Genomic DNA, 119,172 nt, shown 5'->3' on the forward strand with positions numbered 1-119,172 from the left:
GTCAGCCAGATCCTCCCTTACTCTTGTGCTGTTTACAACATCTTTCTACCCTCTCTTGTCAGTTTCTCTCAATTTAAATTGTAGACAATGTTAATAACAAGGGAGAAAGGGTAGTTAAAAGGTGGTCTTTTAACTAAGTCAAAAAACTGTCTCTTTGATTATACATTCTGATTTTAGGAGAATGTACATGTAAAAAAGCATAGAAATTTGGGGGGAGATGACGATTCTGAGAAAGAAAGATGGTAGAAAGTAGGCTATGTTGGAATTGAAGGATATGTGTTCAGATCCCAGCTTTTTGCTACTTACTAATTTTGTGAACTTGCTAACTGACTTGCCCTCTTGAAGACCCCATTTGCTCAGAACAACACCTTACTACTTTACAAGGTGGTTGTGAGATGCAAATGAAAAAGAGCCACAAAAGAACCTACAAGAATGTCTGGCACATAGAAACGGCTCAATAAAGTATAATGATTCATTGATTCCTTCATTATCTACCCTGAGATTGAAAAAGATTTATATTGCTGACTGGATGGAATGCCTGGCAGGCCTATCCAGTATCTTCTGGGAGAAATTTGTCATCACATCTGCTTCTACCATTAGTTTCTTACATCACCTTATATTGCAGAATCCCTCCTTAAGTAGAGTGAAGCATCACCACTGTTTCATCTACTTATAAATTAGTTGTTACAGTTAGAAGATAGTTTATATAAGATGTCCTGACTTTAGGTTTATCTGTCTACATGGCCTATTTGACTTGTGTGTTATATCAAATTTGGACTCACCTGAAGGGGAAAATAAAATCTTCACTTGGGAGTTTTGACTGTGGGATAAACAGGGAGGAAAGAATAATGTTATAACCATCATTCAGAGGGCACAAACCCTGCTTGGAGCACAGGTATTGGTGGCTTCTGGAGATACTCATACCAGCTAGAAGATGTAGTCCCTCCTATTGAAGGAAAATGTTCCAACATCAGACTTACCCAGACAAAAGATACATCTGTCCTTACAAGATGTTCTTGAGTCACATTTTCTATATGACAATATAAATGAATTTTATATACAAATTTATGAATTCATAAATATTCATAAAATTAGTTCATAAAATGAAATTCAAATTTTACATATGTCTGTATATCTGAAGAGATTATACATTCTGAGGGGACAATTTATATTCTGAAAGAGACTCTAAGAATATTTTCTGTCAGCAACGTCCGAAAAGAAAGCGAGCCAAAGTTGTGTCCCTCTACTGCTAAACTGTGGAATCATCTGGAATTTGTTTCTGAAAGTCAATAATGGTTGCATATAGGCAATCTCACATAATTCTTTTCAACATAATACTTTTACAAGCAGACTCTGACCTGAGTATATCAAATGGAAATATTAAGACCCTCAACAAAATTTATTATTCTCTTACTGCACAATAATAGGTAACATTTATTGGGTACCATACATTGTGCCCATCATTTTACAAGCATCCTTTCACTTGAGTGATCCCTCAGTCCTAGGCAACAGGTAACTTTATTGTCTATATTTTTTTTAGATGAAGAAATTCAGGCTTAAAGATTTAACCAACTTGCCCAGCTAGTCAGTGGCAAAGTAACACTTACTTCCTAGGTCAGTCTGAAGCAAGTCTGAACTTCCATCATTAAAATAAAGTGTACCTTACCGAGCAATGTGCTGTGTGTAAGGCTGAAAGATGGGTGTCCCAGAAAGACAAAATCCTTTCATTCTTACGTCCTTTATCAACAGACTATTTCACTGAATAGTGAGGTACCACTAGCCTTTCTCAGGTCATTACAAAGTCAGTGCTCAGTGCCCTAATTTGTAATTTCCCTCCCTTTCCTTTTTACTCCTTCTTTTCTTCCTCTCTCACCAACTACTCATTTAATCAGTAATAAATCTTTAAAAAATAATTTATCAAGATCCTACTCCGTGTAAGGCATAGCTCTAGTTTCTGGGAGAAGAGGAAAAAGTGTAGAGAATGAGAGGGGGTGTCAATGCTCAAAGATCTCAAAACTGATAAGAAATATAGTTTTAATAAGAAGAATATAAGTCAAATTCAACTAAGGGTTGTCATTAAAGGACAATGTACTAGAAAAGCAAAGGCATATCCTCTCATTTTGCAATAATGCCTTTTGGAAAATAGCATGCAATTAGAATTATTTTTTAATGCATACGGGGGATTCTCAATGAGAAGGAAACTTCTAGCCATTAATTTTATAACAGAAGTAGACTTTTTCTTATTTTTCAACTTCTTTAGTTGGACATTTGTGACGATGGATTTTTTTTTTTTTTAAACTGGAGAAATCTTGAAAGGACTATCTCTGTAGTTCAAGGCTAGTTAGGATTGAACTCATTTACTCTGATCTAGAGCATGACCCCTTCACCATCTTGGACAGAACCTCCTATTACAGGTCATCGATTTGAAGAGCCTGGACTTCACAGAAGATATTTCTGAGTTCCCCCTTAAAAGGTCTAGACAGGACATTGCTTCTGAGTCAAAACTGATCTTTGACTCTTTCTGTTTAAAGCTTCATACTTAGCTTCTGTTCCCTGGCCAATGTCCACGCCAAGGCTTGACTAGTTACAGTCTAGGGATTTCCTTCCTCTTCCAAAGTCTAGAGTCTAGAAGGAGAGTCTTACCTTTTACTGGACTCACGTGAACTGCAAGCCATCATCGTTTTACTTGGATCCTTTGCTAAACGCGGAGGACCCCAGTGCTCAGTCCTCAGAGGATCTCCGGGCTGGCATGCTGACCGCTTCTAGATTCACGTATCTCACTGATTCAGGGCACTGTGGTAAAGCACTTCTCAAACTAGACCTGACTCCTTTCTGATCAACTCTTGGACTAAGAGTTTGTGTTCCATCCTGTCTCTTCTTTGAATAAGGTACCGTCCGGCTTTACTTGTCATTCTCTGTAGCCTGGAACTTACCTTTGAAGTTCCCTTGACGTTCAGACTTGAAATTAACACCAAATAATGACATTCATGATAACTAAGCTGGCTAAAGTGACACTTTTGGTCCCCTGAGATGACTTGGGAAGGTCTGCTTGGGAAGCACGAAGCAACAAGGTTGAATACAGTGTTCCTGAGAGCTAAAATTGCGTCGGGATTACTCCATTGGTCTACCTCCCCTGGGGTTTATATTTTTAGTAACTTGTTGATGAACTCAATGATGAGGTCAGTTGGGGGAAAGAAAACATTATTTTCACTTGATTTACCTGGAACTCATATTTTTAGATAAAGAAAATGTCCACATGCAGCATCATTTGCTGTTTGTTTGCTTATGTTTTTTTTTTTCCATTTTCTGAAATATCCCCTGCTCTCTTTGCTTCTGGGAAATTAATTCCTCCTGCTTTCTGCTCACATTTTTGATATTCCTTCTTGGTCTACTTTGCTGGCCTCTCTACTTTCCCTCACTCCCACTCAAGCTGGGTCTGTGGTCCCAGCTCCTCTTTTCTATTTATATTTTTTGGTAGGCAATCCAATTTAGTTGTTTGGAGTTAAATACAAACAGCAGGCTGATAACTCTCAAATGTGTTATTTCCAGCCTAACTGTGTCCCTGAACTCCAGACTTGTATATCCACAGTCTACCTGACATCTCTGTTTGGATTACTAATTAAGTATCTCACATCTAGCAGGTCAAAACCAGAATTTTTCACCCACCATCTACTTGGTGTTATGTATTGGACCATTCAAATCCTGACAGTAGTCTCTTTTTTTCATATTTTTTCATTAAAGTTTATTACAAGATATTGAACATAGTTCCCTGTGCTATACAGGAGAAACTTTTAAAATCTATTTTTATATATAGTGGCTAACATTTGTAACTCTCAAACTCCTCAAATTATCCCTTCCCACCCTCTTTCCTCAGTAACCATAAGATTGTTTACTATGTCTGCAAGTCTGTTTCTGTTTCATAGACGAGTTCATAGTGTCTTTTTTTTTCTTTTTTTAGATTTGACATATGAATGATATCATATGGTATTTTGCTTTCTCTTTCTGGCTTACTTCACTTAGAATGATGATCTCTAGGTCCACCCATGTTCTTGCAAATGGCATCAAGTAATTTCTTAGTATTATTTGTTGAAATTAATGAAACTAATGCTTTGTTCAATTTCATTCAATTTCATATAGAACATCTGAAGAGGTGGTTTTCCTTCAGTGTCCCTTGGAAAAATGAGGGACCATCTAGAACTTCTTTTCGTTTTTTTACAGGTCATTCATGAAATCATAGAATTAGAAGGGATTTTAGAGATTGTCTAGTGGCCATCGTCTTGAATCTCCATATCTCAAAGGGCCTTCAAGAAAATTAATGGAATTTTCAAGGTACTTTTAATATTTCAAAAGCCCTAACTTATATCATATATTTTCTTGGAATAATTTTATACATGTATTATAATTATTATTACTGCCACTACTTGGGTTTTTTTTCCTATTGTTTGTTTAAAAGATAGCATTAGGCAGATAGTAGTTTTCAAAATTTGGAGGTTGGAGACAATATATAAGAATGGTTAAAAGAGTAGGTCTAATTCAGATAGACTTGGACTCACACCTTGGCTCAGCCACTGATTGTATGTGTGTCCTTGTGTGAGTTAAACTTTCTAAGCCTTGGTTACCTTGTCTGAAAAGTGGCAATGATAGTACTGCTCCCCCCTCGCAGAACAGCTGTGGAGACTGAATGAGATGATGCATCCGCAGTGTTTATCATGTTACCTAACCTTTATTAGCTTTAGGATGGTTGTTGTGGGGTTTATGGAGAAAACATTGTAAAATTTGTACTGTACGGAGAATCTTGAGAGCTGCTGACTTTATTCAACCTTACTTCCAATACAGATATTCATTCCCAATATTTTATTTTCAGCTTTGTTGAGGTATAATTGACAAATAAAAATTGTATGTATTTAAGGTGTACAATGTGGTGCTTTGTAATACATACATATATATATATATAGTGAGTGATTACTACAATCAAGATAATTAATATATCCTTCACCTCATATAGTTGCTTTCTTTGTTGAGAATATTTAATATCTACTTGCTTAGAATATTCCAAGCACACAATACGGTTTTATTGACTTTAGTCACCATGTTGTGCATTAGGTCTCTGGAACTTATTCATCTTGTAACTGAGAGCTTGTACCCCTTGGCCAGCATCTCGCCATTTCCCCTACTCCCTGACACTAGGTAATGAGTCTTCTACTGTCTAAGTTCAACTGGTTTAGCTCCCTCACGGATGTGATATCACTATTTGTTTTTCTGTGCCTAGCTTATTTCACTTGGCATAATCTCCTCCAGGTTCTTCCATGTTGTCACAGATGGCAGGATTTCATTCTTCATTAGGCTAATATTCCATTTTATATGTATGTATATACATAAAACTTTCTTATCCTTTGTCCACTGATAGACACTTAAGTTGATTTCATACCTTGGATACTGTGAATAATGCTACAATGAAGATGAGAATGCAGATATCTCTTTGAGATTCTGATTTCATTTCCTTTGGATATAGACCCAGAAATGGGATTGCTGGATCATATAGTGGTTCTATTTTTAATTTTTTTGAGACATCTCCATGCTGCTTTCCATCATGGCTGCACCAGTTTAAATTCCCACCACCACTGTACAAAGTCTCCCTTCTCTCCACATCCTTGCCGAGACTTACCTTTGACTTTTTAATAATAGCCGTCCTAACAGGTGTGAGATGTGATATCTCATTGTGCTTTGATTTGCATTTTCTTGGCGAATAGTGATTTTGAACATATTTTTATATACTTTTTGGCTATCTGCATGTCTTCTTTGGAGAATTGTCTATTCAGTTTTTTTGCCAATTTAAAATGGGGTTATTTGTGTTTTTTGCTTTTGAATTAGATGATTTCCTTACATGTTTTGGATATTATCCCATTATCACATATATGGTTTGCAAATATTTTTTCCCATTTTGCAGGTTGCCTTTTTATTTTTATTTTTCGATTGTTTCCCTTGCTGTGCAGAAACTTTTAACACTTATAATGGAATCCATACATCTAACCGTGGTCCTCAAGGTTCTGAATGATTTGCCACTACCTCCTCTCTGGCCCCATCGCCTGCTCCTCTCCATCTCTCCATCCACATTGCTCTTCCTGTGATTCACTAAACTTGCCAAATAATCCCTGCCTCAGGACTCTTGCACATGCCAGATTTGTTCCCCTGAGAATGTTCTTTCCATATATATATACCTATCTATATCTATATCTATATCTATATCTATATCTATATCTATATCTATATATATCTATCTCAACACATTCTGGAAACCTTGTAAAATTATTTTTACTATTAATTGTGGTAAGAACATGTTACATGAGATCTAGCTTCTTAACAAAAAATTTTTTTAATTGAAGTACAGTCAGTTACAGTGTGTCAACTTCTGGTGTACAGCATAATGTCCCAGTCATGCATATGTATAAACATATATTCGTTTTCATATTCTTTTCCATTAAAGGTTATAACAAGATATTGAATACAGTTCCCTGTGCTACACAGCAGAAATATCTTAACAGATTTTTAAGTGTACCACACAGCGTTGTTAACTACAGGTATGACGTTGTACAGCAGATCTCCAGAACATACTTGCCCCTCCTCTTTTTATTTATGCTTTTCAGACCTCTATTCAAAAGTCATTTTCCCAGAAAGGTCATCCTCCACTCCTTTAAAGTTAGCCACCCCACCCCCTATTACACTATTTTCCACATAACACTTATCACTACCTAAAATTATATGATTCTATTTACTGTTTTATTCTTTGTCTGTTCCTCCTCGCAAGGACGTAAGCTTCATCAGGTCTGGGGCTTTTCCTCGCTGCTGTCTCCACTCCCTACATCAGTGTTAGCAACACAGAGTAGGTACTCAGTAAATAAATGTTCAGTAAATGAACTCGATGGCGATTCTTGTGCAGGAAGTGTCAGCTAATGTCAGGCTCTGGCATTCCTCAGAGAGGAGAAATTTCAGGAGACTCCAGCAGCCCTGCCTCTCTGGTCCCCAAATGATAGGTGATGCTTCCAAGCTCTGAGGGAAATAAATGCTTAAAGATCACTCTGCTAATTTAGCCTCCTTCTGATTCTCAATGAGCCTGAGGTAAGTTTTGGCTTTTGTTTAGAAAAAGGCTCTCCGTTGAGGCGTTCCCTCCTTTTTTTTCCTTCCTATTTTTTTTGTTTAGGCAATTAAACAAATGTATAAAAAGCTGACAGAAAACATGCAAAAATACTCATTTGTCTTAATACATATTTATAACCACCTATGGTCTTGCTTTGGTCTGGTTATAAAGACGTTTCATGTTGCTGTGATTGTGGTGGGCAGAGGCTTTAGCCTCCTTTGCTTTGCATATTTTCACATTCCTCTGTTTACACTTCCTGTATTTTCCCACTTCTTCTGGATTCTTGGTGAAGACCTTTTAGCACACTGAATTCATACACCAGATGATTTGATTATTCTCGAACAATTAGACATTTTTGTTCCCTGTGGGTTGTGTGATTTGCTTCTTTCCTTTAGATACAGAAACAATACAACTAGAAATAGCTTGAAAGGAATACTTTCTTCATCCCTTCGACTTGCTTCTTAGAATTAATTCCCAGCAGTAGGAATATTAAGTGCCTAATTTTTTTTTTTTAAGATTCCCAGCTAGGAGACGATGACCTGTCTCTAACAGATAGAATGTAGCAAATCATTATTCTCCCACAAGACCATATATATAAAGCTTAAACATGCAAAGGAGACAAATATGGGGACATGCTCATGGCAACCCAGCTCAGAGTACTGATTAAGAGCGTGAAATCTGCAGTCTTTTGGCCAGAGTTGGAATCTGTGCTTTGGTTTTCTCATCTGTCAAATAAGGACAATAATAGCTCCTACCTCATAAGTTTATTTTAAGGAGTGAATTAGTTAGTTGGCATAAAGAGCTTGGAAGAGTACCTAAAACCCAATAAATGTTATTATTATTTGTAACGCAGTGGGCCTCAAGAAGCACTCAATACACATTAGCCAATATTTAAATTTTATTCTTTCTTCCAGTTTCCCCTGCGGTGACTCAGGATACTTGGCTTTGTCAAGTTAGCTTAACAATTAAAAAAAAAATTGAATTGCATTTACTAAATGGAAACTACGTGTGAGTATGTGTGTAAAGACAAACAAAATATAGACGCTGCCTTCAAAGATGCTAAAAGTGTATTGTGTAGCCAGGGAGATGGCATATACACAAATAACTCAAGAGTGAATAGAGCAGAATGAAAGGAATGTGTTGACTACGAGTGTGAAAGAGCCAGTTGCAAGCTTCTAAATCAGCACTTTCCTTTGAGGTGCATGGTGCTTCTGGCCACGATGGCTTTGGTTCAGATGCTTCCATAGAATAGTTGGTGCAGGGATTGTGCTGCAGTGGGCATTCAGGGAAAGCAGGCTGGCTGGAAAAACAGACTTCCTTCAGTTCCATTCCAGGAGTGATTGATTATAAGTTACTTGAATGAAGGACTAACTTTGCATTCTTGAAGAATGACAATTTTCTTACTGAAAATATAGTGATTGAGGGATTAGACAAAGATTTTTCTTAAGAAAAGATTCTGTATAGATTGTTTACTTTGCTCTAAAAATTTCCAAAATATTGTATTCCACAGTTTGAGAGCAACACTGCTTGTTTCTCTTTTTATCATGTTATAAGTTTATACTTTAAAATGGTAAGAATATTGATATTTATTAAAGAATATTAGAACATAGAAAGAATCTAAATGTCCATTGACAGATGACTGGATAAAGAAGCTGTGGTATAGTCATACAATGGAATACTACTCAGCCATAAAAAAGAACAAAATAATGCCATTTGCAGCAACATGGATGGACCTGGAGATTGTCATACGAAGTGAAGTAAGCCAGAAAAAGAAAGAAAAAAACATATGATATCACTTATATGTGGAATATAAAAAAAAAACAAAAGACAAACCTGTTTACAAAACAGACTCATAGACATAGAAAACAAACTTATGGTTACCAGTGGGGGAAGGGGATGGGAAGGGATAAATTGGGAGTTCAAGATTTGCAGATACTAAATAATATACATAAAATAGATAAACAAGTTTATACTGTATAGAACAGGGGACTATATTCAATATCTTGTAGTAACTTTTGGTGAAGAAGAATATGAAAATGAATGTATGTATGTTCATGTATGACTGAAGCATGATGCTGTACACCAGAAATTGACACAACATTGTAAATTGACTACATTTCAATAAAAAAAATATACATAAATAATATTAGAAAATACAGTACAGGGTGAAAAAACTTTTAGGCTCGTCACACAAAGACAACATTTTCCCTGCAGTATAGTGATCGTAATTTTTTAAACCTCACTTTCTGTTTAGAATTACATCACAAATATTTTCATGTGATTACATTGTCTTTATAAATATAATTTTAAACAATTGCATACTATTTCATTAACTGAATTGAGCATTTTCTACTAAGTCATTTTCTTTCATTATTCCCTATTATTTCCCTATTATTCATTATTTCTTTCATTTCCATTCACATTACCTATTAAAATTATGCTGTGATTTTTATGTTGTGTATAAAGATTTCTGTTGTTGTCATTGTCATTCTGTTTTAGACTCATTTCTAATTTTAGACTCCTGAAGTTTACTAACTAAAGTCAAACGCTAATGTTTTACTTGGAAAATTTCAAAAGTACACAAATTAAGAGGGTAGTGTAATGAATGCTTATATATGCATTACTCAGCCTGGAAAACTGTCAGTTTTGACAAAATGTGAGCCTTGAAAAAGATTATTATTTTCCTACAGCGTTGAGCCTTTTCCCTTTCCTCCAGTGAGCCTGGCGCTGCTCCTTTCTCCAGACTTTGCCAGTGCTGAGAATCATTGTTAAAAATTAAACCAAAAGAAAACACAATGTTAAAACTTGGTTCACTTGTTAAACCAAAAAACAATGGTGGTTGAATGTTTTAATTTGCACATTTTTGGCTCCATCCCTCTGTTTTAGCAGGAAAGTGTTTTCGTAGTGGCCTGGCCTCTCTGAGAATCCCCCCAGGAGATGAACGCAAAAACCCTTCTGCAGGCTGCTACCTTTGGCCATTTGAACGTCCTTGAAAAGGTAATCTACAAACACAAGACGCTAGTGGCGTCTACCTTGCTCAAGTCTACCTTGCAGCAAATTAAAACAACACAATTTAAGGGTCATGTGCGTAAGGACTGAGCAACTTAGACCAAAGCTGGGGTGGCTGAGGTGGGGCAGTGGAGCATGGTTGTTGAGGGATTTCCTGAAGTTATACCTCAGGTAAATTGTGTTAGTTTCACTTATAAAAATATTTCGTGATAATTGTAGGTCATATCACTAGAATAAGAGATTGCTTTATAATTTGTTTTAGCTTTATTGAGGAATAATTGACTAAGTTGAGGTGCCTTTGCTTTTTTAAGTTTAGGGTCAGAGTAATATGATTTTTAAAGTAATTAAAAGTGGTTAATCTAAAAGTATGATAAATTGGGGAGGGGAAGGGGTGAACCAGATGTGAGGGAATGAAAGCCCTATTTAGGGTGAACACGGTAATAATGCAAATGCAGGCGGATGTGTGAAAGAAAAGTGAAACAAGAGTAGGGTCGGTATATGGTAGAACAGAACAAAATTGGATAGTTGAAGGTTTAAGAAAAAAAAATGATACCAAAATTGTGAGTTAAGGGAATGGGGCAAATGGCAGTGTATCTGGGCTTCCGGTTTCCACATTTGTAAAGCAGGTAAAGGAAACACCTGTGTTGCCAGCCTTCTAGGCTTGATATGAGAATCATAGGCTCTTTGTACAAATACGTACTTTGAAGGTGTTCTTAGGGGTGATTGGACATTCACAGGAATGAAGAGGTTTGAGAATGGTCAGGTGGGTTTGCTTAAAAAAAAAAGAGAAGTGGTGATCAAGCAAAAAGTGAAATTGAAAGGAAACCCATTTGAGAACCTACTGCAGGGCTGGTGTGGGGCTTGGCACTTTCAGACACCAGCTCTCCAAGGTGGGTGTCACCCCCTTCCCATGTCTAAGAGGAGAATGATGACATCCGTACCTTGTCCAAGGTCACACAGCTAGTGGGTTAAGTCATGGGGGAGGAAAGATAATGCTAACCCAACTCCGAAGGAAGCAGTAAGGGCAGGGACTCAGCGATTGCAGACTGTTTCTAACACAGCTGGACCTGCGCCAGGCTCAAGGATGCAGGACGGTCACTCTGCCCACGGCTTCCTTCCTGGTACCAGGGCCGATGGAAGAGCAAAACCAGACGGGAGCGGTGTGCTTCCACTTCCGCCCCTTCTCAACAGACCCGACAGTGGCTTCCCTCATATTCGTGGCCTTCTTGCTGCTGTACTTAGGAAGCCTCACTGGGAACATCACCATTGGGCTCACAGTCTGGCGAGATCCCTCTCTCCGCACCCCAATGTACTTCTTCCTTTTTGCACTGGCCATGCTGGAGATTGCCCACGCCACCAACATTGCTCCCCTGACTCTGGCTGGTGTCCTTTCCATGGGGAAGCTGCTTCTCTCTCTCCCTGGCTGTGGGGCTCAGATGTTCTTCATCCTTCTCGGAGGATCTGACTGTGTCTTGCTTGCTGTCATGGCCTATGACAGGTACGTGGCCATCTGTCATCCACTGCATTACAGCCGCATCATGAGCTGGCAGCTCTGTGGGAGGATGACTTTAGGTTCTTTTGGGCTGGGATTCCTGTTGGCATTGCCTTTGACCATTCTGATCTGCCACCTTCCATTCTGTGGCCACAACGAAATCTACCACTTCTTCTGTGACATGCCTGCAGTTATACGCCTGGCCTGTGCAGACACTCGCGTGCATGAGGCAGCCCTCTATGTCATCGGTGTGGCCGCTGTGGCCATCTCCTTCCTCCTTATCTGCGTCTCCTATGGCTGCATCGTGGCCACCATCATGAGGATGAACTCAGCCTCGGGAAAGCGCCGGGCCTTCTCCACTTGTTCCTCCCACATCATGGTGGTTCTCTTGCAGTATGGATGTTGCACCCTCATCTACCTTCGCCCCAGCTCCAGCTACTCCCCAGAAGAGGGCCGGGCATTGTCTGTTGTCTACACCTTTTTCTCACCAGTGCTGAACCCTTTGATCTACAGCATAAGGAATCAAGAAGTGACCGATGCAGTGAGGAGACTCGTGGCAGGAATGTGTTGGTTCAGGGAGCCAGAACTATTCCTTCCTTGAAAAAAATATTCCCCAAACCAGAAGTAGAGACCTGATCTGAAGGACAGGATGCCCAAAAGGAAAAAGGGAGGGCATGGAGAAATGACTGTCCCATGGCTGTCTCGCCTGTGAAATGCTAAGTGGTGCTAATTCGTCCACTTTTTAAGTTAGATTCCAATGATGAAATCCTGGATTGGTCCCTACCTGTGTCACCAGCCTTCTCTCTCATCATAGTGCTTAGAATAAGGACTAGCACGAGGATGTCAGTGAAGAAAAAAATGAGTGAGTGCATGGGTAAGATGATGACGGTGGTTGATATAGTGGATGCCATCCTGTTACCTGTTTTAAGGGCTGTCTACCTGAAGGCATGCAGACCCAAGGGATTTACACATCCAGGTGTCCTTTGGCTTTTCTCTTTGTCATTTAAAGCCTGTTCAAGCCCCACAGCCTTAAAAATCTTAAAATCTTAAAATCACTGGCCAGACAATCCGGCGGTGATCTCTCTCTTTTCATAAAATCATACTTCTTGTTACATGACTGAGTTTCATATGTTTTGGTATTGCCTCTATAATAAGCCTACAAAGCCCCTCGGAGCAGAAGAAATGGATTCTTTTTTCTTTGTATTTTCTGGTATTCCTGTGTTTGCTGGCCATATAGTAAACACTTAGCCTTAGGCTCAAGACACAAACTCGAGCCCTAATCTTTCCTTTAAGTTAAAAAGGGATGATAATGACAGCTGCCTTCCTATTGCAAGGGGTTGGAATGACAGTCAAATGAGATGATGGATATGTACAAATATAATAGGAAAGTACAGAATAAGCCATGACATATATTTATTTAAGTCCTTACTCACTTCCAACTGAATAGCTTTCATTAAGTTGTTCAAATCCTGCCTTCCGGATGGCCATATTGGCCCTTCCCAAAGAAGTAGTACCAAGTCCAGAGTCCAAGCTCCCACTGCTTGCTGCATGTCCAATAAAGAAATAAATCAAGAGAAGAGGTGTTGGGACAAGGAATAGCAACTTTATTTGGAAAGCCAGCCGACCAAGATGATTGTGGACTGGTATCCCAAAGAACCATCTTACCGCAGTTAGAATTCAGGCTTCTTTTATACTAAAAGGAGGGGATGTAGCTGGTGTCGCAGACTTCTTGGTGCTGGGCAGACCCTGGAGGGGATGTAATAATCCTTTGTTCTTACAACTGTCCATGTAGGTCTAGTCACAATGTTCCTGTAAACCTCTAACAAGACGAATATTATTCTCTGTTCTGTAATTTTTTAATCTCCATACGAGTAAAAAGTGTTACACTTTTCAAGGTCAAACCTGGGAGGCAGAGCTTTGAGGCTGGGCTATCATGTGTATTCAGGCTATAGGTAACATTCTTTTACAAAGTTGCAGAGCCAGCATGACTGAGCACAGGCAACAGGACACAAGGGTTAGAGCTAAAAGAATAGATCCAATATGGAGTCAGGTTTGTTCTCTCTGTTATAGCATTATATACTGACCAGGCAGGCCCTTGGACTCTTTAATCAATGGAAATTGATAAGAGGCCAGATGAGAATTTCAGGCAAGCCTATTTGGGCTTGTGCTGCAGCACTACGGAGTGAAAACAAGTAACGGGGGCCCTTGCTCGTTCCCTGGAAAAGAGCTGCTTGTGTCCTTAAATGCGGTAACAGTGGGGGCAGTGCATCAGTTGGGCAGGAGTGTAGCTTAGGTGGTCTGCTCACCTCCTCGGTGGTGTTGTGTGCAGGGATCGTGCACAGACCGTTTTTGCTCCCAGCATTTCAGAATTGGCACTTGGTTTGTGGCCTTTTTGCCTCCTGTTGTTCATAATTGCCCCAACTGTGCCTGCCTGCAGTTCTGTTTCATCCCTTACTGTTTCTTTGTATCCCGTTGCCCAAGGAGACATTTATCCAGGAACAAGCACTCGAGTAGAGGGTCCCAGGTCCCAGCCTATCTGAGTAGAGTCAGCTGCTTGTCATCACAGGAGACTGGCTCCTGTGACCCTGGTAGGAGACTCCCAAAGCCACAACGGGCAATGAGCAGGGCTGTCATGGAGATTGGTGGAGAGGACCAGAAGGAGGACTGAGAGTGGGGAAATACATCTCCAAGATACTATCCTTAAAGGAGAAAAAGAAAATAAGTGCATTCTTGTCTTGATGTTGCAAATGCAATAGATGATAAAACCCACTCTGTTCCATAATTGATTGTGCTACATGCAAGAAAGAGGGGAATGGGGAAAAACAATATGGAAACCTGATGGCAAGGGTTCTTGGGGCCCTGCTCTTGGCCAGGCAGCAACATGAGGAAGTACAGGGGCATACAGTGTTTTGAATAGCGCTGGTGTGGAGATTCAATAAATATTTTATTGATAACGATATTTGCTGAAATTAATAAGTTACTTCTCTCACTATTTAAAATTGTTCTATTCCCAATATCCTTCCACAAAAGATGTCAAGTGGCTTAAAAATACATTAAACACAAAAGTTAAAAGCACATAGTCAAGAAGACTAGGGTTAAGAAAAGATTCAGGCAAAATTATGAAGAACACAGTAGTAAGATTTCTATGCAGAAATGCAAACCATGTGCTTCTCTGCAGTTTGTATTGTGTTCACTAGAGGTATCCGAGCTTCCTAGTAGCCAAAGTACAGAATAAATTAATTTGGAGAATTTCAGAGGTCATGTAATAATTTACAGATATATGGAGAAGTCTAACACTTTTGGGGTTAAATCTCTGATGTAAAAGAATCTTTTCTTACCACTTTTCAACAGAGAATACAACACATTTAACAACGTACCAACAATTATAATCATAACACTATCACTTACTGAGCCCTGATGTGCCAGGCATTACTTCAGGTGGTTAGTAAATGTTAACTCATGTGATTCCCACAAAATCTTATGAGGTAGGTACCATTATTATCCCCACTTTACACATCAAGAAGTGAGGCTAAGAGAGGTTAAGTCATTTTCCCAAGATCACACAGCTAGTAAGTGCTGGCACAGTTTCACTCCACAGCCTGTGACCTTAACCAGTATAACACACAGTAAACATGAAATGAAACTTTAGGGCCACTTCTCAATGTAAGTCGATGGTGTGGCCCTGATGGTCAAGTCACTTCAAGTTGTTCTGGAAGAGATGATCGCAGTCAACAAAAGAATACAGCTCTCTGGTTTTCTGACTCGATTTTAGGGAATAAACCTAAACTGTTGGAGCCTGATTGGCAAGCATGTCTTTCAGGAGGACACTGTACAGTCAGTCATTCAGGGTCTTGATGAACTGAGTGTGTTGTAACAGAAACCAGGCTATAAAAAAGAAAAACACGTGAGCAAACTGAAAATGCAGCCGTTAGACCCACACCCTCTTCCTGTTACTTAATACAAATCCCTTTAGATACATTTTAAGATTTGATTGTTAACCAGCTAAGTTTGACCTGGGAACTAAAAAAAATTTCAGGAACAGAGTACTAACCAAATGATTTAGTGATTTTTTTTTTTTTGTAGTGACATTCAGAGCTCGCCACTACAGATCTTTCCCCTTAGCAAGGAAAACAAAGATCTTTGGGGCCACACAGCAGAAGCTTACTCTTCCTGAAGAGGTGAGATGTGGGTCAAGATAAAGGTCAAGGCCTCACCTATGAACAGCAGGATTCGCTGGCCCCCTTTTGCCCACAGAGACACTGCACTTACCTGCCAGCTATGTCCACTGTGGTTTGCAGTTGCATTGGGGAGAACCAGGTTGAATGCTGGGGTCAGCTGTGTAAATGGGCAGGACCCTAGGGGGCCTTCCCAGGACAGAACCCTCCCCTACATCCTCTGCTTTAGCTCCTCTCAGAGGTACCCAGATAACGGTATCTGATGCACATTTCCTGAGTTTGACAGATGCTAAAACCCCCACCAAATGGAAGAAATTAACTGCTTGATGACCGTGAGCATGTTGCCTCATGGCTATGGGAAATTAATTATTATTATTATTATAATAACTCTGTGACATCCTGCTACTTCATCACCAACCAGAGAATTGTGTACGAGCTGATCACATATCTAGGGACTCCCTTCCCCTGCCTTGCCTTTAAAAAGGCTTTGCTGAAACCCACTGGGAAGTTTGGGCTTTGTGGGCATCAGCTGTCCCAGCATCCTTGTATGGCACCTTAACAATACATCCTGCACTTTCCTTCACCACAGCCAAGTGTCAATAGCTTGACTTCACTGTGTGGGCGAGCAGACCCAAGTTTTGGCTCCGTAACAGCTGGAAGGACTCAGAGAGCCAGTGGGGAATGTGGAGAGAACACCCTGGAAGAAAATGGTGCATTGATCATTGAAATCGCCTCCCGGCCTCATTGCGTACAGTCACTTTCTCTTCCAAACTCCCTGGAGTCTGATTCTAGAAGGATGACTAGCAGCTGGTACTACCTGCTAAGGCGTTGTTACTGAACCAGATCTCCTTGCCTAAAATACAGCAAGACAAAACGCTGAGACGCCAAGGTTTGCGGCAAAGAGAAGGTTTATTCACAAGGCAGCCAAGTGAGGAGATGGGAAAACTAGCCTCAGATCTGCCTCCCTGAAGGCCAGGGGCTTGAGATACTCATGGGATGCAGAATCTGGGTGGTCTCAGGGATGGGGAAAGGTGACTGCAGGAACAGGAAAAGTGAGGTAATTGGTGTTCTGTGCAGGTGCATCTGAGTTACGTGCATCTTCATGGGCTGTATATTCAAAAATGGCAGTGCTTAGCAGGATCTGACGGTGGAGTTTTTGGACCTCTGGCATCAAAAAGTCATTCATCAGACCCCTGTGCAGACCCAGTTTTAGGGTTGGTGGTTCCAAGTAGTCTCAGCTGGCTTGAGCCAGACCAGACACAGCTGACTCCAAGTTCTTGGGCAAACATCTTACTGTTGGGCAAACATCTTATTGTTTAGGCTATGTGAAGCTTGAAAGGTATACAATTTGCAACAAAATAATTAAGGCGAACTAGCTCAGTGAAGGCAGGCTGGGAGTGGAGGGGGTGTTAGCAAGCTACAGGACAAGCTTGAGTTTCTTTTAGTCACCAGTTTCTGTTAACCCTATGGGGCACAGTTTCAGAGGTGGTAGATTTTTCTCCCTGTAGCTTTTAAAAAATAAATATTTACTTAGCGACTATAAGGTACAGGAACATTAAGTTCAGCAAGTAGAAAATCATAGGGGAATAGGGACAAAAAAGAGAAAGAAATACAAATGGAAGCGGGAGATAAAAATGGAGAACTTAGAGAAGAGAGGTTAAAGATGTTTTTGTGTGGCTGGTATAATAAAGTATACCACCCAGCACGGTCTGCAGTGTCACTCAGAGATGACCGTGGCTCTGGCTGCAGTGGAAACGGTCTAGGGTCCAAATAAGCCAGATTCCGGCTCAAGCAGGGCAGCTGCTCTGCTATGCTGTGTTCTGAAGCGCTGAGCGGTGTAACTGAATCGCTGAACACAACCCATCGGAAACGCCATCCATGGCCGGTTGGTAGCTGGTGGGTCAGCAACTTGCAAACTCTGCTCTAAGACAAGAGGGTTTTTTGTTTATTCTGCTCTGAGTGGACCACTGAAGCTTTCTGAAATATGTTCCAGCTCAGCATCTATACAATTACTCTTTCAAGGGGCTGGTGATTGATTCTTCTGGAGTTATTTTGCTTTTTTCTTTCAAGTTTGCTTTGACAAACTCCTGCCAAGTTCTCTCTCTCATTCACACACACATACACAGGCTTTCATTTCAAAAAATTTTCCAGAGTTTTCAGAGCTACTCGTCCTTGAAATGAAAGTTTTAGGTGATACACAGATGAGCATTTAAACATGTTTTGTATTTATTTAAAAGTGAGGGGTAAAAAGTATAACCAGTTAAATGACATTGTTACTGTTAAGAAAAAAGTAAATGAGCTTAATTTAAGTCAAGAAAAACATTAATAACACTGATAACTCGGATAAAACATGAATTATGAAGGGTGTTAGTGAATGGCCAAAGTTTGAAAAAATTTTGTTTCTACATTTTATAACGGCCTTGACCAGAATCACTAGCAGCTGCTGGCGTAAAACACATCATTTATAGGGAGTGTGATCGGGTGTTGGACAAGATTTGGTGAGTACCTAAAGGATGCTGTAGCATTCTGAGATCGGTGAATGCCAGGCACCTGCGAGGTGCTTCGCTCCACACGGGGCAAGGTGATGCAGTTGACTTGAGTTAGCTGCTCCCACTGAGGGCCTAGCCTAGCAGGGGTGAAATAATGAGTAATATAAACACAATAGAGAGTGAGAAGTGCTATTAGCTGGGGTGGGCACAAAGCCAGCACGGAGCATGGGGCAGGGAGTGATTTTTCCCTTTTGGAGGAGGGTGGGGGACGATGTACATCAGAACAAGACTTCATGTAACAGGTAACACTTGGCTGAGTTTCGAAGGATTCTTAGAATTTGTCTAAGTGAACAAAATTAACCTCTACTTGGATAAATTAAAACTGTGTATCTTCCTAAATGACCTCAAATTTAGAGAGTAAAATTTAATTTTTAAAATTTTTTCAGTTTTTTTGTTTTTTTCTTCTTTTTTTTTTGAGAGTAAAATTGTAGGCAATAATTAAAATACAGCTAAGTCTAGCAGCAATTAAACCAGTTTAGAATACCATGTCCCCAAACAATTGCTGTTTGTGTTCCAGCATTGACCTACAGGGGACAGTCAAGTTAAAAGCTAAGTTAGCCTCTTGGGACTTTGCTGAACCAAAGTAGGCAGGGAATTCTCCAGAAATGAGATGAGAAGGGGTGAGAGTTGAGAGAGAGCCCAGAATTCTGTCTCTGCATGTCCCAGAGTCCCACAGTCTTCCCTTGAGAAGAAGCGGTGGGCAAGGACGAATGGTTTCTAGATGTGTGCTTCCCTCAGTGCTGGGTGGTTTCTCAGAGGTTCAATCTCAGTGCTTCCCGAGGTACTGAGAAGAGGATTCCACCTTGGGCTTCACTCAGCCTCAGGGAAGGACGTGGCTGCCAACCTCTCTAGGCAGAAGGTAGGGAGGATAAGGGAAGACCAGGGTGGTTGAGTTGTGTGGTCTAGACCCTGGGGGATGGACCAATGACCCCTGCTGACCTTGGGATTTCCTGATCCTGGTGTGGGCTTCCTGGGGTGGAGTTACACATGAATCAGAACTTTAATGTAACCTCCTGAAGCTACTGAAGTGACACTATTTATGCCAAATATACTAACGACGAACAAGTCTTGAAAGGACACCCCACTGTTGAGGGTGAGAGAAGGCAAGTCTGTCTCTCCTTAGAAATGTGACCAGTTCCCTAGGTCGCCTGAAAGGGGTGAGAGAGGGTTGTCTACCCTCTCCTGTAGGAGGATTACGTGCTTTGTTGGGACATCCAGAAAATATAGTGCAATCTACTCAGTTTTCAAGTTACACGCCCAATGCCTAGTTGAAAGTAGATGCTCAATACATTCTTGTCCAACAGCAAATGCACGAACAGTCCTATTCATTATTTTCTGTGAAGGAGAAGGTAGAGTGTGCAAAGGTCTTTATGGAAAAGGAAGGGCTCTCTGTGTGAAGAATGCCCAGTCTTTGGAGGCAGTACTGGTACCATAAAAGAGACTCATCAAAGAGAGTGCAACATTATTGAGAGTTTCTGTTTCCTCGGTAAACAGAGACCTGGTGTTTCCTAATCCAGCCTTCAAGCAGTGAGGAATTGTGGGGAAGCAAAGGCAGAATAAAGCAGACAATGGAAGAGAGTGTTTAACTACAACCAAAGCTCACAGTATTGTCATTTTTATCCCACTGAGAGGACCCCAGAGGAAGAGCAAACTTGGGAGTTAAGAGAGGAGAGATTTCTCATTCACTCATCAAAGCCTTGGATGAAGACACAAAAGGCAAGAATAATTTTTTTATTTGTCTGATATATTTATTATGCTTTGAATGCTTCTAAAAATAGAGGGTTTTACAATAGAACCCTGGCCTCAAAGAGATCAAAATCAACCTGCACAGTATAAAAGGCAGAAGTTAAATAGAAACAAAGATATTGGGGCTGAGAAATGCTAAGCAATTGAATATAAAACTTAGTTTTGGGCTTCCTAGCAGCTAAGGCAAAAAGGGAAACATGATTTATGTAACTCTCATGGACAAGTAGAATGATACATGTATTTATTAAGGAGGAAAATTTGTATCTGGGTTAGGGTGTGGGAATGCACTGAGAATTCAGGTGAGTCTTTATCTAAGGTATGTTGAGCATCCATTCTATAAACAATGTGTTTAATGCAATGGAATTCACTATAGTTTTTAAGTGTTCCAGAGACAGTCCACACAGCCTTGAATTGTTAAATTTATTTGAAAACCACTGATGTCCTAAGGAAAATGTTGAGGGATATTAAGAGCAGTATGCTTGAGGGATGTGGCTTCCTTGAGCTGTGGTCTAATGCACAGTTATAACTTTGGAAAACATGATCATTAAAGGTGTAGATGGCAGTGGGGAGAAATGGATTCTTTGTTGGAGTAAAGGATTGTAATTCTCCATTAGATCTCAGTGGGCTAGAATAATGAGCTAAATCTAAAAGGTTGACTTTGAAAAGAGATGAGGGTAAAGAAAAAAGAGGGGGAGGAGGAACATAGGAAGAAAGGAAAGGAAAGGGAAGGAAGGGAGGGAGGGAGAAAGAAAGGAAGGAAAGAAAGAAGGCTAAATATGTCACAACAGACCAGCCCAAGTCGAGAGTGTGGTATGTCTGGAAATGAACAAGCACATAAATAAATACCTGAATTTAGCACAACCCTGGACTGCATCACTGACAAGTGTGCACATTTTGTCGCCGTATTTACGTGTTTGTATTGTTTGTTTATGCAGATGGATAATTAGGCTTCTATATTGATTTCAGCTTGGAGGAGGTACTGGGGTTTGAACCCCTGACCTCTTGGGTGCTGAGCATGTGCTCTACCACCTGGGCTATACCCTTCCCCCACCTTGTCTAGGTGTTAATCCTGGTTCTGACAATCACTGGTTTTAGAACTGGAGGTGAGTTATGTAACTTCAGTTTCCTTGCCTCTCAAATGGGAATTAAAAAAAAAAATCAATAACATTTTTATAATGAAAAAAATAAACACGTATTCTTCACAGAAAATTTGAAAAATGGAGAAGAGCATGAGGAAAATAGTGATCTCCCAGTTTTCCTCAAAAACCCCGGTGTCATGCTCTGTGTGCAACGCTTCCCCTTCATTTTCTTCGTTTAACATTATATTCTGAGCACTTTCTCACTTCATTAAACCTTGTAATTATAACAGTTTGAATGGCAATACAAAAGCTCATTTGAATATACCTCAACTGATGGAATGTCAGCTTTCGTTAAGTATTGTTTTGTTTCCTTATAAAAATGATTATTAAAGCAGACTGCACATATCTTTATGTCTTTGGTTCATATTTCAGACTATCTCCTCAGGACAGATCCTTCAATGTGAGAGTAGTGATTCCATGCATAGAGCATTTTAAACTTTCTTGAAAATTGCTGGTTTTCTCTCTAGAAAGGATATGCTTTTTTAGCACCAGGGTGCTAAGGTGAAGATTATTATTTCTATTTCAGAAGTACTGGGTAGCAGTCATTGGCATTGACAGGACCTCAGTAACTGTCCAGAGTTCACGTCCATACAGTTGGATGGTGCCTGGCACTGTGCTAGGTCCTGGGCATTGGTGAATAATGGAACCCAATCAGTCCCTACCCTCATGGAGCTTAAGGTCCAGGGAATGCAGAAGCAAACACATCATTGAAGGAGTGGTGAGCTCCCTGGTTACAGATGATAGTTCTGTTTCTTGTGGCTGACTTGTCCCCTTCTCATTTAATTCCAAAGATTAAATATTTGGGGTAGAGGGTGTGTTGGAAACCTTCACTTACTCTGCACAGGGAGGAAGGCAGGTAGGCGTGTGCTCCAATGCTGCTCCCCAGAATAGGAATTAAAACTCTCAAGGAACAATACTCTTAGAAACTTCCAGCTGAAAAATTTCCTGCTATGATTCCACCCATCTTCCAACCCTCTTATGCTACGCAAGGCTGGGACAACAAATGGCAAATGCAGAGGTAGAAGCAGTTAGGAAAGGAAAGAAAAACTTTGCTTGCAGAGCCTGCAGGGAGCCAGACTTTAAAAGGACTGGCTTGCCAGAATCAAAAGCACAACAAATATTCAAAGGAAAAAATTGCAAATCAGCAAGAATCCTAAGGTTGCATTATTTCTGTTTATGGTAGAAAACAACAATGTCTTTGCATAATTTTTGTATTGGTAAATATAGTGATGTATGTTCAGACATCAGCACAGCAAAAATATATTATTTCGAGGGGAATAAAACCAGTCAGGTGATCCTGTTAGTTTTGGTTTAATTCAGGGCGCAAAGTGTTCTCCCTCTACCTTGGCATGTGACATGCTTAATCATGGAAAGCAAGGCCAAGTTGTCAATTTTTGTTTCTATAGTAGATGTGATGTGATGCGTGTGTGTGTGTGTGTGTGCGTGTGTGTGTTTGGGATATATTGTTTTGGATACCATACAAACTTACCCTGAAATTCTTTCCCACTGATTATGGGCAGCAGAAAGAAAGCTGGATAGAGAGAGTCTAAAATAAATTAAAATATAAGTTCTCTTCCTTCATGCATTCAACAAACATCTGTTAAACCTTCTCTATGCCAGTAATTGTGGACAGGACTTGGAGTTAAGTGTTGGGACAGAAATGAGGGCAGAATTAAGTAACTCCAAGCTTGTACTGTTTGCAGCAAGACAGGCCAGTAAATCAAGAGACGAGTTGTTGGGGCAAGGAATAGCAACTTTATATTGAAAGCCAGTTGACTGGGAAGACGGTGGACTAATGTCCCAAAGAACCATCTTGCCTGGATTTGGGTGCTAGTTTCTTCTATAGAAAAAAGAGGAGGAGGTGAGGTAAAAAGGTGATACGTTGCTGTAAATATTTCCTGGTTCTGTTCAGACTGTGGAAGGGATGTGTTAATTTCTTCTTTCCTGCAGCCATTCACATCCTGGTCAGGATGCTTCCTGTGAACTAAACAAAGGTATTTTAGCTTAAGCTCAGGCAGGGGAGGCAGGGTTCCCAGAGACGGAACATCATGTATGCTTTAAGCCACAGGCAACAACCCTTTAGTGATTAACTTGTAGCAAAAGCAGCAGAATACAAAGGCTGAAGTACAAGAAACAGATGCAATATCAAGTCAGACTTGTTTTCACCTGTTACGCTGTAAGGGATGGGGAGGCACTCGAGGGCTAGCAATGGTGGGAAGCTGTTTCCATCCTTAGGCATGAAGTGGCAAAATGAAAGAATGGTGTTTCTGTAGCCCAGGAAAAGCTGGAAACATGGAAAATGGGCCACCCACCCAGAGCTATGGTCACAGAACCCTGGTGGTGAGGGAGAAGCAGCTAATGGTGTGTGTATGTGTGTGAGGGTATAAATACCCTAACATCCCTTTATGTTACCCTTTATTCTTCTGCAAGTACCATTCGTTGGCCAAAGCCAACCAGAAGCCATAGGGTGAGTGAGACTGGATGATTCAGTCCTTAGTGATCAGCCTCCCGTGGGGCAGAGCAGGGTGGAGAGTGGATCTGCGAGGTAGACCTGGAATAACCAACAAAACCTTCCCTAAGAGGAAGAACAGTCTCTGAAAGTGATGGAAACAAAAGTGTCCAGAGAGGCCAGGAGACAGTTTGGGTAGCAGAGTATCACAGAGGCCTTGGGCGAGGAATTTCAAGGCAAAGGGAGTATCAACAGCCCCAAATGCAACACAGATGAAGTAAAAAAGTAGCTCTTGGATTCAACAACTTGGAAGTCATTGGTGACCTTCATTGCAGGGGTTTCAGGGTGTAAGGTGGAAACCAGATTGTGCTAAAGAAGGAAATAGCTGAAATGGGAAGGAGACGGGAGACTTCAGAGGATCACGTAAGATTGGGGGAAGTTGCTTTTTACCACGGGAGGTAGAGTTGCCGTAGAGTGGGAGCAGAGGCAGGTACCGGGGAGAGGAGGAATAGCTTGTGGGCCAAGACCCCAGGGGAAGCAGGAGGGGCTGAGACCTCCAGCTTTGCCGACGAGAAGGGACACTTCTAGAAGGCATATGGGAATTTGTTACGGATGTATGGATAGACAGAGGATGGCACAGGTCCAGAGCTAGTGAGAATGATGCTCAGTTGCCTCCAGGTGGATTCCATTATTTTTTTCTGTGAAGTTGGAGTCTGGGTCATGACTACTGGGAGAGAGGAGATATCAGAAGAGCAGACTTGAAGAGACCAGGGAAATTTGCACTAGTCTTGGTGGGAACCAGAAGGAGCAGCTGACTCCAAGGCTTAGAAACAATACTGGGGTTGATAATGCCCCTGCCTCTTTTTTTAATGGAGGTCGTGGGGATTGAAGCCAGGACCTTGTGCATGCTAAGCATGCACTCTTACCACTGAGCTATTACTTCCCTCCGATAATGCTTTTTACTCTGTATCGTGGCACCAGGCAGCAGAATTTTGTGATCTTCTTTAATCATGTTCAACCTGGAATGTAGATGCTGGTTATTACAAAGGTTAACAGGTTTGGCAGAAGGTCAAGGAGCCAAGGATAGTGATAGTATTGGCAAAAGACGAATGGGAGAAATGGACTATAGGTCTTAGTTGGATGGAGCAGGGAGTGAAGCCCAAAGGAGGCTTATCTGGGGGAACTGGAGACATTAAGCTTGTCTTGAAAAGGTGGAAGAAGAGTAGTATTAATGATTATTGCCAACATTCATGGGAAGCTTCCTAGGGACCAGACACATTAACTTCTCACAACAATCCTGAGAGTTGTGCTCTCTCGCTGCCTTTATAGATGAAGAAATTCAAGCAAACATCTTCAGCAAGTTGCTCAAGGTCATGCCATTGCTTAATGGCATCAAGGTCATACCATTGCTTAATGGCATCAAGGTCATATCATTGCTTAATGGCAGCAAGGTCATACCATTGCTTAATGGCAGGTCGGGCTGTGCTCTTGACAACCAGGCAAGGGACTGAGAGGGTAGAGGGATTTGTGGTCTAGGAATGGTGCACTGTGGCTTAACATCGCAATGCTGACTTGGACAGATATTCATACACAATAGTCATAGCAGCGTTACTCACAATAGCCAAAAGGTGGAAATAATCCTAGTGTCCATGAACAGATGAACAGATAAATAAAATGTGGTATATACACACACACATGCAATGGAGTATTATTCACCCATAAAAAGGAGTGTAATTTTGATCTATGCTGCCACATGGATGGACCTTGAAAATATTATGCTTAATGAAATAAGCCAGACACAGGAGGACAAATATTGTATGATTCCACTTATGTGAGGTACCTAGAATAGGCAAGTTCATAGAGATAGAAAGTAGGACTGAGGTTGCTAGGAGCTGGAGGAAGGGGGTCATGGGGAGCTTCAGTTTACTGGATAGAAATTTGGTTTGGGGGTGATAAAAAAAGTTTTGGGTATAGATAGAGGTGTAGTTAGACAACATTGTGAATATATTTAATGTCACTGAATTATACACTTATACATGGTTAAAATGGTAAATATTATGTAATATATATTTTAACACAATTAAAAGATAAAAGATTTCAGTGGGGGCTACTTCAGGTGGTTACAACAACCACAAAGTTATTGCAGGAGTGAGCCACTGAATTTGACTGGAGGTGAAGATGGTCACAGTTGAGGAAGAAAGAGAAAGGCCAGGAGCTGAAGGGGTCATCCATCCGGAGCTGTGCATCCTGACATTTATCTGCCCTCAGAGGGCAGCACCTCTGCTGTTAGCAGGCCCGATGCCTTGAATCCATGGAGGATGCCAACCAGACTGGGCCGAATCACTTCCACTTCCGCCCCTTCTCCCGACTCCCCGAGGTGCAGGTGCTGATTTTCGTGACCTTCCTGATCATGTACGTGGTCAGCGTCAGCGGCAACACCTCCATTTCTCTCATCATCGGGACCAGCCGCTCTCTCCACACCCCCATGTACTTCTTCCTGGCCAGCCTGGCGGCTCTGGAGATCTGTTACTCCTGCACCATCGCCCCTCTGACTCTGGCCAGCGTCCTGTCCCCAGAGAAAACCCTCATCTCCCTGCCTGGCTGTGCTGCCCAGATGTTCTTCTTCATATTCCTGGGCAGCGCCGACTGCATGCTGCTGGCCGCCATGGCCTATGACAGGTTTGTGGCCATCTGCCATCCTCTACGCTATGCCCTCCTGATGAGCTGGAGGCTGTGTGCCCAGCTGGCCCTGGGCTCGCTGGTGCTGGGGTTCATCTTGGCCTTGCAGCTGACCGTACTCATCTTCCGACTCCCCTTCTGCAGCAGCAAAGAAGTCGGCATGTTCTATTGTGACGTCCTTCCTGTTATGAGATTGGCTTGTGCAGATACCCGGGTCCATGAGGCCACTCTCTTTGTGGTGGGTGTCGCTGTCCTCACCATCCCCTTCCTGCTTATCGCTCTCTCCTATGTCTTCATCGTGGCTGCCATCGTGAAGATGCGCTCTGCCGAGGGGAGGCACAAGGCCTTCTCCACCTGCTCCTCCCACCTGACGATGGTTCTGCTCCAGTATGGCGGGGGAAGCCTCATCTACCTGTGCCCCAGCTCCAGCTACTCTCCAGAGAGGGGCCAGGTGGTGTCTGTGGTCTACACATTCATCACCCCGATGCTGAACCCCTTGATCTACAGCATGAGGAACAGAGAGCTTAAGGATGCTGTGAAGAGAGCGATGAGGAGGTTCCTGTCATCCTAAACACAGCAGCCGCCCTGGAGGTCCCTCTGCAGCATTGCTGGGTGGAGACGAGAGGCTGAGCTCTTTGAAAGACGGGGGCTGAGAGGCCGTTGGCTTCACACTGTTACTGCTTCCCGGTCCTGTTATTTTTGAGAAGTCACTTTCCTTTTCTCATCCTCTGATTCCTCATCTCTACAATGGGGACGGACACGCCCACAAGACCTCAATTCCAGGTGGTTATGAGGACCAAAAGATACATTAAGTGAAAAAAATACTTTGTGACTTTTAAAGAACGATACAGGAGAGGCGGCTTTGAGATGGCAGAATAGAAGGACGCGGAGCTCACCCTCTCGAACAGTACATCCAAAATACAGCTACATGTGGACCAGTTCTCACACAATACCTACTGCTCTCCGGCAGAAGGCCTTGTACGAGGGGGACTACAAGGAAAATCATCACTGGATAAACAACAAGGTCCTACTGTACAGCACAGTGATCTCCATTCAATACCTTGTAATGGCCTATAATGAAAAAGAATATGAAAAGGAATATGTGTGTACGTATATATAACTGAATCACTGTGCTGTACACCAGAAATTAACACTGTAAACCAACTATACTTCAATTAAAAAAAGGAAAAAGAAAGAAAGGGAAGATGCAGCAGTTAATGTTTATTACCATCCTCACCATCGCAGGCAGAGTCTGTGTCCTGCTTCGGACTTCGCTCCAGGTGTAGTTCTCAGGCCCTTAGCAGGCTCGCACGTTGCACATCTGGGCAGGGGGAGACACAAGCGTAAGTTGCCGATCAAACTGGGACTGTTCCAGCTACTCTCTCATGACGCCCGTGGTGTAAATGCCGAGTTTCTGCCGTCTTGAATTATTTATCTTTCATCCTCAATTGTCTTCCTGGGAAAAGTGATGGGGGAAAGCACTGGAGTTTAAAAAGTTTTGGGAGTTTTTCTTTTCTTGCTGTTATACCTGGAGCTACTCTGTCTCCACCTCCGTCTCTGACTCCATAGCAGTCTGCTTCTAAATCAGCCCGCCCATGCCTGTTAGGTTTCCTCCCCACTCTCTGTCCCTTTCTTCTCTCATTCTCTCTCCCTTACACACACACATTCACGTCTCATAGTCTCCCTTTCCATCTATTCCTAGTTGATATGGTCTCAATATTTGTGTCCCCCCCAAAATTCATATTTTGGGATGGTAATGCCCAAGGTGATGGTATAAGGTGGTGGGGCCTTTAGGAGATGCTCAGGTCATGAGGGTGAAGCCCCTTCTGCCATGTGAGGATGCAATCAGAAATCTGTGACCTGGAAGAGGCCTTTACCCGCCCACAGTGGTACCCTGATTTCCCAGACCTCCATCTTCCAGAATAGTGAGAAATACATTTCTGCGGCTGATAAGCCACTAGTCCGTGGCACTGAGTTATAACAGCCAGAACGGTCTAGGACACTAGCGAGGTATGCACAGTACGGACAGATTGCTTAGTTAGTTGAGGCTCTCTGTGTGGAAGAGAGGTAATGTTGGTTCAGATGTGGATTCAGGTGAAGCAAAGCTAATTCTGTGAAGACAAACACTGGACGCAGTGAGGAGGGGAAGGGATTCATTCACGCGGCTCTGAGCAGCCTGAGCAGGGTGCCAGTGACGATCGCTTGTCCCAGGGCAGCGGTGCCACAACACGGATGCTTTACCTTTGTTTTGTATGGCAGAGGAAGCTCATTCATTCCTCTACCCACTGACAATTGCGGGATTTATTTATTCAAACACATTCAAGGTGACAGTAAACGATTATTTATTGAGCTCTGTTGTGTACGCTGCTCCCACCTGTGGTAGGTGGGGCAGGAAATGGAAAGGCATGTGAGAAGCAGCTCCTGCCTGGAAGGACATTGAACATCTGGAGGGATTTAAGAACACAAGCTATGATTACACCAATGGCCAAGTGCTACAATACTATGAGTGCCAAAGATGGGTCAGTGAAGGGAATCCAGGCAAGGCTGATGGGGGAGGTGGCACCAGAGCTGCACTGCAGGTCTCTGGGTCTGGGTTGCACAGAGGAGCAGGAGGGACATTTCTGGAGGAAGTGTCTGCAAGGGCACAGAAACAGTGAATAGTTCTGTGCCTCTGTTTCCCAATCTGGAACAGCATAAAAAGTGAGCTGCAACATTTTTCTCTTCTTGTTTTTTTCTGAAATGTACCACAGTCCTAAAAGGCAGAAACCATGACCAGAATTCATATTACATGAAACTAAAATGTCACCTGCTTCCTTTGAAAAATAAGAGCCCGAAAGCATCTTCTTTGGTTCACTTACAGACGCTTGGATCCCTCCTGTGTTCTACCAAAATATTCTACTGGGTCAGTGTTCTCTGTAGGCTACCGATTGAATAATTGGTGTTGGGGGGAAATAAACATTATACGGTCAAACAAATGTGAAGAATAGTGTGCCGATCAAAATAAAATGAGGGATTTATTGCAGGTTTACTCAGTGCCCGTGACGGGCAACTGTGCAGTCATGACTGTCCAAGATGAGGGATGTGTGTTGTGATGTTTTCTAAATTCTGTCACCACCAAACTCCTTTTTCCCCTTGGAATATCTTAGGAAATATTTTATTCTGTTGATCCTACTTTGGAAAATGCTGCCCCAGCTGATGCTGACTGAGTACCAAGAGGGTGATTTCACTAGTGATTGAAATATTTGATGTACTTTTTAATCCACCATGCCCTTTGAGATAATAGTGTAGTTATGAATTAGCAGGCTTCTTTCCCAGTGATTGAATAAGAGAATTAATGATGGCCATTTATCATCACGATAACCCACGAAATGGGTGTTACTAACTCCCCCCTTACATATAAGGAAACAGAGACACAGAGAGGCTAAGTAACTTGTTTGAAGTCACACAGCCAGTAGACATAAACTGAGATTTGACTTGAGCAGCGTGGTTTCAAAGTCTGGGCAAAAATCACTCTCTCTCCCAGCATGCTATCACTGTTCTACAAGAGCTTGGGAAAATCGCATCATTTTTCTATCCTTAATTCAATTGCATAATAAAACGGGGACAGGAATATCTACTCCGTCTCCCCAGGTTATTGTGAGATCTCCAAGGGAAAAAAAAAAAATCCAAACCATAGAAGTACAGGAAAAGATTCAGCATGGTTAGTCAAACAATCCACATAGAGAAATGAACTCGATGACTTTTTTTTTTAATTAGAAAAAGCTTAAAGCATAATTGTTCAATTGCCTTTCACCTAAGGTTTCACTCGGTTTATCCTGTTACTCTTGGCAAGTGTTTCACGGGTGTTGTAAGAGACAGGTGCATGTTGCTTCCGCAGCTCAGGGGTAACAGTGGGCATCTCATGATGAAGCTTCCGCATTGAGTCTTCCCACTTCCTGCACCAGGCTCTTTAGAGGAGAACTTCGTGCTTAAGGGCTCCAGGAGTTGAGGAGTTTGTATAAACATAAAAACAAGTGAATATGGTGTAAATTACTTATATTGTTAAATCATAGGCATAGGTAAGTGGTATATGGGGATTCATGTTAGGAAAACATCTGAACAACACAACATAAAACATCTTCAAAAACAAAACACATTAAAATTTTTTAAAACAACTTCATGTGGTATAATTCCTGTACAGTAAACTACACATATTTCAGATGTACAATTTGATGAATTTTGATACATGTATACACCCATGAAACCACCACCACAATCAAGATATGTAACATTTCCATCATTCCCCAAGAGATGCAGATTTTCAATTCCCAGTTTATCCCTTCCCACCCACTTTACCCCCTGGTAACCATAAGTTTGTTCTCTGTCTATGAGTCTGTTTCTGTTTTGTAAATAAGTTCATTTGTCTTTTTTAAAAAAAGATATAAGTGATATCATATGGTATTTTTCTTTCTCTTTCTGGCTTATTTCACTTAGGATGATCTCCAGGTCCATCCATGTTGCTGCAAATTGCATTTTATTTCATTTTTTATGGCTGAGTAGTATTCCATTATCTCTCTCTCTCTCTCTCTGTCTCTCTCATATATATCCATTATATATATATATATATATATATATCATAACTTCTTTATCCAATCATGTTAATGGGCATTTAGGTTGTTTCCATGTCTTGGCTATTGTAAATAGTGCTGCCATGAACATTGGGGTGCATGTATCTTTTTGAATTAGAGTTCCCTCCAGATATATGCCCAGGAGTGGGATTGCTGGGTCATATAGTAAATCTTTTAGTCTTTTGAGGAATCTCCATACTGTTTTCAGTAACGGCTACACTAAACTTAGTTTTTAATCAAAAGAATATGCAGCAGTGATGTCATGTCTGAGAGTACTGAAAAACACTTCGGCTTCTCTCTCTCTCTTTATCCCTTTCACTTGCTCGGTCTGATAGAATCCAACTACCAGGTTGTGAGCTGCCCTGCGAAGAAGCCCACGTGGTGGGGAACTGAGGACAGCCTCCAACCCACGACTGTTGAGGAACTGAATCCTGCCAACAACCACGTGAGTGACTTGGGAAGCAGATCCCTCCCCAGTCAAGCCATGAGATGAGACAGTAGCTCCCAGCCAACACTTTAATTGCAGTCTTGAGGCAGAGGCACCCAGCTAAGCTGCATCTGGATTCCTGAGTCACAGAAACTATAGGATAATACATGCATGCTGTTTCAGGCTGCTAGATTTTAGGGCAACTTGTCATGTGGCAATAGAGAACTAACGCAAACTGTAAGGGGGTGAAAACTGCAAGTCAGGGAGTTTATTCTCCATCCTTTCTGCAGTGGGTAAGAATCGCTGTGGGGAACAGAAGGACTCTTCCCCTTGGATTCTCTAGCTCCCTTATCTCTTTCTGCTGAACATACCCTGGAGACCCTACCTCCAGGTACAAGAACCGGAAAGTGGTCTCACCTGTTCCACCACCAGCCCTTACTGGTCAAGATGGGGTAAGGCTCAGTCCTTTTCTCCAGCAGGAAAGAAACAGGCTTAGAGGAAAGAGAGAGAGAAGTGGAGCCCCCCAAATCCCAGGATCTTCTCCTTGGTTTGTTTGTAAAGGTGAAATTAAGTGTTGGCTGATTTATCTACAGCCAAAATGCAAACACTTAAATTAACCTTGTTATATTTGTTTAATGGGGAAACCACTGCCCTAGACATGGTAGGAAACCAAGGACCATGGTGGAGCCAAAAAAAGAAAATACACCAGAGAGAAGGGGCTCCTACTAAGTTACTTACGTTACTGTCCGTCTACATGGAGACCGTCTAGTGCACTGGGGCTGAACGCCAGAGTCCTCCTGACCAGCCCATGGACTCCCCTTGTCCAGGTCCCTTGTTCCGCAGTAACTCGACTTTCTTTATTCTCTTGTATACAACTAGCTTTTTTTTTTTTTAAATGTTTTTTTAAATCGAAGTATAGTCATTACAATGTGTCAGTTTCTGGTGTACAGCATGATGTCCCAGCCACGCATATACATACCTGTACAACTAACTTTTGGAATCCAGATTTCTGCCTGTCATAGAATTGCAACTATTAATATAAAATGAACAAAATAGGCTTCATATCTAAAAGAAGTTTAAAAAAAGACTTAGAGTCTGTGATAACTACCTTTAAGTAGAATATAAGAAAAGAACTCTGGGGCGGGGGGTGGGGGGTAGGCATAGCTCACGCTTAACATGCACGAGGTCCTGGGTTCAATCCCCAGCACCTCTTTAAAAAAAAAGAAATAAAGAAAGAAAGAAAAGAGCTCTGTTGATGTTTCCCTAACTGAATTCCTAGACTTCAACCCAGTTAAAAGGGCTCTTTATGCTGTTTTTAATTTGTAAAAAATTTAAAGGAAATCAAATGGTCATTTTTGTTATGGCCACACAGGCTGACCAAAAGATCATTTTTTTTTTTAAATTCATGGAAACATCCTCTCATAGAAAACCAAATTTCTTTTTTGTTTCCTAGTTTTATTGAGATACAACTGACACATAACATTGCATTAGTTTAAGACGTACAACATAATGATTTGACATTATGTCTATTTTGCAAAATGGTTACCACAATACGTCCATCACCTCTCATGGTCACAATTTTTTTCTTAGGATGAGAAATTTTAAGATCTATTTTCTTAGCAACTTCAAATATACAATATAGTATTATTCACTACAGTCGCCATGCTGTACATTACACCCCCAGGACCTGTTCATTTGATAACTGGAAGTTTGTACCTTTTGACTCCCTTCACCTATTTTGTTCCCCCAACCCCAACCCCACCTCTGGCAATCATCTGTTCTCTGTATTTGTGAATTTGAGGAAACCCAATTTCTGATTACTTGGCAAATGTATTTTTTAAGGGATATGGAATCATTCAAAACAAGATATCCACAGATGAAAAGAATGCCTAGTATTCTTGATCTTAAAAAGTTGGAGAATCACTAGTTTTGATCAGCCCCCCTTACTTCACAGATGAGAAAATTGACTGTGTGGCGTCAAGTGACAGCTGTTTTCTGACAGAAACTATGTCAAAAACTCAGTGCATTGCTCCATATAGCCCCTCAGCAGCTGCCCCTTCATGGAAAGCCCATCCTGTGAAGGACAGATTAAAGTTCTTAAATGTTCGGGGGTAGGCAAGGAGCAAGAAATAGTGGTGGAAGTTATAGGGAGGCAGGTTTTTGTTTTGTATAACAAAAAACCTTTTTAACAACAGTTGGACCTGTTCAACCAGAGAACAAGCTTCCTGGAGAGTATTGGGGAAAAAGTGCTAAGAAAATGAAAATGCATTCAGGCAGAGGCTCAATGATCCTCCTTGATCCTTTCTTATGGTCTTTTCAGACGCCTGTTGTAAAGAGTTGTTCACATATCTGTCTTCCTCAGAAGACTCTCTTTTCCTGAAGCGGGGACTTAGTAACAGAAATTGAAGGGAAGGAGGTGGGATAAGATTTCTGATTTGCTCACTATTTCCATTTATGACCACCAGGGTGCGCAGAAGCCTTCCCTTTCCCAAAGACGGGAAATTGACCCAGCGAACGCCCTGGGTAGAAGGAAGTGTACAGGACTAGAGGGAGGATTAGGGTTGACAATGGCAGGCTTCGAACAGTCCAATAGCTTACTGACGGTATCTTTATGGGAGGCAATGGAGCACGCACTAAGATCGCAGAAGAGGGCAAAGTTTTGTTAGGATTACGAAAATATTTAGTCCTTTAATCTGGATGCACGGAGCCGATTCTTTGCTTGATTTGAGAAGTCTATCTTAGGAAGACAAATAGGGAAGAGGGAATAGAGGGTGGGATGGGGGTGGGGGGGAGGAGAGAGCATAAAGAGGGAGGGGCAGTGCGAAGGACACGCCCACCTTGTCAGAAAGAGCTACACACATGGGGAACTCTACACAAGGTAGGAAGTAACAGCTTAAGCTTTACAATAGAAACATCTTTATCCTACAACTCTGCTGTATAGGTGACAAATCAGCCATTCCTCCTCTGTCACACAGACCTCCCAGAAAACTGTGAAGTGGGTAATATCTCTGATTTATAGATCTGGAAATGGGGGTCCCCTAGAGAAACAATAACTTTCCAAAGGTATACACATTGTTAGTGGCAGGTGTTCTGATTTCATCATTGAACTGCTTATGTTTCTCTTATGGGTCCCCACTGTCAACATCATAAGATCCGAAGTCTTCGTCCCAGCCTCGCCTCCATCATTTTCACTCTTTCAGCTTCAACACGCAGACCTCCGAGACCGGGCACATTCCGTTACTTGGAATGCCCTTCCTCCAGGCAGAATTCGTCGCTGTCTCTCCCACCTAATCACTTTGTCTTAGAGTTCCTTGTTTTCGGGGTGTAGTCGCCGCTTAGCAAGGAATGAGTCAGTTGAGGGCCGGATCCTAGCACAGTGAATGGCTGTCGAATGGAAAGACTGGAATTGAGGTCAGACGGACCGACTCGCAGCGGGATCTCGCCGTGCTGGTCCCTCGAGGGACCTGGAGCTAGGGGAGGTGGAGCGAGAGGCGTCGAGGGTGGAGGGGCGGCGGCGGGGCACGGGCCCTTTAAGGAGGAGCGCGGGGCGCGGCCCAGGTAAGGGGCGGGTCCGCCGGGCGGATCAGCGCTGCGCGCCGGCGCCGGCCCGGGAGCCGGATTTGGAGCGCGCGGCGCCGGCGGGGCCGGAGGGGGCGGCGTGGCGGACGGAGCTTCCCTCGGCCTCAGACGCTCCTCCTCGCCCGCGGCCGCCGGCCGCCGCCGCCTGCGCCTCCTGCTCCTTCACCCCGCAGGGGCCCGGCCGCCACTTCCGGCCGCTCACCTGGGACGTGCTCACCTGGGACGTGCTCACCTGCCTGCGGGCGCCTGGGCACCAGGATGAAGGACCGGCTGGAGCAGCTGAAGGCCGTGAGTCCCGCCTCACCCAGCAACCGGGCGGGCCGGGGGCTGCCGGGGTGGAGCCGGACGGGAGAGGGGCTTCCCTCCATTCCCAGATCGTGGCTGGAGGGTGATGGTGGGGGCGGGCGCAAGGCCTGCCCTCCCCGAGCCCCAGCCGTATCCCGAGCGGGTTCCGCATCCACCCCTTCTCTTTGGGGTCATGTGCCGGGTGATTCACGCTAGGCTGCAATTTCCCTGGATGCCTCCAGCCTCGTCCCACCTCCCTCGCCCCCGCCCCAAGCTGGACGGCAGAAGTCCAGAGCTGGAATCCGCGGGAGGTGGGGGGTGCTTGGGCCCAGCGGGGCTCACTGTGAGGTCAAGGGTCACTCACCACCTGCTGGCTGCTGCCTGGTACTGTGCCCAGGATCGGCCTCCCCCCAAGGCGCTCCCCCTGGTTTCCCTGGTAGGGGGTGGGGTGGGGGTGCTGGTGGGGGCGCTGAGCCGGCTGCCCTCGCCGGGGAGAACAGCTCAGAGGTCCTGGGTGACCTCCCGTGCTGTGAGCCGGTCACGTGCTCCGATGAGGCCAGCTCCTCAACGTCCGGCTGTCTATAACTATTAATTTCACCCCCGCATCCTTGGGACAACTGTGGTCAGAGCAAAGGGTCTGAAGGTAGACCGTTTCCAGCTGTAAAATCTTAGGTTACTTACTCTTTTGAGCCTGTTTCCTTATCTGTCAAGCGGAGATTGATGGTACCTTAGGGATTTATTATGAGATCTAGTGACATAATGGGGCTTAGTAGAAAGAAGTGTTATAGCGTGGGTTTTTAAGTCCAAGACTCACTGACTCATTGAACAAACAGTTATTGAGTGCTTTCTGTGGGGCAGGCCCAGTGCTAAGCCTCTGTCCTAATAGAATTTAAATGCTAGCCCTTGATACAAAGTAATCCATCTACTCGGGAGTCTGTCAGAAGCACAGAAGCTTGGGCCTCAGTCAGGACCTACAGAATCAGAATCTATTCATATGTCTCCCCAGGTGATCGTGAGCACATTAAAGTTTGGGGAGCAGGGAACTGAGTAGAACTCTGGTTGCCTCCTGGTTCCACCGCTTCCTAGAAGTTGAGACAAAGGGACAGTCGCTGACTGTGGGAGTCGGGCCTCCCTGCCTCCTACTTGCTCTTGCTGGAGTACGCTGGCTGGGGAGGCAGAAAGGGAAGAGGAGCGTGGTTTTGAGGCTCTTCTGTATAGCACGCCCGGCGATCATAAAACAGTGCAAAACTGGACAGCAGGCAGAGGTGGCTCCCTTCCTCAAGTCAGGAAGTCCATTTCCGGAGGAAGGCACCCCACGGCCCTTTCAATAGCCGTTGTCAAAAAATAGCAAAGAGCTTGACCTGAGCTTTGAGTTCCAAGTAGAAAGTCCGTTTGCCAGGGGACCCATGCAAGTCCCTTTGCTTCTCCGAGCTTGTGTTACCCTCTGTAAGACAGAGCTAACGCTGTGTTTCTCCCTTGACCCCTTGGGGATGTGGTGAAAGGGAGATTACAGATGGTGGTCTTATTAGGAGGGTGCTGTTTTCAAATCACGGTGCTGTGCTAGAATTGTGGAACAGGGAGATGGGGGAGCGACGCTGTGCAAGGACGACAGGGCTGCGGGTCCAAAGGATTCTTAACTGTGGCCCTGCTGCTTAATGGCTGTATTCCTTTATGTCACTTTGCCTCTCCGCTCCTCTAACCCCTCTTGGTAAAACACAGTTTGGTAGCTCTCAGAAGGCCTTTCTGGCATTATCAATGTTTTCCTTGAAGACTGTTGTTAAGGTTGAGCTGGATTTTGGTTTCTAGTCCACCTCTTCTGATCACCTGTTCCTTTCCCCAGGAGAGAGATCTTCCTCACTGCAGCAAAATAACTCTCTTCTCTCTCTGATTCCTTTTATCAACATTTGCTGACCTGTATGAAACCAGTTTCACCCTGAGCAGCCTGTGCAATCTCCGTCTGTGGGCATCTTTCTAAACCCCGGGGGAGGCGAGGTGATAACCGCCTCCAGATAGCTGCAGGGCAGCTGTGTGGGGGGAATTAGCTTTTCTCGGTGTGGACAGAAGGAGGAGACAGAAGCTGATGGGGAGACATTAGGACTCAGCAGGAAGCATTTTTAATAGTCAGAGCTGCTTGAGGCTGGGCTGGCCTGGTGGGACGGGTCATGGACCCTCAAGCGCGGGAGGGAGGCAGGAAGCTTGCTGGGATGTTGGATGCTGTAGGCATTTGAGCATCTCTTTGCCGGGGGTTGGAGGGTAGTGGGCAGATGAGGACATTTAAGCCCCCATCAACCCTGAGGATGCGTGTTTCTAGAAATGCTTCATTGTGCGCCTGTCCCAAGCAGTGGGAGGCTCTGGTGTCTGTAGGGCTCAGTTTTGTGCCTGCAGAGTGGACCACCATACCTTCCCCACGGGGTCCTCAAGGGGGAAAGGAGACAGTCCGTGATAATCCCCCACCACAGTAAGGGTGAGCTCCTCACACTTTACCGGCCGGGAGCAGCGTCCCCACCGTCAAAGGACACACCTTCCCGAGGCCACAAGACCTGACTCATCCAATCTGTTGCACTGCTGCTCCTGGTCTCAGTAGCCTGCCTGGCTTGCCAGGAATGTTCAGTGCCTCACCCGGCCCGCCTCTCAAGGCAGTACCTGCCGATTTCTCACTCGCTGGACTTTGGATCTGCCAAGCCCAGACAATTCCTGTCCAGGAACGGCTTGCCTGGCCCTCTTTTCACTCGGCAAACGTTGACCGGGCACCTGCTCCGTCCCAGGCCCTGTAATGGGTGCTGGGTGCTGGGTGCAGGGCTGATTCCCGGGCCTCCTGAAGGTCACAGTCAGATAGGGAGACACACAGGAAACAGAGACAGTGATACCATCCTTGGGACACAAGCCACCACGGGAAGACCCTGTTGGCCTGGGGGCTCTTCCCAGAAAAAGCTCAGGTCCCTCTTCAAGTCCTTGTTAAGATTCCAGTTTAATCTCTTCAGAGCCGTGGAGAGTCCCCTAAGAAGGGAGACAAGGATCCTGGATTTTCTCACCCATCTCCAGTGGGCAAGGGCTTCCTGGGTACAACACCAGCAGTGCTTCTGGACCTCTGTGTGCCTAGCATCCTGCTGGACATCATGCTGGGCAGAATTATATACCATGTCCTGGTCGTAAACTGTATTTATATTACATAGAATCCTATACAATTGTATAGAATTATATACCAAGTCCTGGTCGTAAAGGATAGATGGTCATATAGGGAAAACAAAGAGAAATATTGCATGAAAAGAGACCCTCAAAATCAAACGTAGACAGTGGTCCCAGAGAAGCAGTGATGTGTGGAATGGAGGTCAAGGACATTGGACCCCCGTGGAGACTGATCTAAAAAAGAACTGGGAATGTCTTGGGGTCTGCTGGCCCCTCCACGGCCAGCACCAGTAGGGACACACTAATGAAATCAACCCCCTGAGGTGCTAAAGATCAGACGGACTTCAGTCTTTCTGCCCTGCCTGGTGTCTTGCTGCATCCTTAACGGCTTGTCCTTGGCCTCCTTTATTTGAAGTTCCCCCATTCAGGTTCTTCAGGAGAATGGTTGCAGTCTAACCCCATCCAAACAAGGAGCTGTACTTCCCCTTTAAAGCTGAATTCCTTTGATGACTGTTTACTGAGCCCCTCCTACTGGCCAGGTGCTCTGAATCACCTGATCTGACTTGAGAATGTCTTCATCAGCGTCCATCCTTTGGTGATAAGATTTCTAACTGGGCCATGGTTCCTTCCTGACCTCTTCTCTCTCCCTGGCAGGATTCGTGCCCCGGGAGAGCTGCTTTGCTGTGAGCAGACAGGAGGCAGAGCTGAGATGAGAGTGATAAAGGATTGAGTGGGGATTAGGGACCCGCCTGCCAGGGGCCAGAGAGAAAATGCGTGGTAGAGAGAAGGGGATTAGTTTTATTTTTATTCCCGAGTGTGTGTGGGGGGGCTAGTCCAGTGGCAGGAGGCGAGGGAGCAGTGCTGGTTCATGTTGTCCTGGCTCCCTCCAGTGCTCCTTCCCCTCCTGGCAAGACTCCTGCCCGTCTTCTAGAACTCTAGGTGACGCTCCCTCCACGCAGCCTGAAACACGCCCCCTCCATCCCAGCAGCCGGCATGGCTGCGTGCTGCTTTGTAGCGAAATACTTTCTTCTCTTGGGAGTGGGGTTTTTCGTTACCATGGAGTGGGCTTGACCCCACCTCCCATTTGTTTTTTGTGAGTTGTACTTTTTTGTCTCCTAGATCCATTTTGTCTCCATGATCAATGGTGCTACTCCTCGTTTTTGTCACCATATCAACTATGGTAACAGTGATCATTTACTGAGCCACTACTTACTATCGGAAGGGACTTGTGTTCAGGGCCTTCAGTACCTTGTCTCTAATCCTCTCAACCCTGCCAGGCAAGGTGGTGGTATAGATTGTTCCCATTTTGCAGGTAAGGAAATTGAAGCTCAGACGTGACTGCGATCCCCAGCTGGGAAGTGGTGGGATCAAGAATTGAACACATCTGCCTGCGTGCCCTCTGATGCACTGGCAGGTAGAATGTTCTTCTGGGCCCCGGTGCCTGGCACTCTGCATTATCTGTTAAGCATTTGACTATTGACTGATCAGCAACACCTTGGCCCCTGTACATCTTTTATTCATCACTGGGACCTACTCTTCTGGCTCCAACCCTTCTGGGTTGGTGAAACCTTACCTTCCTGAAGTGCAGCATTTAACCTGGGAACCCATGTATTTGCTAACAAAGTCAGAAGTCACTGGTTCTGTCCTCAAGGACAAGGATGGGTGAATTCCAAGGCTCCTAGGTGACCTTAACCCCCTGCCCGATACCTCATGGCGAGTTGCCCCCTTTCAGAGAGACCGCGAAGGAGATGTAGGAACCACAGTGACAGTCTAGCTGCCTCACTCTTCCCCTGGGGAATCTTAACACAGCCCCCAAGGCCCAGGTGCAGCGTCAGCGCTGCAGGGAGGCCTCCAGGCCTGAGCTAACATCGCTCACCAAGCGCTTCCACAAACTTTAGTTCCGTTGGCATGTGCAAGCAGCCCCACTGTGCTGTGGTTTGGGAAGCTGCCTGCCTGTGAAGCCCTGCTCTCTGAGAGAGCCCAGACCACACACGCCTCATCCCTCTGTATTTTCACTTCCCAGCCCACAGCCCAGAGAGCTTAAACCACACCATCCAGCGGATGGATGGGGACAGTCTACAGACGAGCTTACCCGGAGAGTCTGTGGTCCCGAGGGGGCCCTCTCTCTAGCCTTTTATATTAGGTCCCTTTGCAACTTCCTCCCCTCACCACTGTCTCCACTGTTGGGTCAGCCGATTTTCTGGCGTTGGGCCGTTTCCATGGCAACGCTCCGTGTCTCCGGTGGGAGACCTGAGGTTCAGCCCGCACCTAAAGCGGTTAGTGGAGCGTATACCATCTGGGTATGTTCAGCTGCCTGGGTTAGGCAGCTGTGCTGTTTTGTTTTGTTTTCCCAGAAAACAACTTTTCACTCTAGACTAGCTTTAGATTTACAGAAAGGATACAAAGATAGTACAGAGAGTTCCTGTCTACCCAGTTTCCTCCGTTGTTCACATCCTACGTCACCATGGGACGTTTGTCAAACCTGAGCACCTGGTGTCGGTCGGTGCCCTGCTAGGCAGTAAACGCCAGACTTGATTTGGGTTCCACTCGTTTTTCTGCGGATGCCCGTTTTTCGGACCTAGGATCCCACCCAGGGTAATACATTGCATGTGGCTGTCATGTTTCCTTGGCAGCCCCTGGGCTGTGACGGTTTCTCAGTCTCTCCTTGTTTTTCATGACCTCATTGGTGCGGCATCTGTGTTTTGGTGCCTTGGATACGTGTTTCCAGGGGCCGGCGCTGCATGCTACAGCCGGGGGGTGGGGGGTGTCTGCCGCTAACGGGCATCACTCCACGGAGTTGGAGAACGAGGGTCTTCAGGCAGCTGCCCGGGTCTCCTCCCAGCTCAGGCACTCGCTGTCTGCGTGGCTTGGGGGGTTGCTTGGCATCTTTATCTTCTAGTTTTCTCAGCTGTAAGGTGGGGAGTGTCTCCAGAAGATTCTTGTGGAAATTAAACGCCTCAATAAGTAGAAAGCATGTGTCTTAGAGGAATCCTCAGCACAGGCCGGGTGCTCCATAAATGTTACCTTTTTAAACTCTTAGTGACATGTTCCACAAGAACCATGAAGGGGAGGGGGCTTGTGGGACTGAAGCCGAAAGGAAGTTGAGGAGAAGGCTGAGGATGGAATAGAGAAGAAAGGGTTAGTTCCTTCCTCCTGTATCCTTGAGAACCGGATGCTCTGGGGCGTTGGGGGGCTGGGGGGAGGAGGGGAGGAAGTCGGGGAAGAGTGGAGAAGGCTGGGGCAGGGGAGGAAGAAGCAGAGGGTTTTTCTTTGATTCTCCTTGCGGGACGCCTGGGATGAGGGGCAAGCAGGAAAAAGGTGTGGTCTTCTTATGCCAGATGGCCTTCCTGTCGGTATCTTTTGGATAAATCCCTGAGGAATCACTTTTGCACACAGTCCCTCTGCCCCAGGCGCTGCTTTGAATTCAGACATCTTCTCCTTGATGTGTAATTCCGTGTAGTAAGGGCTGTCATCACTCACCGCGTGGTGTTGTAAGGACCTGTGTGCCTGTCTGCCTGCCGCCTGAGACCGTGAGGTCTGAGTTTCCTTTGTGTTTCTCCAGCCTCCGCAAATTGCTTGGAAAGTGATAGATGTTCCATAAATGCTGTTGGATGAGTGAATGGGCCAGTGAACCTGTTACTCTGGGTGGGACCTGATAGTGAGGAGAATGTTGTGGGCGTGGTAGTCGGTTATGAGACCCCAGGATCCTTTAAATTAATCTACTGTGAACAGTGGATTGGACCAAACCGGGTTCCAGTCCTGACCTGTTCCTCATTAGCTGTGTGATTCTGGAAGACTTAGCCTCCCCAACCACAGATTACTCATCAGTAGAGATAACATCTACCTGCTGGGCATTTTTTTGTTTTGTTTTTCCTCCTTCTTCTCTTTAGATGAACTTCCATCCCTTTTTGCTGCTCCTTCTCTTAGACCTAGTTCAGGTCCTGAGAAGCAAAAGCAGATTAGAATTAACATGGCACGGGGGGATGAAACTTTGATGATTTTTGTATCCAACGAAGGGAATGCAAGATCTTGTCAAGCACATCCACAAGATTAAAAAAATACTGACTGTGTATTAAGCATAGGGAAGATGTTGAATTCCACAGAATATTAAGTCATATCGGCCATGTTTTCTGACAGTGACGTAACAAAATTAGAAATTAACAATACATTAATAGTCCTCCCTAGGTTTTACCTGCTTTGGAAATTTAAAAACACCTTTCTAAATAACTGGGTTCAAAAGAAACCAAAATGAAAATAAAAAACTACTTAGAAATGAATGGTAACAACAGTAGTAAATGTCAAAATTTGTGAGAATGTAGCAGAAACAAAATTCAGAGGACCTTGCAAAAAAATCCCTTATTTTGCTGAAAAAAAATTCAGAGGGAGCTTGATTTCTTTACATGCATATAGTAGAGCAATGACTTTGTTCAAATAAATGAACTACATTTTAGTTTAAGGGACCTGCTGTCACCTTCTGAGAACTGGCATTCGAATTGCATCTTTAGCAGAAACTCTGTTTAAAGAAAACTGATTGTCTTAATGGCATGGTCTTGGGAATTTAACATGTACACAGCATCACTCTAAACACTCCACATGTACTCACTAATTTAATCCTCACAACAGTTCTGTGAGCAGATTTATTCATGCTGTAAATAGGGAAACTGAGTCTCAGAGAGGTTAAGTCACTTGTCACACAGCAACTTAAGTCGCAGGGCGAGGTTTTCAGCTCAGGCAGGCAGATGTATCTCTACATATGTGCACATTCGTAGGAGTATATGCACCAGCATCTTTTTCATTCATGCATACAGATAAGTCCACTTTAGCTTCATTGGTATTGCAGTGCTCCCTGACATGAGTGAGGGTGTGTACCAGAGCCAGCGTGGAAAAGGCATCTTCAAATAGTGTGTGGAGGGTATGCATGGGGGCCCCAGGGGCCCACAAGACCCACTTTTGAGCCCTAATGCTGCCACCTATTAGCTGACTTACCTGGGACAAGTTATTTAACCCTAAGTAAGTAGTTGTCTCAGCTGTGAATGGAGAAGATCCCATTTGTCCCTCATAGGGTTGCTGTGAGAATTGGAGTTCAAGATTTGCAGATACTAACGACTATATATAAAATAGATAAACAAGTCAAATAGATAAGCAAGTCTCTTCTGTATAGCACAAGGAACTCTATTCAATATCTTGTAGTAACCTATAATGAAAAAGAACATGAAAAGGAATATATGTATGTATCTGTATGACTGAAACATTATGCTGAACACCAGAAATTGACACAATATTGTAAACTGACTGTATTTTGTTAAAAAAAAAAATGAGGAGGCTGTAGCTCAGTGGTAGAGTGCATGCGTAGCATGCACAATGTCCTGGGTTCAATCCCCAGTACCTCCATTAAAAAAAATAAACGTAATTACCTCCCCTCTAAAATAAAAAAAAATTTTTTAAAATTTTAAAAAAGTGTGTATTTAAAAAATGTATTTGATGTGGTTGTTTTGGCAGAACTCATGGAGTGGGGTCATCATGGACTTTGGCTTTTGTCCAGTTGTCCACGGACTCACTGGCCTTGGGCTAGTCTGGTAATGGGTTTATTCCTCAGTGTCTTCACTTCCGAATGGGGCCAATTCTTGCCTCAAACTGTTCCGCTAGAACAACATCTTGAAAGTAAAAGTACGAGGCTGCACCCAGGATATGGTTCTCGGTTGATTTCCTCTTGATTCATCCGGCGAGGGCGTTAGGGAAGACGCAGGTCAGTGGAAAGGGGAAGTGTGCCCTCTGGGAGGGTTTCACTGTAGAGCGGAGAAGAGGCATTAGATCTTTAAATGAGAACAGAGAGCACTGAGTGCTTGTTGAGAGCTGACACTCTGAATTTCTGGCTCTTTGAATTAGAAAAGAGAGACTGGAAAAACCAGATGTTGGGCCGAGTGTGCAGCGGCGTGTGTGTGTGTGTGTGTGTGTGTGTGTGTGTGTGTGTGTGTGTGTGTGTGTGTGTGTGTGTGTTTGGAATCCTTGGAAATGGCGATGTTTGTCCTTGGGACTCCACAGACCCTCATCCTGGAAGGAGGCTGATGGGGGAAGAGGGCAGCAGGGACCAGAAAAATCACATGTCCTTGTCTTTTTGAATCAGATTTATTGCGTGAAGAGCTGGGTTTATCTAGGCAAGTGTCTCCCAGGCAAAGAGCTGTTTAAAGGTGGGGAGGAGAACGTGCCAGGATTTGTGCCCACCTGCGTGTGCTCGGAGGGCCCCCGCCCACCAGCCGCAATCCTTTCTACCCTACTGTGGGAAGTGAAGGACCAGATGTTCCTTCTGAGTCCAGGCTGCTGGTCCCTTCCTTTCTGTTACTGTTTCCCGCACCCCCAACCTTTCCCCTTGGGCTCCTGGTCCTCTCTCTCATCCTGGGACCCTCTCGTCTTCCTGGGGTCTGACACCTGTGGCCCGGAGGACATCAGTGAGCCAGTAAAGGGTGACCTCTTCATTTGGGATGGCTTTTTCCCCCCCTTTCTTCAGAGGTCCCTTCCTTCTGTCTTGCTGCTCTGATGTGTGGTCATCCTTCAGGAATGGCTGATGATTTCAACTTACACTGCAGCCGTGTTTTAACCAGGAAAGGAGCGAGGGGACTCTCTTCCTTCCCTTTTTGTTGGAAAGCATCCATTCGTTTACTTGGGTGGTTTTCCAGCTAGCTAAGCTGACTGGAAAAAGCTTTCTTCTTTCTTTTTTTCCTCCCCTTCTTTTTTCTGTTGGCCAGAGGCCTCTTCCTTAAAATGAAGTCTCGTATTCAACCTCAGCGTATGAAGCAGATAAAAGTGAGGCTATTGCAGACTGAGGAGGGGGCACCCCCTGCACCCTGCCTTCCCCCTCCCTGAATTCCCTGGGTGGCTTCCGAGGCACCTCTGAGGTCTCCTGGGCTTCCGCAAAGCTGCATTGGAAAGCTAAGCTCCTTACTTGGTGAGAAAACCAAGGCTTAGTGGGGACAAGCGCCGTCCCCTAGCCCACGGCACCTCCCTCTCAGCCCACCTTTCTGCAGGGCTGGGCTGCTGTGAGCAGGGTGCAGAGGAACGAGCAAGGGCTGGAGGCGAACAACCGAAGCTTGAGTCTGATTCTGCAGAAGCTGGGAGACCTTGAATCCACTAGAATCTCTCTGCCCTGCAGGGTCCCGACCGCGGTGCGCATGAAGCTGCTGGAGCATCGTGGCCGCCCAGCTCCTCCTAGGGCTCTGCAGATGGCGAATGTTTTTAGTACAGGAGCTAAGGAAGAGGGGCCCACAGTCAGACCTAGGGTGCAGAGGATGCAGCTGGAGTGAGGGGAATTGCAGGTTCAGTTGAGTCCTGGGCCCCTGAACTCTTTCCACTCTGTCCAGAGAGGGGGGTCACAGCCCCAGTTGTCCTCGCTGAGTTTTGGGGGCACCTTTGAGGGGTGGGAGAGAGCCTGGGTTCAAGCTTAGTGCTGCCAAAGTCATGGGTGGTATCTCGCATCTCCCGGCGGAGAGGCAGCCGGAGGTCAAGGGGAGAGGAAGTGGGTGGCGGGGCTCAGGGTTCTCACGTACATTTTTTGTTGCAGCTACTGTCCGTAACGTTCTGTTACCACATGCCTTGATTCTTTGATAAAGATGCTAAAGTCCTCTTCTAGGCTGTGCTCAGTCATGTGGGCTGGAGATAAAGCACACTGTGTGCTTTCCTTGCCCTTGGGGTCCCTGAGGCCTCTGCTGGGTCTGTAAGAGCACGGATGTGTCAGGAGGGAAGGCCCCTCGCCCTGGGATCCGGTAGATCCCCTTCCGGAGAAGCCTGTTTCAAGGGTCACGTGACTCGGATACCCTGGGATGCTGGCCTCTCTCTTGAATTTTCTGATCTGGACTAAACTTTGTTGGTGTTGTTGCCCTTGTTTTAAATTTTTGGAAGCAGCACGCTACAGTGGGAAAAACTCCGCGTGGCAAGTCGGGAATCGGGAAACCTGGGTTTTATTCCTGGCTGTGCCAGTAACTCGTTATTTGGTCTTGGGCCTCGGTTTACCCACCTCTTGAGTGGGAGAATTTGATGATAGAATCTGTAGGGTTGCATTCAGCTCTTGAATATCTTTTTTTTTTTAATTTCCTGTTTCAAGGTTCTCAGACCAGATTTAAGCCATAGCGAAGATGACTTCGCTAGATCTGATATATGGTTGTTGTATTGAGACGTTACCATGTGCTATTCATTGTGTAAGGAACTTAAAGCTATTATCTTACTTAACCCTCACAAAAGCCTGGTGGAAAAATGTCCCTATTTTATAGATAAGGAGAGTGAGGCTCAGAGATGTTGAACCGAACGTTTAAGGCTCAGTGACTAGCGTGAGATGGAGCCAGCTACGAAATCCCGGTCATCATGATGCTGCAGGATTGATCTTCTTGACTCAGCCTTTGCATAAGTGCTTCCTGCAGAGGAGAACTCACACTTTTATTTATTTAAAAATTTATTTAATTAAAAAAATTGTTTTAAATGGAGGTACTGGGGATTGAACCCAGGACCTCATGCATGCTAAGCATGTGCTGTACCACTGAGCTGTACCCACCCCTCCAAGAACTCATATTTTGAGATAGCACATCTTATGACGAGGTGATGGGGAAGCTGACACTTACTAGGCACTGGTGTGTGCCCTTGTGTGCTGGACGCTTTTCTCGTGTGAGCTCATCTAATCCTCGTAAAAGTCACAAGGTATGTGGTGATGTTACCATTTATAGTGAAAACCTCTGAGCAGTAAGGGACTTGACGGAGGTCTCACAGCCCTTAATTGGTAATAAAAGGTTTTGGACCTTGCTTGTGAGTCAATCAAGACTTCTTTTTTCCGAGTTCACACATCCTCTCACTGGAGGTGGACCAGGCTGTCCTGCTAGAGTCTGTGCAAAGCTAAGAGGTGGCCGTCTCGGACTTGGGGAGCCCCTGTACAAATGCCATGGGTCTCGAAGTGCATGTCACGACGGAGGGCTTGGTGCCTGCTTCCCACGCTCCAGGACACAGTCGTTTCCAGCTCCCGGAGACGTTCCTCAGCCCCTCCCATTATGGCGGCCTCATCCCACTTCCTTTGCATGTGTGCCTATTTGAAGAAAACTGAGCTGACACACGCGTGTGTGTCCGTGTGTGGGGGTGTTATGTGGACACACGCACACATAGGGTGTCACCCTCAGTGGGGGTCTCTACAAGACCTCCAAAGAGAGGAAACTTAACAGATGCTCGGTAGCTCACCTTCTGGGGGAAAGCCCGGGCTCCTATTTCCCAGCAGGGATCACAGAGCTCCTTCCTGGGAGATGGAGCTCTCTGGAGACTGCTGAGAGGCCTCAGGATTGACGGCAGCGAGCACTTTGTCTCAGACTTTAGCAACTGCTGGGGGGAGGGGTGGATCCAGGCTGCTGGTCTCTGTGGGAGCTTGTTATTTATTCCGCTAAAGTTGACTCAGTTTCTCTTCTACATACAGTGTATGGTAAGTGCTCAGTATACATGCGGAATAAGTCGATTAATGGCAAATACAAGTGATTTTCATTGCAAGAGACAGAAGCCGATTCTGGATAAACAAATTAAAAAAAAAATTACAAGAATACTGTTGGGCTCATTGGAAGACTACTGGGAAATAGCCATGGAACTTGCCCTAAGCCAACAGAAATGAGGACAGCCCTGGGAACCTCACAGGTATCTCTGCTGGGCACTGCCAAAGGCTGACTTGGCTCTGTTCGTGTCATGGTTCAGATCCTCAGGGAGCTCGAGTGGTGACTGATAACCTTCCCAGAGTCACGTGGGGAAGGTGTTCTGGGCAGGCACGCACTCCCGGCATCTACTCCAGTGGATGACACAAGGCAATGTCGAGCCTCCAGGCGTGTGGTCAGTGGGGAAGGATGGCGAAGTGAAGGGGTGATGAGTACTAGGCTGGGATGAATGCCGTGGAAGGTTTGCACAAAATGCTTTGGGAGCTTAGGGAGGTTTTAAATTTTGCGTGGGTCAGGTAGACAGAGAAGTTTGTTCGCGATTAAGTGTTAAGGGCTCAATGAAATTTTGCCAGCTGGACAGACGCATTTCAGGAAGAGGTTCTTGTGTGACAGTTCAGCGATATGAAGGAACGGTGTGTCCAGGAAATGTAGGGAATTCTAAGTGCCTGGTCCAAAGGGCCCCATGTGCTCCATCAGGCATGAGGACTTTTAATCCTGGGAGGTGAACTATCATTGAATGACTTTCAGTGGCAAAAGGACACAGTCAGTCTGGAGTCTCAGGAAGATGATTGTGGGGCTGTAGCAGTGTCCTCAAATTCAGCTCCTTTGAATGTGGCCATTAAGCTGGGGCTGCTGATGGTTCCAGATAAACCAGAGAGTGAGATGATGGAGAGTCAGTCCAAAGAGGCTCCCCGGATGGCTGGAAAGTCCCAAATTACAATGAGAATTCCCAGTAACTCCATCTTCTGTAACAGATCGGGGGACGGTAGCAGGGGAAGGAAACAGGCCCCTGGTGGCTTTCCTTGCCGGTGGAGTTGTGAGCATTTGAGAGTGACACGTCTTGGCTTAGAAGGTGTAGGCCACTGAAGGGTGTGAAGAAGCAGGTATTGGGGGTTAACCCCCCTCCCAATTCCACTCCCAACTACCAGTTGTCCCGCAGTGCTTAGGGGTGGGCTGTGTGCAGTGCGTCTGGGGAGAATGCGCCTGCAGCTGGGTGGGAATGCAGCGCTGCCTTTAGATATAGCCAGTCTGTGGTCTTCCAGAGGTAGTTGGATGAGATTAAGAAAGTTGGGGTCCCCAGGCATTGCTGAGGGCTGGGCAGAGAGCTTCCTTCTCCCCATAAACATGAGCTCTGATGGGGAACAGCACACGGTGCTGTTTCCTTTGCAATAGGTGGTTTCTGAAAACAGGAAAATCTTCATTCCTGCTGTGAGGATTTGAAGCTAGTGCTTTGGAGGAATCATGGCTGGAAACTGTTCTAATGTTGATCCCCAGTAGAGTAGATCATGAAGCTGAGCATTACGGGGAAGGGATTAGAAACATGGGGTCCAAATCTAAAAGACGGGCTTGAATCTGCCTGTCTCCATATTTTAGCTGTGTGACTTTGACCAAGTTACTTAACCTCTCTGTTTTAGGTTTTCCAACTGGAATGAGCTATACTAACATCACCAATGCCACCACCACCACTACCACCACCAAAATACAATGTTTGTTGAGTTCTTACAGTATGCCAGACACTGTGCAAAAGTGTTTTATATTCATTATCTCATTTATTTCATAAACAACCCTATGACATAAGCAGTGTTACTATTAGCACTTTACACACACGGAAACCTAGGTCCAGCAAGGTTAGTCCCTTGTCCGTTGCTCCCTTCCTGCCCCCACCCCTGCAGACTCTCAGTAAGAGCAGAGCTAGGATTTAAACTCAGACAGCGTGACATCAGAGTTTGATACATCCCAGAGCTGTCCTGAGTTTTAAAGGAGACAATGTACATAAAATGCTTACTGTAGACGCAGCGCCTGGTCCCTAGTGAGCATTCAGTTCTGCGTGTTATTTCTGTTGGTCTCAGCCTCACCCTCCTCCTTTTCGTCTCTCACAGAAGCAGCTGACACAGGATGACGACACCGACGAGGTCGAGATTGCTATTGACAACACAGCTTTTATGGATGAATTCTTTTCTGAGGTAGGTGCCCTTCTAGGGTTTTTTTTTTTTCTTTCCTGAATGTACATAAGGAAACTGCTTCCTTAGTAAAGAATAAAAAACCGCAGATCTTTCAAGGGAAGCAGAAGACAGTCAGTCTTTTGCTGGGGTGGGGTGGCCAGACCAAGAAGTTAAAAAGGAGAGTCTCTTCCATGCTTGGGAGGATTTGGATTTTTAATCTTACTAAGAAAGTCAGGAGAAGGTAAACTGTAGGTAATTAAAGACATGCTTTTAGAGTCTTATGCTACATGACAGCATTTTAATGGTAATCTTTTCTTGCTTAAATTATATAATTTAAATATAGAACCAATCCTGGGAGTCCAGCCTTGAGTGTAAAACAAATAAAAACATTGCATTTTTAGGCCTTTGATTCTGTGATTCAGATAGATCAGATTTGTTGTTTCTAAAAATTCAATCCCTTTGACTTACTTCTGGTGATGTTTGAGAAGCTAAGAAATCTCCAGTTTCTTCTGCGTTTTTTTTTGAAATTCAGCAGAGGCAAAAATGAGTGGCTCATGTCGACAGATTCACATAGTCTTTGTTGTTGAGGATCCTCTCAGGAAGATGCTGTGGTGGAAGGCTTGGGTGGGTGGCAGGCCGGAGACGGTGTGTTGAGCATCATGGACAGAAACACAGGCTTTGGGTCCAGGTGAACTCGGGCTCAAATCTCAGCCCTGCTTCTGACAGCTGTTGATCTTTTGAACGTTCCTTAACATGCTTGGTTTCCTTATCTATAAATGGGGATTGCTAATATAATTCCCCACAGGGCTGTTAGGAGGATTCAATGGAATAATGTTTCCAAAACATTCTGTGTTGCATCTGCCATATATGTGCTCCATGAATGGTACTTCCACAAAACCAGACCAAACCACAAAAAGTTCAGGCACTGAAATTTCTGCCACCGTACTGGGATTTCTTTTTCTTTAACATTTTTTTTTATTGAGTTATAGTCAGTTTACAGTGTTGTGTCAAATTCCAGTGTACAGCCCAATTTTTCAGTTATACACGAACATACATATATTCATTGTCACATTTTTTTTTCCGCTGTTCTAGGGTTTCTTAATTTAGGTTTTTTATTTCATATAAAAAGGTACCCTGTTCTTGTTCTTTTTGCCGGGGTTGGTGGGGGGATGTGGATGCTCCCCATCCTCTAGACTGTGGAGCTGGAAAAGCCACCCTCTCGTTCTTCCCTAAGCAGGGTGAGTGGGACTTGATGGCTTACGCAGGTTCATCTGTTAGCATAATAAGCGGGTTTAAGAGCCAGCTTGAGCTTGTGCTGGCCGGACGGGAAGCTGGCTGTGAAAGCTGCACGGTTCCCTACCCTCTCCGTGGGTGGGTCCATCCCCTTGATCGAGGTGTCCCAGAGAGACCAAATAATGCTTGAGTTTTGCAAGAGTCCAGTGTTGTTCCAGGTGTTGACTGTGGCAGGAAAAGGTCTTTCTCTTCAGTGCCGGGCAGGGGAGGTGGATGTAAGGAGACGTGTGACATCATTGCCAGTGGGGTCACAAGAAAGACCAGGCTGTTTTCAGAATATGCTTTGCACTATAAAACTCAAATGCTTTCTTCAGCTTCTCAGCTGTTACAGAAAAGAATTGGCCCTTGGGTTTTCATCGTACCTCTTCTCTTGCCCGGGGGGATCCAGATACATCAGCTTCTTTCCTAAGATAAGGATTCCTCTCCAATGATGGTTTCTGCTGCTTATCTTAAACCAGTAAGAGGGGCCCCGAGAGGCAGTATCTCTGTGAGGTGGGAAGATGGTGGGCTTTGGCCTCCGAGATACGGTCGGAGTCTGTCCTCGGGCACTTAGCAGCAGGTGACCTTGGTCAGGTTACTTAGCCCACCTGGGCTGTAATTCCTGCTCTGGGAATCGGGAACCGGAGTACTTACCTTCCAAGGCTGTGGTGAGCATCACAGGAGATCACGTGAGGCTCATGCATCTGGGAAGCATTATCTGAACAGAGCAGCGCCAGATGGACGGAGTTATTTTTGGGGACTTCAGGTCTCCAGGGCTGCTGCTTTCCTTATTGCTGTCTCTTTGTTAAATCCTTTTCTGTCAGTTAGGGGGGTAAAAAAAGCCCTGTCACATTTAGGGTGGAGAAGGGGACGGCATGATTTTCGGACTAAGTTCCTGACCTGTCCCTAACTGTGTGATCCTGGGCACATGTCTCTGTGGGTTTATCTGAAATGGGGAGAAAAATATTCACTTCACAGCTTTGTTGGGGATTAAAGGAGCCACCACTCGGGAAGTGCTTTGAGTGGGCTTGGGTCATTGTTACTTTCCTTCTTTCTCACCTGATCGAGCGCAGAGAGGAGAAGTATTGGAGTGGGGCAGAGGCAGGAGGGAACAGGTCATGGAAAGAGATCACACTGGCACTGGTGCTCCATAGAGCCTGGTCTCAGTCTCAGCTCTGCCCACTCCCAGTGGTTTAGCTTTTGAAGAGCGTTGTTTAACTGCCCTGAACCCCAGTTTCCTCTAAAACAGGAATAGCGATATTACCTGCTGGTTATTATAAATAGAAAATGAGAAAGTATATAGATGTGCCCAGCACAGGGCCTGACATACAGTCAGTGTGTCTTCAGTAAGTCTGAGTTCTCATCACCATTCTGCTCCACAGTTCATTTGTGAGTAAGTAGACTACAAAGTCTATTTCTATTAACTACTATATATAAAAATAGATTAAAAAAACCAAATCTCTTCTGTATAGCACAGGGAACTATATTCAATATCTTGTAATAACCTTTAATGAAAATGAATATATGTATATATATGCACGACTGGGACATTATGCTGTGCACCAGAAATTGACACACTGTCACTGACAATACTTCAACAAAAATTTTTTAAAAGAGACTATAAGAAAAACAAAGTCTATTTCATAGAACGTGGTCTGGAAATATTCTTGAAATTGGGTTAAAGTGCATTCCAGATAACAGGGACTTGGGGAAATGAAAAGACTTCCCTCTGTGTGTGTCTGCGGAACACACCCAGCACATCCTGCAGGATACAGCTGAGTAGGAAATCACTCTTGTCATAAAGCTCGCCTTTTGGGCTGGTTCCAGCAAGTTGGTGACCCCTGGTTATTTGCTGAGGACCGATCTTGTGAATCACAGCTTGGTCAGAGAGGCATTTGCAAGGTGTAGATGTGGTCACAAGACCAGGATGTTTTCAAAATGTGCTTTGCACTGTGAAACTCACATGGTTTCTCCAGCTTCTCCGTTGTTACAGAACAGAACTGGCCCTTGGGTTTTCAGGCCTCCTTGGCTGGCTAGGCCAGGGTCTAGTAAATCATAAACCTCAGATTTTTTGTCTAAGTAGTGGTTGTCTGTTTTTTCCTGGGGCCTCTTTGTTCACTTGGCAGAGAGAGCAAAGCTTCAGAGGAAACAGAACCTACCTAAGGGGGCAGAGCTGAGAGATGGAGTCTGTTCTGATTGTCTATTGCTATATAACAGTTAAGTGGTATCAAACATCCATTTTATAACACCGATGGAGTCTGTGGATTAGGAATTCAGACAGGGCCCGGTGGAGGTGGGTTATTTTTTGCTCCACAATTTCTGGGGCCTTCATTGGGAACACTTGAACAGCCAGAGTCTAGAATCTCAGAGACTTCTTTATCCTTTATTCTCACATCTAATGCCTGGACCAGGGTGTACTTGACCTCTTTCTGTTGCTTGGGCTTCCCAGCATGACCAGTCCAGGGCCGTCGGCTTGGTACAGGAGGCTCAGGGCCCCAGGACAAGTGCTGGGGCCGTGGAAGTCATACAGCCCACGACTGTACTGACGCTATTGTCGCCAGGTTCAAGAGAGCAACACACAGATAGCACTTCTCAGTGAGAGGAGCACTGAAAGGTCTGGGCCATGTTTTAAAATCACCAGAGCCACAGCACCACATGGCATCACCTATGCCAGCATGGCAGGCAGCAAGAAAGGGGGCAGCTAGAAAAGTTCAAAAACCCCTTTAACGGCACAGCCACTATGGAAAACTGTGTGGAGATTCCTTAAAAAACTAAAAATAGACTTACCATATGATCCAGCAATCCCACTCCTGGTATATATCCAGAGGGCACAAAAATTCAAAAAGACACATGCACCCCAATGTTCATAGCAGCACCATTTACAACAGCCAAGACATGGAAGCAACCTAAATGTCCATCAACAGATGACTGGATAAAGAAGATGTGATATATTTATACAACGGAATACTACTCAGCCATAAAAAAGAACGACATAATGAATAATGGATGGACCTACAGATTATCATACAGAGAAAGACAAATATCATATGATATCACTTATATGTGGAATCTAAAAAAAATAACACAAATGAACTTATTTACAAAACAAAGAGATCCACAGACATAGAAAACAGACTTACGGTTACCAAAGCTGAAGATGGGGGGAGGGATAAACTAGGAGTTTGAGATTAGCTGATACAAACTACTATATATAAAATAGATAAACAACAAGGACCTACTGTGTAGCACAGGGAACTCTACTCAATATCTTATAATAACCTATAATGAAAAAGAGTATGTGTATGTGTGTATGACTGAATCACTATGCTGTACACCAGAAACTAACACATTGTAAATACACTGTACTTCAATAAAAAAATGATCCTTTGATCAGGGAGGAAAACTACCCAAATCCTCCATGCTGACTTCCGCTGTGGCCGATCCGCTGGTAGTGGATCACATGGCCATGGCCACTCTGAGCTGGAAGGGAGACCAGGAAAGTGAGAACTTAGCAAAGGGACAGGATTGTCAGGGTTGCCATAGAACCGACCCTGGTTCCTTGTCTGGGGCTGACGGCAGGATGAGATGCACAGAGAATTTTATGATCAAATACATTTGAGAAATGCTTCCTACTCTTTTCCTCCCATGGAGGTTTAAAATGCACACGAACCTGATAACGACTCTAAGAGGTCCTATAATAAAGAAATGTGGTTAATTTGCCTATCTCGGCATTTATGTTTTCACAGAACCCTTTCTGTTAATGAGGATGAATGAGAACATCTCAGAAAATGCTCTTATGAGGTTTTCTTTTTTGGATGTGGTAATGGGATTTGAATCTAACAGATGCTTGGGTTCAGACGTCAGTTTTGCCTCTTTGTATATATAGCCTTGAGTCACTTCCTCTTTCTGTGAGTGGCAGTGTTCTCATGTATAAAAAGGAGACAGTGAGGGTGACTTCACAGACACAGTGAAAGGCGTGTTTCTGATACAGGTCTATGTTACATCCATTTTAAGTCTTAAATGTATCATTGTCAGTGTACTTAACCCCAGACAAACATACAGAAAAGTAGCCCTTGAGCCTTCAGATTCAGTACTTGCAGGTTTCCTGCCAGTCCCACCACCCCACCCCACCGCCACCCCCATTCTTTGGTTATCTGGCAAATGAACAAAAGGAAGTTAATTGCATGTACTGCTACCATGAAATACTCAGAAAGTCACCTTTGAGAAAAGCCAGCCCTTCCAAGAAAAAACAAAGACACAAAGTTCAAAAGAAAGAAAAAAAAAAGGCTCTGTGAGTGGCCATTTGCCCATCCTGAGGTCCTGAAGGGGCTCTGTGGTGACCTGGTGAACTGACTAAATTACTAGGTTACTAAATCAAAATCAAAATGCCCATGGTGCTGGTGTGGCCCATGCTTTCGAAGAGGGAGCCACAGCAGAACTTCCCATGTCCCCGCAGCAGCGTCCTGGGAGGGCGTTCCACCTGGGAACGAGCGGCGGCGGGACGTGCTTCCTGATACGCACCCCGTACAGTCAGGAACCTTCGAAATGGGCAGAAACAGCCCATGGCTCGAGCTCCTGGGTCTTGAGCATCTGAGGCAGTCAGCTCGTTAAGAGGCATTTCCCCAAATCGTGTGTCCAGGAGAAGCTCGGGCTTCTCCCAAGATGGTCATTACTTATCACTCCCTTTTCTCTCTTCTTCTCTTCCTCTTTCTTCCTTTTATGTTTCTCCCTTCGTTTCTCACTCTCTAGGTTTGTTCTCTCCCTTTCACCTCTTTTCTTTCCTTCTTTCCTTTTCCCTCTCTCCCATCCTCACTCTCTGCTGTTCCCCTTTCAGAGGAGCTGAAAGTCTGCCTGATAAAGGTTTTTGGACCCTTCCCTCTGATTATTCCTCATGGGTTTTCCCGACTCTGCCTGATTGTGGCCAGAATTGTCCCATCCAAGGTGAACAGATGGCTTCCTCTCAGGGAGCAAAGAGGATGGATCTTCAATGACTGCTCTGTTGACATTAGTCTGTCTGACTGTGGATGGAAAGGGTACTCCCTGGGCTGACTGGTCCTCAGAAAGCTTTTCTAGTCCCCAGCTTCTTCCGCAGATCCAGAAGGTGGACAGGGCGCTCTGCTGATTTTTCATCTCAGTCATGGATCTATTCTCCCTCTTCGTGACAAAGGCTGTTGTCTCTCTAACTCTAGATTGAGGAAACTCGACTCAACATTGACAAGATCTCAGAGCACGTGGAGGAAGCTAAGAAGCTCTACAGTATCATTCTGTCTGCACCCATTCCGGAGCCAAGTGAGTATTTACTGAGAAGCAAATTGCCCAACAGTGACCCTTGGCCACTGGAGCCGAGCCTTGGTTTCCTCCCTCTGTGAACAGTAGGGGAAGGGATGTATTATCTTCCGTGCCGTTTCAGCTCCCATCCTCCTCCCTCTCTGAGCTCACACTGCCCCGCCGCTGATGGCTCTTCTCTTCCTGGTCCCACCTGACCCTTTTAGCCAAACTTCCCTCTACTTCCTTGCTCTCATGACTGACAATGACTCTCACTGCTTCTCACGTACCTCATCTTGGTTCCCCTGCTGCACTTGTGCTGTTTCCTCTGCCTGAAATGTTTTCCCAGTCCTCCCCACACCCTTTTTATTTCCACAAGGTATTTTCATGCTGTAGGTCTGGGATGGAGTGCCTAGAAAGAATGCTTTTTCAAAACGAGCTCTGTGTGATTCTAATGACAGACGTCTGGGGAGCCCACCAGCATATGCACTGCTCCAGGCGGTGGGTGCCGGAGGATGCACCCCACCCACTCTGTTGACTGTTGTAGCTGACTAAGCCATCTGTCTTCCGTGATTCTTTGTGTACCCAGAAACCAAGGATGACCTGGAGCAGCTCACAACTGAGATCAAGAAAAGAGCCAACAATGTCCGGAACAAACTGAAAAGTAAGAAGGGAACACGGAGAATGGGAAGCCCCCCCGCCCGGGAAGCCCCCGGCCCCCCCATCTCACTTCCACGGGGTCCCACCTTCTGGACTGAAACTCTTCCCACTGGGAGTGACACCACTCGTGGCATCTGGGCTTATGGTCTGAGCATTGTCCCCAGAATGAACTATGACAGCCCCAGAAATTTTACCTGCCCTTGAGTCATGACTGTGGTTGAGAGAGTCTGGACTTGAAGTTGGGAGATGGGAATGAAAGTGTGTTGTCAGCTACTGAACACCTGTGTGACTGACTTTTCTCTTCCGGATCCCGTTTCCCCAGCACCTATGTACATTTGAACTGTGATGTGAGAGATACGTGGATGCCAGCTGGGTTCTTCAGTCTACAGACATTTCTTGGGGGCCGGGGGTATATCTCCCTCCTGTTACTCCCACCCGGCAGTTTAGGGCATTGTTCAGTGAAGCCACTGTCACAGAGTCGATTCCTCTGGGGGCCCAGAGGGTTTCTCAGTTCCATGGCCCTGGTCTGCACTCTTGCCCCACTGTATTTGCTATTGGTCAGAGAGTGAAAGCAGTGTTGCTCAGCCTCATTTATCACTTCTTCCCCCCAGACAGACTGTACTGCCTGTCTTCACGGGGGTGGAGCTGGAGGTCATTAGTGGCAGCCTCCAATCAGAGCAGTGATCGTGTGCCCGCTACGGAACCATGACGTTCTCATGTCATTTTCACGTCGCTTTTGTGAGGGAGGGCACCGAGATTTATTCTGTTTTACAGACGAGAAGACGGGAACACTAAGAGAGGTTGAGTGGCTTTTCCAAGGTTACATAGCTACTAAGTGGCAGGGCAAGGATTTGAGCCCGAGTCTGTTGGCGACAGAGACTCATGCTGTTACCCCTGTGCTGAGATGTATTCAGGGGAGACCTGTGTCCAGTTCTGAGTGGTGTGTGAGTCCTGAGGCTCACGTGTGAGCTGATCTTTTGAGTCTGGGCCTGCCTGCCGTTACGTCTCCTGGGCCAGGTGTGTGAGCATGAGAGACGAGGTTGAGCTGAACAGCCTGTGTCTTGGAGGAGAGGAGCTGGTGTGTAGCTAGAATCACCTTCTCTCCTCTCCAGGCATGGAGAGGCACATTGAAGAAGACGAGGTCCGGTCGTCAGCAGACCTTCGGATTCGGAAATCCCAGGTGAGATTTCCCTGGTCCAACAACCGTCTAGCCCCGTCTTTACATTTCTTTGTTTTTCTTAGCTGTGGAGTCTTTTAAATTTTTTTAAAGATGTTTATTGAAATATAGTTGATTTATAATATTGTGTTACTTTTAGGTGTACAGCAAAGTGATTTGGTTATCCACATACTATTATATTTCTTAAGACTTTTTTCCATTATAGGTTATTACAAGATACTGAATATAGTTCCCTGTGCTATACAGTAAACCCTGTTGTTCATCTATTTAATATATACTAGTGTGCATCTGTTAATCCCATACTCCTAAGTTTTTCCTCCCCAACCCCTTGCCCCTTTGGTAATCATAAATTTCTTTTCTATGTCTGTGAATCTGTTTCTGTTTTTGTAAATAAGTTGATTGTATTTTTTTTTTAGATTCCACAGTTAAGTGATATAATATTTGCCTTTCTCTGTCTAACTTACTTCATTTAGTATGATAATCTCTAGGTCCATCTTGTTGCTGCAAATGGCAATATTTCATTCTTTTTAATGGCTGAGTAATATTCGTGTGTGTGTGTGTGTGTGTGTGTGTGTGTGTGTGTCTGTGTCTGTGTCTGTGTCTGTCTTTATCCAGTCATCTATTTATGGACATTTAGGTTGCTTCCATGTCTTGGCTATTGTAAATAGTGCCGCTGTGAACATTGGGGTGCATGTATCTTTTTTGAATTAGAGTTTTCATCTTTTCAAATTAGAATTTTCATCTTTTCCACCTGGAAAAATGCCTAGGAGTGGGACTGCTGAATCATATGGTAGCTCTACTTTTAGTTTTTTAAGGAACCTCCATACTGTTTTCCACAGTAGCTGCACCGATTTACATTCCTACCAATAGTGTAGGAGGGTTCCCCTTTCTAGTTATAGAGTTAAAAACAAAACAAAAAAAAACCCTCAACTTATTTGGAACTCAGTTTGAGAACAGGTAGGGGGTGCAGTGCAGGTTGAAGCAGGGGACAGGGGCCGAGCCCAGCTCTGGGGGCCCCTCTTTCACTCGCTCCTCTAAGGAAGCCCCTGAGGCTCCCTGAGCGCAGCTTAGGGTTTAGTGTGCCTCCCTGGTTCACAGGTGAGAAACCGAAGTCTCTCCAGTGGTTGTCGGTCCTTAGTTCTCCAGTTTGGAGTCAGGCTGTTTGGTGGTCATCAAAGATAGGATCCTTGTCCTTGAAGAACTGGCACGATGTTTAGGTGGCACAAGGAAACTATGACATAAAACCCACAGGAGAGCAGCAGAGGAAGACGTGATCTGATGCACATGCTCTTAGCACCTGGAGATCTCAGGAAGAGAAAAGGAATATATGACTGAAATATTTGTGCTGTACACCAGAAATTACACGACATTGTAAACCAACTTCAGTTTAAAAAATAGAAAAGAAAGCAGGACCTTTGAGATTCAGAGAGTATCTCCTTGGGCCTCACAATTACTGTATGGGTTCAGAAGGACAGGTAAACAGATGCTGAGAACGTGCTTTGGAAAGGTCAGCAGACATTCTCAGTGGTCCGGAAAACCAAAAAGTTAGGAAACCAAGAGGTTGAGTCTTGTGCCCGGTCTTCTGGCTCCAGGTCTGACGCCGGGGACGAGGCTCTGTGGGGTGGGGGTTCTACAAGAACCTCCCTCCCCTCCGGGGGGCTTACAGCGTTTGACCTTGTCCCCGCAGCACTCCGTCCTCTCCCGGAAGTTCGTGGAGGTGATGACCAAATACAACGAGGCGCAGGTGGACTTCCGTGAACGCAGCAAAGGGCGGATCCAGCGGCAGCTCGAAATCAGTGGGTGTTTGAAGTCGGGCGTGGCCCCGCCCCCTTTCTGCCGCGTGCTGGCCCCGCCCAAGCGGGGAGGCCTGGGGAGGAGCAGGGGCGGCCCCTCCGGTGGCTTCTGCCGTGTGTTTTGAGCCCAAGCCGAGGACCAGCGAGCCTCACAGCCCTGGCGCATCCTTAGACTGAAAGGCAGCACAGTGCTGATCGGGCCCAGGTCATTCTGCTGCTGTTGGAGCCAGGGTTCCCTCACCCGTGGAGGGAAACACTTGCTCCACAGATGCCCTCCGCAGGACTCATGGCATCTTTGGCTGGCTGTCTGATAGCAAAGAACATTTATGAAATAAAAGGTGCTGTGCTGGTTGCCGGGAGAAATAAAGATGTTAATAAAGCTACGCCCTTTATGAATTAGTAACACGGAGTGCCTGGCGCTGCGGGGCGCAATATGCTTTGAGCGCAGGGACCGTGTGAGCCAGGATGCAGTCAGAGCAAAGCACGTGTGTTCCGGAGTGGCAGGCTGTGCAGGGCCTGGGAATAGGGGGAGGACTAAATGGACGGAGGGAGGGCTCACCCAGGAAACCGGCTCCTTGTCCAGAGGACCTTGGACTCTGTGACTGAGCGAAGGGGGCCAGTAAACATTCCAAGCCTGGAAGGAATGTAATCTGACATGTGCTTCAGGAAGGTGATCACATAATGTTAAGGATGGATTGGATTAGGGGAGAAATCTGGAGAAAGGCGAGTCTGGAGGCTGCTGGGGGAGTGGTGGAGAGGCTGTGGTTTTGTAGTGAAGTGACCTTGTTCCTCATTTTCAGGGAACTTTTGAAATGATGTGCTTATATTTGAGGCTCTCCTTCTTTTGTTCTAAAGCCGGCAAAAAAACAACAGATGAGGAGCTGGAGGAGATGCTGGAGAGTGGAAACCCTGCCATCTTCACCTCGGGGGTGAGTGATGGACGTGGAGGTCGGGGGGTCGGGGAACCCCACGGGGGTGTGTGTGAGGGCTGTAGGGGGCACGGTGGCTGATGGTCAGTCTCTATGTGGTCTTCTGTACGTAGATCATCGACTCTCAGATTTCCAAGCAAGCCCTCAGCGAGATCGAGGGGCGGCACAAAGACATCGTGAGGCTGGAGAGCAGCATCAAGGAGCTTCACGACATGTTCATGGACATCGCCATGCTGGTGGAGAACCAGGTAACGGCAGTGGGCACCAGCACAAGCTGAGGAAGCCTAGGTTCTCCTGAGAAGGGGGCAGGGGGCCACTGGACAGCCCGGTGGGGTGGGAGAAACACTGGGAACTTGCCTAGTGGAGTAACAGAATGCTAGTAGCCGAGGGAAACGGATGCTTTCCCTTACTTGCTGACACTTCGGGCCATCTCAGCCTCGTCATTTGTGCCTGTTACTTTGGCCCAGAAGTTATTTCTAATTAATATGGGGTTGGATGTGCTCTGTCAAGTACCTGGTTCCCTCCAGCCTCAGGATCCCTGTCTTTTTTTTTTAATTAAAGATGTAAGTTCTTAGTGATGATGCCTTAAAACAGTATCTTGATAGGAACCATTACACTGGTGACAATGAGAACACTGGATCTTTTCCCCAGTTCACAGTGGAAAGTTAGGATTAACAGAGGTTTTTGTGTTTTTCCATTTTTGTTTTTTCTTCTGTGTGTTTTTCCAAAGAAACTTGACACTCTTTTTTGGTAAGGAATAAGAGCAGACAACAAAGCAAAGGAACCACAAAATAATATTTAAAGAAAAACTTGAAACACTCATGGTGCTTAGCTTGGCAGCCTGTTCTGTCCCGGGTAAACTTGCTCAGGGATGGAAAGCTCCATCACCTGCATATGGTGTTAGTGTCCCCTGGTCACATGGCTCCTGATACAGTTCTTCTGATACAGTTAAGTATACCAGGGAGATGTGCCACTATTACCACGAACTCCCAGGGGCTCTGCCACCTGGAAAGGACCGAAAACTGCTTCCTTTGTAGAAGGAAACCTAACTGAGGCCCGAGCACGGCTTGACTGGTTTTGACATCGGTTCCCTGCTCAGGGATCAGGCACCTTTCCTTCACTCCCTTCTGGTCTTTGAGACCACGTCTCCTGTCCCTCCATCCCCCTTCTTCTTTTTTCTCCCCACACTGCCTTGCCGAGGAACTGGCTTGAGAGTCAAGTTATGGTAAGTGTCTGTCTGTCTCTGGCTAGAGAGTTGCTTAAAGTGATGGCTCGGGTTGAAGAAGGTCTGGGTGGGTGAGGGGAATTCCCATCCTCAGATGCCCAGACAGTAATTGGAGAGACCACATTTCCAGTCAGGAAGTGATGTGTGCGAGATGGCTGGGAATCCTACTGAGACCACTGGGTCATAGCCAAGCAGCTTGGGTAAAACAATGTCTGTCCCTTCTGGGGTCTGGGAAGATCTTAGAGAAAGTGTCTGTTCCCAGCCTGGGCTATTTATTGAGCACCTGCTGTGTGCTGGGCACTCTTCTAAGGTAGTGAACAAACTCAGTTCAGGCAGGATGAACTTGATTCAGCTCTGAATGACCAGGAAGAGGCCAGCATCCTGGTCATGCCCAAAGAGCACAAGACAATTATTTTGGCTCCTCTCCTCGCATTCTTAATTAAAAAAAAAAAAAAGGTGGTGGTGGCATTCTTCAGAAAATACCAGGCCTGTAGACAAGGCGCTCCCGGTGCCCAGTGCAGTGCCCCTCACGGGAACGTAACTGAGTGAATGTTTCTGGAATGAGCGACAGCCACGCAGGCCTGGGGGACCGTAGGTAATCGCGCAGAAGGTGGGAGAGTGCGCCCCACGCTAGGCTGCGCGTGAACGTTTCCACGTGCTCCTCTCGGTGCCGAGGACCATAGGAAAGAGAAGCCCTTGCTCCCAGTGGCTCGGGACTGTCCTGCGCTGGGTTCCGCGGGTGTGACGGGTGCCTGTTCTCTGCAGGGTGAGATGATAGATAACATAGAGTTGAACGTCATGCACACGGTGGATCACGTGGAGAAGGCTCGGGATGAAACCAAAAGAGCCCTGAAGTACCAGGGCCAGGCCCGAAAGGTGAGGCTCTCCCGCCGCCCTCGGAGGAGAGCGTCCATCGCGCGCTGTCTCTCGCTCTTTCTCTCTTCCCGCGCCCCATCTCTGTCTCTGCTGCCACCACCTCCTGCATCTGGGGAAAGGGAGCCATGATTGACCGTATTGAGAACAACATGGACCAGTCCGTGGGCTTCGTGGAGCGGGCCGTGGCAGATACCAAAAAGGCTGTCAAGTATCAGAGTGAAGCTCGGAGGGTGAGCCCTTGGTCTCAGCCGGACCGACCTGCCTCTCCTCGCTGTGGTCGTCCCCACCCGTGTCCTCGAGCCCCACCCGTGTCCTCTGCCCCGGCCTCACCCCGGAGCCCCCGTCCGCTTTCCCTAGAGAGTAGCTGCCCTGCCTTCCCGGCTGTGCTGCGCATGGATCTGGCCCGCGTGCTCTCTGCCTGAGAACCCACGCGTGAAAGCAGCCCTGCGGCTTGGATGCGTCATTGCCCAGGGGTTGCTGCTCCTCTCCGATGTCACACTTGACTCCTCTGCTCTTCAGAAACCTCGTCATTGTCTTCCCCTCCAGTCGCCCAGGCCCCGCCCCCCTTTATTTCTTTTTTTTCTCTAAGGTGAACCCAACAGTGCTCGAATTGCTATGTAAACATTATCTCCGGTCTCTTGGAGCACCTGTTGTTTCTACTTTACAGATGAAACAGTTGAGAATCAGAGGTTAAGTCACTGGCTTCAGGCCACTTAGTAGGCATAGGACCCCAGATTCAACTTCAGATTTCAATCAGGCTCTTTCCATCACACCATCTCCACTGCCCGCCCCTGCCCCCTTGTGCTGGTGCCCCCTTTGCTTGAGGACTTCTGAGCTCCTCTACCCAGCGGCTGTGGTCGTCCACCCTGGTGGTTTGTGCTTTTTTCAGATTGCTCTTTTCTATTTCTCTTGGGATCTGATAGATTTGTTCTTCAGTTCTTTCTTTTTCTTCCAACTCTGCCTGTGGCGGGTGCAGGTATCCAGGGAGCTGGGGAGTTATTTTATGTGATGAATCTGGGCTGGTTCGCAAGGGGACCGTAATCTTGCTCTCTAACCCCTGGTCACTGTGTTGGGTCTGACAGGTGGGGGTGTACTTTGGGGAGGAGATGGGCAGAAGTTTGAAAGTAGGATGATGTCAAAAATGTCTCTGCAGTCCTTGAAAAGGAACAAGCAGTGACTTTGTATCTTGGCCCGTCGCTGCTCGGAGACCTGGTGATAGTTGCTCTGTCCACGTGTGTGAGCTGAGAGCTGATGGAAACTCCGTATTTCCACCGCTGGCCTTGCTTGCCCAGAAGTAACTTGAGACAAGTAACATGTCCTCATGGAACGTCTTTACGTAGTGATGTCGGCTTTTTATTTGGAAAGATGCTGCCTGTGTAGAGGCTTTGAGGGGGTGGTTTGGATGACTTCTTAGGGCTGTTTGGTTGTTGGTAATAATGACCTGTTTTTGTTTCTCTTATCCCCCTCTCCAGAAATTGATAATTATCATTGTAGTAGTGGTTGTGTTGCTGGGCATTGTAGCGTTGATTATTGGACTTTCCGTTGGTCTGAAGTAAGGGCGGCCTGCGAGGCCACTGCGCTGAAATGTAAGTACGTGGAAGGTTCTCGGGGACTGGCTTTGGATTGGCTCCTCTTGGGAATCTAGCCTGTGGCTTCACATTCTGCTTCTTGCCGCTGTGGATTCCATGGACACGCTGGGTTCTCTAGAACATTCTGTACCGTGCATTCTTTCCTCTCTGTGGCATCCTGCTCTCGGGTTCTGGCTGCAGCACCGGGGTTGGGTCTGCTGCTTGTTCTCCTTCGGGCTCTGTCCCCACTCCTTGTCCTGTAACATGTTTCCCCACCGTGCCTGCTTTTCTGAGCGCCTCATGTTCACTGCCCTCCCTGGCGAGCAAGCTCCCGAGCTGGGGACAGTCAGCGACTGGGATCTGGGGTTGGTCTTAGCTCTGACTGGCTTTCGGGGGTGCTGGGCTTTGTCTTCCGCGTCCTTTTCAGTGTAAACGAAGCTTCGAATTGGGCTCTGGGTCTGCAGGGCTTTTGTTTGTGGCTGACTGGTTGGATCTCGAATGGTAGAGCAGCTAACGTTTTTGAGTGTGGAGTTGTGCCAGGCAGTTCCTAAACACCTTATCCACGTATCATTGAATCCTCTCAACACTTGTCATTGTCCCCGTTTTACAGATGAAGACACTCAGGCTTAGAGAGAAATGACAGTAAAACAAGGTAGCCACTTCTCATTGTCTACAGAGTCTAGAGAACCTTAGAGGACACTGGTTTTAAAATTTAGGATAGTAACTTCTTGAAAATCTGGTGAAAAGAGTAGAGCTGGGCACTGATTCAGGGTTTCACACGTAGAGCAGTAGCATGACCTAGTTACGGGGACTGTTAAGACTTCTGTGACTTCCTAAGTATTATTTTCCTGAAAAATCATAACATGTATTGTTGGAAATAAAGGACCTATAAAATACAGAAAAGGTGAACAGAATTAACTTTTAAAATTATTGCAGATAGCCTCGCGGCATGTTTGCCCACGCACACATGGTTTCACATCAGTCAGACTTTAGTTTTGTACCCTTTTATAAAATCATACACATCAGTCCACATCACCTACATCTCTTTATAAATCTAATTTTCAAGACAAGATTGTGACTGTACTGTCAATTCTTTAATGTGTCTCCAATATTGGAGGTTTGTTATTACTGTTTTTGCCAGGACTAACAGTATAATTTATATAGTATCTTTCTCATTCTGGTTTTTCCTGTTACAAAGTCATAGAAGTTGGGTTATGGAGGTAACAGATACAAAGATGTGATACAGAGCTGATCCTTCACTTTCTTTTGTGCCTCTTCCTTCCTCCTCCTGCCATATGACTAGAGGGTTTGAAAGTCAGATTATTATAACCCTGAACATTCAACTTCTTGAGACATAAGCAGCGGTGAGGGATCGATCTCTCACAGAACATTAAGTGATTGGTTCTTTTTTCCCCGGCATTTGGACTCTCATGCTTGGTGTTTTTTTGGCTTGTAGTGTTTTGTTCTGACCCTTAACTATCCCGTTGGAAAGGATGTTAACATTAAGAGAAGTTATAATAGTCAATATCTTTTCCATATCCTTGGATGAATGATGTCTTCCAAATTCATAGTGCCCCTTACCATTCCTGACTCTAGGAATTCAGAATGTGGGTGACTCACTTTTTAAAATGAGGAGACTGCTTCATGCGTTGTTTTTAGTTGACTTACCTCTTCTCCAGGACGCTCAGTGCTGGGCTCTGGTGGGTCGCTTACCACAGTATCTTCCTTATTCCCTAATGAAGTCCAGAGTAACGGGCATGTTGGCCTGGACTCCTCTCTCCCGCCGTGTGACCTGAGGGAGAGAGCTCTCGGAACAGGAGGGAAGGGAGCCAGCCTACGTTTGCGCTCCCCAGTTGTGCACCAGCGACCGCTCTAGCGTAACATCCTCATCATCCACGTTGTCACTGGGGAAGCTCAAAAGCTCAACAAAATGAGAAACTTGCCCAGAACCCGCATAGCTCACAAGTCAGAGCAGCTGTGCCGTGACCCCACCAAGAGAACAGGTGTTTTCCACCAGTGATTGTGCCCCCTCAACGAGTCCTTCCCCTGTGAAGGGCTGTCGAAGACCCAGGGGTTTTCCTAATTCTCCCCCCCTCTTGTAACAGGGCTTTCTGTTCCTGGCACAGTGGGATAGTTCATTCCAGGTCCTGTCGTGGGTGTGCCTGCCGGGTTCCTCAGGCTCTGTGTTGACTTTCTGCAGTTACTTCTGATCTTTCCTCTCCGCCTTCTAGGTGTGTGGCTGATTCACTGTCGCTCTTCACCGTCACCCTGAGCAGTGACCAGCTCCTCCTCCCCCTGCCTCTTGTAGAACCCGATTCTGCTCCAGCCTGGCCTGGCCACCCTTGTCTTCAGATGGGAACGGAGCGGGAATGGCCTTCCTGAGAGAGAGTGGGACCCGTTCCTTTGTTTCCTTGTAACCATCCTTGGACCTGACCCAGCACACAGTCTAGCCCTGGAGGAATCCAGTCTGCCTGCTGCGACCCTGAGTCCTCCTCTGAACCTTCTCCCAGACTGTATGAACCAACCCAGCCTCTCCTTCTTCCCTCTGACGTGTCAAATTATGCCTTACACCTTGGAAAGCCCGTCTGAGACCTTCCCAAGGTGCTGTTTCTACCTCATGGAGTAGTCTTCTCCCCCAAATTGCAATTTTTTAATTTTCATTTTTTAGGGGAGCACCTTTAACAAAGCAAAGGGATTCTTCCAAGTTTGGCAGCAGTAAGGCTTTGCTCTGAGTCTCCGCCCGGCAGGATCCCTGTCCTGAAAATCGGGGGGACTGACCGATGCTGTTTTGGTCTTTGGAGCTGACTTCTTGTCTGAAATGCAGCCTTAAATTAAGCTCTTAGTGTGTACAGCTGGATGGTCAACTTTGATCTGTCTGTGTTGTATTCCCTCATGTTTATTCAGGGGTGCGCCACCATGATATCATCATCTGTCTGAGGCTACAATTGGAGAGCCTGAGGCTGCGGGATATGGTTTCCATGTCTCAGCCGTGGGAACTGGCTGTTTACCATTAGCGTGATGCTTTGCGAAGCCGCTGCCTTGAGGCCAGAAATAACCAGGCACTTAAAATTAGGCCAGGGACAAGGTGCTTGAGCCTCAGGCTCTGGACATGTTTCAGACCGGTGCGATTATGAGTATTCAGTCATTGCGTGTGTTCCAAGCAAATGCTTATAATCGTGTGTGTGAGGTGTATGGACATATATGCATGTGTCTCTCAGGAAGGAGGAACCTGGAAGTAGAGGATATTATAACCTCAAAAAACATAACTTGAGCTGTGCTAAAAATGAGGTAGGAGACATCTGCTTACCTGCAAGTGAACCCTAGTAGAAACGTGACCTCCCCACGTCACCTAGAGACCCGCTGTTTTCTGCACAAGCGCTGGGAGAATCCTGGGTGGGTGGGGTGAGGACTAGGTTGATCCCCATTGGGTTTTCTGCTTAGCAGTCGGAAGGTGTGACCAGCTGGCCGCCTCTCCCACCTGCTGCCCGGGCTGGGCTTGTCTGGAGCGCATCCCGCAGCCATTTGATCTCATTCACGTGACCTTTGGGATGTCTTGGCTCCAGAACTGAGTCAGCTGGGGGAGGCCAAGGACTGCTCAGTAGCTCTTCCTGCTGCTAGGTTACTGAGCTCGGCCGATTTTGTCACCCCCAGTTCTTGTCATGCAGGAGACAGCAGCCAGGAAGTTTTCAAGTGTAGTGACTGTGTGGAGCCAGTGGTGAGCCCCTTTGATTCTGCTGCTCTCTGCCTCCTGATTGATATTTCAGCTCTGACTCACATGCTTTCTAGGATAGGGTGAAGGTGAGCACCCTAATCCATGCACAGCCCATCAGCTTCCTATGCAAAGGCCACTGACTCCTCAGCCACTGCCAGCACTCGGACAGAGCCAAGGGCACCCCCTCTTGCCCGCGGCTATGATGTCGGACACAGGCCTGGCTCCAGCAGTGAGGGCAGACAAGCTCCAATCACAGACCTTTGCTCTCTGGAGATGGAGGCCTGGGTTCTAGATTGGAATACAAGTGAAGGTTTTTTTTGTTGTTTGTATTTTTTTAAATGTAAACTTGATTATTTTATTGCTAATTTAAAAATAAATGACTTTATATTGATCGTGAAACAGTTCTGGCTCTATTTCCCTGTGACACAGTGATTGGCTGCCACCCTGCGTTGGGTTTTGTTTAGGTTTTGGAAAGGGGTTACATTTTTTTAACCATGCGTTTAGGTCAGAGGGATCAGAAATTCTGATTTTTGAAGGTGGTTTAGCTCTCAAAGAATGCGGTGTGACTGTGTCTGAGTTTTAGATTTCAAGGGCTGGCCCCCAAAGACTTTGGCTTACCCACTGAGAATACCCGGCCCCCCAGGGAGATGGGGGTCAGTCTGATGTGATGCTATCTGGAAGGCGAAACGGCGCACCAAACGTCCTGAGATTCCTGTCGGTCTGGTGTTTGATTCCCTCACCGAGAAATGAACTTCTGTTAGCATTCTGGGTTCTAGAAGCCAGATCCATCTCCTGTTCCCGTCACACCCTCGTCCATGTCCAGACCCAGCTCTGTCTCCTTCCCTTTGGGACACTCTGCAGTGATGTCGTTTCTCACCTGCTTTTTCTCTCCTTGTCTGGACGAGCAGAAGAAGATCTTGATCATGATCTGCTGTGTTATCCTTGCCATCATCTTAGCTTCCACTATTGGGGGCATATTTGCCTGAAAAAACGAAAGGTGAGCCATCTGTGGGGAGGGTCGGGCCTGTTTCCACGCCCTGAGGACTCTTGCGTCCTGAGGGCAGTGTTTGTCACTTGGTGCCCTCATCTGGATGGGTTGTGCTGCGATTGATAAAGGTTGGGGAAAAGCAAGCAAAGAGGTGTTTCACAGAGAGAAGAATGAGTGAAGACTGAGTCGGTAGTAGGTAGGTGGGGAGACGAAAGGTGGAGACCTGTGCCCTAACTAGGTCTGGTGGCAGAAGTTTTTCAGAAAGCTTTGTGTAAGGGTGTCGATTTCCTGCAGCAAAACATGGGGCTTGTCACGTGGGGAGTGGCTGAAGGAGAAAGTTAGTTACTGCCTTAGAAGCACCCTGAACTCTTTGGAAGAGGGCCACGGTGAACCCGAGTAAATCGCTTCTTCCCTTACGAGGCGAGGACACGTTTCTGCAGCCCTGTGGGCGGCCCCTCTCCCCCTGTAGAAGGGCGTGGTGGTCCTGGCCGCCAGCATTTTGCTGAATAATCTGTGACTCTCTCCGTTTGTGTCACCCTTCAGCCCTCGCAGGTGGATCCTCAGCTGGCACTTGTACCCTCCTCCCACCTCTGGTGCCATTGCCTCTCCACTGCAGACTGCTCAACAGCTTCTCTTCTTTCCGCTCTGAAACCTCTTATGACACAGGACACCAGCCATCTACCAACTCAGTTACGCAAAGGGAGCTTTGTGAAACCTGGACTTGGGTGCAGGCGGGGGTGAAGGAACAGGGGGTACAGCGCTCTGGCTGGTTGGGAAGATGGTTGGAGGAGGAGGCGGCAGGGCAGAGGAAGCTTTACAGGTTCCTGTTTAGGAAACACAGAAGCCCACGCTGCCATCACGGCTGGGAGGAGGCAGGGACTGGAGCACCCGCGGTTTCTTGGGCCCAGGCCAGGGTCAGGGTCAAGGTCAGGGCACTCGTTCCTTCCCCTTGCAGTTCTAGGTCTCCTCTGAACCAGCCCGACATCTCCTTCCTCGTTCAGGGTCCACGCCTCTACGGTAGATGTCTAAGGTGGGCACCATGCTGTCTCCCTCACTGCTGTGTCCCCGGTGCTCAGCACAGCGCCTGCCACTTACTGCCGCTCAACTATCTGCTCACTTAATTATTTGTAATTAGATGAGTCCTTGGATTTGACTCTTAAGCCTTTAAAGGCGTCAGTGGGAAATGGTTTGTTAGTGTCAGAGGCTGTGTAAAAATGCCTGGGAAGGGGTTGATCCACCCATACAAAAAGACAACAGGCCCCCTAAACCACCACATACACTTCCAAGTCCTTTTTCTGTGGGAGCTAATAACAGAGTTCTGTCAATAGCCTTTTACTCTGCGAAGATGGCCAGACCCAGGATTGTGGCTCAGTAACAAAACGTGGACCCAAAACAAAAGAACGTTTTATGCTGTGATTGAATGAATGCCCCAGTCAGTATCGTCCACGCTCTTTGAGCCCTAACAAGAGGTCACAGTGTTAGGTCAGAAGGTGAAATAAGGCTGTCACTCGTCACTTCTTGCTGATTCATGTTGCCAGCTGAAACTGACTTTGTTGGCCAGCAACGTGTGCACAAGAAACTGTTCCAAACTGTCCCCAAGGTTCAGATGTGTTCTAATTCAATTCAGTAGTTAATCATATTACAAGAGGTTCACTAGAAATATATTAAAAAGCACAGTATACATTTCCTGAGGGCCGCATAACTGCTCAGGATAAACTTGTCCTTTTGAAAGTAAGCTATTTCCTTTGCTGGAGATCTTACTTTTTAAGAAAGTGGGATTTTCAAAAAAAAAGACATTTTAGTCAGTGTGCTGTTTTCTACCCACTTTCAAAGCAAATGTTTAATATTTCTATCATTCTATACTTCCTTTAGTTTAAATACAGGATAGAAACCATGGCTGGCTAGCTCTGAAAAATAGATTAATTTTGTGAAAGGAAGACAGAGAGCTGGAACCACGGGGATTTGAATCACGCAGTGTCCTTGTTCATTCAGCAATTACTATGAGTGTCATGTGGCATGCTGCACCGGGCTAGGACCTGCAGGGACACAAAGATGAGTCAAAAACAACCCCTCCGCAGAGGATTTCAGGCCTAGGAAAGATCAATTTCAGCTTTGTTTTTATCAGTTCCTTTCGCTAAAAGGCAAGGAAGCGCATGTTTCTTGCCATGTTGTCCAACACCCCCCTTTCTGGGATTAAGAGAAGATGGGTAGCTGGGCATAAATAAATATCCAGTAAATCAGTTAACCTCTGTACTGTTGTTTTTTTTTCTTTGCTTTTCCAAAAACATTAGTAAGTCTGACTTGTAGAAGAGGTGGGAGATGCAAACGTCTGCTTCAGCCTTGAAGACATCTTACAGCCAGGGAGAACCAGAGCTCCCAACAGTCAGGCCTGATTCTTACTGAAGGGAGTGAGTGACCAAAGAGAAGCTACATCCTGAGGCCATGCTCATTTATTTATTACATAAATATAATTCACTTAAGAAAAAAATCAACACATAGTATAAGGTGATATTTTTCAGAAAACACGTATGCTTCTCCATGGTTGCGACATGGGAGCTACCCAAAGACTGCAGGGACTGGCCCCGGGAGGAAAGACGAAGACGCCTCCCGTCCGGACTACACGCGTTCGGGCATGTGGAACTTGCCCCAGTACCGCCCCTTGTGGGTCAGGTCGTAAGGGCTCAGCACTCTCCGTGTCCCCAGCATGTTGGCCACGGCGACGCGCTCGAAGGTCCAGGGGTTCTGGTTGTTCCGTCCCCGTTCCTCTTGATCCTTCCGCATCTTCTCCAGAGTCTCACGGCTCACGGCCTTCGCTGAGAAGGGCAGCTTGTGGGCGACCTGGTCGAGGAAGCCTTGCACCTCCTGAAATTCGCAGCGGCCGCCCACCTCTACTATGAGGCGGCCTGCCTTCACGGGAGTCACGTAGTGATCGATGGCGCCTTTGCCGCCCCCCATGCGCTGCCCCATACCCTTGCGGGTGATGGCCTTGAACGGGGCTGGCACGCGCCACAAGGCAAACATGTTCTTGGGGTCCATGCCGCGGTTGACTGTGAGGCGTATCATTTCAAAATGGCCCCAGTGGAGGTACCCACCGCCCAGTGCCTGAAAGTAAATGGAAAAATTAGAAACACGGGGATGTACACATCCTGGTGGGCTCTATTCTTTTATAGCAACTGAGGCCTCGGTGATACACATGACATTGAAAATACAAGTTCTAGTAAGTACCATGGAGGAAAAGCCTCGCGTACAGTAACAAATGGGACAAGGGGTGGACCCGCTTCGCTGGAAGACCTCTCTGGGGAGGAAGGTAGGAGCTGGCCAAGGCGGAAGAGGTGAGTGTTCCAGGTGGAGGAATGGTATACGTGAAGGCCTTGGCACAGCAAGTGGCTTGATGAGTCTGAGAAGAAGCCAGTGTGGCTGCAGTGCAGGGAGAGGAATGGGGGACAGACTGTGGTTCTGAGAGGTCGGCAGGGGCTAATCATGCAGGCTGTGAGATGAGGGCTTGAAAACGTCCCTCTGGCTGCCTGATGGGAAAGAAAAAGTAGTCCATAGCCGCGTGTGTCCTGACTGACACCAAGTCTCTGTAGGAGCTACTTGCTGAGTGAGGAAATATGTGTTCCACATACTGAATCTGGATAGTTTTATTTTGACCGGAGGCTTGAGAAGACCTCATGGTCTGCTTATGGGGGACATCAGGTAGCCTTTTTCTTCTCTTGCTTTTACATTATTTTCACTCCGCAGAAAACAAAAGCCATTTATGACTCCAAATGCTTACTGAGTACTGCACATCAGTTTGAAGAGCAGCTGTCTTAGAAAAACCCGTGGAGGAAGAGCCTAGAATTAACCCAAGGAGTCTATTTTGTTAGTCCCTGGCTTTCATCTGCTGGACGCTGAACTCACCAAGATGGCAAAATTGCCTTCTGTGAACTCGGTGGCTTCGGTGGAAGGTCCCCGTATGTCACTCAAGTTCTTACGTTCTCTTCTCACTTTTGGCACAAGTGGGACCCTTTCAACAAATCTAAGCTTGGGCTTTTCAGGAATGGAAACATCTAAAAGGAGCACAGACAACCAAGAATAAGTCCAACTATGCACCTCAAAGGGTTCATTTTCTTCCTAGAAATATTTTTCACAATCAGATCAAAGTCTTAAAGTTACTACTCAAAAATTCCAAATGTACATTAGGTTTATAGGGTGGATACTTTCATTGACACTGGAAGTTTCTGGCTGTGACAGTAGTTGATGCAAATGTTTCTGAATCTTAGCAAAGTTTTAACCTTCAAGCCAAAATGCTTTTATGAAATGCCTGCTCTGTGCTTAACATTACAAAAGGGGCTGTTAGGGAAGATAGTGAGATATGACTGTCACAAAATAACACTAGGTAACAAGTTTCTGGTGAATGTCTCCTAAGTGCTGGAACTGAGCTGAATGCCTTACACGCATTATCTCACTCAATCTTTAAAACAACTTTTTGCCTGGGTATTTCTTTTTGGGCTGCCTTTTAAAAATGTTCAAACTTTTAAAAGTTTAACATCCATGTATCACAGGGTCCAATAAAAAAATGTGAATTATCACAAAATGAACACATAAACACACCCATAACTATCATCCAGACCAAGAAACAGGACATTAGGCAGGTAGTTTTTTAATCTGCATTTTATAGAAGAAGAACTGCAGGCCTAGAGACATTTTATAATTCAGTCTGGGCCATCAAGTTGAAACAGCAAAGCCAGACAGTATGACACTTAAGAGAAGACACCACACTGCCTCTCTGGATGTTAATAGGGTTAGTGGAAAGAATTATATATTGTACACGAAAATATATTGTACATGAAAATATTTAAGTTCTCCTGCTCTGCCACATTCTTGTTGGGAACTTACAACCCAGTAGTCCTCTGATCAATGCTCTTTCCTTTAAATATTCAGGGGCTTTTCATGCTGAGACTTGCCCATATCCTGCAATGTGCAACAGCTTGCTGGGTGAGAGCAGGCTACAAATGCTCCATCTTTATCACATCAGACATTATGGGGAAAAAATTATCTTAAGTCATTTAAATATTTTTGATAGTGAAACAAGCATGACTCTATGATGGAGTCAAATATAAAACAGGAGACTTTAAGGGTTACAGAAACCACCTCCCCCTCCCCATTTCTATATGTAGCTACAGAGAAACCCAGTAATGTTTTCTCTTGCCTTCAAGTCTGTATGGACCGCAGAGCATGAAGCAGTTTCACAATTATGTGTAGAAGATAAGGCCCTCAGAGGTCCAGCCGCACCCCCCCTTTTGAGATTTCCCATATATTAAAAAAGGAAATGCTGAATTAGATTCCCCAAACTGTAGCTTGCTTTAAATGTTTATATCTAACAAATTAATGCTTTTCACATAATACTGTTAAATGACTGCATATCTGTAACCTCATTTGGAGAAAACATCAAAAGTCTAAATTTGAGGTGGGCTGTGGACCACACACCAGTGGTAGGGTATAGGGGAGATATTCCATTACACGTTTGCTCCTTAAAATCAGGGGCCTTTTGGGGTCTCTTGTTCTTTGATTTTTCTCTAGCGTTTAGAACACTGCCCTCAATATATACTTACTGAATTGGTGAATGGGGACCGGGGGCACAAAAACACTCCTACTCTTCAACTGCCCTCTGCTGGGCTTCATCACTGAAAAGGCTTACAAATACGAAAACAGCAGATAAGCTCTCACCTTCAAAAGTTGGCACCGGGAGCAGCGTCTTTAGGCCAGCACTGGCGGGCGGGGCTGCCCAACAATCTACAAAGACAGATCAAGTTAAACGATGAAGGCGACAAGGCCAGGGCCTCGTACGCTGTGGGCCAAGGACGCTCCTGACCGAGGTGTCTTGTGGGCTTGGGACGCGGGTTCCAGGGGCTCACAGGCTCTGGCCCTCCAAAGAGACCAGCTGGGGGCTCTGGGCGCCGACCCGCACAATGCAGGAGCGCTGTGACCCTTCTGCACGAATCTCACGGCGGGAGGGGCGGCAGCAAAGCGCAGCCCCCCGCCCCCCGCCGCGATGCTTCAGCAACCGTCTGCAGATGGGGGCTGGGGAGGGAAGCAGGCGAGGCCTGGAGGGCCCATGGGGACTCCTGACCTGACAAGGGTGCTCGCAGGAGGGGCGCGCCGGCGCGAGCCAGCAGCCGCCACATGGTCACGCGCGTGCGGCCGCGCCGGGCTCCCTACGGCGACCGCAGCGGACACCTCGACCCGGGAAGGGAGCGAGCACGGCGTGCCGGAACCACCCCGGAACCGGCTTCAGCCGCCGCTCGGTCAGGCCGGAAATTGCGTTCGCGCCGGTCCACCCCGCAGAGCGTCCGGGTGGGAGTGCAGGAAACTGGAGCCTCGGGGCCTTGGTTCCGGCCTGGTGCCTGCGCGTCACGCCCGGTAGTCCCTTCGGCGGTCGAGGGGTCTCGGTCCAATATGGGATCTTTCCAGACATGAGAGAGGCAGGGCGAGGAGTTTTCTCTGCGGAATACCACTCTGAGAAAGCCTGAGTTCACATGACAAGTTAGTTTCTTACTATTCACTACATTAAGCTGCTTCTCTACCCTCCCACTCCCCAACCCCGCCAAGACGTTAAGGGAAATAGGACCGACTTACCATTGCCAACATTTACTGGGTGCTTGCAGTGTGTCTGGCGTTGAGTACCTCATCATTGCGTTTAGTCCTCCCAAGAAATTCGTTCAATAACTAAGTCATTACACCCACTTTCCAGATTCCATCCCGAGGGCCACACAGCAGGAAAACAGTACAATCAGAATTTGAGCGCAGCCTGTGTGGTTCCAGAGGCCCCAGTGAATGGACAACATCGTAAGCGATCTCAATTTAAAATGAAAAAAGGTATACTTATTCTGGGGGAATGTTGGGCAGCTCGTTTTTGATGGGCCTTTTTAAAATTTTAGAGTGAGAGAGGATCTTTCCCCAAGATTCTAGGACACAAATGGGCTTACCAATTGAGGCCGATGTCTGTTGTACTTAAATCATGCTAAATCCGTGCGTGGTCTTCCCCAAGGATTAATTTCATAAATGGCAACAAATAAAACCTGCTCGCAAAGCTACTGGGAGAACTCTCCCTGTCCACAGTTTCACATACCTCTTGATTATTTGCGCACTGAATCACTATCAGAAGAGTTAGCGGATTTTATTGCACCCAATCATTTCTGTACCAAGAGCAGTTCTAAAGTTAAACTGCCCCCACCCTGTCTGACTGTGTCGGATTCTTGGCTCTTTCGTGCTCCCTACTCCCCGCCATCAAAAGTGAGAGATTCAAATGTGCTCAGGCATTTAAAAACCTCAAGCTGAATATTGGATACTACTGTTTTGGAAGGAGAATAAAGCTGCAGTATAATCACTCTTTGATTGGTCTCTAAGTCTTTTGGTGCCCCAAAACTTCTACCTCATTGTTGATTGTAAAAGAACTAAAAATTAGCCCAGAGTTTTACATTTAAGTAGTAACTACAATGTCTATTTTTCTGCGTAAGAGTTGTGTTAAGTACAATGGAGGATACAAATATAAAAAAACAGTGATTCCATTCTTAATGAATTTAAATTTATGTAGGGACAATATATGAGAATACAAATAACTAACGCTGAGATATAAGAAGTATAAATAAAGGGTTCGGAAAAATCGAAGGATGGACCTAAGGCCTTCCCTGATCATGGAAAATGATTTTCCCCTCCTTCAATTTCTCACAGCTCTTTATTTACATGTATCTTCTGATAGTTCAGTGGTAGCTATTTGTAGGAAACTGAAGTTCAGGGATTAAATAATTTGCTACATGGCTAGTATGGTGCAAAGTTGGAATAAGAACATTGATGGACTTTTTATTGGCATGAGTTTGCTAAAATCTCCCAAAAATCTTCAGATTTTCCTGAGGACTTTGTTAAAAATGTAAATAGCTGATTTTCACTTACTAAGTAACTCTAAAGGTGGGGTTTTCAGGAATTCTCTTGTGAACTAGCTCCACCAGTGATTCTAATGCCTACTCAAGTTTGGGAATCAGTGCTCTATGAGCACTTTGAAAATTTAAAAAGTAGAGCACAGGTACGAGGCATTGTTTCTGGATTATCCAGGCTTCTGTCTACTGGGATTTATACTTTTTCCTCATCTGTATAAAAATTATCTAGCACCTCAGTTTTTAATCTTCTTATTTTAAAATGAAGAGATAACAGAAAACTGTAGCCCAGTCCCAGTTCTAGTTGTTGACTAAATGGCACATACATGCACGTGTGTGTGTGTGTGTGTGCACGCACGCACTCTCATTTTAATAAAAAGAATGGATTTTTACATATCAGATTCTAACCATAATATCAAAATGCAATAAATGACCAAAGACTTTCCTCACTTCAGGAGTTCCACAAAAACTTCTCGAGGGGCTAGTTAATGTTAGCTTCTTTATCAATTTAGCTTTCAGATGTGTAGAGTTCTTCTAAGAGAGCAGTAGTACCATCTTTTTTGCCACAACGGAAAACAATGTACGTTATATACGTTTGTACCAATAACTCCATAACGAAATATTGCAGTCATCTGATGTTTACAAAAGGCTTTCATCTACACACAGATTATCTTATTAGAATCCTATTTTGTAGATTAGAGTGGTGGAAACAAGACACAGAGAAGTCTTCATTCTTTCCACAAATGTCTATTGAGCATCTACCTTTTTGCCATAAGAAAAATTCATGTGTCTGCACATAATCCAGATCTTTATTTTTATTCTTTTTAACTGAAGTATAGTTGATGTACATTGTTTTGTTAGTTTCTGGTGTACAGCATAGTGATTCAGATATATATCTCTGTCTGTCTGTCTGTCTATCTATCTATCTATCTTCCTTTTCATGTTCTTTTTCATTATAGGCTATTACAAGATATTGAATATAGTTCCCTGTGCTATACAGTAGGACCTTGTTGATTATCTATTTTATATTTAGTAGTTAGTATCTGCAAATCCTGAACCCCCAATTTACCCCACCCCCTATATTCCAGAGCTTTAAAGCTAAACTAGAGTCAGTCCCAACTTAGAGAGTTACTAAAGTTTCACAAGAGAGCTATGCCCAGCATTTCATATGATGTAAGTCAACAGGCACGAGGAATGGATCAACTCCTAATTGTTTGACCAAGAAGAGGAAACAATGCCAGCTGTTGCTCATGCTTTTGTCTTGGCATTCACAGACTAGACCCCTGGTATCCGTATGAATGGTTTCACTATAATGCATGATTACCAACTGTGGCTTAGTCAAGTTATTGACAAGTCTATTATTATAGACCATGCTGTAATAAACATCATTATACATACCGTTTTGGTACTGTTTCGATATTTCTTTTGGGCAAATTCCAAAGAAAAATTACCAGATCAAAGGGACGTTCATTTAAAATCATCTTACTTTATAGGGTTGTGCAAAATTGGCCCTCACCAACTGTGTCAGAGTGCCTGTTTATCCACACCCTTTTTGAGAAAGGGTGTCATTCTTTTAGAGCTCTGCCAGTACAAAAGGTGAAAAACCACACCCAATGTTATGTTGTTTTTGAATAACATCACTTAATTTTTATTTATTTAGTGGGGAGGAGGTAATTAGTTTTATTTACTTTTAAGTGGAGGTTCTAGGGATTGAACCCAGGACCTCACGCATGCTAACCATGTACCCTATCACTGAGCTATACCCTCTCCACCTCCAATGTTATGTTTATGCCAGGATTTTAAAATAGAATTGCTTCTGACTCAGTTTTGCCTGAGGCCCCAAGGTATGTGGTAATCCCCATACGACAGAGTGAGGTGCTGGGCCTCCCAGGCAGGACTTCCAAAGGAGCTGGTAGGAACTGGCTTTGCAATTCTCAGCCACCTACTCTCATCCTGTAAAAAGCCTTGGAAAAATGCAGAAAGACTTCTTTGGACAGAGTTGGTGTACTGTGAGTTTCACCTCCTCTACCCACCAGCTAGGGATGGGGTGCGCCTTCAGTCTTAGTGAGAGATATGTCAGGGCCACTTAGAGAGCTTGGTGTGGGCTCGCTGCACTTGGAAGGAGGCTGGTGTTGATACATGCTTAGGGAAGTCTGTGTTCGGAGGCTGATCAAAGCATCCTGTGGATCAGAGTAGGGGGCTGCGGTGAGTCTATCTGCAATGAAGAGATACTTTGTTTTGGTCAGATATTTTGCACAATTGAAATTTTTAAGATTCTTATTTTTTAAAAAAATTGAATTGTAGTCAATTTACAGTGTTAGTTTCAGGTGGAGAGTATACTTTAAATTATACCCGGATCCGAGTCAATACTGTTGGGTGCTGTAACAAAGCACACCGGAGTGGGTGGCTTTAACAACCGAAGTTTATTGCTTCCCGGTTCAGGAGGTTAGAAGCGTGAAATCAAGGGTGTCATCAGGGCTGGTTTCTCCTGAGGGCTGTGAGGAAGGACCTGTTCGGGTCTCTCTGCTTGGCTGGTAAATGGCCATCCTCTCCCTGTGTCTCTCCATTATTATTTTCTCTCTGTGTGTATCTGTTGTGTGTCCAAATTCCTCCTTTCTCATTAGGACGCTAGTCCTGTTGGATTAGGGCCCACCTTGATGACCTCATTTTAACTTAACATCCGCTGTAAAGATTCTTTCTCCAAATACGGCTGCATTTTGTGGAGCTGGGGATTAGGACTCCAAGTCACATTTTTTGGGGGGAGAGAAGGATACAGGTCAACCCATAACAGGTGCTGTGACAGTAAGCCATTGCAAAGTGGTCGGAGGTGAGAGGTCAGGGGCAGAAAAGACCTTAAGTGATTGGTAAATGCGGAAGTGAGGAAACAGATACCCCTTGCCTTGCCTCCATTTTGTTTTCACGACTCTCTCTCTAGCTGGAGCAGGGCTGAGCTGGGAGAAGGGAGCAGCTGTACCTTTAAATGCAATTCAAACAGCAAGGTCCTACTGCAGAGCATGGGGAACTACATTCAGTAGCTCGTAATAACCTATAATGAAAAAGAATATGAAAAGAATATATATATATATATATAACTGTATAGCTGAATCACTATGCTACACACCAGAAACTAACACAATACTGTAAATCAACTATACTTCAATTAAAAAATGAAATTCAAATTTTTGATTATTACACAGTTTTGGACACTTTAGTTACTGAAAGCAATATATTTCCTATGACTAGAAGTACAACACAACACAACTTTTTTTTTTTTAATTGTAGAGTAATGAGAAGATGCAGCTTTACAGACTTGGTTTGGGTAAGGAGTAGCAGGGTGAACTACAGTTGATTTCTGATCGCATTCTCTGAGTTCTACATAGTAATTTAACTTACATGCTGGTTATACTTAGTTTGCATTTTAAAAAATAATTAGTGATGTTGAACCTTTTCTCATGTCTTTTTTCATATATTTTTTATCTGTTTTCATCTCTTTTTCTGTTTTTGTGATTTGCTCCCCCTGTGTACTTGCTCTATTTTTTAGTCATGCTGTTCATTTTTTTCTTATCGATTCAAAACTGCTTGTTATGTATAAGTATATTAGCTCCTGTTTGGTTGTATATGTTTCAATTATTATTTTTTTCATTTTCCACTATGTCCTTTACATTTTTTGGGGGGGGCAGTAAAATCTGCCAGTAATTTTCTTAAGAGTTTTTGACTCAAACCAGATATGCTGAGAAGGGCCAGAGGTAGAGATCTAACATGATTCTTTTCCAAATTGAAAAATCCTCATTTAATATGTGACTTTATCATGTACTAAATTCCCACATAATTTTTAGGGGGTTCCTTTTGATATTTTATCCCATCCACATGTTCTCTCTGTTCTGAAACCAGTGCTACACTGGTTTAATTATCTTTACTTTATTACACATTTTTATATATATCTGATCAAGTTCTTCATTTTTGCACTTTGCAAAAAACATTGTGATATGTTTTGCTTGTTTGGTCTTCAAGACAAAATTGTTTTTGTTAAGTTCCATTTTCTCTCTCTTTCCAGTTTTATTTTCTTGGCCAGAAGTCTTTTTCTCTTTCTTTTTTTTTTTTCATTTTAATCTCAGAATCTTTTGCACTTCTGAGCAAGATTCAAGGCTTTTTCTATTTCAAAGAACTATAGGCTTCCAGTTGGAAAGGGCTGGAGAAGTCAAGTACTTAGTTCTACCTTCTTATCAGTGTGTTATCTTCCATCATGAACTTACAACAGGTTATTCATATAGCTGATTAAAGGCAAATACAATTGCATACTCTTAATTTTATTTTGTATTGAAAACTGTTTTAATTGAGCTGTAGTTAACATACAATATTATGTTAGTTTCGGGTATACTACATAATGACCTGATGTTTACATACAGTATGAAATGATCACCACTGTACGTCTAGTAACCATCTGGACCCATACAAAGTTATTGTGATATTACTGACCACATTCCTTATGCTGTATACTACATCCCCATGACTTTTATTTATTGTATATCTGAGGTTTGTACTTCCTAATTCCTTTTGCCTATTTCACCCCTCCCTTCTAGCAACCATCTGTTTATTTTCTGTATCTATGAGTCTGTTTCCATTTTGTTTTCTTTGTTAGTTTTGTTTTTTAGATTCCACAGACAAGTGTGGTATTTGTCTTTCTTTGTATGACTCATTTCACTTACTGTAATACCCTCTAGACCCATCTAGGTTGTCACAAATGGCAAGATTTCATTTTTTTATGGCTGAGTAATATTCCATTATTCCATAATATTCCAGTTATATATATATATATCACATTTTCTTTATCCATTTATTTATTAATGGGCACTTAGGTTGCTTCCATATCTTGGCTATTGTAAATAATGCTGCAATAAACATCAGAGTGTTTATATCTTTTTGAATTAGTGTTTTTGTTCTCTTTGGGTCAATACCCAGAAGTGAAATTGCTGGATCAGATGGCAATTCTATTTTAGATTTTTTTAGGAAGCACCATACTGTTTTCCATAGTGGTTGCATCAATTTACAATCCCACCAACAGTACATGTGGGTTATATTTTCTCCACATCCTTGCCAACGATTGTTATTTGTTGTCTGTTTGATGATGGTCATTCTGACAGGTGTGGGGTCATATCTCATTGCGATTTTGATTTACATTTCCTTAATGATTAATGATGTTGAGCATCTTTTCATGTACCTGTTGGTTTCTGTATATTTTCTTTCAGAAAATGTCTACTCAGGTCTTACGCCTATTTTTAATCAGGTTTTTTTTTTTGATGTTGAGTTGTACGAGTTCTTTCTATATTTTGAATATTAAACAGATACATCGTTTGCAAATATCTTCTTCCTTTTGGTAGGCTGCCTTTTCATTTTGTTGACACTTTCCTTTGCTATGCAAAAGCTTTTTAGTTTGATGTAGACCCACCCACTTGTTTATTTTTGCTGTTGTTTCCCGTGCTGAAGGAGACATATTCAAAAAAAATTTATTGTTAAGACTGATGTCAGTTCTTACATTTAAGTCTTTAATCCATTTTGAGTTTATTTTTGCATATGGTAGAAGAGGGTAGTTCAGTTTGATTCTTTTGCAGGTAGCTCTCCAGTTTCCCCAACACCATTTATTGAAGGAACTATCTTTTTCCTATTGTATATTCTTGTCTCCTTTATCATAGATTAATTGACCACGTAAGTGTGGTTTATTTCTGGACTCTATTCTGTTCCTTTCATCTGTGTGTCTTAGCCTTTACCAGCCATGACCACTAGAGGTCACAAAAGCGCATATTATAATCACAGAAACCCTAACTGAATGCAGTCAGGCATTAGGTATTATGCAAAAATGTGCGTGCGGGGCTGAGGAAGCGCGCACAGACTACATTTTATTAAGACACTTCCTCAAAGCGGGATTGCAACTCGTCATAGCAGATACATTGTTCCTTTAATTTCTATCATTAGAGCAAAAGCTGAGTGTGGGACTCACCCCCACCCCGAACACCTTTCTTTGATTGCCCAGTTTATTGTTAAACAAGAAAACGTCATCTTTGTGTAAAATAATTTGTTCTTCCATTTTCCAGTTGCTCAGTTATTATGTATTGAATGGAAAAAACTTAAAAAACAGAGAAACAAACAAAAATCAGTCGCCATTATGCAGGGATGGCCGCCATCCAGCTCCGGCGTGGATGGCCCTGTAATGTTGTGTCCTCAGCTTCCTTCCTTGGGCTGTGCATCATGCTGTCTGTTACATCAGCAAGTATTTATCTTCCAGATGAATTTTAGTGACTTTTAAGACCCACCAGGGTTTACCTATGCATTGCTGTATTGTTGGACATACAGATTTTTTCCTTTTTACCCGCCACCTTACATTGTGATACATTATGAGAAAGCACTTATTCAGCACACCCTGAGGGTTCCTTCCATGACAGTGACAGTCCTGGCCTTTACCTAATAGCTGTGATGGGGATGAGGACCCGGTGTGGTTCACACCTCTTTCTCCTGGGAACCAGATTGTTGCCAGAGAGCAGGTTCTTGCTCTGAGATGCCAGGAAGGGAGTCATGTGAGTGGGCAGTTAAGTCTGTCCACTTACGGGGTTCAATGTTAGGAAGTGTGTTGTGGCTGCACATCCAAGATTTATTCTTTAATCGTCCCAGGTGACATTCTAATTCTTGTATATTGGTATCCCCTTTGACTTCCCCCTTTGTATAACTTTCAGAATTGGGATTTTCTGGGGGCAGGAGGGGAGGAAATGTGAGTATATCTCAGGTCTTTTGATACAAAATTTCATATTCTTCTCTAGAAAATTTGTACCAATGTTGACTCCAACAAGCGGAGTTTAGAGTTTGAGTGTCTTAAATTTTTCTTTCAAAGATCTATAACTTCACTATATATAGAGATAGGATAGGGTGAGATCACAGATCTATATTTAATATCTAAAATATTATATGTATTATTTGTGGGGTACAGTTAAAGGAATATAACTACATTTAATATATAAAATATATGTTAAATTTATATTACATATTAAATGTGCATTATGTTTATATATTAAACATATATATAAAAATTATATAACATATATATTTGAAATATGTTTTAGCCAGAACAAATGTTGGAAATGGAAGGGGAGGGTTATGATATACGATCATTTACCTAGTTTATCATTTACCACCTGGGAGTTCCATATGAGATAATTTTGGTCATTTCATCTGTGTATGTATGTATATATGTTTACACTAGGTGATCTGAAAAGGAATACTTGGTATAAGAAATAAAAATAGGAGTTTTAACAATATATCATTTCATTTATAGAATAAAGGATGGTGGTCGTAAATTAATCAAAATGATCAGAATGACCTCCAAAAGTTTTAGCCAGGCTCCCTGCTCTCACCTCACCCTGGGTTTAAATGGTCATTGCCACTAGAGGCTGGACTTTCATGGCTCATGGATATTGAGACTCCAGGGAAGTTTGCATCCTTTATTTTACATAGCATTTCCTATATTTTAACCAGGAATATGGTAGTGTCGTAGAGATACACTTTTTTTCGTAGATTTGAAATGATGTGAAAAAAAATTTCCAGCTGTCCTCTGGAGACATTCGATCAAAGCTGACCCCGCCTCCTCCTTAGTACTGTGTGAAGTTGGCTGTGATGTGCTCGTGGTTGAAGGGTATGTAGTCAGCAGCTCCTGGAAATGAGCAGAGAAGAACACGAGGTGACTGTGGTGCCTATAACCACTCCACTTCCCATAGGATCAGCCCATTAGATTGGCTGGAGGAGCAAAACCACCATAGAGCAAAATGGGCAGCTTGATTTGTATGGAAAGAGTATGGAATTGAGATTCAGGGGGTCCTTGGTTGCAGGCTGTCAGTTGTCATGTAGAGCACGCCTTTGGGCAAGCCCCTTAGATCATGCAATGAGGGGAGGGTATAGATCAGTCACAGAGTACAGTCTTAGCACGCACGAGTCCTGGGTTCAATCCCCAGTACCTCCATTAAAAAAAAAAAAGATTGCATGAGACTCCTTCCCTCATACATAAAATTGTACTACTGGCGTTTACGCTGAACGCTTATCTTCAAGATTAGAAACAATGACTGCAAAGTGTCTAAGTCAGTACTTGACACATAATAAATGTGCAGTGAACGGTGGTTATTATTAAAATGGCTTATTTAAGCCAAATTTAGAGCATCCAAGGCAGGAACTCGTGTTCACTCTGGAAGATTTTTGTAAGAAATAAAGAAGATTGGTGGGTTGAGAATTCTTCTTTCCGGGCAGGAAAGACAGATGATGACAATATCCATGCTTAACTCTGAAGTAGCCACAGTGACAGAGAAGAAAAGTAACTGGCAGACCTGAGAATCCGCCTTATTGGAGTTCCCGGGGCAATTCTGGAGATGAAGGTGATAGAAGAGCTAATAACAGTAATGATCAGCATTTTAAAACAAATGCTGTGCGAGAGACACTGTACTTACTCACTTCAAACACGTCATTTCTAATCCTCACCATAACGTATGAAATGGTTTTCGCTATTTCCGTGTGATAGCTGTGGAAACTGTGGCTCAGAGAAGATTCGCTGTTTCCCTAATGAAGCTAGAAAACATGAGGAGGGGCTTCTAACTGAAGCCTCTGTGACTCAGAGATGTTTACTATATGCTTTGCTGCAATTCCACAGATTCTGACTGGCCAGATTTCGTTCAATCCATGATGGGCTCTAAGAAAAAATGCCTCTGTAATCTTGGATAGTGAAGCATCTTGACAGAGCCCCAGTCTCGGCTCTGCTATGACTAAATGGACCTCACATCACTGCGCGCAGTGGGAATTAGCATCAGGTTGACCAGCAGCATCATCCTTAGACAAAACCAGAGACCAGTGCTGCTTATAAGTCAGAGGATCTTTCAAGATTTATGCAAAAATTTTAAAGAATGTTAAGGTTTTGCTGAAGTCGGATTTATTCTTCCCACTTCCCCCACAAACATTCCTCCTTTTGGAAATTTAAAAACAAAACAAAACAAAACAAAAAACACCACAAAAGAAGGTGAAGAATGGATTTGGAGGAAGCTGTGGTCCCGAGCACGCTCATCTGGAGCGTGATTGTCTGCTCTGTCACAGGCCACAGCAGTGACTCGTGCAAGCCCCTCGTGCGTCTCAGACTTAGTGTCTTTGCAAAAAGAGCGTCACTGACACCTACAGAGGTGATGCGAGTGTGAAGTAAGATAACGTTACTACATAAACGGCTGTTATTCTTATCCCTCACATTTATTTCCCATTGGCTATGAATTCCCTGTTCTCTTGTTTTACACACACGTTTAATTTTTTAATCCCAACGTGATCTTCTTAGATCACATACTACTTTTTTTTTGTTTTTGCTTGTTTTTCGTCTTTCTCACACTATCTGCTTTTTCCTTCTTGAACTCTTATTGCTTTAAGTAGGTCTGGCCACTTGTTTCCTGGATATTTTCCCACTGGCTCAGAGTGGAGCTAGGATTCTTTTTTTTTTTTCAGTGTCAATTTTTCTTTCTTTCTTTTTTTTTTTTACATTGCAGTATAGTCAGTTTTCAATGTGTCAATTTCTGGTGTGCAGCATAATATTTCAATCATCCATCTATGTGTATATATACACATATATTCCTTTTCATATTCTTTTTCATTATAGGTTACTACAAGATATTGAATGTAGTTCCCTGTGCTAGACAGAAGGAACATGTTGTTTATTTATTTTATGTATAGTAGTGTAGTATCTGCAAATCTCAAACTCCCAATTTATTCTTTCCCACCCCAGGATTCTTGATTTAAAAAAATTATTTTAGATATTCACCCACACAGTCTATCTATCATCTATCTATCATCTACCTATCACGACTGTATATATATTCATAGTCTATTTGCATATGTACATACATATGTAGCCACTGTACATGCAATTACAGTATATACACACACAACCTCATAATTATTTATTGATTAAATGAATGAATGAGTTAAATAAGGAGTTGAAAGACTGTAGCCTTCAAATTGTGGAGGCTACAGTCAAATTGCCCTCAGTCCTTCTTGTCTCTCACCTTCATTTAAAGGTGTTGTGCCACTCAGGAACTGCCAATATGTCTTGTGATTAACATTTTCAGTGATACCATTAATAGAAGAGACAATAGGTCCCCAGGATGTCATTGTGGTTTCAAATCTGTAAGAATAAAATCAGATATAATTAATACCTCATCTTAAGTCAGGCAATAAGAAGTTAAGATGAAGGGACAGAGACATTCTAAATGCTATAAAGATCAGAAAAGCCATGTTTAAAGAGAAAATGCAAATAACTAATAAGCATGAAGTTACTTCACTTGGAATGAAATAAAAATGAAACAAATGGACTCGAAAAAATATCAATAAGCAAATTCAAAACATGTAAATGTCAAACAATGGGCAAAAAATTAGGTGAGTAATGGGACGAATATCCAAGATTGAATATTTTGCAGTTATGAAAATGATATTTTTCAGTGACATGGGAAAATGCAAAATGCATGCAATAATAATTTTAAATGAAATGTGGTACATGCATTGTGTAAGAAATATCTATCCTGTGTATATTATGAACCACAACTATTTGTAATACGCATGGAGAAAAACAAAATTATTAAAAAATTATTGAAAACATCAACAAAATTATAAAAAGATATTGACAGTGATTATATGGTAGCTACACTATAGAGATGCTGTTTTCTTTATGTTTTTCCCCCTCAAAATTTCTACTATGTATATTTTTATTACATTTATAATTAGAAAAAGAAAAGTCAGGCAAAAATTAAAGCTAAGCTTAGAGAAGAAGTAAAGTATATTCCGAGGGTTTGTAGAAAATGAAGTATTCTTGAAATGCGATCTTCTTCCTGACCTGTTGTACAGAAGTCAAGGAAGTTCTGGAGGTGGCCAGGAGCAACAGACGCACATACTTACCCTACCCCTGGGGAATAGATCCCATGTCGCTCAATCATCAATTCCTTGGCCTTTGTCAGTCTTTCTCCTGGACGTCTCTGAAGAATGTGGATAGCGCCATCTTGCCTTTGAAAGTATCGCCTCTTTTCTTTCCCAAAACCTGGCATGTCCCCTCTCCTCCTCCTCTAGCTTAGTCCTCTCCATATTTCTCTCCTGCTTCCTCTTTTTACAAATGATAAACTTTCCCCAAAGTTGAACGTGCTCCTCTGTGATTTGTTTCTACATTCTTGCCTCTCCCGATCGGACAGGAGAGCACGAGCTTCAGAGTCAGTCAAATCTGGGTTCAGATCTCAACTCTGCTAGTTACACGTTATGTGATCTTCAGAATATTACTTAACCTCTTTAGGTCTAAGTGGTTGGAGCTGTAAAATGGGCATAAAAGTATGTCACATGGTTTGGTTAGAAGCATCATATCTGCCACCTACTACATGGTCCTTAACTTCAGCCACCCCCTCTATTAGGCAATTACACAATCTCTTTTGCTTGTCCTGCCCTCTTTTTCTAGAACTTCCCTTACATCCTACAAAGCTGCCTTCTCTGTCTGTTTCAAGTACTGACAATTAAACGTGTTTGGATGAATTGCGTTTCTCCTTGAAGGACATTCTCTCTTGCTGACACTCCTATCAATAGCTTTGAAGCCTTTTTCTCTGGACCCCCACATCCAGTCACACATGAGCCCTGGGGAGTCTTCCCTGGGATGAGTCCATTTATCCTCGATGGGGTCTTCATCGCTTCACAGATTCACTCCTGTAGTCACGCCCTTGCTTTCCTCCTTGTCTCTCATTCTCCAGTCCAGTTAACATTTTACAACATGACTTTCCTCACTTAAAACTTGCAGTGAAACATAAAGTCCAACCTCCTTAGCCTGGCATTTCAGGCTTTTTACAATATCACACAGCCTATCCTTCCAGACATCCCTCACTTAATTCAATCCTGTATTCTCTTCTCTAGTCAAGCTGGTCCACTCATTGACCCTAAATTCCTTGCTCATTCCTGCCTCCAATGCTTTGTCCTCACCATCCCCTCTTCCTAGAATCCCATTCTCCCGTATCTTCTGGTATAGTAGCTATTCTTTGCATGTGGTCCAAAGCCCCGAACCTTCCTTGACTATTCTGAGCCACCAAGGGCTCTCTCTCCTTTGAGTTCCTGTTTTGAAAACTCCATCATGTATTGACTTGTAGGATTTAATTTGTATGATTAGTTACTAGATGGCAGACTCCTCAAGGGCTATTAAATAAAGATCTGTTAAATCATCAGAAGGAAAAAAGTAAGAAATTGAAGGAAGGAAAGAGAGAGAATGGGAATTCAGGCTGGTCTCGGGGAGAGGGCGACTGTCACTTGTAGCACTCACTTGAACTTGGGATTCTCACGCTGTGCCTCCTCTAGAACAATGAGCAGCACTGATCCTTCTCTCACGCTAACACTGATGGTCTCATTGAAGAGCAGCTCCACCCCCCTCAGCTGGTTGTTTACGGTGTATATGACGGTGATGTTGGAAGCCGAGGTGGGGACAGTGCTGGGGTGGTTGGATAGAGTTGGTTGCACCTCGTGATCTGTGGAGAGCAGAGAGGCCAAATTTGTTAAAGATTACGGGGTTTGTAGTTCAGGTGCAAAATCTCTGTTATTGGCAACTCACCCCAGAAAACATTTCAAGAAATGATCATGATTTTGTGTCCTTTGTGGATTGTTCTGAGGAACTAGTGTGACCTAGGAAGCTCTCATTTCCATTCTGGAGAGCTGATCAGAGCTGAGCGGCTGACAGCTGGCTTTATAACAAACACTAATTTTGTTAAGAGAATTTGTAACCCGAAGGAAGAATTGCGAGCCTTTCGCCATGTATTTTATGCGGTACTCAGTGTTCACTTGTGGGTTTTTGTTAACCCGAAGAATCTGCTAGCAGAGGTAGTAAGTTTCAGACCATGTAACAGAATACCTGGGGACCTAGTGTAGAATCCTAGGAGGAACTTCATGGCCACCTTGTTAAAGTCGGGAAGCAGCCCAGGGAGTTAGGTGAATATGACTGTGTGTAGTATGACTGGGGTCAGGTTGCTTAACTGTGGTCTCGGTGGATTCTGTCCTGAGACAGACGAGGAGCTTACTAATCTCTGCTCATCTTAGGAAGTCCATGCAACATACAATGAATAACACTTTATGTTAATATTTGCTTGGAAAGAAGACTCTGAGAAATCTGTACCAAAGACTAGCTCTCTCTGGAATGATAAAATTTTCATGCAGGACTCTACTTTCTAAATGTGCATTTCTGTGGTGTTTGAACTTTAAGTATCTCTGTGTTATATTTGTAATTGGATAAAATATAGGTATTTCAAGTAAAAAGGTAAAATGCCAGGTTTCCACTCCATTTCTCTGATGCGCTGTGAGCACACAGGCGTCATATTGAGATCTCCAAGTCTTGGCTGAAAGGCCCGCTCTGTGCTTCTCCTAAGCCTCGCAGACAAACTCAGTGATTGGTCACACTTTCTTTGCTTTTGCACTGGGTGTGGATTCCATTCCTATTTCGTTCTCCCAAATGGTGTAGTTTATGTCTATGTACTGTCTCCTGACTTTAAAGAGCAGATATGATAAGACACTGCGTAAAGTTCAGTAGCTTTGTCAAATAAATGCAGTTATGTTATTTGATTGTTAGGCTTGTGGACTTTCTCTCTCCACCAGTATCCCACGAAATGCCTTATCTAGAGCAAGTGCTCAGTAAATGTGTGCGTGGGGGTTGAATTCTGAGGCAGGGCAGCATGGCTGCATGCTAGCACACAACTCCTGGGAGTCACGGATACAAAAAGCCCTTATGCCACTAAAAATGGGTCCCACATATCATTCCTGGTGTAAGTTGCCACTTTATGACAAAAGGAGAGGCAGAGGTTAAGAGTTCTTACCGGGGCTGCAAGACACATGGGGCACATCTAGGTACGTCTTGCCTTTCAGGGAAGGGAGGATTTGGGCAATGGACATGGGATTGTAAAACACCCCCTCCTTAATCTCCGTGAGTACAGCATCCATGGTCTTCTCGCAGTCCCACTTGTTACTAGGCTGCTCAGGTGACACAGAGAGCGCCTAGGAGAGGAGGGGGGAAGAGAGAGAGAGAGAGAGAAATTAGGCATAGCCGAGAGCTGGCCTTCCTAAGGGACAGACTTGATCACTAACCTTTGAGATCCACCAGAGTCCAAAACCAAAGCTGCACAAATCTGGGGACAACGTCTGTCTTCTTTACAGATGTGTCCTCACCACGTGTGTCTGTCAGTGCCCATCACGTAGCAGTCACGCAACAGATGTCTGGGCAACATTCAGATTCAGAGTGCTACTGGGACGGCTGTGTTTACTGACAGTTCTTGGATGCAGAATGCGGGCAAGAGCTGAGACAAGCAAGCTCTCAGGTAAGCCCCAGTCCAGGACACCCTGGCCGCCCACCGGCAGTAGACGTCTGTGGGTTTTTGTTGTACTGAATGCCCTTTGGTGGACTCTTCCCACATTTGGCGGTCATGTCAGGACTGTCAGCCAGAAGCTCCACAACCCTGGCTACAAGGGTGGACTGACTGTCTGGGCAGGGCTGATCACAGAGGGCCATTCTCTTGTTGACAGTGACTGGGGTGGGACCCACACTAATCAGAGTCCTTCCCTGACACATAGACACTGGGAGAGGGGAGCACTTGTCCTGCTGCTGGAGTTAGTAATCACTGAGCTGCTGGTGACCATCTTTCTCAGTCACTTGGAAGAAGCCATCCAGCAGAAGAGAATGAGCAAAACCAGGGCTGAGAGATGATAAAAGAGTGATTGCTGATATCATGATTTGAGCCCTTTATTCTGATTAATCCTGAAATCACCTAATCCAGCCCTGGGTTCCCCCAGTTAATGTGAAATAGTGAAGCCTCATCTTTTTCTTAAGCAAAAATTATTTGGGTTTCTGTTATTTGCAGAGTGAGTCTTGATTAATACCCCAAGCAAGTCATCCTACTTTGCTGAATTTTGTATCTCATGGGTAAAATAGACATCATAATTCTTGCCTACCTTTGGGGTGTCCCTGGGGATTCAGATGGGATGCTATGCAGAAGCATTTGGTCCCGTGTGATGTGGAAGCTGTCCTCACCACCTCCCTCCCTCTAGGGTTGTGCTGAGCACAGCCACAAGGGCATATTAATGGATCAGCATCAACTGCTGATGACTGATTCACCTGAAGCTTCACATCGGATATGGTAGAGGAGACAGGGGATCTAGAAATGGCTCTGTAAGCTAGAGGCAGTGGTATGAGCAACCAGGAGGTTTTTAGACAGGCACTGTTCACCTCGGTAACCATGACGATGGCTCTTCCCAGAGTCACTTTACAGGGCAGTTTGGTCACAGGGCATCAGGTAGGTACTCAGCTACCATATCTTGTCCACTTGCCATACAGTCACCTTCCAAATCCCACCAAGCAAGATGGATCCCATTGGGATAAAACATTACCCACACCAACCCTCTGGAGAGGAGTAATGCATTAACTGTTAGAAGTCGTTAAGAAGTTTATCTCTCCAAGCTGAGTTACTGTCAGAAGAACCTTGAAAGCATTGGAATATTGTTGGAAGAAAGAGGAGGAATTCCAGAACAGGGGAAGTTGCCCCTAAGTGCATCTAGGAAGCAATGTGGGTGGCCTAGGCCACTTGAAGGGCACTGCCAGCTGGGAGAGGGTGAGTGAAGGCTGAAAAGGAAGCTTAATGTCACCTCTCTTCCTGGGAGAGACCACAGACAATTATTAAACCCCTCCCTGAGCCTGAATTTTTTTTTATGCCTTTGCTATTATAGGGAAAATGCAATTCAGGGAAATTCATTATTTGCCTAAGATGATGGCCAATCTGGGATTCAAACCCAAGTTGTCACCGCCTTAGAAGGTTTTGTGTTTCTACAGCAGAACATTTTAGATTAGATACGGGTTATATGTGAGACATCTGGGGATTTCAGACTTCAGACTGCCTGGGTGAACCGTGGCTGTGAGCCATGAGAGGGAGGGAGAGGTTCTGTACTCTAACTGACAAGACATCCACGTGGTCTTTGCTATCTGGCTATGGTCCTGCCTTTTTCCAAAGAGCAGCTTTAATTCCCAGGTACAGCTTATCAGGGTGCACCCTGCAGGTGATAGCACCCCAAACACAGTTCAGAAAGCAAATTAGCAAAAGCAAACACTTCTCTGTCTGGCACTGAGGTTATTTTAAGGTTATTTTAAGAGAGTCATAAATAAAGCTTGTCTTCTATTCCTTCCAGACTGCCTTTGTTCCTCCACAGAGCATTCTAGACCTGAGCCCTGGGAACGCTCCTGTATGACTCAGCCATAGAAACGGTGTTTTTTTGTTCTATGGCAAACTTTCATTGACCACGACATGATGTAGAAAGTGGCTTTGTGTTCATTAGTTGTTCCTATGGAACATTGGAGCAGGGGGCTTCGTATGTTTAACATGAGCTAATTTCTTAGTCTGCTTATGCCCTTTGTTAATTTTTAAATTTGAATTTTAAAAAGTATTTTTAATTGAGATAAAATTGACATACAACATACTTGTTTCACGTAATAATTTGATATTTGTGGCTATTGTGAAATGATCACAGTAAATCTAGTTAACATTCATCACCAAGTAGTTTCTTGTGGTAAGAACTTTTAAGATTTACTCTCTTAGAAACTTTCAAATGTAAAAATTATTAACTGTAGTCACCACGCTGTACATGGTATTGCTAATTTTTAACGTATGCAATATCAAACCAGTCTCCATCGGTCTGCTCTAGTCCAGAGCCAAATTAGGTGTAGGGCTGGCATTGTAACTCCATGACTATGTTTCTTTTCTTCTTTATTTTCAAACTGATGTGTGTATAGTTGATTTACAATATTATATTAGTTCCAGATGAACAGTGGAGTGATTCAGTATTTTTGCAGCTTTTACTCCATTGCAGACTATTACAAGACAATGGCTATAACTCCCTGGCTATACAGTGTATCTTTGTTGCTGATCTATTTTGCGCACAGCAGTTTGTATCTGTTATTCCCATACCCTGGTTTGTCCCTCCTCCCTTCCCTCTCCCCTTTGGTGACCACAGGTTTGTTTTCTCCATCTAGGAGTCTGTTTCTGTTTTGCGTATTCATTCATTTGTATTATTTTCTAGACTCCACGTCTCAGTGGCATCACACAGCATTTGTCTTTCTCAGTCTGATTTAGTTCACTAAAAATAATATTATGATTCTTTGTTTCTTGGGCTTTCCAAGTTGGGAAGGTCATGATGTATTTCTTTTTTTCTACTAATCCCATAGGGCATTTTGAGCCTTTGGAGCACAGATTTCTTAGTTTGGACTGAAGGATTTGGCGTTTAATTTCTCATTCTAGTTGGTTCTCTCTCCCCAGTATTATCGGTGTGTCTTCCATGGGAGGAGGCTACCCTAATCAACAGAGGGGGAGGGGTGTGTGTCTGTGTGTCTGTGTGTCTGTGTGTATCTGTGTGTGTGGTTGTATTTGGAGTGATACCAAGCAGCATCTTATAGAATCCAAGCCTGAGAATCTACACTAGGGACGCACAGGACTGAGTGCGGACTTGATGACCAGACACGTCTGGCTCTGCCATGTTAGGGCTCTTTGTGAGGCTGAAATGAGATTGAGACGTAAAAGAGCTTGACAAAGATTAGCTGTCCAGTCAGCTTTAGATTATTTTCATTAATCATTTTGACCACAGTCTCGCCTTTTTTGGATCAAGATAACTGGCTAATAAAAGAACACTCGATTGGCAAGATGGAATCAGAAGATTTAAAATTTTTTGAGAACCTAATTTAATATCCTTATTTTTTGTATGTTCAACTTCTCAATAGTCTATAATTATTTTGAACAAACTGATCATTATTAATAATAGACCAATACGTTTCTTGGATTTATTTATTTCTCTTTTTTTCCTAAGGGAGAAGAGTTCATGTTTATTAGTTTTTATACTTTGTCTATGAGGTAGGGGGGAAATTAACACTTGTCTGCATTTTGCTGCTAGAGGAACTGAGGCACAGGTGCCATAAGGAATCTAGCCTGAGTCACACTGGCTGGCCTTCGCCGGAGACACTGGCAGAAGCCTGGTCTCTCGGTCCCACAGCCCAGGCTCACCGGCGTGGACCCCGTGAGGAGCCCCGGCGGCGCGCTCACCTGCATGGCCAGGCCGGTGCTGTAGATGTCTCCGATGATGCCGTCGTCCTGGATCCTCGTGCTGATGTTCTCCACGATGTTCTTCAGCACCTGAGCGAACAGGGCTCTGTAACCTTCCTCTGAACCTACGGGGATCTTGTTGTACATGCAGGTCAGAGCCAAGGTCGCCACTGCTCCTGTGTCTGTGGATCACAGCGGGGGAATCAGACCACCACCAGCACAGCGGGGAACAAGTAACATCCATTGTGTGCTTATTGTGTTCCTGGTACGTTATCTCCTTTACCCTTCAGGACAGTCTGTGAAAGAAGACCTATAATTATCTCCATTTAAGGAATAAGGAAATGGAGGCTCAGAGAGGTTAGGTAACTAACTGCCCAAAGGCACACAGCTAGTAAGTAGCAGCACTGGGGCCTGAATGCAGTCTGTATGACTCCACAGCTTGGGCTTTGAATTAAAGAGACTAGCAGTATATTCACTCCCATTTCTCTTGGCCCAGTGTTTATCTTTCAAGATGGCAGCAGTTTTTGAACGTCCAGCCATCACCACCTTTCAGTGAAGCCTCCTTGGTCATCCCAGCACAGTGGGCGTGGTCTCTTTCCTGGACTCCTTTAGCCTTTGCTGTCTGTACCTGGGTTCCAGTCTTGGCACTCCCGGCTGTTACTGTGCAACGTGAGCTCTTGGATGGTGGGGGGCTCTGCATCCCCCGCGGGACCCAGCACAGGGGCTTTTCTGGCTATTTCATTTTTATTATGTGTGAACTGAATGAGCAAACTCTCGCCTGATGAGACCAGAACAAATCAAAGATGTGCCAGATGGCATTTTTTTTTTCATTGATCTTTTCCTCCCCACCCTAATCTCCAACTGAAAGTTACATAACCTCATTAAGGCTGACGGTGTTTCAAGGAAGTCCATATTTCCTGAACTGGCAGAGATGCCCCAGGGATGCCTGAGGTCCCAGCTGGGAAACAGAGGCCAGTCTGTTTGAAGGTACTTGAGTAAATATGTACCTGCCTGTTGGTCTGATAGAGCCAGAAATGCGCCAGGTTGCTGATGAGGCACGCATAAGGGGTGAAATAGCCATGCGGTTGCTTAGAGAGCGGCAGGGGAGAAAAGATGACTGCGAATAGGGGAATAGCAGTGGCCCTCAGAGAGGGTGTCATACGCAGAAGGGATCGTTAGGCGCAGGAGAGTGGACAGAAGGATGGTGCTGTAGAGGATAAAGCTTCCATTCGCAAGCAGCCAAGGGCTTGCAGAAGAAAGGAACAAGATGCTTCTAGTGTAGCCTGGGAGGGGTGCATCATGGGCTTAGGGTTCAGAGAGCAGCTGTTTAATAGAAAGAACGTTTGGATGTTGTAAGGGGAAGCACTGAGAAAAATAGCGTGTGGAAGCGTTCAGGGTCGGGCTGAGTCTAGACACTGATTTAATAATTTAATTATTTATCTGGGGATGGCTCCCGACTTCAGCAACATGTTTATGATTCCTAGTGGAGATCCTGTAACTGTCAGATGTGCCAAGCATTGTCCTGGTTTCTGTGTTTCACTTTCTTTCGTTCATCTATTCCTTAATTCACTGGTCCAAGAAATATTTGCTAAGTATCTCTTATCTACAGACATTTTCATGGTCCTCAGCTCCTCCTCCGTGGAAAGCTCCCCTCTCCCACTTTTCCCTCCATCTCAGTGCTTTGGTGCCCTTGATGGTCCTGGCTCAGGGCAGTGTTTGAAAGTGGTGACCTACTCACCCATATTGAAGGGAGAGGAATTGGCCAGCAGGGTCTTGGCGAAGCGCGCTGCTGTCGGTAAGGTCGCCTCCGGGTTGTTCTGGCACAGCGCCAGGATGGCCAGACTGGGTCCATAGAAGGTTGACGCATGGTCATCGGTGCCTTGGAAGGGGAGACAGGGCTTTCAGAAGACTAACGTTCCCCATAGGGAAGATATTTGTGAAAAAGGAAAAGCCAAAGCTTTTACATTGATGTTGCCAGAAAACCTGTCCCAAAAGAAAGATACCATATTGGTCAGAGAGAACTTCCATGGTCTTAGAATGAGAATGTCATGTGGTTTGAGAATAGAGCAAAATGGGTGTGGCTGTCTTCAGGTGATGTCGTAAGTCTGCGTCCCTGGCACAGAGGTCTTTTCCAGTCCACTGGCTTGGAAGTGGATGTCTCACTCATGGGACTAGCAGAGCGGAACTGAGTGGAGGTACATTGTGTCTCTCCCTAGACTTCCACTCTCCCATCCTTTTCTTTATAGATTTAAAATTCTCAGGAAGGACCATTTGCCTCACTTCCCCCTCCCTTCTGATGAGGTCTTACTTGAAGGTGCCCAGTTCTCCATTTGTTCCTGTAGGATGGATACTCTGTCCCCGGGGTCTCGACAGGAGGAGGTGAGGGCCATGATGGTGAGGGCGAGCTGACCAGCAGTCAGGTCTGTAAAGGAGAGGACAGCATTGTTAAACAAAGCTGTTCTTAGGAGAGCACCAGGGGCCAGGGCTGAGCTCTCTGCTTCTTTTCCAGATCATTTTGATTTTTTAAAATAATGTGATTAGATAATTTTTGATCTTTCTTGAGGAAAGAAGTATGGGAAAATACAGAAGGAATGTTTAATCTCGTGGCCTCTGTGTAACTTGACGACTCCATCGGGAATCCCTGGTATCTGCTTACAAAAGTAGCAAGAATGCCCATAGAAATTCATGTAGAAAAATGTGTGGTTACAAAATAACTTTAACTTTATTGTCTAACTCGAGTCACGGCAGCTCCTGAGAGCAAGGCAGAACAAGGCTTTTGTTTTCATCATAGTTATTATTGCTATCAGTGTTACTGTTATTAGAATCATCTGCATTTTGCAAACGAGGAAAGTGAGGTTGCTCAGGATCTGGGACCTGTTCAAGGTCACAGGGTGATAAGTGGCGGAGCCAGACCCGGAAGCCTGTCTCTTACATCTAATCTACAACTCTTTCTGTGAATGCCCTGACTTCACACGTATGTCCTTCCAGGTGTGTAGGGGAAGGTGTTTGGGTGATTTAGGTTCAATCACAGGTAGCGCTGGGGTGGGGGGCCATGGAGTTGGGTCTGGGGGTGGAGATTCAGAGAGCATGCAGAGGGGACTCTGGCTTCTCACCGGCTGTGTCACTGGCCATGAGCTTGTAAGTCAGGAGCTTCTGGGCCTCCAAGTTGTAGGCTCCGGCCAGGTTCATGGCAATCAGGACGCTGGGGTTTGGGAAGGCTGAGTCGGTCACTGAACTCTCCATGAGCACCTGGATGTCATTAACCAAGGGCTGATCTTCCGAGGGGACAGCTGGGAAGAGCAAAGCCATTTACTAAACCCCTCACCCTCACTCCCTCTTCCCAGAAGACATGTTTTCTGACTCTTTTAGGAGATGATAGGATTAGCATTGGCATCCCCAAGGATGCCCACATTAGGGGTGATTATTAAAGAGACATGGAGAAAACACTGAGATTTTCTTTTGAGGCCAGTTAGTCCCTATCTCTTCCCAAATAAACCTTATCTTTAAGAAAGTGATTTCTCACTTAGTAATGTCAAACAATAAGACTCTGTGACTGAAAAATACTGCAAACCACATCAGTAAACAAAGGATGCTGAAGCCATCAAGCCATCAGCAGCTGCCGCCACCCCCCAGTGAAGACAAGCCGGTAGCCCGGCCTCTGCAGCCACTCACAGTGGTGCCCCCTGAGGGGACTCAGAGTAAGAAAGGACAGGACACTGGCCCTAGATAGCTCGGTGCTTGTCAGAGGAATGAACTCAATGAGCCCAAAAGTTTGCTTCCTCCCATACAGAGAAAAGCACTAAATTCTTTAACTTGAGATGCCTGGTTTTCTTTAGATAACAAGCAATCTTTTATCGTTCCAACTACCTGGTCTTTACTATAAAGCTCCTATATATCCTAGCTCCTCCCCTACCTCTTCGGAGCAGTCCCTCAGAGCCATCTGAGAGACTGTCATCTCAGCTCGAGTCCTCCCGTGAAATAAACATAACTTAACTTTTAGGCTGCGCATTTATTTCAGTCAACAACTCACAGGCATTTCATACTATTCTGAGTAGGTTCCACTAATATCCTTGCATCCATTTTTCCTTCCTCACTCCTACATGAAAAGAACAAAAGATCTGCAATATGACATATCTTTAGCAGGTACCCAACATCCCCACTCATAGTGGTACCTGGTCACAACGGCCACTGAGTGTCTCTCCTTGTACCATCAGCCATTAATTACCGTTGTTCCTGCAACAGTATTTCAGTCTCTCAAAATGCACAGACTTGCCTCTCAAAGAACTTCTGCTCTGCAGTCAGGAAAGATGAACCCCACACACTCACGCCCTGACTCACCCATTTTGAAACTCCTATAGTGGTTGCTAATTTCGGGCACTTTCTCATCAGCAGACGTCAGTGTCTGAGGCTTCTGCCTGACCACAGTGTCACTGCTTCCCTGACCTTCTTGGAAAAAACATCCTACTTACAGCATGAACTTCGGGTCTGGGTGCTGGCCCCAACTAGAGCCCAGAGAAGGGTCAGGAACTGGAGGGCACTCCGGGCCATGCCACTCTGTCCTGCTGTCCTGTACTTGCCTCCAGTTCACAAGTCCCAGGGTTTATGAGTATTTCTCTACTTTTTCTTATATATATTTCTCTTTGTGAAATGGTCCGCCCTCCTCCCCACCCCTAGCCACTCCTAACCACTTATGCTGACCTCTCTTTCCCTGGTAGAACTAATCGCCATTTGCTTATCTAAGTTTACCTCTTACAGACCCTCCAAGGTGTCTGAAGGTGACCTCTAGGCAGCACGGTCATATGAGACACTTGGGGCTTCGTACGTGATGAAGGCCGTGGTGACAAAGTGTCCTTCACCCAAACCCTGGGAGGTTGGCTAATGTGTGAGTACAAAGGAGACTTCCTCCTAAGCCTTTTCACACCCAGACAGCCTTCAGATGGTTTATTGGCAATCACGTCACTAAACTTTGGGTGATTCCTAAGGCAGCACCTCACTTATAATCTGAGACACTTTCTTTACAATATGCCCTTTTAGGCTCTCAGGTGAGCATTGGCCAGGCGAGGGCTGGCTTTCTACAGTTAATTTAGTTGACATGACGTGGGGTCCAGCCTAGGCTCTTTGAAGTTGTTTGATGTCAGGCAAGCAATGGAGCACAGTTTTCCAGATATTATTTTGTTTCTCCTTCCTTATATGAGGATGAAAGCAGTTTCAAACTCCCAGGTCTTTCAGATACTATCTATTAAAGTATGTAAATTAGAAAAAGTAGGATCAATTCTCACCTTTCATTCATTTGTTCATTCATTCATTCATTCAAGTCAGAATTCAGGCTCTTTCTATACTAAAATGGGGATTGGGGGGTGGTTGGTTGTTGCAAACTTCTTGGTGTCAGAATCCTTTGTTCTTGCAGCTGTCCGCGTAGGTCAGGTCATGGTGTCCCTGCAAACTTCCAGTAAGACAAAAGTTATTTTCTATTCTGCAACTTTTAATCTTTATATAAATGGAAAAGTGTTAGGCCCTTAAAGGTCAGAGCCTTGAGAATGGGCTGTCCTGTATACTTCAGGCTCTAGGCAACATTCTTTTACAAAAGGTGCAGAACCAGCCTGACTGAGCACAGGAGACAGAGCACAGGGTTAGGGCTAAAGGAACAGATCTAATACGGGATCAGATTTGCTCTTCCCTATTATCCTTGCTCACTCGGCTCCTCAGTCTAGTGTCTCTGGTTGTTCCCTGACCCCATCAGCCACCTTTGCCCTTGCTGTCCCCTGTGTCTGGGACATCCTTATTCCAAATATTCTCACGGTGGCTCCCTCACTTCTTTCACGTCTCTGCTCAAAGGTCAGTTTTTAGAGATGCTGTCAGTGGCCTTGAGATGAGTTAAGGCCGTGGGACCCAAGGCCACGATCACAGCATGTTTGTAGTATGCAGCAGATAATGATTGTACGCATGCGTCAATTATACAAGCTTTAGAACAAAGAAAATAGAAGTACACATGCGCTAGAGATATTCTGTAAGCCTCACGAACGAAGAAATTGACATTGGTCATGTGTTGGCAGAAAATAGATAAAAGCAGGACAGCTGCACCATAGAGCACGCGCACCCCCTTATGGCAATAAAATAAAGTGCTGTAAACGCCATGTTCGCTCCGGGTGAAGTCTGTTTTGCGGTATGGCAGCTCCTCGTGCATCTTTTCGGTTGGGCCGCTCACCTCCTCAAATCCCACTTCAGCCTCCCTCAGCTGACAGATGCCTTCCCAGCTCACTGCATAGATGAAATAAAATTCTTATTTTTTAGCAAGACGAGAAAAATTTAAGCATAAAAATTTTTCTCTGTGCTTTGACCTCCTCCCTCCCACCACTGTGCCTTGTGTTATCTGCGCCGTACTTCAACTAAACCTCCCCAGTCAGCAGAGATACCTGCTCAGCCATAAGGAGCAACATTCTCCTGACACTGACAACTCCTTAGAAGATAACATTTCTTCTTTTCTTTTTAAATTAAAAAAATTTTTAAAAATTTTATTGAAATATAGTTAGTTACAATGTATCCATTTCTGGTACACAGCACAACATCCCAGTCATGCATATATATATATACATATATTCATTTTCATATTCTTTTTCATTAAAGGTTATTACAAGATACTGAATATAGTTCCCTGTGTATACAGAAGAAATTTGGGTTTTTTTAATCTATTTTTTATATATAGTGGTTAATGTTTGCAAATCACAAACTCCCAAATTTATCCCTTTCCACCCCGTTTCTCCTGGTAACCATAAGATTGTTTACAATGTCTGCAAGTCTGTTTCTGTTTTGTAAATGAGTTCATTAGTGTCTTATTTTTAGTTTCTTTTTTTTTTCTTTTTTAGATTCCACATATGAGTGACATATGGTATTTTTCTTTCTCTTTCTAGCTTCCTTCATGTAGAATGATGATCTCCTTCTTGATCTTGTAAGAGGTCCCATGAGCCCCCAGGATGATGCTTAAATCTGAAATATGTAAGCTGTCAGCAGTACATCAATCCCCACTCCCACTCCCCTCCCAGAGGTCTGTGTCCTAATCTCCCGAGTCTGTGAACATGTTAGGTTACATGGTAATGGGAATTAAGTTTGCTGTTAAACCAACTTTAAGATCAGAAGTTTATCTTGGATGATCTGGATGGGCCCAAGGTCATCACGGGGGTCCTTATATATGGGAGAGAGAGGCAGGAAAGTTAGAGTCTGAGAAGTCTATGTGATGATGGAAGGAGAGGTCAGAGGGATACAATTGCTGGCTTTGAAGATGGCGTCGGCCGTGAGCCTTGGAATGCAGGATTCCTCCAGAAGCTAGAACATGCAAGGAGGTAGATTCTCTCCTAGAAGCTCCGGAGGAACATAGCCCTTTCAACACTTTGATTTTAGCCCAGTGAGTCCCAGTTCAGACTTCTGACCTCCAACAGTGTATGAGAATGGATTTGTCTTTGTTTTAAGCCAGTACCAGTACACCTGCTGTAATTTGTCACAGCAGTAGTAAGAATCTCATATAGGATCGGGAACCAGTATAGCACTGACCATGGGTTCCAGAGCCCGCTCATAACCATCCTGAGATGACCCATGCACCCTTGGTGTGCCTGCTCTTTAAACAGACATTTTCTTGTAAATGATCACTTATGGCCCTGGTTGCTTCAAGACTAATGTTGACACAGTTGTTTCCATTAGCAAACAACTTCCAGAACAGGAACCACAAATACCCTACATTTCTTAACTAATAGGTTTTGACAGTCCTTGGCTAACTCTTGACTGGGCTTGTATATATCTGTAGGGATGTCTCAGAATGCAAGTGCGGCCAGAGCTGGGTTCATTGGCCAATGTTAGTGGAATGCCACAGCAGAGGTATTCCACTGACCTTCAAGTCCATCTCTGGGATTAAAGGCATTTCTATCAGACAGCAGTGTTACTGCCTTCTGCTTAGAGACCACCGGCTGGGAGATGCTCATCTCTCTGTCAAAAATGGAGGCTAGTAACTGGAGGAGAGTGTTGGAAAACATAGTGGCATAAAGTGAGAGTTGATATTCAATCCAATCAGAATTATGTGAGAATCGCAAAGAAAATAACTTTAATGCTGTGATGGCATGTTATTTGATTCCATGTCGGTGTACCAATTAGACTAATTTCTTGTATCACATTTGGGAAAATAAGTCTAATACAAATTGGTGTCTTTGCTGATATTGATGGAATATTGTTGACAATTGGCTAGAATCATGGAGAGAGTTAGGGTTCTCAGAGAGACCGATTCCAATTTTGTTCTATGGGGATTCAGTTTCATAGGTTAATTTTGGGGTCGATACTTTCTGTTATTTTGACACATTTGCATTTCTGTTTTTTTTGCTTGAGCTTTCTTATTTTTCCCTATGGACAACATTGACCATAGGTGTTTTCCTGAGATAGTCCTAGTTCTTAATTTTTTTTCCCTGAGTGTAATTATTAATGGCATTCAGTTTCCCTCTTAATAGTGTTGTGGTGGATGATAAACTGCATGGTCACACTATATTTATGATGGACAGTAAGGCCGGGTATAAGATTTTGCATATTCATGACCTCAAACCATTATCCTTCAATTTCACATAGATTGTATAGGTAACAAACAAAACTGACAGCTGGTACCCCATGCTAACAGCACCGTGGAGGTCCCTCATCTCTAACTTAGCTTTCAAGATGCGACACAGACCCAAAAGGATAGAATCCCTTGATGCCCAGTTGTGAAGTCACCTGTCTCACCCAGTTACTGAAGGCCAGGGCAGAGCTGAACTGAGAGTTGAGGCTCCATACCAGAAACCACTGTGTAGGAAGAGGGTTCAAACCCTGAGAAGCAGGGTTGTTGGTGGAGGGGAAGAAGCTAAGATTATCATAAAAGCACAGGGAGAAATAAGGGAGACATTGCCAAAATATTTTAACTAATTCTCCATAAAGGCCTCTTCTTTTTGGAGGTTATTTTGAATGGGTTACTTCATGCTTTATCTGAAACACCCTTTGCCCTTTGGCATCTTGAAGGCCCTTCTGGTTCCTGACTGCATGTGCACGTAGCTCAGGTGCTTGGTTAAAAGTGTAACCCAGCCCGTGCTGCTCAGACATGATTTAACTTAAAAAAAAAAAAAAAAGTGAATTCTGCTGAAATGAACATTGGAGTGATTTTTTTTTTTGCATGTGTATTTTTAAAAACTTTTTTTGAGGGTAATTAGGTTTGTTTGTTTGTTTGTTTGTTTAATGGAGGTACCGGGGATTGAACCCAGGACCTCGTGCATGCTAAGCCTGTGCTTTACCACTGAGCTATACCCCCCACCCTCGACTGACTTTTTATGTGTAAACCTCACATTTTACTCCTTCTCCAGAGCTATCTTTTCCTCCTTACCAACTGCCTGTATGAAGCCAATGTGTCCACTTGGGTCTTCCTTTGCATCTGGGTTTCAGAGAGCCCAGTCTCCCTGCCAACTACCCCTTGCTTTCATTGGCTGCTGCTACAACATCAGACCCAGAACTTGATCTCTTTTCCCCAGTTGCCCAAGGTCACCCAGACAGTTGGCTGGGAAACCTTGAGTAGAATTCAGCTTCTTAGACATGTTGATCTGATCTGTTTCACTGCACTTCTTCCTGAGGTGGGTTTCTCTCTAATAATCACCCCCTTCTAATGGGAAATGATTAGAACATACTCTTTCTGTATAGTTGTTGATCTTTTATTGAACATGCAAAGAGAGAAACAGGGGGTCACTGACTGTCTTACTCGACTGAGATAAATTAGAAGGAAGGTGTGAGGCCAATTTTCATGTGGAATTCCACTACAAAAAGATTAGACCCAGAGAAGGAAGGTTTCAGTTTATTAATATTTGGCCCAACGAACCCCCAAATTGTCTCCATCTTTGACAACATAACTCCCAGCTCCTGAAAAGGAAGAAGAGAAGTGGGTCAAATGATGGTAAATGTATATACAATGGAATTCTACTCAGCCATAAAAAGGAATAAAATAATGCCATTTGCAGACATGGACGAACCTGGAGATTGTCATACTAAGTGAAATAAGCCAAAAAGAGAAAGAAAAATACCATATGATATCACTTATATGTGGAATGAGACAAATGAACTTATTTATAAAACAGAAACAGATTCACAGACATAGAAAACAAACTTGTGGTTACTGGTGGGGAAGGGGGGTGTCGAGAGATAAATTTGGAGTTTGGAACTTGCAGGAACCAATTACCATATATAAACTAGATAAACAGCAAGATCCTACTGTAGAGCACAGGGAACTATATTCAATACCTTGTAATAGCCCATAATGAACAGAATATGAGAAAAAAGAATATGAAAAGGAATATATAGTATAACTGAATCACTATGCTGTACACCAGAAATTAACACAACACTGTAAACCGACTATACTTAAATTAAAAAAAAAGAAGTGAATCAAATGATCTGACCACCAAATCATCAAATAATAGATATGACTCTCCCAACTCCTTGGCACATTCCCCACCAAAACGTACAACCTCAGACTTGAATGCTCTGGGCATCTCACTCTGCGGGGTTGCTTGGCACATCTGTCCTTACCTTGGCTCAGGGGTTTGCCATTGCTCAGAAGTTCCCAGTAGGTTCTGTCATTATTGTTGGCCTGTATGCCCTGGACAGAGATGACGTAGGGGCCCCATGAGCTGTCCACCGTTGTGAAACTGTGGGGGACAGTGAATGGGTTCTAGGAACTTAGAATGTTCAAAGGCAACTCTGCATGAGCGTTTCTCAAACTTCAGTGTACCTAAGAATCACTTGAAGATATTTAAAAAAAAATGCAGACCTCCTGGCCCTATCCCCAGATACCCTGACTCTGTAGATCTGGGCTGGGACCAGGAATTTGGACGTTTCATAAACATTCCAGGTGATTCTGATGCAGGCACTCACTCCACAATCCATGCAAAAGTTAGAGAAGTGATGCCCGTGGTTTCTGCCCCTCCCTCCCACCACAGTAGACACTTGGCCATCAACCATTTCTAATCTTCTACCCAAGACAGTAATTGGTGAAGATACTAAAGCAGCACAAGAAAGTGTTAGCCTGTTGTCCTGGAGGTGCTTAAGAAAGAGGAACAGAAAAGGATAATTTAATACTTCATGTTTGTTTGTTAAAAAGTGGTATTGTCAATGTCTGTTTCATATTCTTTAGTCCACATTTCTCTGCCTTCCTGGGGACACTTGAAAGCAGCCTTTATAATTATATATTCACACAGACATGTATTTTCATGTATATAAGATTCTCTGTAGCATCTTATGTCATGTTATTAGACACAATAAACTACTCTCAGGTTTAAGGAGCCAAATAAGCCATGTTTTTTTAGAGGCAAAGTCAATATCTTAATGTTAATATTTGACCTCTCTAGGCTAGGGAACCTTAATCTAAAGTCTACAAATCTCCTGAAAGGTGGGGGCTGCGTGGAGAAGCTTCTGGGCATTTGTGTGACTTCTGGTTTAGAGGACAAGTTTTGTGCACATATTCATTTTCCTGGGATGAGAATCCCACTCAATTGATTTTCAAAGGGGTCAGTGATTCAAAAATAGTGAAAAACCTCTGTTCCAGGACAAAATGTCTGACTTAAGAGGTTCTATTTATTGGAAGAGGTTTACTGACAGAAGAGAGAGCCTGGTACTTACTTATCTACTAAGAGAGCAGTATTTAATATCTGCTGTGTGCTAGAAGATGAAACATTTCACCGGTTTTTTTAACCCCTGCTGTGAGATGCGAATGGACAACAAAGGCACTGACCGAGAAATCTTTTTTTCTTTTCTTTTTTGGTGGGGGGTGGGGAGTAATTTGGTTTATTTATTTTTTTATTTATATATATATATATTTTTTTAAATAGAGGTACTGGGGATTGAACACAGGACCTTGTGCATGCTAAGCATGTGCTGTACCACTGAGTCTCTCCTCAACCCCCAAGAAATGTTTTAAGTGTACTTTATATTCAGGTGCAGAGGTTTTCCTGCTGCGTCTTTCATAATCACATTAAATTCCTTAACCTTAGGTTAGATACAGACATACCAAAATAGAGTCCTATTTTTCTTCTGAGCTGCCTCCATCACATCGAGGAAGACAGAACCATTTTTCACGGTGACACTGATGGGCTGTGTTTCATTGATTTGCACGTAGTAGTTGACTGTGATGTTTGAGGGTGAGACAGTCGGTGTCACAGATACAGGGTCATCAGAGGAGATGTTGAAGTCTACCAGCAAAGACAGAAAAGGTGAGAAGAATTAATATTCAGAATAATACACATGATGTTAGCGTCTGCGCACCTCTCCAACCTCTATCCGAAGACCCCTTTCCTTGATGCACAAGAGGGTCTGTACCAGGAGCAATGGAGAGGCAGATCTCTCAGATGACTAAAGCACAGATTAAAACCAGATACTCACCGGCTTGTGAAGGCTTGTGTTTGCCTCAACTTCCAGCTGTTTCAGCAGTACAATTGCCCCATCTCCACTTCTCACAGGGGCTCCTGTTCTATTTTTTTTTCCTTTGCTTGGTGCAACATACAATAATGCTTCCCTCTTTTTTCTTTTTTTTTTTGCCTTTTAATTTTTTCATTAAAGTATAGTTGATCTACGACATTATTTTTGTTTCAGGTGTAAAACACAGTGGTCTGACATTTATATACATTATTAACTGATCACCACAGGAAGTCTAGTAATATCTGTCACCATACAAAGCGATGACAATGTTATTGACTATACTCTCTGTGCTGTTCTTTAGACTCCCATGACATTTATTTTTATAAACTGGAAGTTTGTACCTCTTAGTCCCCTTCCCCTATTTTGCCCAATCCCCTGCCTTTTTATTTATTAACATTTAATGAAAATATTAAGTGCCAGGCACTGTACTAATCATTTTTACATGGATTATCTCATTCAGTCCTTACAGATACCTATGTTACATACTATTATCATTTGCACTTCTTACAGTAGAAATCTGAAGCTTGGAGGTTGAACATTTGTCCAAGGTCCCTAAATTTATAAATGGCTGAACCAGAACTGAATTAGATAGAAGGAAACGTCCTCTTTCTTTATACATTGTTGGAAGATTGGTTGTTTGATTACGATTCATGCTGCCGTTTTCTTACAATACTGCCGTATTCTTTCCACATAGATAGCTTATGTTCACTCATCGAGCATAATGACAAGTCAGAGGCACCATACTTTGTTTAGGATAGGAGTAATGCTCAGAAATCTCTCCGCATCCAGCAATCAGAAAACGTCTCTTTGTAGAGAGACATCCTTGAATCAAGTCTACCTTATCTGTCAGTGTTTGAACCAAGAACGTCATATACTACCCCATCAAGAACAAATCCTCAGAGGGTTATAATCCCTGATGACCCAGAAGGACTGAGTTCTATCTGGGAACTGTTATGATGGAAGGCAAAGCAGTTTGCTTTTCAGTGCTATACCTGGACTGTGGGCACAGGCAGAGTGATTGTTAACGTCCAAGTAGGTCTTTCCCATCAGGGCAGGTAGGATCTGGGCTGCGGCAATTGGCATACGGAATGCTCCCTGAGAAACATTGCGAAGCACTGTGTGAAGAGTTTTTTGGCAATTCTGTTCATTTTCGAAATAGTTCGATGAGACAAAGAGAGCCTAATAGGAGAGAGAGAGAAAGAGAGAGGGAGGGAGGGAGAGAATGAGAATAAATGAAACTTTAGATAAGGGGAAAGCCTACGTCTAACTAATTCAGTAAATATTTATTAGACATTGGCTACACAGGAACCCCCTTAGACCTACTAAGATACTTTTCCTGCCATCAAGAAGCTTATAAGCATAAACAACAAGGTCCTACTGTGTAGCACAGGGAGCAATAGTCAATATCTTGTGATAGTCTATAATGAAAAAGAATAAATTGGAAAAAAATATATAACTGAATCACTATGCTGTACACCAGAAACTAACACAACATTGTAAATTGACTATACTTCAATTTAAAACAACAACAAAAAAAACCCCAAAACCAAAAGACAAAGAACTTTGATGAGAAAAATAGAAAAAAAAGTTAAAAAGAAGCTTATAAGCTAGTTTGGGTGGGGAGGTGAAAATTGCTTAATAACACAAGTTATCATAGCATCGATGAAAACAGACCTCCTCTACCGTATTCACTCTTGTATCACCTACACGGGAACAGTAGCTGTCACGTAGGGGGCACTTCATAAATATTGTTAACAGATTATTGTATTTGCAAATACTAACTACTATATATAAAATAGGTACAAAAACAAATTTCTTCTGTACAGCACAGGGAACTATATTCAATATCTTGTAGTAACCGATAATGAAAAAGATTATGAAAAGGAATCTATGTGTATATCTGTATGACTGAAACATTGTGCTGTACACCAGAAACTGACACATTGTAACTGACTATAATTTTAAAATTAAAAAAAATTATTTCAAGAGGAAATAAACCAAGATTATTGTGAACGAGTCCCTGCGATGAATGCCCTAAGAGAAGCGTCTAGTGGCACGGCCTTTCCAAAGAGGAAGAGCTCATAAACGTTCAGTGAGCCAGAGGAAAGTCCTGGTGGAGAAGGTGATACTTGAGCAGGCTTTGACAACATGACGGCATTTCAGGAGGTGTTGTGAGGAGGGAGCAGCAGGGGCAACACCATGACCAAAGGGATGGTCTGCCCATGATGAGAGTTTCTGCAGTTTAGTAAAATCTCCAGAGGATTCCTCCTGGTTTAGGAGGACCGGTGTAGAGGGAACACCGAGGGCCATGGTGGAAGAACAGCCTGGAGGAGGAGGTTGTGGTCAGGTTGATAGACCCTTGAATTTCACCGGGAGGTGTCTGCCATTATTTGCTCGACAGTGGGGAGTCCAGTAGGGTCTTGAACAGAAACTATCCAGGCAGCAGATGTAAACTGAACTGAAGGTGTACACTTATGGGGCAGGGAAAGTCAGGAGGGTATCAGAGTAAGACAAGGACTAAAATGGGCTGAACTTGAAGATGTTGCTCTGTAGTTTCTTAGGGAAGAGCAATCTCCCTTTTTATCTTTTATTAGAGACCCTTAAAGTTAACCAAGCAGTCACCCAGAATTTGCATGATATTTAAAAAAAAAAAACCACGATCATGTTACATCTCCACTCATAAACTGTCTGGTAGATGAGCAGCTCTTGATACTGATGTGAATTCATACCACTTGTAGGGTTTTTAAACAAGACCAAGGCCCCTGTTCCACCCCTAACTTTCTGTATTAACTGGCTGGTGGGGGTGGAAACATTAGTGCTGTCTCAGAGCTCCTCCAGGTAATTCAAATGTGCAGCCAGAACGGGAAACCACAGTCTGATATTAATTCCAAACTTAGCAAGGCAGACAAGAGTGTAAGCAATTAAGAATACAGACAGCCTATACGATTGGACCTGTGCTTACACCATCAGCCTCATCCTGCGATTTTTCCCTAGGACCCTGTGCTGGCTGCGCTGAATACCCTGATCTTCCTAAAATATGTAATGTTCTTTCATGCGTTTGGCCTTTGTTCTTGCTTCTTCTCTCTCTTTGAAAGTCCTCTTATCCTGAGTCAGCTAAACAGACCTCAAAGCATACAAAAGAGCCAGTGAATTTTTTTTTCCTGTAAACCTTCTTTGATCTCTTCTTGTATCTACCCCTTACAGTTGAGTAGATCAGCGAGTGGATGCTGGAATAAAGTCTCAGACTTCAAGGAACCCACAGAGCAGAGTCTAGGTGTTGGGTGTGAGTTTTGAAACCAACCATTTGTGTGCCATTCCTGTCTGCATCGCTCTCTGGCTCGGTACTATTAGGCAAGTTACTGGTACTCTGTGACTCATCCTCCTTTTCTAGGAAATGGGGGTAATAATTCTCCCTTCATTGGGTTGGTGTGTGTGTTAATGAGTTCATGTCAACAAATACTAATTGAGGGGAAGGTATAGCTCAAGTGGTAGAGCGCATGCTTAGCATACCTAAGGTCCTGGGTTCCGTCCCCAGTACCTCCTCTAAAAATAAATAAACTTAACTACTTCCCCTCCAAAAACAATAAAAAAATAAAATAAATACTAATTGCTGTTACTGCCACTAACACTTATTATTTCTGTAATAATAACCTACTCTGAGAGGTAAGATGAAAGCATAAAATAATGGTATATGGTAAGTTGTGAAAATGCATTTGTTAGAACAAAAGCCTAGATTGCAGCAGGTGCTAGAATTTCTTTAAAAAATTGTAGTCAGGGAAACCTTCATAGAAGCAATGGATGTGGAAATGTAGGTATTGAAGGTGAGGAGAAATTCATTTCAGGCAGGGGAGGGGAATCACATGAATAAAATCAAAGTTACCATAGGAAACAGAATGGATAATAAGATTATAAGAGGCCAATAAAGAAGGATAAAGATGTTGCTTTCCTCCATCACTGCTTCTCTGTCTCCCGTTTTACCCTTTGACTTACCTGCATGGCTTCTCCTGTACTATATGTGTTTCCAAAGAGACCATCTTTTTCCTCAGACAGAGTCTTATTTACCAGCGACTCTCTGTAATGATTGATTTTGTTTAAATCCTTTTCATCTGCTTCAATCTTCCCGCTCATTATACTCCTCTGCACACAGGTCAGAGCAAGAACAGCCATTGCTCCAGTATCTGCCACGAAACAAAACATTCGTGATAGGGTGACTAACCGTCCCACTTAGCCCTGGACCGAGCAATTTCCTGGTATCTGGGACTTTCAGTACTAACAGAAAGGGCAGATCCTGGCAAACTGGCATGGTTGGTCATGCTGGTCAATGATGGGAGAGAAGAATTTCATGATATAGCAATCATGCCTCCAGCACTAACCTCTACAATTTCCCACAATCCTTCCTTATGTTGAGGAGCCATGTACCTGGTACTCACATCTTGGTCACAGAAACACATATGGATTTGTAGGTGCAAACACATGGACAGTCTTCTGCTTTTACATCCTGGTTGTTCTCTCTCTCTTTTTAATTTTTTTTCATCTTTCAGCCATATTGGTGAAGAAATTGAGAAAGCCCAGAAAGAGGCACCAGACAAATATGTCTTTGTGAGGTTCCAAGGTTTCCATCAGACTGATTGAAAAATAGCATTTAAGAGAATTGTTCAATCAGCCCCCTTAAGGGGTTAGGATGAGACAAGATGTTGGAAGAAGGGAGGCTAAGGTCTCTTTTTCTGTCTCATTACTTTGTCCACTCCATGTTCTTTAGGCTTGGCACCTTCTCTCTCTCAGAGAAAAAGGAGTACAAGAAATCTCAGGTTCTTCTTACTACCTTGAAATACTGAATGATGATCTTCTTTGAGTGTGTTGGGGAGAAGTGAGCTTGGGTATCTGGTTCCCTAGGGGCTGAACACCAATTCTATCTGTCTGAAGGGGACTTCTCTTTGGATGTGTAAGCTGATCCACTGGAAAATTTCTGGTCCTTCTCTGTGGTGAACACACTATTGATCATCATACTGGGCTTTACCACTGGAGAGGTTGCATTGTTCAAGTAAACCCACACATCCAAATGGTCCCAGTAAGATCAGAGAAAGATGAAGGGTTAAGATAAATGAATTCCACTGCATTCCTTTTCTCAAACACTTATACTTCCCAGACGTCTTTTATGACGATTCTCATGATCTATCCTCATTTTACAGATGGGAAAATCAAAGTCAAGAGTTAACATCCATTGGTTACTCAAAGAAAAGGAGGAGTAGGAACCAGATCTTTCTACCAGACTGCATATTTGGAAAGAGGCTTAAATAGAAGTCAATATCTATTCTAAAAAACATTCTCTTCTAAGGAGACCAGGGTCAAGAGGAGAGAAAAAAATTCAAGTACTTACTGGTAGAAAAATTCAAAGGACAAGACCTACTGGTGCCCACTTCCTCTAAACCAAGGGAGTTGGGGTTTTTTTTAAGGGGTAGGATTAGGTTTATTTACTTACTTATTTATTTTAGTGGAGGTACTGGGGATTGAATGCAGAATCTCATGCATGCTAAGCCCCCACTCCACCACCGAACTATATCCTTTCCCTGGGAATTGGGTTTAATGACTCACCTACTGAGAAATGGCCACCAAGATAATAGTTTTTATTGTCAGGAGCGAAGTGGTCAACAATTTCAGTGACTGCGTAGTTCCCACTGAACAGACACAAGGCCAAGACGTCCAGGCTGAGCTGGTAATAGTTAGTCAGCGGATTGCCATTATGTATTTCTGGCAGAGAGAAAAGACACACCTTACTCAGGAAAGGGGTACCGGAATAGTATTTTTTCAGTTCATTTCTACTTCCTTTATTTCCATTTCTCTACATTTAAAAAGAGGTATATTGTGTGTGAGAGTGTGTGTATTCATCAGCCTATAGAAAGTAGTGCTTGACGTAGGGTCCACGCTCTGCTGAACATACTTGAAAATTCAAGACGCATGTTGAAAGGAGGAAGAAGGGAAAGTGATCTTCCAAGGTGTAGGGGGATGATCGAAATGAAGAGGAGCAGAGAAGAGTGGAGGGAAACGGCACACAGTTCTGAATCAGCAGAAGAGAAAAACAAGGTTGTCCAGGGTCTCTGAACTTTTGATTCTCACCCATATTCCCAATTTCTGCTCGGAATTTCTCTTCTAGTGTTTTGACCAGATCGACATCCCTTATAAACACTTCACTGGTGTTTTTACATGCTTTCTGAGCCAGAATAATCAAGGCAAGCTGTCCTGAGGTTAAGTTGGACCCTGAAAAGAAAAGTGTTCAAGTTAACCAAGGAACACGCTCGTGATTTTTATGAAGCTCCTGTCTTCCTTGTGCTTACATGCCTGCCCCTTCTTTCTCCAGTGCCACCGTGTGTTTTATTGTTCTGTTCTTTATCCCCAGAGCAGAGGCATATTTTTTTTTAGCAGTACTGTGTAAATGCAAGTTAGATCTTAGTTTTCCCCATGAAATTATGGGCTCTTTTTGGAATCACACCATCCTTATAAAAGTGAACAAAGAATCAGAATAGATAAATAGTAATGCCTTGGGACTTTCTCTCCTTGTGGGTACCATCTTGCCGGGATAGGAATAATTTTGGCTTGTATGTCCTGCAGTATGGAGTACCAGAACTCTCCTAATTCTCACAATAATAGGGTTAGGCAGGTAGAAGTGGCTTTATTTCCCCTCCTACGCGTTAGAAGGCTGAGGCTCAGTGTGGACATGAAAGGCTCAAAGGGGAGCCTGGTCTCCAATCCAGCCCACATCTCCATCGCTCTGTGGTTGCCTCTCTGCTGTCAGCTTTCCTGAGTGTGGTCCACACCCCTGTCTGGAGGTGAATCCAGCTAGATTATACAATAATCGAAATGGATGAGAGTCTATACTTTCTTTTGCTTTTCCTTCTTAGGGAAAATGATTTTCGGGGCCCAGAGAGAGGGAAAGCTTAGCTCTAGAGCAAGTGGCAGGGCACTGATGTTTGGAGCTATCTTTTTGGTCACCTCACTTTTTTTTTTTATTTCATGTGAACTTTATCTAAAAAAATACACATGTGTATTAGATTTTTTAAAAAATTTAGGTAACATGGGTATATAACATTATATAAGTTTTATGTGTCCAGTGTTTTATTTCTGCTTCTGTTTGCCTCACGGTTTCTGTTCACCTCAAGTTTTCCACAACTAAGATGGATGTATTGTGGATGCTCTGGACACACAATTTTTAGGACTCACTGGAGATGATCTTTACTGATAGGTGAATCTTTCCCTAAGTCTTCTGGGGAGTATGGGCACTCACCTTTCCTTTCCATATCTTCTTGGATCCACTGGGTCAGCTGATGTTCTAGGCTTTGGTTCTGAATCCCAACAAGCTTGAGGGACAGCAGGATATTGGCAGCTTGGATTCCTCTGGTGTATTTTGAATTGACCATTGTGCTTAGAAGAGGCTTTAGGTCAGAGTAGTTTTCTTTGCTTACCTCTGTGGCCAGGGAGGGAGGAAATAAGAAACACACTCATAAAATATTAGGGTTAGGAACTGGGACGATATTAAAAGGCTTAGTCACAGATACAGCACAGACCTAGACCCAGCCAGGGGCCCCTGGCATTGTTGCTGGAACAACACGTAGGTGGGCCCGGAGCCCCACTGTGCCAGGTATTGCTTTTTTGCTAACCAGCATGGAAGCATTAAATGTTTTAACAAGTGTTTCAGCCTCACCCTTGTGTCCTGGCAGAGTATCAGTCCTGCCTGGTAGATCTAGAACCATCACCTAATTTGAGGCCCAGAGAGGGTCTCCTTAAAGGGACCTTGGTAATCGGAGCCATAACTGAGACTACAGTACACGTCTCCTGGTTCCCAGCCTCTAGCCCAGTCTGCTTTCTGGATTCCATGGTTTCCTTCTCTGTCTTCTTCTAGTTCAACTGGATTCATACTGAAGAGAAGAAGAGAGAAGAGGAAGGAGGCAAAAATGCTATGTGTCACTGGTGACGATTGACTCCCAAGCTGCATGTCTCACTGTTCAACCGGCCAGACACCAGGATTATTATTCAGCAGCACACACCATCTGGAAAACTTCCAGTTTCAGCCTACAACATGCCAGAATCCCAGCAGCAAGGACGGAGGGAGTCACATTACACTGTGGAAATAAGAAGGGAATCCAAAGCCATTCCCCACCACCAGGAACTGGAGGAGAGTCAGAAGAGTTTACTATCACTTCAAACACTTCTAAATAGACTTTGACCATAATCCCAAGAAAATCCTGTCCATCTCCAGATTATCTCATAGGTTTGTGGAATAATAAGAACACGAACTCTGGGTTCAGGATGGATTCTTTGCTACTTAATTCATAACTGGGGGTAAGTTATGTAACTTTCTTGACCTCCATTAAAATTGTGAATATTAATGCTTACTTCATAGATATTGGATAGGAATACTGTACTTATTATTACCCCAGCTCAACTCGAGTTTCTATCAATATACGTAGAGATTCCAGGAAATGGTATTTCCCTTGCCCACCTTTCTTCACTTTAGAGGAGAGAGTCAGGAGGATCTGAATGGAGTGATTGTAGACAGGTCATGCTTTCTTACAGGCACAATGGGACAATTGTGAGTCATCTCTGAGATTTGGTGGAAGCATCCAGTTCAGCAGATTTTCTGGCACTGAAATAGACTTTTTAGTTCCTAGTCAACAGCTCAAATCAGCTTCCTTAACCACTAAAGACAAAGTTAATTATTTTGTGCAATGAATTAAACTTCAGAGTTTCCAGAGAGACCCCCCCCCCTCCATTCTTCAGATACAACAGAAGAAATGACAAGCCAGGAAAAAAAATTGGAGCTGACCACTTCTGAACATAAGCCTTTCTGCTGTGGTGCTGATCTCTTCTTGCAGGCTAGAGAGTGCCAGGAAGATGTAGCCACAGATGGCACCACAGATGGCACCACAGAGTGGTTTGAAGCTCAGATCCAGGGCAAAGACTCAGAAAAGAGAAATCATGCACTTGCAAGCTGGACCAGACTTTAGGCAATCACCTGCTTCAACACACTTCCTTGATTATTATCCATTTAAGAAGCTAGGAAACATCAGAAACAGTAGATCATTTGGCTACTAAGGGGTCAGACTAGACCTGAACCCAGTTTTTCTTTCTCTCATTTAGTATTTTTCAAAAATAGAAACACACACTCTCTGGAACATATACCCAGAGGAGAGATGATGGGGCTTCTGCCCATGTCCTGTGGGGAAGAGCTGAAAAGAGAGAGATGTGTAGCTTGGAATATCTAAACTTAGTAAGGACAAGAGAGCTGTCTCCATTATTTGAGAGATGATTAACTTTTTTTTTTCTGTGTGATTACAAGGAGTTAACCCAAAACCCATGGCTTGAACTTCAGAAAGAAACTTTGCACCTCAAAATCAGAAGATCCCTTTCCATGATCTTGAAAAATTTCTGGGATCGTGAGTTTTCTATCACTGACAGTGATCAAGAGTAGGAAGTCACTTGGTAGTGCTGTTGTGGCCGAGAGGCTCTTAGCATAGGAAGAGGAGTCAGGCAAGTTAATATCGAATCTATGATCCCTCTCAAGACAACATACGTTGTGGAACTTGCCTCACCATCTCCTGCCACTCTTCACGGTACTCATAGAGTCCAACGCAGAAAGAACTGGAATGGGCTTTTTTCAGGTGACTCTACACAAAGTCCCATGTCAGTAGCCTTTAGGAGACTGTCACCCCAGAGCAATTTTAGCTCAAAGTGTACTCACCGCAGATCTTGCATAGTTGGCCTGGGATAAGGGAAGACAGTAGGAGCCCCGCTAGGGGCAGCAGGTATGATGGTCTCATCTCTCTGACAGTGTATGAGACTGCGCAGGGCCTGGCTGGCTTTTTATTGGATGATGGACAGAGGGTAGTGAGGGCTCCTCCTTCAATTTGCCTCAGCCTCTTTCACTCAGGCAAATATTAAGCAATGTCAGGAGGTGTGGTCAAGTGTGCTTGTCCAAACAATGTAATAAACCAGGAAGAAATCTTGAGAGATATGGTCAGGGAGAATGAAGCAATAATTTTTCTTTGTTTCCTATCCCAAACCTTCAGGATTCACACTTCTTACTTCAGCCCAGTGAGGATAAATTCTGTGAATGACTGTTGTCAGCAATGTTTCCTTTCCCATTCCACTTAGTTATGTTTTATTTATGTCTCTTGAGAGATTAGATTTGATGGGGGCAAGGGCTTACAACACATAAAAATGGAAGTAGAAGTTGTAAGTCTGAAGTTGGGGCAGGGAGGGTGGGGAGCCTGGCACACAGGAAGATCTCTGGCATAGTGGTTTTTGACGTATGATTTTTCTTCCCTAAGATAGATGCCGTGAGAGTTTTCCAGCCCAGGAGGAAACCCATAGAGATATACATCAAAGCTGGACTTTCGGTGTGCCAGGAAGGATGCTACCTGTGAGAAATGTAGTCTATCATAGTTCTTCCAAGAACTATTAGAGAACACTCTCAGTTTGGTTTTAAAATGTTTGTTCTGGGTCAGCAAGATGGTGGAATAGGAGGTCCCCTGTTATATCCTACCCAAGCAATAATAATTTTAGCAGCCGTTCATGGACAGAACTTCCTGTATGGAAGCTTTGGGTTCCAGGTAGGAGGTTGTGAAACCCCAGTGGAGCCATCAAGGAGTCTGTATCGAGAAAGCAAACCTGAGAGTGGGGGTTCTAGCTCAGTGGAAGAGCACGGGCTTGGCATGCAGGAGGTCCTTGGTTCAGTTCCCAGCGTCCCTGTTAAGGGGAAAAAAATTTAAAAAAAGAAAAGAAAAGTGAAAAAAAAGTATATGATCCTTAAAAAAAAAAAAGGCAAACCAAAGAAGACAGACTTGCATTCATACGAGCGAAAGCACAGATCTGCCAACTCTAATTTTTCTTCCCTGCCTGTTATTTCCCCTGTTGCTTCCTGACAAGGAAGGCTCACTGGCCACGGTCCTGACTGCAGACCCGAAAGAAGCCTCCCCCCCAGGGGACCTGGCTACAGCTCAGTTTGGCCTTGGTCCTGTGAACAGTACCATCAGCCAAGGGATGTCGGAGAAGTCATGCCCACCTGAGCCTTGGGTAATAAGCCTGCCCATCTTGGTTGGGTCTTTGGACCCCAAAGCAGCCTGTGACCGGGCTCTAGCCTCAGCCATGGTCTGGGAGCAGTCCTGCCAACTCAGGGACGTGGCAGGAGGCATGCCCATC

The 119,172-nt window shown here is 44.3% G+C and overlaps 6 protein-coding genes and 2 long non-coding RNA genes across 14 annotated transcripts; 5 read left to right on the plus strand and 3 right to left on the minus strand.

The window, feature by feature from the left end:
- Positions 1–11,277: 11,277 nt before the first annotated feature.
- LOC102541670 (olfactory receptor 10V1-like) lies at positions 11,278–12,237 on the plus strand. Its single transcript, XM_006214942.2, has one exon. The coding sequence runs from the start codon at positions 11,278–11,280 to the stop codon at positions 12,235–12,237; it is 960 nt and encodes a 319-aa protein (XP_006215004.2).
- A 13,768-nt stretch (positions 12,238–26,005) lies between these two features.
- On the plus strand, positions 26,006–26,944 carry LOC102541421 (olfactory receptor 10V1-like). The gene has a single exon (XM_006214941.3). It carries the CDS (start codon positions 26,006–26,008, stop codon positions 26,942–26,944), a length of 939 nt encoding a protein of 312 aa, XP_006215003.2.
- A 7,895-nt stretch (positions 26,945–34,839) lies between these two features.
- Positions 34,840–71,715, plus strand: STX3 (syntaxin 3). 6 transcript variants are annotated; one of them, XM_072970017.1, is made up of 11 exons: positions 34,840–35,274; positions 49,943–50,026; positions 56,467–56,566; positions 57,132–57,206; positions 58,315–58,382; positions 60,067–60,175; positions 61,028–61,101; positions 61,215–61,349; positions 63,092–63,202; positions 69,391–69,479; positions 70,014–71,715. In XM_072970017.1, the coding sequence occupies exons 1-10, from the start codon at positions 35,245–35,247 to the stop codon at positions 69,466–69,468; spliced, it is 864 nt and encodes a 287-aa protein (XP_072826118.1). In that variant the 5' UTR covers positions 34,840–35,244; the 3' UTR covers positions 69,469–69,479; positions 70,014–71,715. The 6 variants fall into 6 exon arrangements, with proteins under 6 accessions (XP_072826118.1, XP_072826116.1, XP_072826119.1 ...); XM_031690719.2 differs by lacking the exons at positions 69,391–69,479; positions 70,014–71,715 and adding exons at positions 64,675–64,788; positions 67,002–68,881 and having other exon boundaries at positions 34,853–35,274; XM_031690720.2 differs by lacking the exons at positions 69,391–69,479; positions 70,014–71,715 and adding exons at positions 64,675–64,788; positions 67,079–68,881 and having other exon boundaries at positions 34,853–35,274.
- Positions 71,716–71,902: 187 nt separating this feature from the next.
- On the minus strand, positions 71,903–75,767 carry MRPL16 (mitochondrial ribosomal protein L16). Its single transcript, XM_006214897.4, has 4 exons — positions 75,583–75,767; positions 75,180–75,245; positions 73,371–73,519; positions 71,903–72,572 (listed from the first exon to the last, which is right to left on the minus strand). The coding sequence occupies exons 1-4, from the start codon at positions 75,635–75,637 to the stop codon at positions 72,087–72,089; spliced, it is 756 nt and encodes a 251-aa protein (XP_006214959.1). The 5' UTR covers positions 75,638–75,767; the 3' UTR covers positions 71,903–72,086.
- Positions 75,768–75,850: 83 nt separating this feature from the next.
- LOC116285471 (uncharacterized) lies at positions 75,851–76,840 on the plus strand. Its single transcript, XR_012076747.1, has 2 exons — positions 75,851–75,995; positions 76,204–76,840. It is a non-coding gene; the product is annotated as an uncharacterized lncRNA (long non-coding RNA).
- A 2,618-nt stretch (positions 76,841–79,458) lies between these two features.
- On the plus strand, positions 79,459–95,979 carry LOC140698788 (uncharacterized). 2 transcript variants are annotated; one of them, XR_012076745.1, is made up of 3 exons: positions 79,459–79,588; positions 91,601–91,761; positions 95,672–95,979. It is a non-coding gene; the product is annotated as an uncharacterized lncRNA (long non-coding RNA). The 2 variants fall into 2 exon arrangements; XR_012076746.1 differs by lacking the exon at positions 95,672–95,979 and adding an exon at positions 95,372–95,451.
- On the minus strand, positions 84,856–100,172 carry CBLIF (cobalamin binding intrinsic factor). Its single transcript, XM_006214896.4, has 9 exons — positions 99,990–100,172; positions 98,634–98,810; positions 97,829–97,942; positions 97,259–97,399; positions 95,521–95,702; positions 91,264–91,441; positions 89,727–89,928; positions 87,451–87,569; positions 84,856–85,079 (listed from the first exon to the last, which is right to left on the minus strand). The coding sequence occupies exons 1-9, from the start codon at positions 100,066–100,068 to the stop codon at positions 85,018–85,020; spliced, it is 1,254 nt and encodes a 417-aa protein (XP_006214958.2). The 5' UTR covers positions 100,069–100,172; the 3' UTR covers positions 84,856–85,017.
- Positions 100,173–105,242: 5,070 nt separating this feature from the next.
- On the minus strand, positions 105,243–118,005 carry TCN1 (transcobalamin 1). The gene is made up of 9 exons (XM_006214895.4): positions 117,713–118,005; positions 115,259–115,438; positions 114,094–114,234; positions 113,572–113,727; positions 111,970–112,157; positions 108,972–109,158; positions 107,573–107,753; positions 106,096–106,214; positions 105,243–105,429 (listed from the first exon to the last, which is right to left on the minus strand). The coding sequence occupies exons 1-9, from the start codon at positions 117,789–117,791 to the stop codon at positions 105,368–105,370; spliced, it is 1,293 nt and encodes a 430-aa protein (XP_006214957.2). The 5' UTR covers positions 117,792–118,005; the 3' UTR covers positions 105,243–105,367.
- Positions 118,006–119,172: the final 1,167 nt, after the last annotated feature.

This window comes from Vicugna pacos, chromosome 10 (assembly GCF_048564905.1).
Source record: "Vicugna pacos chromosome 10, VicPac4, whole genome shotgun sequence".
Lineage (NCBI taxonomy): Eukaryota > Metazoa > Chordata > Mammalia > Artiodactyla > Camelidae > Vicugna > Vicugna pacos.

What these genes read in the sequence shown, in the direction of transcription:
- LOC102541670 (XM_006214942.2), top strand. Translation starts at nt 11,278, where the DNA reads ATGGAAGAGCAAAACCAGACGGGAGCGGTGTGCTTCCACTTCCGCCCC.
- MRPL16 (XM_006214897.4), bottom strand. Translation starts at nt 75,637, where the DNA reads ATGTGGCGGCTGCTGGCTCGCGCCGGCGCGCCCCTCCTGCGAGCACCC. An exon ending in CCTGCGAGCACCCTTGTCAG is followed by an intron (nt 75,246 to 75,582) that starts GTCAGGAGTCCC and finishes CTGTCTTTGTAG; the next exon opens with ATTGTTGGGCAGCCCCGCCC. An exon ending in AAGGCAATTTTGCCATCTTG is followed by an intron (nt 72,573 to 73,370) that starts GTGAGTTCAGCG and finishes ATTTACTTTCAG; the next exon opens with GCACTGGGCGGTGGGTACCT.
- CBLIF (XM_006214896.4), bottom strand. Translation starts at nt 100,068, where the DNA reads ATGGCCCGGAGTGCCCTCCAGTTCCTGACCCTTCTCTGGGCTCTAGTT. An exon ending in CATGGCCAGTGACACAGCCG is followed by an intron (nt 97,943 to 98,633) that starts GTGAGAAGCCAG and finishes TCTCCTTTACAG; the next exon opens with ACCTGACTGCTGGTCAGCTC. An exon ending in GCACCGGCCTGGCCATGCAG is followed by an intron (nt 91,442 to 95,520) that starts GTGAGCGCGCCG and finishes CTCCTCTCCTAG; the next exon opens with GCGCTCTCTGTGTCACCTGA.
- STX3 (XM_031690719.2), top strand. Translation starts at nt 35,245, where the DNA reads ATGAAGGACCGGCTGGAGCAGCTGAAGGCC. An exon ending in TGCACCCATTCCGGAGCCAA is followed by an intron (nt 56,567 to 57,131) that starts GTGAGTATTTAC and finishes TTGTGTACCCAG; the next exon opens with AAACCAAGGATGACCTGGAG. An exon ending in CCATGCTGGTGGAGAACCAG is followed by an intron (nt 61,350 to 63,091) that starts GTAACGGCAGTG and finishes TGTTCTCTGCAG; the next exon opens with GGTGAGATGATAGATAACAT.
- LOC102541421 (XM_006214941.3), top strand. Translation starts at nt 26,006, where the DNA reads ATGGAGGATGCCAACCAGACTGGGCCGAATCACTTCCACTTCCGCCCC.
- TCN1 (XM_006214895.4), bottom strand. Translation starts at nt 117,791, where the DNA reads ATGAGACCATCATACCTGCTGCCCCTAGCGGGGCTCCTACTGTCTTCC. An exon ending in TGGTGGCCATTTCTCAGTAG is followed by an intron (nt 112,158 to 113,571) that starts GTGAGTCATTAA and finishes GTTTCGTGGCAG; the next exon opens with ATACTGGAGCAATGGCTGTT. An exon ending in TGCCTGTGCCCACAGTCCAG is followed by an intron (nt 107,754 to 108,971) that starts GTATAGCACTGA and finishes CTTTGCTGGTAG; the next exon opens with ACTTCAACATCTCCTCTGAT.